At 41.8% G+C, this 121,896-nt stretch overlaps 2 protein-coding genes across 10 annotated transcripts in view; one reads left to right on the forward strand and one right to left on the reverse strand.

Moving 5' to 3' along the window:
- cpsf6 (cleavage and polyadenylation specific factor 6) overlaps positions 1–21,433 on the reverse strand; it is a 75,265-nt gene extending 53,832 nt beyond the window's left edge. For both annotated transcript variants that reach the window (XR_006314552.1, XM_043709775.1), the window contains exons 1-7: positions 21,306–21,433; positions 6,972–7,190; positions 5,963–6,066; positions 4,545–4,690; positions 3,591–3,761; positions 2,319–2,820; positions 854–969 (exon numbers count right to left, since the gene is read on the reverse strand). Coding sequence is in view for 1 of the 2 variants with exons in the window: in XM_043709775.1 (XP_043565710.1) it covers positions 854–969; positions 2,319–2,820; positions 3,591–3,761; positions 4,545–4,690; positions 5,963–6,066; positions 6,972–7,190; positions 21,306–21,425 (1,378 nt within the window). In the remaining variant the exon portion in view is untranslated. The remainder of the gene's footprint in view (positions 1–853; positions 970–2,318; positions 2,821–3,590; positions 3,762–4,544; positions 4,691–5,962; positions 6,067–6,971; positions 7,191–21,305) is intronic.
- Positions 21,434–35,243: 13,810 nt separating this feature from the next.
- LOC122559775 (GAS2-like protein 3) lies at positions 35,244–109,807 on the forward strand. Of its 8 annotated transcripts, XM_043709779.1 has the most exons (12): positions 35,244–35,914; positions 45,641–45,731; positions 55,567–55,630; positions 78,980–79,102; positions 80,320–80,373; positions 83,414–83,579; positions 84,237–84,355; positions 90,723–90,864; positions 95,244–95,307; positions 99,351–99,489; positions 101,064–101,171; positions 102,980–109,807. In XM_043709779.1, the coding sequence occupies exons 5-12, from the start codon at positions 80,350–80,352 to the stop codon at positions 104,105–104,107; spliced, it is 1,890 nt and encodes a 629-aa protein (XP_043565714.1). In that variant the 5' UTR covers positions 35,244–35,914; positions 45,641–45,731; positions 55,567–55,630; positions 78,980–79,102; positions 80,320–80,349; the 3' UTR covers positions 104,108–109,807. The 8 variants fall into 8 exon arrangements, with proteins under 8 accessions (XP_043565714.1, XP_043565715.1, XP_043565718.1 ...); XM_043709780.1 differs by lacking the exons at positions 35,244–35,914; positions 45,641–45,731; positions 55,567–55,630 and adding an exon at positions 60,817–60,899; XM_043709783.1 differs by lacking the exons at positions 35,244–35,914; positions 45,641–45,731; positions 55,567–55,630 and adding an exon at positions 60,830–60,845.
- Positions 109,808–121,896: the final 12,089 nt, after the last annotated feature.

Raw genomic sequence — 121,896 nt, forward strand, 5'->3', positions numbered from 1 at the left:
TTATTTAACCCAAGCCCTGCAACTTTAACTTTGATCTTACATTCTGACATTTACTTTAGCCTAAAAATAGATCAACTTCAGTTCAGTTCATGGTCCTATTGATAAAATCATAAGAAAAAGAACAGGAGTAGACTGTTCAACTCGTCGAGCTCACTTCACCACTCAACATCACAGCTGATCTGACAACCCTCACATCAACCTTCCTGCCCTTTCTCCATAACCCTTAATTACGACACTGTCAAGAATCAATCTTCGGATTCTGCCCGCTCAGCACTCTGCAGCACGGAGTTCCCAAATCACTCAACCCACCAAATAGCTAATGCATATAGACCAAAAGGGCCTTAATTTAATCTCCAAGCACATTCCTATTTTCCCATCAATTTGTTTAAGTCATGTTATTACACATTGCTGAAACAAGTGGGACTTGAACCTGGGTCTCCTGGCTCAAAAAAAAAGAACACTATTACTGCATCACAACAACCATTATCTCAAGATTGCTCAACTTGCTGCATTAATTAATCTCAGTTAGCCAATCAACTGGATCTACAGTTGAAAACTGCTTTGGTTGGAGATTAATGGGGAGCAGGGGAGAATGCAGTTGCAATGTTTTGGTTCTACTGCTGAATGCCCAAAAGATTCCTACTAACACAAACATCATGATAGTGAGTCAAATAGTACATTTTCATACATAATGCACATACTTTCTGAAGATCGATGAATCAACTGAGTCTCAATTAAACAGGCAAAGCACTATGTGGTTTATAGTATCAGTACAATCCTGGATAAACTTTTCAGAATAGAAGCAGTATTGAGGGTGGATTGAGAAGTAAAGAATCAAATTGCTCCAATTTACCAGCACTAGCGTCTGACACAGCCCTTGATATTGCACTACTAGAAATGGCTCTGTTTCGATTCATGATTTCCTCAAATTCTGCTTCACTCAGTGGAGTCCTTGAAGAATCCATGTCTCTGTTATAGAAAGTAAAGCAGACAAAAGCAAGCTGAGCACAAATTTATTTTTTGTAATCACAGCAACAAAACTGATACTTTTCCACTTTCTAAACTGATCTATTGGATAAAGTAGAGAGGAAAAACAAAAGAAGAAAACCATTTCTGGCAAATTTCTTTGTGCATGCTAATGCTGGAATTTCTTTCCCACTCACGAATGATAAATGGTGACGTCAAAATTCAGATGAAGCCTTAAGTTTTACACACCTTACTGTGTTTGGACCTAATTTCTTAAGATCAAATCTACTTTTATCCAATTGTATTTTATCCATTCAATTATCATTACTGCCACCTGGAGTATTATTACACTTTATTGTAATTTCATTGCTTTATGAGTCAAAACTTAACCCATGTTCTAAACAGAGCGCAATGAAACTTTACAAACGGTGGACAGAGAAAGGACTGTTCTAAAACAGAGATTTATCAGGATGGCCACATGATTTGACAGCAAGTGATTTAATATCTACTGTGTACTTTGTGAAAGAAAACCAAACATCAAAGGATGTGGATAGCTGAAGATGGATCATCTCAACATCGGAACCAGGAAGCAAAGTCCACTGAACTGACACCAGTTTTTTTTCTAGCTCTGCTAATAGTGTATCTTCTCTAATTGTTTGTCTGTGAGTACGCATATATTTAAGAGGCACTTTATAACTTGGTCTGTATTTTCTATTAACATTGATCTAAAAGTCAGGTAAACTGGGATAGGGTGCATACTTCAATAAATGAACACATCAGGAATAGCAGGGCTCAAATTACAGTAGGTTGTAATACTTTGATAAAGAATCAAATCACATCATATTTCCTGTTACACTACACAAGTTATCGAACTTAATGTCAAAGTTAGTTCATTTGTTCAATCAGGTACTTTGAAAAAGGAGAAAAACTAACTTCCATTTAAGACAGAAGTTCACCACCTTTTGCTGTAAATTCATATATTTAAGTGCTATAATATGCCTTTGCCTATTCACGCAACGACAAATGCACTCCTCTCCAAACATGCAAGAGTAACATTGATTGTCATCAGGCAGAAGCCAATTTAAACAAGAGTTTGTATGGCTGAAGCCAAACCATATCAACATATTTAAAAGACCACCAACAGATGCAACAGAGCTACAAATTAACGACAGTTTAACATCACGCTGGGGAGAGAGTTTAAATCACAACCTCTTTTCAACAGTCAACCATTAGTGGATTTTCACCCAAGTCTTAGGAGTCTACATAAAATGTAATCACCACAGTCACTTTATCAACCATACACATTAATAACTGACAATTTGCAAAGCTAAACTAAGATACACAAACATTACCTGCCAGCAGGTCCATAGTCTCCTCTATCATATGGTGGAGGACGCCCATATGGATCTGATGGAGGAGGTCCACGGCTGTCAGATGAGGGAATTACATTACTTGCTGGTGGTGGGAAGAAAGCAGGATTCACATGAGGGGCTGGAGGTGGTGCACCAGGTGGTGGTCCAGGGAGATGGGGAGGTGGAGCAAGATTAATTGGTGGGCCAATTGGGCCTGGAGGACGTGGTGGAAAGGGACCAGGTGGTGGGGGTGGCCCTTGTTGGGGAGGAGGGGGGCCAGGGGGAGGACCGTAGCCTGGAACAGGAGGGGGAGGACCAGGAGGGAGTGGTCCCATGGGAGGTTGCCCAAACGGTTGTCCTGGAAACAGAACTGGGGGCGGAGGACGATCACCACGGTTTGGTGGCCCACCTAATGGAGGAGGTAGACCTTGTCCAGGTGGAGGCGGACCCGGGGGGCCTGGTGGACCAGGAGGACCTGGAGGTGGTCGTGGTGGACCTTGCCCTGACAAAAATAAAAAGATGCTGTCACATTCAAAGAAATGCAATTTACATGATTCACTTGATAGTCAAGATTACATGGATTACATTTAGATCAATATTTAACACTAATAACTTTGCATTACAATTTCTTTAAGTTTAATAAATGCTCAAAATAACATCAAAATGGAAACAGCACTTGAACATGTCAATCAGCATTTAAAAAAAAAATTGCCTTGTCAGCTATTCCATCTATTTACTAATTGAGAAACTGTCCAACTGATACTTATAAAACATATCACTTAATTGGTCACAACATCATCCCAAGCGCAAAGAATGCCAAAGTAGCTAGAATACATAACACATTGCTATTTGCAAAATTTTGAGACAAATTGCTTTCACAACTAAGATTAGGCTTGACGCATGTTCTCAGTACTTGTTATCCATCAGGGATGAACATGGACTTCCCGCATAAAACAAAATTCCAGAAATCACTCCTATGTAACACAGATGGTGTGTGGATTTGAGGTTTTCAGCCAACTTTTCCAGTTGTTAGATCAGACATCAGCAATAAGTGACCTGACGTGAGTGAAAAGCAGTGTCTGAAACAATGTAAGGGGAGGGGGGAGGCATTTAGAGTATGAGAATGCATGCATGGAGCATGAACTCCTAACCTTGATGAGCTGGATGATATACCATGGAAACTATCTAATACTGAAATGAACTCTAAAAACGATTTGGACCTATGGGGCTTTATTATCACCTTAACCTGTGCTGTTAATTAGTTTTGCTCACCAGGAAAAGGTGGAGGCCCTCCTGGTCCAGAAGGCCCTGGGAATCTGTCCCCACCAGGGCCAGATGGTGGGAAACGACCACGTCCTCTTCCACTCTGAGAAAATGCTAATCGACTGTTAGCTCCAGGCGGGCCAGCTTTCCCTTCCCCTGACATTTGGCCAGACTGAGTAGCTGCAATAATTATAAAACACCAATTATTTTGCTAAAAATTACAACTTAACAAACAGAGCAAACAAATATCAAAACGTTTGGTCAAGTAATAGCTTTTGAGATCAGATTTACAGAACCTACAATTGACGGGTAATACATCTGTACTTCTGCGAGCATGTAGTACCAGAGAGCACACCAGGTGATGCCCAAATTCTCACATCACTGAACAGATACAAGTATAAATTAAGTGCACTTGGATTTCAAATGCACACGTTTTCAAGTATGCACCCTACATTGCGTCATGGAATGACTGTGTCAACCAGTTTTCGCTTAAAATCCAAAGTTTACATAATTTTAGATTCATGAGCTACAGATTGTCATTGCCGGTACACAAGAAAGCATGACAATCGATGCGCACAACAGTGCCAGAAACAGCATGCTTTCTTTTGGTTTAAAGTAAACTTGGCCGTCAGATGACAAACTTCTTGCTCTTGATAATGATGTGGGATTTTTCATTGTCACCTCAACAGGTAGGAGTTTCTATTAATCCGTATCAGATATTGCACCACCAATAAGACAGTCTCTTAGTAATTACACAGACACATTAAGGTGAGTGCTCAAATTTTAAGAGTGGATGTAGGATTCAAATCATAAAAGATAAGGTTTATTGCCAATTAAATCAAATTTAAAATTAGTATTAAAGACACAATTCAATCATACAAAGTTAAAACTTTTATATAACTTCTAACAGAGCACAAAGATGCTAAATAATGTTAAACAGTGCATGTATTTATAGACTCTTACATTTTCTAGACTGCATTTCAAACTGACTGAGTGACTGTTTATTGCATGGTGTGACGATAGGATTCTGTCCATGCATATCTCGTTTGGGCAGCATATCCATCAGTTTTTTGGATGAACTTTCTGATCCCACACAAATGAGGGCAAACCTGGTTTAAAAATAAAATATAAAATAACCACAGTTAATTGCATTTTGCCTTTTAATAACACTAAATGCTGTTTGTCACTTGTGCCAAATCTTGCTCCATACATTATTACACAATTTTGTACAATTTGTTTTGACATATTCCAATATTTGTAGGATTTGATATGACAAGTTTCTGATGAATTCTCCCTGCATTATATAGGTTTTACTCATGATGTTAGAATTACAATTCACCGCAGATCCATTTTTTAGACTAAAATAAATTACAAATAGAACACTACTAAGTTGTTCCATAAAGCAAGGCATGACAGATGGAGTTAAATTTAGAGAAATGCATTGCATTTGCCTTGCATTTTGATAAGGCAAACCAGGGCAGAACCTATAATTAATGGTAGGGCTTTGGGAATGTTGCCAAAGAGACCTGGGGTGCAGGTGACGAAGGCAGCATTCGACACTTTATTGCACTGGTCAATGCATTGCGTCTAGAAGTTGGGATGTCGTATTGCAGTTGTACAGGACACTGATTATGATATTTTTCAAATACTGCATTCAATTCTGGTCTCCCTGCAAGAAGAGGGGGGATATTGTTCAACTTGAAAGGGTTCAGAAAAGATCAAGAAGAATGTTGCTAGGATTGGAGAATTTGAACTGTAGGGAGAGGTTGAATAGGCCGGGGCATTTTCCCCTGAAGCAGAGGCCGAAGGGTGATTTCGAGAGTCACAAATGTACAGCACGGAAACAGACCCTTCGGTCCAACTCATCCATGCCAACCAGATATCCTAACCTAATCTCGTCCCATTTACTAGCACGTAGCCCATCTCTCTCTAAACACTTCCTATTCATAAACCCATTCAGATGCCCTTTAAACTGCTGTAATTGTACCAGTCTCCACCACTTCCCTTCATAAAATCAAAGGGCATGGATAATGGGAAGTCAAGACTTTTTACCCAGGGTAGAGCAGCCCAAAACTAGATGGCATAGGTTTAAGGTGAGGGGGAAAGATTTAAAAAGGACCCGAGGCGCAACTTTTTCTTGGAGAGTGGTGCATGTATGGAACAAGCTGCCAGAGCTGTAAGAGGCTGGTACAATGACAACATTTAAAAGAGGTACATCAACATGAAGGGTTGAGGGGGATGTGGGCCAAACGCTGGCAAATGGGACTAGATTTATTTAGGATATCTGGTCAGCATGGATGAGTTGGACCGAAGGGTCTGTTTCCATGCTATCCAACTCGCTTACAAGGATTTTAAAAAAAGAATCCATCATGTGCTCTCACCCCTTTGACTGTCCATTAGCCCGGTTCTCAAAGAATTTGATTTCTAAAAGATCAGTTATGCCCATTGAATGGAGAGCTTCAGTCAAATCCTCATCTGTGGTCCACTGCAAGACAATATGGGGAAAAATGAATACTTGAAAGACACATAATACATTAAAACAGATGATTTGAACCGCATTCAGATTCTAATTTAACTGCTGAATTTATACAAGATGCTTGACCATCAAATATGGAGGAGTGAAAGACGTAAATTACATCAAGTGTAAACATGAGGATTTTCAGAGTACACCACAAATCCTTCAATATAATCAGACTGAAATGCAGTTTTTAAAAACAAATCTATAAAGTTTTGTTTCCTAACTGCTGAGAATCCTAGGCAGCATCTGTTACACGTAACTAATGTTCGTGTTTGAAATTCTCTAAAACAATAGATCGGACACATTTGTTTGTCACTAGGGACAAGTTAATATATGTTTCACATTGGATAGCTAACTCATCATTGCAGATCCCATAGGAGCCTGTACATCTCTCCCTACTGGGATAAATGGTGGAAACAACTGTCACAAGCAGATGGGCTTGACTTTTAAATTGATTCACTGCTGAATATATGCAGCAACTTCTTGTGCAAAGCAGCAGATTTCACCCAAAATATTCTGTCTAACTGTTACTGAGCTGAAACAGGAACTTTTGTAATTTTAACTAATTATATTTACTCGGAAGGTGGTAGCATACTGATAATGATGCTCCAACTACTAATTCAGGTTCAAGTGAATAGGTGAGACACTGTCAAAACCCACCATATCTGCTGGTGGAATTGAAGTACTTTTTAAAAAAAAATTAACATCTGCAATCAAAACCTTCTATCAGGAATGGTGACCATGAAAACATCATTGATTGCTGTTAAATTAATAACTTTCTGATCCACCAGTCTTCTTTAAGGAAGGAAATTTGCCATCTCAACTATTAAATCAAACTCTTAGCAAATGTCAAGGCCAAAAAAAAAACTTACCCAAGTCAGATTTCCAATATACAAAGCTATTCTCTTGCCAGTATACGTATATACAATATTTGGGCCCAAAGAATTAGGAGTTTTGCCACCATCATCAGAGACAGACTGTGGCATGCTATCCATGTAATCACGATCTTCTGGTGCATCTCCATTATTGGCAGATGGTGATATGACATCATCATACAAATCTATCTGATCATGACCACTGTATTCTGTCTCCTAAATAAAGAACAAAGTTCAGGATTTTTATTAAAGTGTTTAATTGTGGAAATTTTTGCTGAATAAAAAAAAGTGTTCTGTATGAACATAAACAATTTGATCCTGAAAAATGAACATTTAAGTGTAGGTCAATGACTAAAGATAGCCTATCCTATAACATTATGATCTCCTTTCAAACCAATAATTTTTTAAAATGTGAATATTAAAAAAGAATTACAGAAGCATTTACATTTCAAACAAAACCTTGAGTGTATAAGAGTTGAACACATCAGTAACAGCTCTTTCACAAACACATACTTAATAACCAGTTTTTATTTTCACCTCAAGAGATCTGTACCTTACTGTACCTGAAGGGTTCCTTCCCTTCTCTTGGGACCAAAGGAGGTGTACCACTGCTAACAGATTCTCTTCAGCGATCTTGCTATGAGATTTCTTGGGGAGCTTCCGACTTTCCTTCAATAATTCATAATTGTAAATTCCGCAGATTTCTTGCTTAGTTACGCTAAGCCAGTGAACACCATTGATCTAGGATAGCCCTGTGCCACTAGTCTGTATTTCCTTTACTTGTCTCAAACCTGCTTCCAGGCTCCAACTGCTTCCGAGAGAAAATAGATGACTAAATACAAAACATTAAAACCTAACCCCACAACAAGGTGATCTAGGATATACCAGATACAAAATTTTGTCACATTACTGACTTCTACCTTGTAGATGGTGGTCAGGTTTTCAAGAAACAGAAGATGGTTACTTGCTGCACATTTCCTACCCTCTGAACTGCTCTTGTAGCCATTGTACTTATATGGCCAGTCCAGTTCCATTCAATGAACCCACCCAGATGTCGAGGCAGTCACTCATGACACTCTGAAGTTTGCCCCTACTTTGTGTCCCTTCATTGATCAATACATCATCTGTTTTAATACCCTGAAATCAATCATGTCTCATCTCATATTCAACTTTTGCGTAACACCTTATGATACCTTTTAGGTATCCAAATACTTTATGTACTGCTTGCAATTTACATCTTCAAAGCTACCAAAACATTTGTCAAACATTATTGCCCTTTTGAAAAACCACATTAACACTCTTATTGCACTATGGCTTAAATACAGAAACACTAACAACAGATGGTGTATGCCATCTGACCCTTCAAGCCTGCTCCACTGCTCAATATCTTGGCCGATCATCCAACTCAGTACTCTATTCTCACCTTCTCCTAATGCTCTTCAATTTCTTTAGCCATAAGAATTATATCTAGCTCCTTCCTGAAAACATTCAAGGTTTTGGCCTCAACCATTTTCTGGGACAGAATTCCACCGGCACACCACTCTGGGTGAACAAATTTCTCCTTAACTCAGTCCGAAATGGACTACCTGACAACCTTACCAATCATGACCCAAGACATCGGGAACATCCTTCCTGCACTCATCCCGACTTGTCTTGTTAGAATCATAAAAGTTTCTATGAGATTCCCTCTCATTCTTCTAGTGAAAATAATCCTAACCAATCCAGTCTTGCTTCACATGTTAGTCCTACTTTCTTAGGAATCAGCCAGGTAAATCTTTATTGCACCCACTCCATAGTCATAACATATCCTCAGATAAGACAGAAACTGCACACAGCATTCCAGGTGTAGTTTCATTGAGACCCTATACAACTGAAGCAAAACATTTGTACTCTTGTGCTTGAGTCGCCTCACTGCAAAGGCCATCATACCATTTGGCATTTTCACTGCTTGCTGCACCTGTATTCTTACTTTTAGTGACAGTACAAATACACCAACATCTTATTGCATCTGCCCTTTTCACAATCTATGACCATTCAAATATTAAATCAGCCTTCCTATTTCTGCTAACATGGACACATTTATCGACTATGTACTAATGTTCTGTTAATAACAGGTTCCACAATTTTCCCAATATTATGCAGAATAGGTAAACTAACAGCTTAGTTCTTCTAAAGAAAAGTTTCTGAAAACTTTTGCGTCCACCAAGATGAAAGAACTTCAGTCAGCATGGTGCTCAACACAACATGCTTTCAACCTCAAAACTAGAAACCAGTCTCAATTCTGGGCATTAACTTACTGGCATAAATCTAGGGTGCTTGTGAATCAGCCTTTAGTACAGACTCAAAAATGCCAGAAGATTTCAGAGGATGCTGTGGAGGAGCCGATGTTGATATGACATTAATGTTTTGCTATAAGAGCTATGTCTTATGAGCCTATACTCCACAACCATCTGATGAAGGAGCAGTACTCCGAAAGCTAGTGCTTCCAAATAAATCTGTTGGACTACAACCTGGTGTTTTGCGATTTCTCACTAATTTCGGAGGATCTTAGCTGTACAAACAATTGAAGAAATTCAAACAGCGATGTTCAAGCACAAAGTGAGCATACTTTGGCAATGCATGAACTTGAACTGAAATAAGATGAAGCAATTTGTGACGCATTCCCAAAAAAAAAGGCTTGAATCCACAGTCTATCAATTGATAGATATAGTTCAAATCATTGAACAGGTACTGATAGTGAACAGATTTAGGTATTCCGATTTAGGATTTCTTCACCAATGAAGAACGAGTGTGAAAGAAAAACAAAAATAAATTTATCTGCATTGATTTGTCTTGCAAATGTGCAATTTCTAAAATTTGATGGACTTCATGGTGCACAGGTTACATGCTGAAGGCCTGACATAAGATAATTTATTAACACTGAACTTTCATTACAGTTTTATACAATAAATTCCCACCTTCAAAAGGATGTCAAGAAAAAAAATGGAGATGCGCATTTTGGGAAAATTTCATTTAAAGAGCCAATCCTTGAGAAACGAATGTCTTACGTAACAGCAATTATATTCCTAAAATAGTTCAAGGTCTCACTAATAGCAGACCAGGAATTCTGCCAAATATATGATGTCATGTTAAACTTAACTTTAATAGCGGCTGAAGGAATTGATGACTAGCCTAATTTCTTCTGAGAAAGTGGTCAGATCAACGACGCAGCATTATCCCCTTCCACAGAAAAATATTTCACTAAACCAAAATAACCCAAGTTACTGAAGGAAGCTACTTAATCCAGAGCCTGTATCGATTATTTCAAGAGCAATCCAGTTGGTTATGCTTTCCCATATCCCTGCAATATCTTCTCTTCCAAAATATTCCCTCTTGAAGGTTACGATAATCTACACAATAACCAACCAGGTGGCAGATTCCAACTTTTTACCAGCAGTTGCATAGCAGCACCCTGATTCCACGGTCCATCTTAAGTTGTGCTCTCAAGTTACTCAACATCTGACATCATAAAAGTTAGATATTTACTAAACCTTTTTGATTTTAAAAGCATCTATTAAATTTACTCAGCCTTCTCTGTTTTAAGGAAACAAACCCTAGCTTCACCATGCAAGTATCTGTCAAGTAAGAACCATTCCAGAATCACATACCAAATGTTTGGATTTTCTATGTTTCCCAGAAGTAATGGTTGCTGCTTTTCAGTGTATAACAAAGTAACAATAAAACTAATGGTTCACATGGAAAATCTTTCCAAGCTCCCTGTCAAACATGGTGAGAAGTTCACTTTTGAAGCACACAACAATAATATAAATATTATGCAAGTCAGTTTAACCCTTCAGCTTCATTGGGCCAAATGCATTGTAATGTGAACCATAACTCTGGATTATAGTCAGGTTCATCTTAACTGCAAAATTATACTAAGCAGTTCACTGACAAAGAAATTGTTTCATGAAAATTGACAAAGCCGGTGAAACAGGCCAATTAAACCAAAGTGATCAGAAGAACTTATCACTTATTAATGGCCACTGGTAGGCATGTTTGATATTCATTACTTGAAAAATAGGGAGCACCAAATGGAAACGACAATGCCGGAGTGCAACGAAAAATGAGAACCAACGTGGTAATCTGGTGATGGTGGGGTGTCACTGCTATCTTCTTGCCAACCAAGCTATAATGTAGATTAACAGTCCAACTATTGAAAGAATACTTTAAATGCCAGCTATTTAACAAGCAAAGCTTAAACTGGAATTGAAGGTCAGTTCGCCAAACCAGTTGATATTTTTGCTAACATTTCATCCCCCTACTGGGCGACATCTTCAGGGGTATGTGGCCTCTGGATGAAGTGCTGTTGTTATGATCTGCCCCGAATTTATACAGTTCTCTGTCAGGGAGGGTGGTTCTATTTTGGGTTTTATGTCATAGTGGTCTGTACATGATTATTTCACTACCTCTGTTAATGGCCCCAGTGGATGAATACCAGGCCTCCAAGAATTCCTGAGCTGTCTTAGTTTTATCTGCCCCAGCTGAATCAGTGTCCTTCATTGTCAGTGCGTATTGACATAAGGGAGAACTGGTGGTATCATTTTGTTGCAAGCTGATGCTCATGCTTTCTGGTGATGAGTTTTCTGCCTGTTTTTCCTATGTAATGTTTTGCGCAGTTGTTGCATTGTATTTTGCGCATCACATTCAACCTGCACATTATGGATATCCGGTCTTTTGTCTTGGAAAGTAGCTGACCAAGTGTGGCTTTTGGTTTGTGCGCGGTCATTATTCCCAAAGGATGTAAGAGTCTTGTAGTCAGTTCTGAGAAGTTTCTAATAGATGGTCAGTATGTTAGGGCACACAGTGTCTTCTTGGTGCTGTCTGCATGCTAGACACTGGTGGATGAATTTGTTAGGGTATACATTATGAGCAAAGATTTTGTATAGCTGTTCCTCTTTTTGACAGGCTCTGGAGCCTTGACACAGCTCTGTTTGTGAACACTGTGATTACTGTTGTAATTAAAAATCCACTCTGTATGTGTCGCCTTTCTGTACACTTTGGTAAAGTATTCACCACTTAGTTCGTTCTACCAGAATAACGACAGCACACAAATAGCCATACTTCACCAGGTACTATTCAAGACAAAAGCCCCCATACCCACTACACACAGCAGGAATGTGATATACCAAATACAATGCAGCAACTGCAAGAAACATTACATAGGACAAACAGGCAGGAAACTCACCAGAGTACATGAGCATAAATTTGCAACAAAACGAAACAACTAGCTTTCCCTCATGTCAATACATGTTGATAATGATGGACACCAATTCAAATGGGACAGGCAAAATAAATACAAGCTCAGGAATTCCTAGAGGTCTGGTATTCATCCACTGGTGCCATAAACAAACATGTTGAAATAGACCCCATCTACAGACCACTACAGTACAAAACCAGAAATAACTACCCACCATCACAGACAAAAACCATACAAATTCAGGTCAGATAACAAAAACAACCAGAGGCTATTCTGTACTGAAGATGTCACCTAGTAGAGGGGCAAAATGTTTAGAGATAAAAAAACCAACCAACCACAACCTGAGCTACAGATCTTCACAAAAACATTTAACAGCTTAAACTGCTCAGCAGTGGCAGTTATCCATCAATAAATTGAATAGCTGTTACAAATAATTTTGAGTGGCTTACTTGGAAATTTGGTGCGTGTAAAATACTCCACAAGTAAGGAGGTGCTGCTTTTTACACACTTTTTCAGCATGCAATTGCTGGTGAATGCCTGAAGGCATTAATTTGGTAAGTAGTAAGACTTGGTGAGTTCAAGACTTTATCCCACAGGCACAGTCGTTTAAACTGCTACTGGGGAAATACAATAATGTATTAAGTATATAACATGTTATAATTATTAATGTAGATGTCAGCTGAATAATTAGATTTTATCTTTTGGAAATAGTTAAATAAAACAATAAAATAGTAGGGAAGGTGATGTGTGTCAGTTGTAGCACATGTGGACTGGAGGAGACAAGTGATCTAAGGCAATCACATCTGCTGAAGGTGCCCACAAAAGGAATTTCAGCTCAGAGTCAGGGAGCTGGACTATGGAAGGAATTACCTGGACGCGGCTTTTGGAAGTAGTCACAGGGAAACAAATGAGCAATTAAGACTCAGCTCTTGAAATTGCCTAACATATTCAAGGTTCTTGCATTTTGTGCAGGACAAGAGCCAAAATTCCAGGAAGGATAAACAACCTGATGAGGGTCATGGTCTAGGGAACTATTTAAGTGGAGAGAGTGAAAAGGAATGCAGTTGCAATCGGGCAAAATCAAAATGTATACTGGTGTCTGCAATCTAAAACAAGTCTTGGAAGGGTGGACTGCCTAACTAATGCCAGGGTTAAGAATATCATCTTCAGGTGGAGGGAAATTGAGAGTGCAAGAGAAAAGATCCAATTACCATGGATTAGATAGGCAACAATGGCACAAATAGGATGAACAGTTTCTGCTGTGGGAACGAGCAACTTGCAACCATATTGAAATGTAGAACCACAAAGATGATAATGTCTGAATTATTAACTATGCCACAAGCAAACTGGCATAGAATAAGTATGATCAAAATGAGTTGGTTGCATGAATGAAAAACTGGTTAGGGAGAAATGGGTCGTGATTCATAGGACACAGGCTCCAGTACTGAATAAACAAAAAGCTGACCATGGGAGGTCTTCAGCTAAACTGCAACAGGACCAGTGTTCAGGGGCTAGTGAAATAATCAGGGCTGAAATTGTGTGGACTGGACAGAGAGAGAGATTTGAAAAGTTAGAAAGTTAGGACAAGACAATCAAACAGCATAGTAATAGTAACCAGAGTGTGACAGGAAGGAACAGGGTATGCAAACATAAGAATGGACCAACAGATTGGTAATCAACTAACAGAAGGGAAAATGATTTAGGGTGGAGGGAGATTCTAAAGATGAAAGTTGAGGCAAATAAGTGTATCAACAGGAGTAAAGGCAAGCTGAGTGAGACAGGGAGAGAATTTCAAATGTAATAGTTCAGACAGCAAGTCCATGTACTGAATTGTTTAAAAAAGGTCACGACCTGATTATGCATAGTTGCCATGAGTAGATAGATAAACAAGTAGCAAGAAGAGGCAAGAACAGAAATTACTGGAGAAACTCAGCAGGTCTGGCAACATGTGCAAGGGGAAAGCAGAATTAACATTTAAGTCCAGTGATTCTTCATCAGAATGCAGATGCAGATAGACCCAGAGTTTCTCCAGCAATTTCTGTTTTTGTTGCAAATCAAAAAGGTTGCACAAGGGCCAAAAAGAAAAAAATTCAGCACTCTCAATTTTAGATCATAACGACACAAGTGGTATCGATCTAACCTCACTGAAGAGACGTATTTACAAGGTGACCAAGATTGGGAAATAAATATTCCAGTACATAAAATACTTCAAAGTTGGTCAGATAGAAAAGGAGGCGTAGGAAGGTAGGAAGATATAATGGCATGAGAGGAAATCTTGGCTCAGAAAAATCATGAAGATATAATCAGCATGGGTAGAGATCAAGGTCAGCAAAGTTGAAAAAATGCTGGATTATTAGTTAGAGCTTAGCATAGATAATTAAAACAAGGAATTATTGGAGCTTAGTAACAAAGGTAATGTAATATTTGTTGAGAATGTTAATCTTCATATAAATTGCATTAAACAAATTGGTAGTAATTGTCTTCAAAGAGTTTACAGGACACAATGGCTTTGAGAATTTCCTGGAAGAACATGCAATGGGCAGGGTTAATTAGAAATTTCATTGGAAAAATTCACTGACAAATAGTGATCATAACGCAAATGAATTTAACATCAAACTTGAAATCAACATGCTTCAATCTCAAACAAGAATCTTAAACTAAAGAAAGCCAATTACATAAGAGGAAAGCTGGCTATGATTAGTTGCTAAGCAGAATTGCAAGAGCTTCTGCAGGAATATGAAATGGAGAAGTCATCCAATGGAAACGTTGGTCCTTTTGAAGTAGGAACAGGGGAAATCATGGGGAATGAGAACACAGCAAAGGCATTGCACAAATAATTCTGCTCCACAGCAGAAGACTCAAGTTGCATATCAGAAAAGGTTGCCCTAGGGCCAAAAAGAAAGATAAAAATTAAAAGTAATTAATAATACACAAAAAGCCCTGCAAAATTGCAAGGGACTAAAATCCCCAGAACATGATCAACACACTCAGGTTAACTGATTCACTATGATTTTCCGAAACTCCCTGAATCCTGGAATAGACCCAGAAGACTAATAGGTAGTAAAGATAACAGCTTTATTCAAGATTGAGTGTAAAAACAGGAAACGACAGGCCATTTAGCCTCACATCATTAACTGCGAAGTGTCAGAACCTGTTATTAACGAAATCTTATAGTATGATTAGAACAAGGCAACATTTTTATAAGTTTTTGGAAACGGATATCCAGCCAACAAATTTATTAGGAATGTAACTATTACAGTAGATAATGTGGAACCAGTACATGTAGTATACTTGAATTTTGCAGAAGGAACTCAATAAAGTGCCAAAGATTAATACACAAGTTAAGGATTCATGGAGCAGGGACTGAAAAAGCATGGATTAAGAATTGGTTAACAGACAGGAGGTTGAAAACAAGGACGAATGGGACATTGGCAGTTCATGATTAGTGGAGTAGAGAAAAAAAAATTCAGTGCCGGGACATCAGGTATTTTTAGTCCATTTTAATAACTCAGATGCAGAATAAGGTATCTACGCTTGCTGAGAATACAAAGCTTGGTGGAAATGCAAGTTGTGGAGATTAAGAAATACAGACAGGTCAGATCTGTGGGCATTGAGAATAGGAAAGCAGATTTGTTTCTTTTAAAACAATGTGTTAAGAGACTTGGGTGTGACTCTGCATGGAACTTCATAACATAGCATGCACGTACAGCAAGCAATTAGAAGTATTTTTTCCAAAACCAGCAGCCTCCCAAATGAATATTGCCAGCTTTTATATTTTGCCTGTTTTCAGGCTGCACTTCACCACTCAACACAGCAAAACCAATTATTAGTCCAGAGACTCTCTTACCGATGCAGCATCATGCTGAAAAAGCTGGTAGGTTACTTTATTAATTTAAAATGAATTTTAATTCCTATTTGGCAGCTTATAAAAACACCCAGGTTTGAGATGCTTAAATTGAGACCGCATAGCTTTAGCATATCGATCTTTATTACAAGGGGACTAGAATACAAGAAAAATTGAGAAACCTTGCTACAGTTGTACAGAAATTTCATCACTCAGTTGTGAAATTTTAGAAGTCGCTACCCTAAAATATTGTGGATACTCACTGAATATATTTAAGTCAGAAATAGATTTCTGGTCTCAAGGAATCAAGCAATAAGGGGAGCAAGCAGGAAAATGCAGTTGAAGCCTAAGATGGGCCATATGATTTTCTCCTGCCCCTATTTATGTCATTCACCCAAAAGCATCAATTTGTAGTGTTACATATGAAATAGAAAGAGTACTGAATTTCAAAATGAACTTTTCAGATAGCATCTGTGGCCTAGAATGTTTGCTTTCCTCTAGTAAACTATGCTTACATAGTCATCGACAATAATTTCCTGCTCTACTTCATAAATTCTAAGTTGCACGTTATCGTCTTTTCCCTCTCAAGCCTCTCCTCACCCCAACCATTCTTAACTCTTCACCTGGTAAACAAAATATATTTTCTCTTATCATTCTCTTTGTAAATTTAATAACCACATTTGTACTAAACTTCTGTGTCTTCAAATGAGATGCCCCGAGAACTTAGTTTTAATAAAAGCATGCAGATAAATATGGAAAAGCTTATTTAATTGAATTTATGGATTTGTCAATGTCTATAAGTGCAGTTTCTATATAAATGCAGAGATTAAAACATAATTGTCTACAGCTTATGGTTGTACTATCAGTTCCAGTCCTACAAGGGAGGGAGCTGCGCTGAATCTTGTACAGTACTAGGAAACAAGGCAGGCCAAGTGAACAAATTTAGAGTGGGAGAGCACTTGGGAAATAATGATCATAAGTTTAAATATTATGCTGGAAAAGGGGGGAAAAAAGTCAGTCGATGATTAAAATCTCAGACTAGAAAAAGGCTGGTTTTAGAGATCAAAAGGTTGAACCAGAGCTGGGTGATTGGAAATGCATTTTGGTGGATAAAAGAGTGGATGAAAAATGAGAGTCTTTCGAAAGAGAAGGAATAGGGTGCAAGCTAGTTGAGAAATAAATGAGTTATCTAAAGATATCTAGTTAAAGACTACCTTTATTTGTAGTTGACTAAAGATATCAATGAGAACATAAGGAAGAAAAAGGAGGCACATGGTGCATATTGGAATAGCAATAGAAATTCAGAAGGAAAATCACAAATGCAGGAGAGGAGTTACGCCTGGAATAAGGATGTTGAAGGTGAAGCAGGCTGCATTAAAATAAACATGAATAGTAAAGGATTAGTGAAGGATAGAATGGGACTAATGAGGAATAAGGAGGGTGAGCTGCTCACTGAAGCAAATTGTATGGCAGAGGTATTTAATAAATACGGTACTTCTGTCTTTACCAATAAGAAAATGGTGACAATGGCACAGTTGAAAATGTGGGGGTTAAGCAATGAGTAGTATAGTGACAGATAAACAGAAGGTGCAAAGAAGGCTGGCAGAACTCCAGATCGGGAAGTCGTTTGGTCCAGATGGGATGCACCCTCGATTGCTGAGAGAGCAATTTGCGGAGCTGTTGACAGACATTTTCCAGGCTGGGGAGTTGGAGGATTGCAAAAATGATGCCATTGTTTACGAAAGGGGTAATGATAAGCAAGACATTACAGGTTTGTCAACTTGATATTAAGAATGGACAAAACTGATAGAAGCCATAATACAGGATAAGTATACACAGAAAAAAATATGGAAACGTATAGTTTACATAGCTTTGAGAAGGGCAGTTCACGTCATAGAGATGTCCAGCATAGAAACAGACTCTTCGGTCCAACCCGTCCATGCTGACCAGATATCCCAACCCAATCTGTCACCTGCCAGCACCCAACCCATATCCCTCCAAACCCTTCCTATTTATATATCCATCCAAATGCCTCTTTAATGTTGCAATTGTGCCAGCCTCCACCAGTTCCACGGGAAGCTCATTCCATACATGTACCACCCTCTGCGTGAAAAAGTTGCCCCTTAGGTCTCTTTTATATATCTTTCCCCTCTCATCCTAAATCTATGCCCTCTAGTTCTGGACTCCCCGACCCCAGGGAAAAGACTTTGCCTATTTACCCTATCCATGCCCCTCATTATTTTGTAAACCTCCAAGGTCATCCCTCAGCCTCCGACGTTCCAGGGAAAAAAGCCCCAGGCTGTTCAGCCTCTCCCTCTAGCTCAAATCCTCCAACCATGGCAAAGCCCTTGTAAATCTCTGAACCCTTTCAAGTTTCACAATATCTTTCCGATAGGAAGGAGAGCAGAACGGCATGCAATATCCCAACAGTGGCCTAACCAATGTCCTGTACATCCACAACATGACCTCCCAACTTCTGTACTCAATACTCTGACCAATAAACGAAAGCATACCAAACGCTTTCTTCATTATCCTATCTACCCGCGTCTCCACTTTCAAGGAGCTATGGACCTGCACTCCAAGGTCTCTTTGTTCAGCAACACTCCCTAGGACCTTACCATTAGGTGTATAAGTCCTGCTAAGATTTGCTTTCCCAAAATGCAGCACCTCGCATTTATCGGAATTAAACTCCATCTGCCACTTCTCAGCCCATTGGCCCATCTGGTCCAGACCCTGTTGTAATCTGAGGTAGCCTTCTTTGCTGTTTTTGGTGTCATCTGTAAACTTACTAACTGTACCTCTTATGCTCACATCCAAATCATTTATGTAAGTGACAAAAAATTGTGGACCGATCCTTGTGGCACTCCATTGAAGTTGAAAAGTGTGGAAAAGCGCAGCAGCCCACGCAGCGTCGAGGAGCAGGAGAATCGACGTTTTAGGCATAAGCCCTTCTTCAGGGAAAGGCAAGGACTGATTAGGGGTAGTCAACATGGCTTTGTGCATGGCAAATCATGTCTCACAAACTTAATTGAGTTTTTCGAAGTAACAAAGAGGATTGATGAGGGCAGAGTAGTAGATGTGATCTTTTTGGACTTCAGTTTATATACAAAGTAAAAGAGTATAAAAGCAAAGAGGTGATGCTACACCTCTATAGATGTTGGGTCACATCACAATTGAATTATTGTGTTCAGTTGTAGGCACCTTACTTAAGCATGTTAAAGCCTTGGAGAGAGTGCAAAAGGAAATATTAGAATGATGATAGTAATAAGAAATTTTATATTCAAAAAAAAAGAGAGATTGGGATTATTATCCTCAGCAGAGAAGTTTAAGAGGTGACTTGAGCTGATCAAAATTATGAATAATAAAAAATTTACAACAGTATAATCATAAGCTGTAGACAAATTCAGAAAGGGAGAGCATTTGGGAAATAAAGATGCCATATTATGTTGGAAGAGGATTTTAAAAAGTCAGTAATTGAAATCCCAGACTAGAAAAAGACAGATTTTCAGGGTCAAGTAGCTCCTGAAGAAGGGCTTATGCCCGAAACGTCGATTCTCCTGTTCCTTGGATGCTGCCGGATCTGCTGCGCTTTTCCAGCAACACATTTTCAGCTCTATATTTGGATATTTCACAGACTAGAGACAGTTGAAAGTGAGATATGTAGGATTTGGAATGTACTGCCCAGGGGAAAGGTAGAGTTAGATTTCATCAGAAGTTTCAAAAGAGAGCTCATATATTTGAAAGTTATTAATTTAACGCATTACAGAGATAGGGCTAGAGAATGGGACTAGAGCTGGAAATGTGTTGCTGGAAAAGCGCAGCAGGTCAGGCAGCATCCAGGGAACAGGAGAATCGACGTTTCGGGCATAAGCCCTTCTTCAGGAATGCTTATGCCCGAAACGTCGATTCTCCTGTTCCCTGGATGCTGCCTGACCTGCTGCGCTTTTCCAGCAACACATTTCCAGCTCTGATCTCCAGCATCTGCAGACCTCACTTTCTCCTTAGAGAATGGGACTAGTTGGGTAGCTCTTTCAGGAGCCTGTACAGATATGATGGGTTGAAATCACAGTAAATTTCAATAATTCTACTAGGAATATATTTTGTATAACTTCAGGACACCAAAAACTACCTCAGTAAATTACCTTTTCAAAACAAATGAACTGATTTAACTAAATTACGTAAAGAAACAAGTAGAACAGCTTCAGCAACAAATGTGACGACTGATCAATGGCTGCTCGGACAACCTGGACTTGGGAGAGGAGGTGATAATAGGATTTACAATTTGCAAACTCAATTTTGGTGATGCTGAAATTGAAGAAAATTTGGAGAATTAATCATTTTGGTAGTGGCATAATTTAAAACTGTACTTTGGCCACTTCACATGCAGGTCGTACAACATTAAAGAAGTGTTAAATTTGTCAGACTAGACGTCGAAAACAGATTGACGGAAGACTGCAGCCAAGAGTAGAAAATAACAAGACATTCCAGATCATTTAACTCTCCCCCTCCCCCATTTCACTTCAGCGCCATTTCTTCTCCTACTCTAACAATTTGAGATCTTCCCACCTTAATTGCTCAACCTTGTTTTGAGATAAATGAAGGATTTTAAGTAACATTTGTTGGTAGACGGGACTCCAGGAATGTGCTGGGTAGGGAATACGCAATAAATAGCTGCTGTTTACTCGCCCGCCTCCCGCTCTCGGGCGCCATGTTGTTATGTTTTGTTCTTCCAAAAAAAAGCAGCGCCTCGCTCGGCAGCGCGGTATCCACCGGTTACAAAGAGGACTACCAGAGAAAATACTACCCAACGCGATTTTTAAAATAACCAAGCACCACTGGGGGTGGACCCTCGGCCGGACGAAGAGCGGGGGGGGGGGGGGGGGCTGAATGGGAGGAGAGAAAGGGAGCTCTCGGCCTAGTTTCTCACTCTTCCCTCCTTCGCTTTTGAGGGAAGCGGGCCCGGGACCTCCATCTCCGAATGACGATAAGGAGCCCGGTGCCGGCTGCTGGGGGATGGGCGGCCCCAGGAGAAAGGGGTCCTGGGAATCTGTGTTCCCGCTGCACTCCTCTTCCTCCCTCCTTCCCCGCTCAGTGAACCGAGGCCGACTTCACCGTTCCCTCCTACTCTCCTTCGATTGTGTAGCAGCGAGCGATGGCCACAGTTTTAAAACAACTGTTGGTTGCGGGGGGGGAGAAGCAATATCTGGCCAGCGGCGGCCTCGCTCCAAGGCTCACCGATACCGATCATTACCTGATTAAACTCTTCGCCGACATCGGCGTAGATGTCGATGTGATCCACACCGTCGGCCATTTCACCAACTCTCTCTCTCTGTCTCTGCGCCTCGAGCGGCCGTTTGAAGGGTCGCTGCATCACTTCCGGAAACAGCGCCCTCCTCCTCCCCAGCAGGCCGGCGTCGCAATTACACCCTCAACCCTGCGCACCCTTGACAGCACCGGATAAGCAAGGCCATTCCACCATTTTAATTTGGGGGTAACCAAAGTATTTCCATTCTGTGTCAGATTGCACTCCCCTCTTCACCCCCCCCCCCCCCACGTCTGCTTTCTTAACATGCCAAATTACATGTCCTACATGTCCAGTTAACAACTAAATTGAAGAGCATAAACCAATTTAGAGCAAACAGTGTGTTGAATGACAAGATCCTGTCAGAGACAAAAAAAATCCAGATGCTGGAATCCAAAGTAGACAAGCAGGAGGCTGGAAGAACACAACAAGCCAGGCAGCAACAGGAAATTAAGTCCTCAACATTTTGGGTATAACCATAAATCAGGATTCCTGTAGACGGGTTGTATCCAAAATGTCGACTTCTCCACCTCTTGATGCTGCCTGTCTTGCTGCATTTTTCCAGCCTCCTGCTTGAATGACAAGACCCTAGCAAGTATAGAGGATCAGAGGGACCTTAAAAGAAATAAATATCCGCAGATGCTGGAAATAGGAAGCAAAAACAGAAATACTTGGGAAAACTAAGCAGGTCTGACAGCATCTGTGGAGTGAAAGCAGTGTTAACCGTTCAGGTCCAGTGACCCATCTTCAGAAGGACCATGGTGTGCATGTCTGTAGATCCTCGAAAGCAGCAGGACAAGTGGATAAGGTAATTAAGAAAGCACATGGGATACTTGCTGTTACTAGTCAAGTCGTTGAATACAAGAGGAAGGAGGTGATGATGGAACAAAAACAAAAATTATTGGAGAAACTCAGCAGCATTTGTGGAAAGAAACTAGAGTTAACATTTCAAGTCTGGTGCCTCTTCATTGGAACTGCGATACCTAGGATAAAATGATTTTAATCAGGAATGTGGCTGGGAGCCTCGGGGGTGAAGAGATAAATGGGAGGGGAGTGGGACTGGGGAGAAGGTAACTGAGCATGCAAAAGATGGATGGAGGTGGGGTAAAGGTGATAGGTTGGAGAGTAGGATGGAGCGGATAGGTGGGAAGGAAGATTGACAGATGGGACAGGTCATGAGGGTGAGCTGATCTGGAAGGTTGGAACTGGGGTAAGGTGGGGAAGGGAAAATGAGGAAACTGGTGAAGTCCACATTGATGCCCTGGGGTTGAAGGGTTCCGAGGTGGAGGATAAATCATTCTTCTTCAGGCGTCGGGTGATGAGAGGGTGACGATGGAGGAGGCCCAGGACCTGCATATCCTTGGCAGAGTGGGAGGGGGAGTTGAAATGTTCAGCCACAGGACGGTGGGATTGGTTGGTGCGGGTGTCCCAGAGAACATCTCTCCACCCCCGAGACACCCAGCCTCATTCCTGATGAAGGGCTCTGGCCAAAAACGTCGATTTTCCTGCTCCTCGGATGCTGCCTGACCTGCTCTGCTTTTCCAGCAACACACTCTCAACTCTGATCTCTGGCATCTGCAGACCTCACTGTCTCCAAAATGATTTTCATGCTGAAGTTTAAGTGGGGGCACGGGGTTGTGGGAAGGGGAGAGGTGAGTGGCTAGGTGATGACAGAGCCCAGGGAGTGAGAGATATGAAAGGGATAGGTAAACAAGGACATAATGGATAGCAGGTCAGGACAGAAGAAAAGATGAATTGGAACCAACTGTGGCATGGGTCAAAAAAACATGGAAGAACAATACATTCTTTTCTGCTTGGGGACCCTGCAGCATCAATACCCTCAACATCGAGTTTAAAAACTTTAATGTCTGATTCCCTCCTTCCATGTTTTCTACCCACCCCACACCCAAACCTATGCTGACATAGGTTGCTTTTCGCACAAAGATATGGTTCTTCATTATCAATTATTCAGCTTTTCTTCTGTCCAGGCCTGCTGTGCTTGTTTTCCTACCGCATTCACATCTTCCTCTCTCTGGGCTCCGCCGCCACCTATCCACTCACCGCTCACCCCCACCCTTCATTTCAGCTTCAGCATAAATACCATGTTTTCCTAGTTACTATCATTTGTAATGAAGAGTCACCAGACTCGAAACTTTAACTCTGCTTTCTTCCCACAGATGCCAGATCTGCTGAGTTTCTCCAACACTTTCTGTTTTTGTTTCAGATCTCTAGCATCTGCAGTTCTTTGTTTTATTTTACAGGTTATGATGGAGCTGTGTGTAACTGTACTGTGTGTAGTTCTGGTCACCGCACTGCAGGAAGGATGTACTTGCATTAGGCAGAGTGCAGAGGTGATTCTGGGCTGGAGCAATTCAATTATGATGAGAGATTAGATAGGCTGGTATTGTTTTCCTTAGAGCAGAGAAGACTGAGGAGGAACCAGACTGAGGCGTACAAAATTTTGAGGGCTATAGTTAGGGGAAATAGGGAGAAGCCTTTCCTTTTACTAGAGACTCAATAACTAAGGGGCACAGCATTGAGGGAAGAAGTAGGAGGTTTCGAGAGGATTTATGAAGTCTTTTAACCAAGAGGTTTTTGGGAGCTAGAACTCATTGCCTCAAAGAGTGGTGGAAGCAAGAACGCGAAAGGCATATGAGAACTATTTAAATGCACAATTGAAATGTGATAGCATGCAAGGGTGTGGGCCAAGTGCTGGAAAATAGGATCGGAATATAGAGATGATTGATGATTAGTGTGGTTATGATGGGACACAGGATCTCTTTCCATGCTGTAAAAACTCTGACTCTATGAACCTCCTCCTGTCACTCCTCATCGCACCCTATCAACATAGGGTTGATAGGGTGCTTATCCTTTCTTCCAGATGTGCTTACCCTGCCTACCTTAAATGTATCTGTCACAGGTTGATTATAGCACAGAGCAGGCCATTGTCATGTTGCACTTTTTGACTTTGCCATTTGACTCAATTACTCCTTCAGGTATTGATCTCCATTTTCTTAATAATCTCAGGAAAGTGATTTCTCATGGCTGTATCTATGGTCAAGGCCACTGCAAAGTGGAATAGCGACTACAGTTATGCAGAAACATGGGCTTGTAGTGCTACAAAACTGCAAAGTGAAGTAATGGCAGCTGCCAAGAACAAATTTTAGTGTCAATGGTGAATCACAGTAGTCCCAACATTGTTCCCTCTGAAGCACCACTTCCCAAGCAGCTCTTCTAAACATCCTGTGAAGGGAGACAGAGGCAGAAGTAGAAATCTGTTCTTGTGTTTTTGCTGTCAGTTTGCTGTTCAGCCTGTTTGATCTGCAAGGCAATCCAGGTCAGCTGTATGCAAACAGAGGACAGTATTTTCTGGCTTGATAGCTCAATGTTTAATTTATGCAGATGGCAACCATGGTGGCTATTCACTGAGATATACAAAGGAATATAGGAACAAGAGTAGGCCGTTCAGCTCCTTGAGCCTGTTCCATCATTCAATGAGATCATGGCTGAGCTGTGGCCTAACTCTATATATCTGCCTTAGATCCATATCACTTGATACTTTTGCTTAACAAAAAAACTCTCTCAGATTTAGAATTAACAACTGATCCAATACCATTTATGGAAGAGAATTCCAAACATCTACTATCCTCTACATGTAGAAGTGGTTCCTAACATCTCTGCTGAATGGTCTGGCCCTAATTCTCAGACTAGTTCTACAATCCCCAATCAGCAGAAATAATTTACCTTAATCTACCCTGTCTTTTCCTGTTAATATCTTGAAGACTTCAATAAGATCACCTCTTAATTTTCCAAAATTAACTGGCCTAATTTCTGTAATCTTTCCTCATAACCTGACTCCTGAAGTCGAGGTATTATTCTTGTAAACCTATGTAGCGCTGTCTCCAAGGCCAAAATATCCTCCTTTATGCATGGTGCCCAGATCTGCTCACAGTACTCCAAGTGGAGTGTAACCAGGGTTTTGTAAAACTGCAGCATAACTTCTGCATCCATGTACACCAGTCCTTTAAATTTAAAGGCCAGTAGTCCATTAGCTTTCTTGATTATTTTTTGCACCTGATTGTCACATTTTATAGGTCTAAAGATCTCTTTGGACATCTATTGTATTTAACTCCATACTGTCTAGAAATCACCCTGATCTATCCTTTAATGGTCTAAAATGGATAATCTCACACTTGCCTATGTTGAACGCAATCTGCCAGAGTTTTGCCCATTCACTTTGTCTATCAATATCCCTTAGTAATGTTATGCTATCATCTACACTGTCGAAAATTAATTTACTTTGCGTCATCAGCAAATGTGCACATATAACTTTCAATGCCATTATCCAAGTCATTGATAAATAATGTGAATAATTGACCCACTAACACAGATCTTTGTGAGACATTACTGGTCACATCCTGCCAATTTGAGTACTTTTTATCCATTATCCCTACTTTTTGTCACTTGCCACTCAACCAATTGCCCAGTCATGTCAGTAATTTGCCTTCAATTGTGGAGGCTTCTACCACAGACAACAGTCTCTTATGTAGGACTTTATCAAATGTCATCTGGAAGTCCATATAAACAACATCCCATAGACATTCCCCTGTCCAATGCCTTAGTCACCTCTTCAATAAAATTTACTGATGTTTACCAGGCATCCCCCGCCTGTCATGAGTCCTTACTGGCTCGCCCTGATTAACTGAAATTGTCAAGACGTTCAGTCAGTTCATCCTTGATTAGAAACTCCAACAATTTCCCCACCACAGATATTAGGTTAACATGTCTGTAATTCCCTTGTCTTCCTCTTTCATCCTTCTTAAAAATCAGATTGACATTTGCAATTTTCTAATCACGTGGACAACTCCTGTATTTGGAGAACTCTAAAAGGCTGTAGTTAGAACGGCAGGTCAGGCAGTATCCAAGGAGCAGGAGAATTGACGTTTTGGCATAAGCCCTTCAATCAAGATTCCTGATGAAGGGCTTCTGCCCGAAACATTGATTCTCCTGCTCCTCGAATACTGCCTGACCTCTTATCCTTTTCCAGCACCACACTCTCGACTCTGATTTCTAGCATCTGCAGTCCTCACTTTCTCTGAGGTTATCGTTAGGGCCTGTACAATGTGCTCCCCTATGCCCATTAACACCCTCTGATGGAAACCATCAGGACATGGGGAATTGTCATTCTTTAATATCATTAATTCCCTCATTACTGATGTATTACATGCTAATTTTATTCAGTCCCTGTTCCTAATCCATTATTAGTTTCCTTGGGACATCTGACAAGCTATTTTCTCCCATAAATACTGAGGCAAAGTAATTATTCTGCCATTTCCCCATAGTCATTGACAATATCCTCGCTTTCAGTCTTAGTGGGTCAACGTTGCTCTTGACCATGGAATGCAGGGAGAACTAGCTATTTGGATACAGAACTGGCTCAAAGGTAGAAGACAGAGGGTGGTAGTGGAGGGTTGTTTTTCAGACTGGAGGCCTGTGACCAGTGGAGTGCCACAAGGATCAGTGCTGAGCCCTCTACTTTTTGTCATTTACATAAATGATTTGGATGCGAGCATAAGAGGTACCGTTAGTAAGTTTCCAGATGACACCAAAATTGCAGGTGTAGAGGACAACGAAGAGGGTTACCTCAGATTACAACAGGATCTGGACCAAATAGGCCAATGGTCTGAGAAGTGGCAGATGGAGTTTAATTCAGATAAATGCGAGGTGCTGCATTTTGGGAAAGTAAATCTTAGCAGGACTTATACACTTAATGGTAAGGTCCTAGGGAGTGTTGCTGAACAAAGAGACCTTGGAGTGCAGGTTCATAACTCCTTGAAAGTGGAGTCGCAGGGAGATAGGATAGTGAAGAAGGCGTTTGGTATGCTTTCCTTTTTGGTCAGAGTATTGAGTACAGGAGTTGGGAGGTCATGTTGTGGCTGTACAGGACATTGGTTAGGCCACTGTTGGAATATTGCGTGCAATTCTGGTCTCCTTCCTGTCGGAAAGATGTTGTGAAACTTGAAAGGGTTCAGAAAAGATTTATAGGAATGTTGCCAGAGTTGGAGGATCTGAGCTATAGGGAGAGGCTGAACAGGCTGGGGCTGTTTTCCCTGGAGCATCGGAGGCTGAGGGGTGACCTTATAGAGGTTTACAAATTATGAGGGGCATGGATAGGATAAATAGACAAAGTCTTTTCACTGGGGCCGGGGAGTCCAGAACGAGAGGGCACAGGTTTAGGGTGAGAGGGGAAAGATATAAAAGAGACCTAAGGGGTAACTTTTTCACGCAGAGGGTGGTACGTGTATGGAATGAGGATGCCAGAGGATGTGGTGGAGGCTGGTACAATTGCAACATTTAAGAGGCATTTGGATGGGTATATGAATAGGAAGGGTTTGGAGAGATATGGTCTGGGTGCTGGCAGGTGGGACTTAATTGGGTTGGGATATCTGGTCGGCATGGACGTATTGGACCAAAGGGTCTGTTTCCATGCTGTACATCTCTATGACCATCCAGTTTCCCTTTATGTTATTATAAAATTCCTTCTTATTGATTTTGATGGCCCTGGCAAGTTTCCTTTCATTATTCTTTTTGGTAGCTCCTATAAGCTGTTTTGTGGCCTGTTGTCTCTTTTTCTTTCAGCAGGACCTGTGCTTTTTTCTGTATTTTTGTAAGCCCTTTCTTTTTAGCTGTCCCTTATCTCCTCAGTTGTCTATGGTTGTTGTTTCTGCAAAGTGGAGATTTATCTTTCAGGACTATAGTTAGGTTTGTACTTTGTTACATGTTTCAATTTTATAGCAAAACTATACTTTTATTCATATATAAATTATCTGCAAGTACAGACAAAGGGTTCTCACTCCTTTCCTTTGCAGAGAGATAAGAGAAACACAAACAATATGTTGGAAATTAACATCCTACATAGCTACTGTGCAGTTGCAAAATCAAAGGCATTCTTAACTCATGTGGAAAAAATATTTACATATATTTTGAGGTCACAGGGGGTATGAGAACTGACTGGACTCTCATTATACTTTGGCAGAAAGGCCTTAGACATTGACCTTTCCCCAATGTGCCTTGGCTAAGATCAGTTTGATTTGTGTTAAATGTTAAATGTTTCTTTACACATCTTCTACTGTTCTTCAGTTATTTCACCCCTTAGCAGATTATCCGAGTTTACTGTGGTCAATCTCTGTCTCATCTCGTTAAAGACAGCCTTACCTAAGTCTAAAACTCTAGTAGTTGATCCATGCTTTTCACTTTTAAATGCTACTCAGTCATGAACACGACCACATTATGATCACTATTTGATAAACATTCATACACAATTACATTGCTAATTAAATCCAGTTCACTACTAACTTCAACATTACTCCTCCCCTTGTTGCATCCAGGACATGTTGCTGTTGGAAGCTATCCCAGACACACTCCAGAAATGTACTACCTTTCTGACAGGTGCTTGTCTGTCTCTTCCAGTCTCTAAACTGGCTTTGATACAGACTTGCTTAGTTTCTGCATTTATACAATCTAGCATTTCAGACTTGCTGCCAGAGGTACACATCGATTACAGTTTTAGATCCTTTACTGTTCCTCAGCTCCCCCATTCAGTTTCCACCGAATGCTTTCTCATTATATCCTCCCTCACCATTGAAGTAATTTTGTTTCTAATATTTATATACAGCAACTACAAGAGAAAGTCAGAGGTTAGGAATACTGCAGCGAGTAAATCACCTCCTGACTCCTCAAAGCCTGACCACCATCTATAAGGCACAAGTCAGGAGTGTGATGGAATACTCTGCACTTTCCTGGATGAGTGCAGCTTCAACCACACTCAGGACGCTTGACAAAGCAGCCCACTTGATTGGCACCACATCCACAAACATCCACTCCCTCCTCCACTGACACTCAGTAGCAGCAGTGTGTTATATCTACAAGATGCATTGCAGAAATTCACCAAGGATCCTTAGACAGCACCTTCCAAACACACAAACACTTCCATTCAGAAGGATAAAGACAGCAGATAACTGGGAACCACCATCTGCAAACTCCCCTCCAAGCTACTCACCATCCTAATTTGGAAATATATCGCTGTTCATTCACCGTTGCTGGGTCAAAAACCTGAAATTATCTCCCAGGGGGCATCGTGGGTCATCCTACAGCATGCGGACTGCAGCAATTCAAGAATGCAGCTCACCATCACTTTCTCAAGGACTGCTATGGATGGGAAATAAATGCTGGCCAGACAGTAACACCATTGTCCCATGACTGAATAAAAAAAAATCCATAAGGCTACTCCAGCTCCTCCACCATTTTCCTCGTCATAGAGTCATAGAGATGTACAGCGTGGAAACAGACCTGTCGGTCCAACCCGTCCATGCCGAACAGACATCCCAACCCACTCTAGTCCCACCTGCCAGCAACCGGCCCATATCCCTCCAATTTAGTTTATTACTTACGATCTTTTTATTCATACATGGAACACTTATTTGGCAATACACTGTAACCTGTCTCCCTCAGCACTGATGTGTTATTCACCTGCTTATTATTTCTCTTGTCTAGTTTAATCAATACACTTCTTGTATTTTGTGATGACCTGCTGTACCTAAGTAGGAGTCCTGACTGTTTCTTTACTCTCTGTTATGTTAATTGTTTTTTAAACTGTATGGACTTCCTTCTGAACCCTCCCTCTGATTTACTGATTTAGAGTCCTTGTGACTATTCTATTTAGCCTTTTTGCAAGGACAGTAGCCCCAGATGGGTTCAGGTGGAACCCATCTCAGTAGTACAGTTCCTTCCTGTTCCAATAATGATGCCAACGCCCTACAAAATGGAACCCCTCTTTCCTTCACCACTCCTTTAGCCATGCATCTGTTTTCTTAATTTTCTTATCTCTCTGCCAATTTGCACATGGCTCAGTGGGACGGCACGTTGGCTCAGCGCCAGGGACCCGGGTTCAAGTCCCTGCCTTGGTGACTCTCTGTGTGGAGTTTGCACATTCTCCCCGTGTCTGCATGGGTTTCCTTCTACACTCCAAAGATGTGCAGGTCAGGTGAATTGGTCGTGCTAAATTACCCATAGTGTTAGGTGCGTTAGTCACGAGTAAATATAGGGTAGGGGAATGGGTCTGGGTGGGTTATTTTTCGGAGGGTTGGTGTGGGCTTTATGGGCCGAAGAGCCTGTTTCCATACCGTAGGGAATCTAATCTTTATAATCCAGAGATTATAAGCCTTGAGGTTCTATTCTTTAGCTTGTTCCTCATTCCTGATATTTCTCAAACCTCTTGCCTATTCTTGCCAATATTGTTTGTCCCACATGGACCACAACAATTGTAGCTGTAGAGAGTGGCTGAATAGGCGGGGCATTTTTGACTGCAATGTCTGAGGCTGAGATGTGACTTTATAGAGGTTTATAAAATTATAAAGGGCATGGATAGAGTGAATAGACAAGGTGTTTTTCCCAGGATAGGGGAGTTCAAATCTAGAGGACATAGGTTTAAGGTGAGAGGAAAGAGATTTAAAGAGGATCTGAGGGACAACTTTTTCATGCAGGGGATGGTGTGTGCATGGAACAAGCTGTCAGAGCAGGTGGTGAAGGCTGGTATAATCACAACATTTAAAAGGCATCTGTATGGGTATATAAATAGGAAGGGTTTTGAGGGATATGGGCCAAATGCTGGCAAATGTGACAAGATCAGATTGGAATGTCTGGTCAGCACAATGAGTTGGACTGAAGGGTCTGTTTCCATGCTGTGTAACTGTATGACGACGCTGAAAATGTGTTGCTGGAAAAGCGCAGCAGGTCAGGCAGCATCCAGGGAACAGGAGAATCGACGTTTCGGGCATAAGCCCTTCTTCATTCCTGAAGAAGGGCTTATGCCCGAAACGTCGATTCTCCTGTTCCCTGGATGCTGCCTGACCTGCTGCGCTTTTCCAGCAACACATTTTCAGCTCTGATCTCCAGCATCTGCAGTCCTCACTTTCTCCCCAACTGTATGACGACTCCTAGTCCTGTGTCTCTAAATTATTTAATTAGTTTTAAGTTGGTATTTTTAAACTTCCAACGGGTCTTTAGTTTTTAATCTGTAAAATATTCATCCAATGTATCCACAATCTGAAATTTATCTTGAAAAGATATTTAAAATAGCATTCACTTACTAACTATTGAATTTACTTTTTTTCTGTCATGTCACTGTTTTTCTCACTGTTTCTGATACCAGACTCTCTTCCCCTTCTGAGTCCTCTTTTCCCTTATGCCCAAATATTGTAAGATTTTATTAAAGAGCAGAAATAATCACCAATGAAAGAAAAGAATGGGCTGATCACCTGCTTCCTCTTTCACCTAACTCCCTGTTTCACTCCAGTTACAGTCTAATGCAACAAAGCAGCAAGCCAGGGTGGATATTCACACAAGGCCACTGACATACAGGGTACTTCCTGACATGACTAGAACGTTAACTATTGTGTCATAAACTGCCAAGACATCTCTAAGAAAAAACCCGCAACTTTCTCACATCCAGTAAGAAAACGTATTAATGACTTTTCATTTAACCTTTGGCATGGACAATAGACATTTATTTATCTACAATGCAAGCCTTTATTTCAATGTTAACCGTTTCCCCTCCACTTCCCACCAAAGAAATTTGTTCATATGACTCCCACAGCACTAATCCAAACTGCCTTTTAACTTTTCCATTTTGAAATAGCAGTCAAGTCAGGGACCAATGGACTCGACTGATGATATCAAAGATACTGACTTCATGACTCCAAGTTAATAAGGAAAAGTCTTCAGCTTATAAAGAGCAACCAGCAATCTATATTTTTGTTATTTGCAAGTAATCAAGCTTCTTTTGTCAAAACAGCAAAACATTGTAGGAGTATTGCTCAGAAGACCCACAATGATATTTTGAAGAGAAGAAACTGTTTACTGCTGGCTAGTCAATCAATCATTCATACAAGTTCCAGTCTGTACATACGAGTGTGTGGACTTGTGGGTTCCACCTTAAAAGTTTAGACATCAATCAACTGGAATCCCTCAGTTGTTGCTCATTGAATATATCTTCTTTGATCCTGTCTCTCCTTGCTCATTCAAAGTTTGCCTATTTTGTGAAGCACCCCCAGCCCCATATTTGAAATAAACCCTGATTCTGATTGAACTTTACAACAGTGTTGTTGTGATCTGTACAAAGTCAAAGAGATTAAGAAATTACACCATCACTTTAAAAAAGGGGAATAATTTATCCCAATCTGTTTATGGACAAATGGTGAGACTAAGGAACACGATTCATTTAAAACTCATAGTCTGCCCATAATACTGCGCTGTGGGAAAAGGACAGAAGAATTAGGCCAGGAGCTTTTGCACATGATGGGCTAAATGTTTCTAACTGTGTTATAACCATTCTATGACTCTTTTCTAGTGAAAAGAGTGCAGTGTGTTTGTCATTTACAAATACTATATCACTTTAAATCTCATGTAGATGTCTCTATATCCTTTTATAACATGATGGGCAGTATTTCAATTAGGTGCAACTAAGGTATTGCATAAGTTTAGCTTAAACTCTCTTTTATGTTTACCGTGGTGGGGAATTTGAAAAATATACTTGCAGCTGCTGAGCTTGCAGTTGTTCTGTCATGATACACTTGAGCTGAAATGTATGCAAGAGTGATCATTTTGCATCGCAGTTGGTCTCAATTACACAAATTTCATGGTTCATGAAAATGTAAGAACAAGGCAGGAAATTCAATAGCTATCTGGTCCCGAATACAATTTTATGGAATTCATATTTTCTCTAATATTCAGAAAATTAGACAATGAAATGGCTGAATAAAAGCTGAAAAAACTGCGGATACTGTAAATCTGAACTAAGTTCTGAGGAAGGGTCACTGGACCTAAAACATTAACTCCGATTTCTGTCCACAGATGCTGCCAGACCTGCTGAGATTTTCCAGCAATCTCTATTTCTGTTAATGGAATAGCTGACCTTATTTAGGCCACTTATGATGGAATTTGTGGAAAAGGAGCTTTTGAGATCTCAGCCTTTTGTTATCTTTGATACTAGTGCAATCAACTCAGAATTTTGGCATTTAATTAATATTTATGAGTACCAGTGATCATAATTGTGCTGTATAATTGAAGTTAGGTTCCATACGTATACGAACAACATCACAAATCTACAGCTTCCCTGAGTTATTTATGTTCCAATCTTCCAAAAATAATATATCCAGGTTTGCTGATGATACCAAACCAGCTGGGTATATATACACCAAGAACATATAGACAGGTTTAGTTTGAGGGGTGGCAAAGACGGCAGATGGAGTATAGTGTGGAGACATTAGGAAAGCAAGTGGCGTGATGATCTTTATTGCAGTGGATTGAAGCATTAACATAAGTACTGCTGCAATTGTAAAGGACTTTAGTGAGATCAATGTGGAGTGTCGTGCTCATTTTGCCTCAATATTTAAGAAAATATATCCTTGCATCAGAAATGAAACACCAAAAAGGTTCACGAGTTTAACTGCTAATACGAAAGGGTTGGCCTATGATAAGAACCTGAGTAGGTTCAGCCTACAGTATTTATAAGAATGAGTGAGGAGCTCACTGAAACATGGAACATGTGGAAGGCATTGACCGGGAAGGCATTGAGAATGCGTTATTTCATAAGCTGTGGATTCTAGAATACATGTCACAGCCTCAAAATAAACAGTCAATCATTTAGAACTGAGATGAGGAGAAATTTCTTCACTTATAGTGTTGTGAATCTTTGGAATTCTTTACCTCAAAGGGCTGTGGGTGATCCACTGTTGAGTATATTTAAGACTGGAATAGATGGTTTTTTGATCTTTCAGTGAATCATTGGGCACAGCTGGATAGTCCACACTTGCATTGCTATTTCTTATATTCTCACCCTACACTGTAGTTAACCTTTCCAATTCTTCCATTGTACTTGTCACTTTTGCTGCTATCTTCATGACTTTGCTGATAACTCAATCAATGACTTTCTCCATATTCCATCCCTCCACCCTTCCCACCCCGCCACCAAACAAGGTCTTTGCTATTCATGTCTGCATTCTGTTTCATAGACCAACATCCCTATGTTGAATTAAGCAGCAAAAGCCTTTCAAAGATTTACAAGGGTTTTATTGTAAATTTTTAGTTTGGTACAAACCCCAGTTTCCACCTTCCCCTTCTGAAGCCTTTCCCACTCCCTCTCCTAGGAACCTGGGCAAGGACATAGCCGTGGAAGAGAAGCCGGCAGTCAGGAATTATGACCCCCTCCACAACCCGCTGTTGGTGGCTGCTTTAGCCAGGCCCCGGAGTAGGCCCACAGAAGGAGGACCTCAAACTTGCCTGACTCCTCTGCAAGGGGGGATGCATAAAGATCAAGAGGCTTAAGTGCAATCAAAAGAACTAAAACAAGTTTTTTAAAGTAACTGTAAACACACTACTAAATTGCCCACTTAACAAATTAAATAATTAACAAATATGAATGATTGAACTGAAATCTTGACAGAAGCACATAGCGGCAACTCCTTGCTCCCCTCTATCTATACTTTCCACAACCAGCCCCACCCAACATGCAGATTAAACTGATTAGTTGATCTTCATATTTCTTAGAACAACATTTTTTTGTAACATTGGCATCATATTATGATTAGATGATTAGATTCCCTACAGTGTGAAAACAGGCCCTTCGGCCCAACAAGTCCACACCGATCCTCCGAAGAGCAACCTGCCCAGACCCACTCCCCTACATTTACCCCTGACTAATGCACCTAACACTACGGGCAATTTAGCATGGCCAATTCACCTAACCTGCACGTCTTTGGACTGTGGGAGGAAACCAGAGCACCCGGAGGAAACCCACGCAGACACTGGGAGAATGTACAAACTTCACACAGACAGATGGCCAAGGCAGGAATTGAACCTGGGTCCCTGGCACAATGAGGCAGCAGTGCCAGGGAATCATGACTGGGAGATCGAAAAACTCGAGCAGCGCATCAGAGGGGCGGAGCAACGGGCCACGGCCTCGGAGACTGCTGCTGAGTCATCCGTGGGTCAGGTCTAGGCTCTGGACCAGCGAGTCCGGACCCCTGGAGGAGCACATCGACGATCTTGATTCTCGAGGTCGTCGGAAGAATATTCGGTTGCTGGGCATTATCGAAAGGGAGGAGGAAGGCCAGCTTGTGGATTTCTTGGAGCAATGGCTCCCATCATTATTGAAGTTGGAGTCGGAGCTGGGCCGGATGTAGGTGGAGCGGGCCCACCGGGTTGCTGTGCGCAGGCCCAAGTCGGACAAGCATCCCCGCCTGATCTTAATCCAACTCCAAGGAAAAACAAATGATCCTAGAGGCCTCCAGAGTCCAGGGGAAGAATCCCCAGGCCATTGTGTACAAGGGCTCCAAGATAATGCTATTTCAGGACTTCTCTCCAGTCGTGGTCCACAAGAGAAGAGCACTCGATGAGGTGAAGAAGCGTTTGTGAGACTTAAATATTCAATACTCCATGCGATATTTGGCAACGCTGCGCTTCAGCCATGGAGGATTCGTTTACAACTTTGGATCACCAGAGTAAGTAAAAGAATTCGTGAAGTCTCTCAAACAGACTGCGGGACTTGAACTGTATGGATAATGACTTTATTTCCCCTCCCCCCCTTTGTTTACCCTCTTTTCTTTCTCCATTTCTCTTTTACTCATCTTTCCCTGAGGGTGGGGGGTGTGGTGGGCTTGTTCTTTACTCTTTCTTTGATCTCCTTTTTGTAGCTCGTGCAGCTTATTTGATTTGTGGGGGAGATTTTTCTAGAGTGGAGTTTTCTTTTTTCTTCTTATTTAGTTGCCTAATACTTGCTTGGATTGTAGTTTCGTAACTTTATATATTTCTATTCTGTATTGTTTTTATTAAATGTATCCAGGTGTTGGTGTGGGGAATGGGTGGGTCACTCACTTTTAATTCCTGTTTTATAAGACACTTGAATTTATTTACTCCATTTTGTAATGCCTGGGCTGAGAGGAGGGCCCCAGCTGGGAGAGGTTATGGTGGGGTTATTCATAGATAGTTATGTCCCCTGGGAGCAAGGGGGAGAGTCTCCTTTCAAATATGTTTTGTGTTATTTTTACTTAGGAGTAGTTCTTAATTGTGTTGATTCAAATGTTTTAAAGCGTTTTTTACATCTGAATTTTCTATGGTCTTTATTCAATGTCTTTTGGGTGGGGTTCTTCCTCCTGGGGGGGTCTCGGGCTTGTCTGGACGATCATGGCTAGCCATTCGCTTAGGTGGTGCACCTGGAATGTCAAGGGGAGCCATTCGCCAATCAAAAGGAAAAAGATATTATCGAGTCTTAAAAAGGAAAGGGTTGATGGAGCTCTTTTACAGGAGGCTCATCTACTTGATAAGGAGCACTCAAAGCTACAGCAGGGTGGGTTTGGTCAGGCGTTCTTTTCATCTTTCAGCTCAAAAAGTAGGGGAGTAGCCATTCTTATTCGGAAGAAGCTTCCTTTCCAAATGTAAAGCCAGATAAAAGATGAGTCTGGACGGTATATATTGATCAAAGCCCTAATATACGGAGAGGAATACAGGATTTTGAATCTTTATTGTCCCCCTGCACACCCTTTTAAATTTGTAACTGAAGTGTTCTCTAAGTTAATGTTCTCTAAGATACTTCTCTCCCGCTTTCGGTATTTTCAAATACGAGACTTTATACAAAAGAAGACCACACTGATAGTCAATCCCTACAAATCGGATAGGGAAAGGAGAGTGCTATGCTATGGGGCCATCCTCAGCCAGTACTCTTTATCACTCACTATACAGTAAGGTGTCGAAGGACATGGAGCGATTATATAAAACCTGGAACCAAGAATTAGGGTTGGAAATCTCTTTAGAAATGTGGGAGGATGTCTGAGAAAATGCCAGAAAGATCTCTATCTGTAACAGAATTCAGGCTACTCAATTAAAGATACTTCACAGGGCTCACATGGCATCTGAACGACTCGCAAAATTCAAGGCAGGAGCATCCCCAATGTGTCCTAAATGTAAAATAGAAGTTGGCTATCTCACGCATTGTCTAAGGACATGCCATAAGATCCATAGGTTTTGGCATAGAGTAGCGAATGCCTTGGCAGAGATTTTGTGTACAGAGGTTGGATCGGATCCAACATCCTGACTTTTGGGCTCTCTAAATTTTCCCTCCCTGGATGTATACGGGAAAAAATTATTTACTATCCTCTCCTTTTGTGCGAGGAAAAATATTTTAGTGAATTGGGTATCCGAAGGACCCTCAGGACTTTCAAACTGGCACAGGATAGTCATGGATTATATCCCGCTTGACTTCCTCACGAACATGGTGCACCAAAAAATGGAATTATTTTGTAAAACATGGCAGGCCTTTTTGAACTACATCGACACAGTTATTTCGGCCATATTGTCCAGGGTTTTTGTTTAGCTGTGGTAATGGTTCTGGTTGGTTCGGGGGCTCCCGGGAAGAGGAATCCTGTATAAATACGGGTTCTATTATGACTTGATGTAAATCTATTTTGAGCATGTATCTAGTTATTTAATTACTTTGTTGTTTACTGTTAGTAATGTATGATATCCTTTTTTATGTTTTGGTTGTTTGTAGAATAGATTAGTAGTTAGTTGGATTTTTATTTATTTAATTTTATATTAGTGTTACTATATTGTTAAGTGGAATACACTAGTTTGTATTATTTTTGTAATTTTGCAAAAAAATCTTTAAAATTTTCTTTTTTTCAATAAAAATACCTGTATAAAAAAATTGTCTTTCAAGGAAAGGCTTAATAAATCGGGCTTAGACTCATTGGAGTTTGGAGGAATGAGAAACATATAAGATTCTGAGCATGCTTGACAGGATAGATGTTTAAAGCATGCTTCCTCTTAAGGGGAATTTAGAAATAGGAAACACTTGAGATGAAGAGACAATTCTTTCCTCAGAAAGTTGTTTATCTTTGGAATTCACTTCCTCAGAGAGCAGTGGAATTTCAAACTTTGAATATATTCAACGTTAAGAGAGACTGATTTTTGATTGACAAGAGAATCAAGAGATACGGGAAAAAGGAATAAGGTGGAATTAAGGCTAAGTCAATGCAGCCATGAGTATGGAATCAGGATCTGGGGGGAGTCAAATGGTCAATTCTTGCTCAAATTTTTATGTTCTTATGATCTGGTGGTCACAAACATGTGTCATTTCTACTGGAATCCACTGAATAGGAATTAGATTTAACATCTTACGTTGCTCTCTACACCATAGCACAAAGGCACACAACGCATTGTACTGGCTTCAGCATGTTCCTGAGATTAGTTTACGCAGTGAATCCAGACAAGCAAGCCTTGAACTTTGTGACTTTATTTCCCATGATGAAATATATTTACTAGTTGGTCATCAGGGAAATTTTTAATATGTGACCATTAAAAGCACAATCAAGTTTCTCCATTTTCTGCATTCTCCTTTTTGCCAATAAACACTGGTATGCATTTCAATAAGTACCTTTGACCCATGTTACAACACAAAGATGAACCCCACAATTAATAAAACCAAACTCCCAGAAAAGCTCGCCTTGCTTTGTACACTGTTAAAATATGAGTGACAGAGAACATATAAATTCCGTTATTTAAAGAGTATAACATCAATTTATTTTTAACTCTAAAAGTCAACATTAAATAACTATTCACAATTCTAAGACCCCCCCCCCCCCCCCCCCTTTCTCTTAACTGCTCTTTCTTCTTCTGGCTAAGGGTGTCCCTGAGTTGTCTTTCTTTTTTTACTGCGAGTATGTTTTACGTGAAAACGTACCTTTGATAGACAGTGTTTCTTAATTTTTTGGAGAGCAAAATGGTAGATCTCCAGGTGTTTCTGTCTCTATGGCAGTTGCTCTCTGTCCGATTTTCAAAATGTCTGCGTTTATATACCTCCAACATTGGATCATCTCATTGATAAGATGTTGGCAAAACAATAAATTCAAACTCAATTAGGTTTTGACATCCTGGGGCATAATTTAAACTGATTGGTTACATTTGATGTGTTGTCAAAACAGCAACCAAAACCCAGGTATCTATTTCACAGCCAAATGTTTCAGATTTTCAATTTTCCAGTACAATCTGGGACTTCCATCTAGTTATACACACAGGTGTTTGTAATTTCTTAATTCAGAATAGCATTCACTGTCTCTCAAAGGTACAGTACACACTTTCAACATAACACCCAGCACAAAGCAACTTACCTCAAGGAATACTTGTTAATTCATCTTTTATTCACTACTGTGAATTTATTTCCACAAATACCTTTCTGATCAAGGAATCCACATGAGTTATGATGTTATCTTACATTAATTTCTTTCTTAGTGTGAATAACAATTAGGTTTCTTGAAATATATTACTATAAGTTATGAATATAAACTGCTATGTCTTCAGTGTTAAAGTTGATATCCTTTGACGTCTTACAAAAGTTTTAAAATAGTCAGAATCATTACATAACATAGTTTCATCATTTTCATAAGTGACCCACTTTTACAAGTCACAATTTAATATCAGATTAATTGAGGAAAAGTCTTCATGTGGCAAGTTTTCTGAGCTCCCTATTCACAGTGAAAGTGTGTGGAACACTTTTCAATTTGCCTTAAATACCAAGCCACAGAACTCTTCCAGCTGCAATTTATTTTTAGCAAGCAGCCAAAAGGCTTTGAAGAACATAGTGCCTTTCAGAACCTCAAAAGTCCTCAAGTACTTTATAGTCAATGAAGGACTTTCTGAAATATAGTCATTGTTACAATGTCAGACATACAAAAGTAGTATAAATGCAATAGAAATAGGTGTGTGTTCTGATCATTTTTTCAACATGTAATTTGTGCACATGAATCAACAATTTGCCACCCTGTACTGGCACTTGACTCATAGTTAAATTGCAGGGAAAAAATGTTTTGCTCCTTCAGGTCAGTTGTATATCGACAAGAAATTTATATTGACCAAGACATTGAAGTGTCTTGATTATTGTGCACAGTATTGATTGCTTATGTAAGGAAGTATGTAAATGCATGAGAGGCAGTTCAGAGAAATGGACAAATATGTGGAATGGCAGGGTTATCTTATGAGGAAAGGTTGATCTGTACTTGATGGAATTTAGAAGGATGAAGGGGATTTCATTGAAACTTACAGGATACAGAGAATCCTGGATAGACTGGGTGTGGAGAAGATGTTTCCACTAGTAAGAGAGACTAGGATCCAATAGCACAGAATCAGAGGGAAAAGACATGTTATTACTGAGGTGAGAAGAAATTTCTTCAGCTCGCCAATGGTGAATCTGTGGAACTTATTGTCACAGTAGGCTGTGGAGGCCAAGTTATTGAGTACATTTAAGACAGAGATAAAACAGATTAAAAACTTTCATTGTGGTAACTGGCCCCTTATATTGCTTCTTGGAGAGAAACTAAACATGTTTCTGAACACAACTTTTTTTCTGAAATGAATTTTTAAAAATTGCTCAATCCTATGTGACTGAAAACACAGCCAATGGCCTTCAATATTTATCTGATTTGGCATAAATCCAACAGCATAAATGTCTTCCCACGAACACCACAGTGATCTGCAGTCACATGCTTTATAACAACTGCTCGACTAAAAACATTGTTCCAAAGGACTCTCTGAACTCTTTTGTTACAAAATAGAAAATCTTCACACAGAATCTACACCCAACTGCCTCTATTTTGAAATCCAAAGCCCAAAAATTATGTGAATGTGATATAAATATTTTACCGTTCACGCATGAAATGCTGAGGCAAATATCCAGGGATAGCGGGAAGAGAAAAGAAAGACTAGACAGCGAAGAACTGTCCCTGACCATTAAAAGGAGGGAATCAGACGACAGATACTGTGAAACTGTCCCAAGTGCCTCCACTGTGGGAACCAGGGATATAAAGTAAAACTGGACTACAATAGTTCAAGAAGGTGACTCAGCATCACCTTCTCAAGAGCAATTAAGGACGAACAATAAATGATGCACACATCCCATGAAATATTATTTTAAAATTCAAAATTAAATGAACAATTATGCCACCATATAAAATCCAGATGTCAATTCATTAGAACAAAAATGTTAGGAGAGGCATTAAAATTCAAATTTTTGAATTTGAAAGTATGTCCAAAAGTAGTTTTTGAAATAAACTATCCACATTTTTTTATTCATTTAGGTGGGCTTTGCTGGGTCAGCTTATGTATGTTGTTAATCTTTAATTATGCAAAGGGTAGTTAAGAGTCAACTATGCGTCGTAAGTCAGATCAAGTAAGGGGAGCAGATTGCCTTCTCTCAGGGGCACTGATGAACTAGATGGATTTTTTAAACAATAATCAGCAGTTGCCATTAAGCTAGCTTTTAATAAATTTGTTTTAGCAAAGTATATTGATTTCAAATGCCATCATCTGCCATAGGGCATTTGAACCCATATTCCGAAAACATCAGCTGGTGTGGGGGGAGGTGGGGTTTGGGGGGGGGGGGGAGCGGTGTCAGACTGCTAGTCTGGTCATTTTACCATAACACCGAGACCAGTCCCATATGAAAAGGGAATTAATACAAACTTCTGATTTGTGTGAAAACCATTATACAGTGCAACCTGGTGGTTGAAGTGCCCAATTACTGGGTTGAGAGTTTCTTTTGCAAATGTGGAAGTAGGAATCAGTCAAGACTGACAATTAAAAGTAATGTTGAAGATCTTCTGAAAGATAGAATCATTGCAGCAGGATACTTTAGGAGTTGTGCTTCAGTACTATGTGAAGGTCTCCACACATCCAAATCAGAAAGTGCAAACTGGGAATTGGATCCCTCACAGGGTTCTGAGTGACATAACTATTGTTACCCAGGAAAATTAGATGAATTAAATTCTGCCCTAATGCATGGGTAACTATTAAACTGACCCCACAAACTCAGCACCAACACTGCCTATAGTCCCCTACAGACTCCTGAGCCCGGTCAGGAGCCCCAGCAGTCTCATCCCGGACCCAACACCCATTGTGAACCAAAACCTAACCCCTCACACCCACTAAATCATCCTGGAGCTGATTCCGCCACAAACACTCATGCCTTGCCCTGCTGTACACCTCACCTGGAATCCAACAAACACCAACAGACACTGGAAAACTTCCTACTCTCAGTCATGGACCCCCAATATCCATTTTCCCACCTGACAGTCTACACCTTTACCCATCAGCCGCCATGTACCCATCCTGAACCCAGCTGCTAATCACTTACCTTACACAGCAACTGCAAGTGACTGAACCAGTGGGGAAAGGAGCTGAAACAGCTACCTATCAAAGGGTTTTTAAAGTGAAAGGATATCAGCCACAGGCCTAGGCAATGTGCAGCACCCAGGCACACAAGCTGCCTACTCCCTGGTCATAGAACTGTATTAACCTCATCTGTTTGATGCGCCTCCATGGCAAGGCCACTAGTGCACAACTCATTGACAGCTATATCTTTGCGCCCAGAGTAAGGTGAAAAGTTGAGAAGTTAAATGAGGAGGAATAAAGATATCAAGTAGACCCAATGCCATTCATCTCATTCCTTTCAAATGGCACAATAGACTCTCTGTACAGACCTCCATCCATTGAGCCTTTGTTGTGAGAATGAAGTGCTGCCAGGTGTTGTGAAAATACATTTAGTGCTTCCACAGAGAGACTAACATTCACATTTTAGTTAAAGTCAGCAACATTTATACATAAACTGAGAATAACATACAAGCCATTTCCATAAGTGACACCAAAGTGTCTTCTATACATTTTCTTCTTCCTGTCTCTCTCACTATGTCTTAGCGCACTCTGCAGAACAGCAACTGGTATGGGGGGAGACAACTTAGTTGTGGAATCCATTGGACCTGGAGATTTATTAGGGCAACTCCAAGGGCTTTTGGAGATTAAATAGGCCAGACATGCCAAGGGTTTTCTTGACATGAGCAGGTTGACTCCCCTCCCACGTGGTCAACAATGCCTTCCAGTGCATCACCTCCACTTCCCGCAACTCCACCCTAGGACTCCACCCCTCCAACTGCAACAAGGATAGAAACCCCCTGCTCCTCACCTTCCATCCCACCAATCTCTGGATACAATGCATTATCCTCCATCATTTCCACCACCTGCAGTCAGACCCCACCACCAGAGATATAGTTCCCTCCCTACCCCTATCAACATTCTGCAGAGACCATGCTACACCTCCCCCCTCACCTCCATCCAAGGTCCCAAAGGATTCTTCCACATCCAGCAGAGATTTTCCTGCACACCAAACACCTTATTGCCCGTGTCCATCACTCTTAATGTGGCCTCCTCTACATTGGGGAGACAAGACACTAACTTGCGGAACATGACTGAGAACATCTCTGGGACACAAGCACCAAACAACCCAATGGTCCTGTTGCCGACCATTTCAAATCCCAAGGACATGCAAGCCCTGGGCCTCCTCTATCGGCAAATCTAGCCACCCAATGCCTGGAGGAGGAATGCCTCATCTTCCACCTTAGGACCCTCCAACTACACGGCATCAACATCACTTTCACCAGTTTCATCATCTCCCCTCCCTCCACCTCATCCCAGATCCAACCCTCCAACCCAGCACTGCCCTCTTGAAGTGTCCTACCTGTCCATCTTCTTTCCCACCTATCTGCTCCACCCTCCGCTTATCACCCCTACCTGCATCTACTTATCACCTTCCAAGCTACCTTCCCTCCAACCCCTCCTCCATTTATCTCTCAGCCCTCTTCTGCCCATCCCACGTTCCTGATGAAGGGTGTATGCCTGAAATGTTGACACTCCTGCTCCTTGGATGCTGCCTGACCCGCTGTGCTTTTCCAGCACCATACTCTTTGACCGTGCAAGTTGACTCTACTCAGCTTAAACTTTCCCAAATAGAGGAAGCAGGCAGGATGGAGGCCTGGTCATTTCTGCTGTATCCTGAGTTGAAAGTGCAGAGGACCCAGTGTGTTTTTCCTACTCTGGCTGAATGCCCCCAGCACTGCACTGTTGCCTTGTGAGGAGGGGAGACCTGGACTGGGGTCAAGGTTCCCTGAACCCCCGTCACCATACCTTTGGTCCTGGGGACCAAAGACTGGGGCAATGGAGTACAGATGTATGCATATCTCCAGCAGACCCTGAGGGGTTGAACCTGTGTTTCTATGGCAGCTGCCAATCTGTCCATGAGACCGGTCAGATAGTCACATGATTTGATGCATGGGTACGTTTTTTGGGACTGAGAGCCATTGCAACCCCCATACCTATTTGCTGCTTCTGCTCTTCCCTTTGCATGTGGATGAAGTCTCCAATTGATGACACCACATGGTCTTCTCCTGCCTGGGGCTGAACTAGTGCCTGATTGAGTTTAGGGTGTTTTGTGAATACCAGTCTTGGGATATTTTGTATGGAGATTAATCAATTGATTTCCCATACCCTGCACTATGAGATTGCTTCTATCTTATGGTCTTTTCTTGTTCTGATACCAGCAGCCGAGGTTGCAATGTACGGAGAGCAAATCTTTACAAACAACTTTCAGATGCACATTGGGCGTAAAGTTTTGGTCTGGGCCATGGTGCAATTGGGGAGGATATCTAGTCAGGGACATCATGAGACAGAACAAATTTACATCCATACACCTCCAGCAATAGACAAACTACTTTCCAGTGAGATAATATTGTGAATGGATCTTCTCTATCTTGTTTAATGGCTTCCTGAACACAGGGATCATGAATGGCAGACCCTGTTTACATTAGGAACACCACACTTTATGCCTTTAACTTGGTTATCAGTGGAAAACACAGCAAAGAAATAAGGTCTAATATCTGCTGAGGCCCAAAGAAAGAACCCCATTTCCAGCCTGGTGAAAAATAATTACAACATAAAGGGTTAAATATCTTACTGCATCAGAGTTAATTTTGGATCTCCAGATCCACAGTCCTTTGCTTTTATTTGAAAGTTTAATTCTTGTTGCAGTCAAAGATACCTTGCAGTTATGTTTTCATTCATCGAAGTTTCCTTTATTTTCTCCATAGACGAGTGACTTTAAGTTATTTTTGCTCCCTACTGGCAGAACTGGGTAGATGACATTCAATCTATGTGCAATGTTGTATGCAACTAAATTATATTGGTCAGGGATTGGTCAGGGTTGTTGGTTATGGCTGTAGTCCAATGTCACTGCCACAGACTTCAGGCCCAGGAATGGTAGCCTAAATACTGTTCATTTCCTATCATTTGGGAATCTGCATTGCTCAGAATGCTTCTTCCAATATTGAACTCATTTTGATTCTTTGTTTCAGATGTTTCAACTCATTATTTCCCTCAAAGAAGTTCCAATCATGGTGTTTTTTAACTTCTAGAAAAGAATTATCAAGACTTCCTTGGTTTTGGGTATGTAATCATTTAAATTTAATAAGGAATTATCAGTCATATTTAGCCAGAAATTACTAACAATCATGTGGGGAAAGAAACAGAGTTAAAGTTTCAAGTCTTAATTTTCCAATTCATACTTGATAGACTTCTGGACTGATGGAATAAACAAATATAAGGCTATGAACTCTATCCTCTTTGGTATTTTCTCCCACATTGAATGTATCTTATTCTCCTTTTTCCTTTCAGTCAGAGTTGACCTTTATTCTGCAGTTAAAATTTACTCTGGACCAATACTTGATTTATTCAGTACAATCATTACCACTCTCTTGGCCTTTTGTTCCACAACACTTTTGATGTCTAATCTCTCTTGCCTTCTACACATTCCCTGTGAGCCCACATTTTCTAACAGCATAAAACCTATCACATTTCCACCTCACTTAAGGTCTGAATACAAATCATGTTAGACGTGAAATGTTAGCTCTGATTCTTTCTGCCCAAATGCTGCCAGGCCGAGACCATAGTACATAAGAAGCAGAAGTAGGCCATTTGGCCCATCGGGTCTTCTTCACCGTTAAAGGAAATCATTGCTGATTTGATAATCTTCAACTCCATTTTTCTATTTTTCCCAATAACCCCTGATTCCCTTATTGATTAAAAATCTGTCTATCTCTGCCCTGAATATATTCAATGGGTCAGCCTCTGCAGCTCTGTCTGGTAACAAATTCCACAGGTCCACTAATCTCTGAGAAAAGAAATTCCTCACCATCTCTGTCTTAAATGGGCCACACCTTACTCTGAGCTTATACCCTCAGGTATTAGACTCTCCCACAAGGGGATTCTAACTCTCAGCATCTACCCTGTTGAAGCCCTTAAGTATCTTGTATGTTTTAATAAGATGACTCTCATTCTTCTATACTGCAATGAGTACAGGCCTAACCTATTCGACACCTCCTCATCAAACAGACGCTCCATGCCCCAAATCAACCTAATGAACCTTCTCTGGACTGCTTTGATTCCCCATAAATTGTTAGAGTAAATTTGGATTTTTAGACTGTAATTATAAGGTTTAAATGGATATGGTACAAGTGAAAGCAGACTGCTTGTCCCTATATTGAATCAACCTTATGAATTCTCGAAGATAGTGTCAGCTGGAATCTTGTGTGAATTTGCATAAATAGGAGGTAATTGAAACAACTCCATGAAGTCTGGTATCCCGTCACCAAGTCACCCTTTATTTACATGTGCATAGTACATAACACTGACCCAGCTAGCACTGAACTGGCTCTGAGAGTGAACAGAACGCCTGCCACTCTTGTTTATATCTGTCAGCCAGGACTTCCTGATTTTGATTGGGTTACAGTCCCAATCAGAGAACTCATATTCTATGGTGTGTGTGTGTGTGTGTGCTGGGAAGAACAGAGAGAGAGAGACAAGAGTAGGGGTGATATTGACAAAGAAGAGGAGACAGCAACATCCAGGATAAGATTGATTACTCCCTGGCTGAGTGAAGGAAACCTTAAAAACATTGACCTGTAATGTAGAAAAGGCACATCTGCATCTTTAGTTTGTCTGAAGGAAGATCAGAATTTTAAAGATACCCAAATTTTCTGTATGGCTCAGAAATTTCAGTTTGACTGAGGTCGATCACTCCCTGCATCACTTGAATAAAACATTTGTAAAAACCTATACTCAGTTGGATTGATTCAGTAATGAAGATAATACTATCTTTCCTTAGGTAAGAGAAATGAAACTTTTCACAGGTATAGTTTGGTTAATGCCTTATATAGTCTTAACCAGACTTCCCTATTTTTATACTCATTCCCTTTGAAATAAAGGTCAACATTCCATTTGCTTTCTCTATTGCCTGCTGAAATTGCATGGTGGCTTGATGTGAAATATGCGCGAGGACTTCCAGATCTCTGCAGCTTTCTACAGTCTTTTTCCATTTAATCAACACTCAACTCCTTTATTCTTCCTGCCAAAATGCATGACTTCATATTTTCTCTATTTTGTCCTCCTCAATCCCAACTCCCTGCCTTCTACTAGTTTGCCAATTCTCTATTCATGTTAATATACTACCCCCAACACCATGGGCTCTTGTCTCATTAGGCTGTTCTCTTAACCTTATGAGCAGTATCTTCTTGAACGTCTTTTGGAAATCCAAAGTATAGTACATATATCAGTTTTCCTTTATCCATACTGTGTGTTACCTCCTCAAAGAATTCTCACAGATTTCCCATTTATGATACCATGTTGACTCTTTCCAAATAGATTATGAGCTGAAGCTTACATTTATTTTGCTGCATTGTGTTCAGCTTTTGAAGGGTTTTTCGCCATGATGGCTGAAGAGTTTTCTTGGCAAACATGACTAAACCCACCTCATTAATTACCTACAATACTCTTTCTGACATCTCTCATATTCAACTTCTTCCCCATCCGACCATGTACTGTTCCTGTAATAACTCAGTATATATCACTGCAAGACCAGCATCCCTTGCATCCATGCCATCTTTCAGAGGTCAGTAGGTGAGCACTGACATTCCAAAACTGCCATGCTGGTTTACAGAGTAGAGATATGGCAGAGAAGGGGAAGGTGGCGCTGTGATTCTCTTTCAGGGATTTGGAGGTCCAGAGGAAATGTATCTTATTCCCAGACCCAAGGTTGCTACCTGTGTCAGTGCTATCTCAGGGTGTGGAGAGATGCTCATCAATGCCACAAAAGCATCAGTGAGTTTCCCCTGCTTAGCAAGGGTAAGTGCTGCTATTACTTTGCATTCACTCTATCTCTATGAATACACCCATCTCCCACCAAGGCACATACTCTGACATTCTCATTTTTGATTAGAAGTTTGATTAGATTCCCAACAGTGTGGAAACAGGCCCTTCAGCCCAATAAGTCGACACCGAACCTCCAAAGAGTAACCCACCGAGACCCATTTCCCTCTGACTAATGCACTTAACATTATGGGCAATTCAGAATGGCCAATTCACCTCACCTGCACATCTTTGTGACTGTGGGAGGAAACCGGAACACCGCTACGCAGACACAGGGAAAACGTGCAAGCTCCACACAGACAGTCACCTGAGGCTGGAATTGAACCTGGGACCCTGGTGCTGTGAGGCAGTAGTGCTAACCACTGAGCCACCATGCCGCCCCATATAGCAATGACATTTTCTCACTCTCAACCCCTCCAACCTCTCACACCACTAAACATGCATGCCCTCTACATTGCCTCCTTAGTCCTTTGGAATATCTCACTAGCTTATCCCTATATTCATCAGCACAAATGACTGTGCCACCCACTGTTATCTCACTCATTTCCCCTTTCTGTCATTACAAGAGAAGACAACTCACAGTAGGGTAAAGTGAGTCCATGTGGGTGACAGAAATCCTGAAATCCAGTCCTCACCCTTTACAAGGAGAGTATCCTGGTCCTCGTAGGAGAACACCAAGAGCACTCCATGGGCATACCAAGACTTTCATATCCTGCCTAACAACAAAGCACCCTCTTCATTCCACTCCAGCTCTCCTATTAACTGGGCTCTCAGTCTCAATCATTGGTCATGACTTCTAACCACTGGTTGTGAAGCTTTCTCTCTCTCTCTCCCTCCCTCTGTCTCTCCCTTGTGTCTTTCAGTTTCTATTAGCCACCCGATTATCTCTGTGGAGAAACACCTGGCTCTTTGAGCAGTGTTTGGACCTCTGAGGGTGAAAACAGTGAGGCCTTAGAGGAAGCATCAACAAGCATTTATAGCCTCCTGCTGACAAATACTGACATCTTTGGGGTTAGAGATGGGGAGAGCCTTAAGCACAGAGAGTCTGGTGAGCACATCACTGTGACAGCTCTGCAGTTGGCCGAGGTGAAATAACCCAGCCTGCTGGAACTCTGAAGGCTGGCAGAGACCAGGCACAAGTTCAGCCCCAGGCAGGAGATGACCATGTGGTGTCAGCAACTGGGGACTTTATCCACATGCAGAGGGAAGAGCAGAAGCAGTACACAGGCATGAGGAATGCAATGGAACTCATCTCCAAACTACATCAGTGTATGAGCTATGTGACTATCTGATGGCTTCTATGGACAGGTTGGCAGCTGTCATGGAGACAGAGGTCCAGCCCTCTCAGGATCTGCTGAAGATGTACGCATGCCTGTACCCCATTGCACAGCCATTGGTCCTCAGGACCGATGACATGGTGACAGGGAACCTTGACTCCAATCCAAGTGCCCCCTCCTCACAAGGCAATAGTGCACTGCTGGGGGCACTCAGCCAGAGTAGGAAACACACACTGGGCCCTTTGTACTCTCCACTCAGGATACAGCAGAAATGACCAGGCCTGTACCCTATCTGTTCCCTCCCACCTGCGAAAGTTTAAGACAAAAAGAGTCACCTTGCTCTTGGCAAGAAGACCCTTGGCATGTTTGGCCCACCTCAAGAACTCTTGGGGTTTCCCCAGCGAACCTCCAGGGCCAATGCACTCCACAACTAAAGAGTACCATAGCAGCTGCTGTACTAGGTAGTTCACTAAGACATAGTGGGAGGGAGAGGAAAAAGAAAGCATATTAAAGGCACTTTGGTGTCAGTCAACGATATGGCTTGTATGTCACTCTCAGTTTATGTATAAATGTTGCTGATTTTAATGTATATGTGTATGTCAATCTCTCTGTGGAGGCACAAATATATTTTCACACCATCTATGCTCACCACTTCATACTCAATGAATGGAGTTCTGTGCGGAGAGTCTATTGTGCCATTTGGAAGGAGTGGGATGCATCATAAAAATGGCATTAGGTCTAATTGATATCTTTATCCTTCCCTCATTCTGTTCAACTGATTGTCCACCCTCCTCTGGGTACAAAGGTCCTGCTGTTATTGAGTTGTGCACTGGAGACGATGCCAGGGAGGTGCAACAAACAAACAAACAAGGTTAATGCAGTTGTATGACAAGGGAGTAAGCAGCCTGTGTGCCTGTATGTTGTACATTATATAGGCCTGTGGCCAATATCCTTTCGCTTTAAAATCACCTTGATAGGTAACTATTTCAGCCCCTCCCTTGCTGGTTCAGTCACTCACAGTTGCTGTTTAAGGTGAGTTTGGAAGGGGACATGGTGGCAGATGAGTGAAAGCTTGATTTGAATTGATTTGATTTAATGTAAGTCACAAGTACCTAAGTACAGTAAAAAGCTTTGTTTTGCGAGCAGTACAGGCAGATCACAGGGTGCTTTGATGGAGCGGGGCAAACAAGGGTTACGGCTGGACAGGAGGTGCACAAAGCAAGACCAACATTTGCAAGATCAACATTATTTGAAGTTAGAGAGTCCATTCAGCATACTAATAATGGCAGGGAAGAAGCTCTTCTTGAACTTGGTACATGTGTTCAAGCTTTTGTATCTTCTGCCTGATAGAAGAGGTTGAAAGAGAGCATTATCGGGGTGGGAGGGGTCTTTGATGATGTTGGTCGCCTTTCTGCAGCAGCAAGAAGTGTTAATGAAATCAATGGATGGGAGGTTGGCTTCCATGATGGTCTGGGTTGTGCATACAACTTTCTTATGGTCCTGGGCAAAGCCATTTTGCCCCTGGATAGAATACTTTCTATGGTGCATCTGTAAAGGTTGGGGTGAGGGTCCATCTGGACAGGCCAAATTTCCTAAGCTGCCTGAGGAAGAAAAAGCGTTGTTGTGCCTTCTTGACCATCACATCTACATGGGAGATCCAGGACAGATTTTTGGTGATCATCAGTCCTAGAAACCTGATGCTCCCGATCATCTCCACCTCAACTCCATTGATGTGGACAGGGGTGTGTCCTCCTCCTTTCTTCCTGAAGTGAATAATCAGTTCTTTTGTTTTGCTGACATTGAGAGGGAGGTTGTTATTATTGCACCATGATATCAAGCCCTCAATCTCCTTCCTGTATTCTGACTCATCATTGTTTGATTTCTGTCCTATCTCGGTGGTGTTGTCAGCTTTTGTTCCATGTAGGCTGTCAGTTTGGAAAATGTTATTGGGAGTCATGCCTGAGGGTAGGAAGTTGGGGTTTGTAGGGTTCCAGGGGAGGTGTGCTGGGGTTTGAAATCAGATCCATAAAAATTAATGGCTGTCAGGGGTTAGGTTGGTTCACAGTGATTTTAGATTTTAAGTTTAGATTTTATCGCTACATGTACTCAAGAACAGAAGTACAGGTGACAGTGAAAAGTGTATAATGTTGCCACACACTGCACCAGCTCAGGTGAAAAGGTACCTGGTTACAAAAAAAACTGAAGTACAAAGTTGTAAAAGAAACAAAGTTTAAAAAGGTTAAGCATTACCTTCATTGAATATGTAGAAAAATAAAGAAATAAGGTAATAGTTAACCTTAAAGTCCTTCTTAATATAAACTAGAAAAATAAAGAAATAAACTCTTCCTGCATTGGGCCATGTCGCCTCCCTAATCTCCTCCTGTTGTCTCCAGACCTTCCCAGGACAGGACTCACTCGCATGATGAGATACAGCTATGCTGGGCCAGGAGACCATCACGTGTTGCCAAAAAACTGGGTCGAGAGACTGCCATGGGGCAGGCTGGGCCAAGAAGATGCATTGCCAGGTCTGCGCCTAGGCTGGCAGTGAATGAAAGAATAAAATGAACACCAAGAGTGAAAAAAACAGAGGTTAAAAAGAAAGAGAAATAAACAGATGAGGTCCAGGGTGTGGGTGCTGGGGCCCTGAAGGGGTTCAGGTGTCTGTCAGGGATTGAAGGGGGTGTTGGTGCTGAGTTTATGTGGTCAGTTTAATAGTTACCCATGCATTAGGACAGGTTTTAATTCTTCTAGTTTCTTGCATAACAATTAGCTAAGTCACTCAGAACCCTATGAGGGATCCAATTCCCAGTTTGGAACTTTCTGATTCGGCTGTGTGGAGACCTTCACATAGCCCTAAAGCTCAACTCCTGAAGTATCCTGCTGCAATGATTCTACCTTTCAGAACATCTTCAACGTTACGTTTAATTGTCAGTCTTTACTGATTCCTACTTCCACATTTGCAAAAGGAACTCTGGATCCGGTAATTGGGCACTTCAGCCACCAGGTTGCACTGTATAATGGTTTCCCCACTAATCTGAATTTTGTATTAATCCCTTTGCATACGGGACTGGTCTTGGTATTGTGGTAACGTAACTAGACTAGCAGTCTGACACCCTGCCTCCCCAGCTGATGTTTTCGGATTATGGGTTCAAATGCCTTTGTGGCAGATGATGACATTTGAAATCAACATACCTTTTAAAAAATTAATTAAAAGCTAGCTGAAGGGCAACTGTTGGTTATTGGTAAAAATCATCTGGTTCACCAGTGCTCTGAGAGAAGGAAATCTGCTACCCTTATCTGTTCTGACTCCAGAACCATAATTGACTCTTAATTAACGAGTGACAACAATTATGAGCTAAGCCAGCAAAGCCCACCTGAATGAATCAAAAATTTAAATAGTTTATATCCAAAATTTTTGACATAGTTTCAAATTCAAAAATTTGAAATTTAATGCATCGCCTAACATTTTTGTTCAAATGAATTGACATCTGGATTTTATATTGTGGAATAGAGCGGTGTTAGTCTTCATTTAATTTTTATTTTAAAAATAATATTTAATGGGATGAGGGCATCACTGGCATCATTTATTGTTCATCCTTAATTGCCCCTGTGAAGGTGATGGTGAGTCACCTTTTTGAACTATTGTAGTCCAATTTTCCTTTACATCCCTGGTTCCCACAGTGGAGGCACTTGGGGCAGTTTCACAGTGTCTCTCATCTGATTCTCCCCTTTTAATGGTAAGGGACAGTTCTTTCTCTCTTTTCTCCTCCCCTTGTTCCTCGATATTAAGAGTCATGTGATGAAAGATAAAATGTATATATCATGTTCACATCATTATTGGACTTTGGATTTCAAAACAGAGGCAGTTGGGTGTTGGTTGCCTATGTAAAGGGTTCAGTGAGTTTTGAGAAGATTTGTAGCTCAGGTTGAGGTTCTGGATGTAGGTTTGCCTGCTGAGCTAGAAGGTTCATTTCCAGATGTTTTGTCACCTTACTAGGTAACATCTTCAGTGGGCTTCTGGGTGAAGCACTGTTGATAATTCCTACTTTCTATTTCTCTGTTTGGGTTTCTTTGGGTTGGTGATGTCATTTCCTGCGATGATATCATTTCTTGTTCTTTTTCTCAGGGGGTGATAGATGGGATCTACCAGTCCGAGAAAAAGAACAGAAAATGACATCACCACCGGAAATGACATCACCAACCCAAAGAAACTCAAACAGAGAAATAGAAAGCAGGAATTATCAACAGTGCTTCACCCAGATACCCACTGAAGATGTTACCTTGTAGGGTGACGAAACATCTGGAAATGAACCTTCCAGCTCAGCGAGCAAACCTACATCCTGTGTGAAGGGTTTTCTATTTTTTACTAAAAAAGGGTCAGAAAATCCTTTGGGACAGTGACTTCAATTGAGCATTTGTTATAAAGCAGTTGACCGCAGATCACTGTGGTGTTAATGGAAAGACATATAACTGTTCGATTTGTGCCAGATAAGATAAATAATTAAGGACATTAGCTCTGTTTTCATTGCAGAAAAAGGTAGGATTGAGCAAATTTTAAGATTCTGTTAAAAAAAAACAAGTTGAGTTCACAAGCAAGTTTAGTTTCTCTCCTAGAAGGAATGCAGGGAGTCAGTTAATACAAGGGAAGTGTTTAATTTGTAATGTTTCCAAACCAGGAGAGATTGATTCATAAGGTTGTGAGAACTGAGAACATTTAGGCTCTCCGAATTGGCATATGTTCATGCTGGCAGAATTAGAAAGGACTCATTGAATTGTCTTCACAGTCCATGGAAAAGTCTTTGTCAGGAGTTACTTCAATAGAAACTTAAAACGTTGAGGTAGGTGTGGAATGTTTCTGGACTTGACAGTCTGTAACAAACAAAACTTTGATTAGAGATCTTTTTACCCATCCTCTTGTTGTTAAAGAAAATCTGCACCTTTGTGCGAATGTCATTGTGACTAACCACCATGTTAAATCACTGAACAACAATAAAATTATCAAATGCAGAATGTTAGGGAGAAATGATTTTGAGGGATGGAATGTTTAATAATTGATTAATGTCTATTCATTCCCATACTAGTCAAATTAAATAAGATCATTCTTCTGCCTCCTCCCTGTAATTTTTGAGCCCTTTACTTATCAAGAACCTGTCTATCTCTGTATTAAATACATTCAATGACTTGGTCTCCACAGCTTTCTGTGACAATGAGTTCCACAGATTCACCATCGGCTGGCTGAAGGAATTCCTTCTCATTTCAGTTTTAAAGGGTCATTCCTTCCCTCTGATTCTGTGCTCAAGGGTCCTAGTCTCACCAACTAGTGGAAATATCTTCTTCACATCCAGTCTATCCAGGGTTCTCTGTATCCTGCAAGTTTCAGGATGAAACCCCCTTCATCCTTCTAAATTCCATCAAGTACAGATCAACCTTTCCTCATAAGATCTCCCTCCCATTCCACATATTTGTCCAGTAAACCTTCTCTGAACTGCCTCTAACTCATTGACATACTTTCTTAAATATGCAACCAATACTGTACACAATATACAAAACACTTCAGCGTCTCGGTCAATACATATTTCTTGTCTATTGAAAGCTGATACAACTGACCTGAAGAAGCAAAAAAATTGGTTCCCAGCCATTTAATTATGAGCCAAATGCCAGTGCAGGCAGGCAAGTGAGCCCATTGCACTGAATCATGTGCACACCTTATATGTTGGAAAAATGATCAGACCACACATCCATTTCTACTACATTTATACTACTTCAGTATGTCTGACATTGTAACGATGACTATATTTCAGAAATTCCTGCATTGACTATCAAGTACTTGGGGACATTTGAGTTTCTGAAAGGCACTATGGAAAGGTTAGTTATTCCTTTGTACTTCAAAGTTTTTTAGTTGCTTGCTGAAATTAAATTGCAGCTGGAAGAGTTCTGTGGCTTGGTATTTAAGGCAAATTGAAAAGTATTCCACACAATTTCACTGTGAATAGCAATCTCAGAAATCTTGTCACATGAAGACTTTTCCTTAATGTGGCAATTAATCAGATATTAAATTGTGACTTGTAGTAGTGGGTCACTTATGTAAATGATAGAACTGTTTTATGTAACCATTCTTGTGGTTCTGTTCACCGAGCTGGGAATTTGTGTTGCAGACGTTTCGTCCCCTGTCTCGGTGACATCCAGAGTGCTTGGGAGCCTCCTGTGAAGCGCTTCTGAGATCTTTCCTCCACCATTTGTAGTGGTTTGAATCTGCTGCTTCCGGTTGTCAGTTCCAGCTGTCTGTTGCAGTGGTCGGTATATTGGGTCCAGGTCGATGTGCTTATTGATTGAATCTGTGGATGAGTACCATGCCTCTAGGAACAGTCAGGGAATTCCTAGAGGCATGGCACTCATCCACAGATTCAATCAATAAGCACATCGACCTGGACCCAATATACCGACCACTGCAACGGATAGCTGGAACTGACAACCGGAAGCAGCAGATCCAAACCACTACAAATGGCGGAGGAAAGATCACAGAAGCGCTTCACAAGAGGCTCCCAAGCACTGAGGATGTCACCTAGACAGGGGACGAAACGTCTGCAACACAAATTCCCAGCGAGGCGAACAGAACCACAACAACGAGCACCCGAGCTACAAATCTTCTCACAAACGTTGTAACCATTCTGACGATTTTGTGGTTCAAAGGATCAAAGGATATCAATTTTATAACTGGAAGCATTGTAGTTCATGTTCATAACTTGTTGATATGTTTTTCAGGAAACCCAATTGTTATTCACTCTATATAACAATTAAATTAATGTACAATACCATAAAAACTTGATACCTTGATCAGGAAGGTATTTGTGGAAATAAGTGTACAGTAGTGAATAAAGGATTAATTCACAGGTATTTCTTGAAGTAAGTTGCTTTGTATTAGGACAAAAGAACTTATTAGTCTACATACCTTACATTTGTTGCTGTGTTACCTGGGAGTAATCAGGCACATATAATAAATGATAGAATTGAAAATGTTGTAAAAATAAGTGCAAGTTCATGACTGTCAGCATGGGGTAGACTTTCCACTTTGGACAGAGTTTTGAATCTGGAATTGTGCTGATTTTAATAACTGATGCTAAGGCTCAAGTTTCTGCTTAAAATCATAATTGTGAATGTGAACCCTGTCATGAAACAGTACATTTAGTCAATGTAAACAAAAACAGTTCACATTTATATGATGCATTTCACTTACTACACATCATAAGATACTCAACCAGAGCATTACAACAATAACATCAACTTATATTCCTTTAATGTAAAAAAATCCCAAAATCCCTTAAAGAATCCCTTAACACTAACTGCCACAGAACCAGATGAGAAGGTGTTTGTTCACATTATTATGATAGTATCACTGGACAAGTCAAATTCCAGAATGAAACCTAGCTTGATAGACCGTATGTTCAATTTGTTTTTTCTTAATTAATATGGTGGATAGTCACTGAAAAATATTTGCATAAGGCTGCACATGTTTTTAAACAATAGAACATAGGTCTATTCCACAGAAGAAAACAAGCAACTAAGTTATGAGCATTAGATCTTAACACAAGTTCAACATTTCCCAAGTCTCTCCCTACTCCCCTATCTTATTATGTTTCTATTTTTTTGATTAGATTCCCTACAATGTGGAAACAGGCCCTTCAGCCCAACAAGTCCACACCCACCCTCTGAAGAAACCCAGACCCATTTCCCTCTGATTAATGCACCTAACACAATAGGCAATTTAGCATGGCCAATTCACCTGACCTGCACATTTTGGACTGTGGGAGGAAACCTGAGCACTTGGAGGAAACCCATACAGACACAGGGAGAACGTGCAAACTCCACACAGATAGTCGCCCGAGGCTGGAAACAAACCTGGGATAGTGGTGCTGTGAGGCAGCAGTGCTAACCACTGAACCACTGTGCCACCCACTTACCTGACTCCTTCCAGGATCTTTCCAGGGGATTGTAGACACGATTTAGTGAGTCTGCTGTCACGACCTTTTCACAAAGCTGAGGGCCCCTAATCTTTCTCAATTCTAATAATTTGGAGATTTCTGTCTAAACTTTCCAAGCCTCTCTCAAACACTACATACTTCTGATGGAGTAAGCTTCTGTGAACTGCCCTGAGTTCTTGCTAGAGGACAAACCTAAAACTTGCTTCTGAATTCAAATCTGGTGTTTTCTTATGTGGAGGTGCCGTCGTTGGACTGGGGTGGACAAAATCAAAAAAATCACACAACACCAGGTTATAATCTAACAGGTTTATTTGAAGTTAAAAATCACATAACACTAGGTTATAGTCCAACAGGTTGATTTGGAAGCACTAGCTTTCGGAATGCTGCTCCTTCATCAGGTGGTTGTGGAGTATAAGATTGTAGGACACAGAATTACATTACATTACATTACAGTGTGGAAACAGGCCCTTCGGCCCAACAAGTCCACACCGACCCGCCGAAGCGCAACCCACCCATACCCCTACATTTACCCCTTACCTAACACTATGGGCAATTTAGCATGGCCAATTCACCTGACCTGCACATCTTTGGACTGTGGGAGGAAACCGGAGCACCCGGAGGAAACCCATGCAGACATGGGGAGAACGTACAAACTCCACACAGTCAGTCGCCTGAGGCGGGAAATGAACCCGGGTCTCTGGCGCTGTGAGGCAGCAGTGCTAACCACTGTGTCACTGTGCCGCCCATTTATAGCATACGTTTACAGTGTGATGTAACTGAAATTATATCTTGAAAAAGACATGGATTGTTTGTTAAGTATCTCATCTTTTAGAATGACCATGTTGGTTTCAGTTCTTTCATATGTGAAGCCCAGAACTTTTTTGAAGTTACATTCTCAAGTGAACTTTAACAATAGGTGCCATGTTGGCCCAGATAATGCATTGAAGGTGTGAGATGTCCTATGTGAGGCCAATGTTCAGACTGTTTCTAAATGAAAAAAGTGATTTACAGAATCTTACATGGATTCATGCAGTTTTTGAGCAAAATAAAATGTAATTCTGCAAGTACAAATTCACCCCACAAACCTCTATATGTGTGTGTATGTGGGTGTGTCCGTGGGGGGAATATGAGTGTCTGCGAGAGAGTGTGTATATTTGTGTGAGTGTGAGTGAGAGGTATAGGTCTGTGAGAGGGTTCGTATGAGTGTATGTGTGAGTTTATGAGAGAGGGTCTCCGTGAGTATATTGGTCTGTATGTGTGTGTGTAGTGCAGTGGGGGTCACTTGTAGTATGACATGAACCCAAGGTCCCTGTTGAAGCCATCCCCAAGGGTACCGAACTTGGCTATCAAGTGAACTTGGAATTCACTGTCCAAAAGGATGGTAATGGCAGGAATCCTCATAACATTTAAGTATTTAGAGGAACACTTGAGATGCCAAGGCATACAGGACTATGGGCCAAGTCTCAGAAATGGAACTATGGTAGTCAACTGGTTGTTTTTGACCCATGCAGTCTTGATGGGCTGTAGGACCTTTTATGTACTGCAACCCTCTATGAATCTATGACTCTAAGATCTTCATTGTCTCTGTTTTAAATGGACAACCACTTCTGAGATTAGTTAGTTTGGTCCTAGACTCTCCCACTAGGGGAACCATCTTCGACACATCGACCCTGTCAAGTATCCCCAAGAATCTTATATATTTCAATAAATTTGCCTCTCGCTCTTCTAGACTCCAATGATGTCAATATTTTAACCCTCTTCTGAAAAGTCCTCCCTACTCCTGATCATCCTTGTGAACCTCCTCTGGACTCTCCAATGCCAGTATATCTTTCCTTGGATAAAGGGACCAAAATGAATAGAATAGCAATTAGCAATTTATAGAATAGTAATTTATTGTCACTTGTAGTTTTTACAAAAAAATACGGTGAAAGGTGTTTAAGTCGTCATAGTCTGGCACCATTGTAATAACAAATTATATTTATTTAAAAAAAACATTAAGACAAAGTCCATCTTAGTTCAATACACGGCTCCATGATCCCTGAGGTCGAGGAAACCCACCACCTCAATAAATCCCTGGCTGAACTCACCATGGTGCCGAACAAGCCGCCGCAAGAAATCCCAGGCCAGGTTGGACCCTCAATACTAGGTAAAAACAATGACTGCAGATGCTAGAAACCAGAGTCTAGATTAGAGTGGTGCTGAAAAAGCACAGCAGTTCAGGCAGCAACCGAGGAGCAGTAAAATCGACGTTTCGGGGAAAAGCCCTTCATCAGGAATACTGCCTGAACTGCTGTGCTTTTCCAGCACCACTCTAATCTGGACCCACAATACCGTTGAACGGCCGCCAAAGCAGCGCAACCCATCGTAGGACCCAAGGGAATGTAGCCACGAGGAACGGCTGGATCTATGATTTGTAGATGCCAATGTTGGACTGGGCTGTACAAAGTTAAAAATCACACAACATCAGGTTATAATCCAACAGGTTTAATTGGAAACACTAGCTTTTGGAGTGCTGCTCCTTCATCAGGTGGTTGTGCTACACCGCATTCTCCACTGCAGCACAGTCTCCTTCCCTAAAGCCATCAAAAGAAGGTAGGGTGAATTTTGATGTTAAAAAATGATAATAAAGATGCGGCAGACCTGGTGATCAGAAGCAAATGGAGGAGGAGCTCGAACACTTTATATCCTGCCTCCGCCAATGGTGTGGGTTCTAGGTGTGGTCTGAATTGTGACTTCCCAAGATTTAGATTTTTGGATTCAGATTTTATTGTCACATACCTGTTTAACTTGCTCCTGATATTTATATACCCAAGTCATTGGAGTTTAAATTTGCCTGATGACTTTACAGAATACTCCTATCATAATTTATATGTGCTTACAAGACAAACAGTAATAATTGGCGTCTAAAAGTAAAGTGTATTTGTGCAGTATGTGTACTTTAGAATCCCTCGTGACAGTTTTGGAAAAGTGCAGACACTGCCTTCTTTCAATGATGCCCCGCCCCCTCTATAAACCACACCCACTCGCCGAAGCTCGCGTTGTTATTGGCTAATTCGAATAGCGCTTTCTGCCGGATCAAGGGCGGTTCAACAATGAATGAGGTGCGTGGGAGGGAGGACCCTGGCGGAGTCGAGCCCAGCGCAAACTGACAGGAGGTGGGTAGTGAGGGATTATCCAGTCCGGAGTAGGGCGGGAGGACAGCAGGACCCTGGAGGAGCCGGGGAGCGCGGCCACTGGCGGATCTTCAGGTGATACTTTGTCTCTTTCTCTCGTTACATTTTAGAGACAAAGTTTCTGCCGCTCCCCGGGAAGGAGTTACTATAAACGCAACAAGTGAAGTTACCTGTGGGGTTCAGGATGGTACGGCGGAGAGCAGCAGGTGGTCGGAAATGGATATGTAGGAAGGTACACAGGGTTTAGTGAATACAGAGAAGTCGTATGGGGGTTAACGTGGATATAGTGAGGTGATTTGGCGATTAATATGCGTATGGTGAGGTTATTTGGGGATTAATGTGGATATGGGGAGGGTTGTAGCAGATACGGGGGAGATATAAGTTTGGTAAAAACAAGTACAAAGTGATTTGAAGGCATAAAAGGGAGGTAGAGGAGGGTAGAGTGCGTATGGGATGATACAGGGGTTTAAAGCAAGTGCAGGGAGGGTATAAGGTTTACAGATTGAATGCAGGAGAATTGCAGTAGGATAATGAGGATCCAGGGGCTAGATGGGGTACAGGGGAGTTTATAAGATGGCTAGAGGGGTTAGGAATGCAGAGGGTTAGAGGGGTATAAGGGATGGAGGACTGCTGTGGATATGCCTGGGTGGGGAGTAGGTACTCAAGTGTTGAAATTTCCAATCTATTACTTGTGGGATTGAAGTTGTAGTGAAACTCCAACACTGGGTGATGCCAATCAGGGCAATTGTGTTTGAGCTGGCACAGATTTAGGAGCTGGAATGTAGGATAGAGAAAAGAAAGGTGAGGTTGAGCCTTGTTATCATGGATTTGTGAATTTAAAACACTGAAGAACAGGTAACAAGTGGATAATAGTGACATTGGGAGCAAGGGGTGAGAAGGGATGGATGGGCTTTTACTGGGCAAGGCTGGGGGGTATGGGGAAAGGTCTAATGGTGAAGATGAAGCTGCACAAAGGCTGGGCAGGGGATAATTGTATCAAGCAGCGAAACATTATATTTTAAATGAATGTTAAAATTGCATTCTAGTGCCTATCCATGCCCTATTAGTGCAATTAAGTTTGTGGCTTTGAGTGCTGTAAATCTGTCAATATTTTTACATCTGCTATCCTCTGTGATATTTTAAATTTCTTAAGTTTCACCTTTTCAGTTGATGATGTCATAATAGACAAAGTTAGCTCATATTTTAAATGAATGTTAAAATTGCATTCTAGTGCCTATCCATGCCCTGTTAGTGCAATTAAGTTTGTGCCTTTGAGTGCTGTAAATCTGTCTAAATATTTTTACATCTGCTATCCTCTGTGATATTTTAAATTTCTTAAGTTTCACCTTTTCAGTTGATGATGTCATAATAGACAAAGTTACCTCTACTAACTCAAGTTCCCAAACTTGGGTTCCTCAAATCAATACCTTGCATTTGAAATATAAAGCTACTTAAAAGGTGCTTGTGTTGTGACTGCCTTTTGAATGCAGTGGGGTAAACCATGTGGATTTTAGAATGAACAGAAAGTCCTCTTTCACTCTGACCCCAGATCATCACTTGTGAAGCTTTACCCCTTTTATACTCTCTTCCCCAGCTTTTGGTCACTTGAACTAACAGTCTACTTTTGTGCCTTGGCGTCAAACTATTTCTGATTAGGCACCTATGAAGAACATTGGGGTTTTTACCGTTTTAAAGGAATGAAGTTATTTTCTTTCTTTCATGGAATGAGAGAGTCACTGGCAAGGCCAATATTTGTTGCTCATCCCCAGTTGCATTTGAATGGAGTAGTTTGCTCGGTCATTTGAGTGCGTTTAGGAGTAATCAGTGTTGAGAGTGTGAAGTCACAGGTAGTCAGATTAGGTAAGGTCAGCAGTTTTCTTTCGTTAAAGTGCATTAATGGACCAGGTTCTTGTAAACATCTGAGTCATTTCTATCTGCCATTACTGATGGATTCAGATTGGCTTTAAATTAAATCTGCAATGTATTAGTTGAAATTTAAATTCCAATAACCACTGGAGTCATGTCTCTGAGCAATGAGCCAGTCTTGCCCCAAATACAGATGCAAGATGCAGTGTTGTTTTGGAATAGAAAAAGTAGGGGCTGGAAGAGACCACGAGACCCCTTGCTTCACCATTTGATAAGTTCAAGATAATGAGCTGCCTGAATCCGCCTTCCTGTCTCATTCCTATATCTCCAAATTCCTTCAGTGTTCAAAATCCATTGATCTCAGTACTAAATATATGCAACAACTGAGCATGCAGAGCTATGTAGGATAGGGAATTTGAAAACTTCAAATCTTTTTGAATAAGGACAGTGTTCGATTGCCTGTATGCAGGCATATCCCTTTAAGGCTACAGCACATCAGTTGATAAGTGAATGTTGGGTGATCTCATTCAGAGGTTAATTGCTATTCAAAGTCTGGATTTGTGAGTTGGAAAATCATGCTGCAGACCTTTCCTGCGAATTGCAAGGTACAGTCTTTGTTAAATACTTGAGTACTTTTGTACTGTTAAATGCTGTGACAGACCATGTACTGTGATGTGCCAAGCAGGCATATTTTGTTAATTGGGCATTCTGTACCCATTAATGGTTACTAAACACAACACAAAATTATCGCAGTCAGGTTTACGTGATGCAATAGCATTTCAGTTCTTGCCAAGTTTCAGTCATGCCTCCTGTTCAGTGTTCACTGTTGTATATGGCTGCCAATAAATCAAAAATTAACTAAGTTCATTGTGTATAGTCCAGGATCAAATGGAAATTGTCTTTTGCTGTTTTTGTTTTTTAAAACGCTTTTGTCCCTTCACTCCTGTGTATTATATTGAACAGATTAGTTTACAGGGAAAGTCTGTCTTTTAAAAACAAAACTGTACGAGCTGTTTGGCCAGATTAATGAAGTAGATTTAAAATCTCTAAAGAGGGGAGAGAGAGGTGGACAGGGAATTTGAATGTTTAGGGTTCAGGCAATTAAAGTGCAGCTGCTAATTTTGGAGTGATTGAAGTCAGGCATCCTCCAGCAGTCAAAATTGGTAGAATGCAAATACCTTAGCTTGCAGGGCATGAAGTTACTGACAGGAGGGCTGAGGTCATGGAGGGATTTGAACAAACCAATGAGAATATAACACTAATCAGTGCAAAAAGTTCCAGATTTCAATTAATCCATGCAGAAAGACTTGTTTCCTTAAGCATGTATCAAGGCACATACACTTTGTTCTGTTCTTCAGTTTTGTGCACTTGGATCTTTCTCCTTTTCAAACAGCTAAGAATTTATTTTTGAAAAAAGGAACTTGAACATTCTTCTGGTTGTCGTCATTACAAAAATGAGTCACGTTTGTTCGTCCGTGCAACAACAAATTTGCCTGTAGCCTAACCACTCCCAATCTAATGTGACAAAAGACAGAATTGTTCAAGGGCATATAATGTTTGTCTATTGGGATAGGAATGAAAATAAACACGTGTTGTAATCATAAGTGGCATGCTGGCTCAATGAGGAGCAGTTTCCCTCTCTTGAGTCAGAGGTTGTGGTTGAAAGCCCTGCTGCCCTTTACTTTTAGATGGTCGTGGGTTTGGAAGGTGCTGTGGAAGGATCTTTGGTGAATTCCTGCAGTGCATCTTGTAGATTGTACACACGACTGCTACTGAACATTAGTGGAGGGAGTGGATGCTTATGGATGTGGTGCTAATCAAGCGAGCAGCTTTGTTCTGGATGGTGCCAAGCATCTTATGTTGTTGGAACTGCATTGATCCAGGCAAGTTGGGAGAATCTAATTTACTTCAAGTTTGTTGTATTGTGTGTGGTGCAGTGTAGTACAGAAATATTAATTTCTATTTTTCATAATTTCAACATTCACAAATATAAATTCCCCTGATATTTACATGCATTTTGGTGAATGTTTTCAATGATGTGAGATATTGTGAGCTGTATTGATGGGTTTAGACCCAGGATGTGCTCTATTGTCCGCCTTAGCTCAGTGGGTAGCACTCATCTAACTGAATGCAATGGGGTTCAAGTGTTTTCATAAAATTGAGTACAAAGTGCAGACTGACACTTTTTAGTTCAGTGATGTCAGAATGTGGCACTTTTGGAGGTGCTGTCTTTCAGGTGTGACCTTGCCTGCCCTCTTAGTTGGTGGTTAAAGGTTCCATGCCACTCCTTTAGAAGAGGAGGTGGTGTATTTTCCATGTTATCTTGCACCTTATTTTATCCCTCAGACAAGGTCACGAAAACAGGTTGTTGGTTGTAAGAGCTCGCTATATGCGGGTGAGATGATACTTCCCACATTGCAATAGTGACTATACAGCCAATTGTTTTTTGGCATTGGTGAGCCCAGACTTTGAGTACTGTGTGGAGTTTTGGTCTCCTTATTTGAGAAAGGATGTTTTGGCTATGGAGGGAGTGCAACAAAGGTTTACCAGGCTGACTCCTCGTATGGCAGTACTGACGTATGAAGAGAGATTTGATTGGTAAGGGCAATATTCATTGGTGTTTTGAAGAATGAGATGGGATTTGATGGAAACCTATAAAAGTCTAACAAGACAAGATAGGGTAAATGCAAAAAAACATGTTCCGATTGACCTGGAAGTTCAGAGCCAGGGGCACAGTCTGAAGATACAGGGTGTACAATCTATTTAGGATGGAGATAGGAAGATTTCTTCACCCAGAGAGTGGAGTGTGTGTAGAATTCTCTAACAGTGATTGAGGCCAAAATGTTGAATATTTAAGAAGGGATCATATATATGGGTTCTTAGGGCTAAGATCCAAAGATGTGGGGAGAAAGCTGGTACAGGCTACTGAGATGGATGACTAGCTACGATCATATTGAACAGCAGAGTAGGCTTGAAGAGGCAAATGGTCCACTCTGACTATTTTCTACTTTTTTTTGGGACATTGAGTTGATTTGTGAATGTAAGACTCTTCCTCAATACTTCATGATGGAGATTTCACAGGCCATGGTGAATTTCTAGGCTTTAAAGTGAGGATTATAAAGTTGAATCCATGGCATGCATTCAATTGCACATGAATACTCAGCTCTTGGTATTGTCAAATTCATAGAAGTTTACCACTGTATATTTCAAGATCATAGCTATTTTAGATTTAGTGATGAGAGCAGGACTAGGCCAGTTAGCCTTTGTAGCTTGCTGCACTATTCATGATTGATCTGATTGTGGCCTCAACTCCACTTTCATACCTGCATCTCAGAAACCTTGCCTCACTTGTCAATCAAAAATCTATCTCACTTAAACATTGGATTTAATACAGGAGAGAATGTTGATGGGGTGAGATGAAACTGGAATGGAGGATGCTTATGTAGATCATGTATTCTGCCATAGACCAATAGGCTAGTTGTCTGTTTCTGGGCTGTCTCTTCTGTAAGTCGAATGCTTTTGTTTTCTGCATGGCTGAGATCTTCAAAATACACTTAATTTTCCTTGATAATTTTCAGGGGAATGATCCTGAATTTGTTAAATGCCTGTGCAAGGTTAATGTTTCTTTGGCTAATGAAAATTAGTGAGAGGTTCAGGGTGAAACTTGAAAGGGTTCAGAGAAGATTTGAGGATGTTATGATTTGGAGGTGCTGGTGTTGGACTGGGGTGTACAAAGTTAGAAATCACGCAACACCAGGTTATCATACAGAGTGCTCCAAAAGCTAGTGCTTCCAAACAAACCTATTAGACGATGACCTGGTGTTGCATGACTTCTAACTTTATACAAGGATGTTGCCAGTGTTGGAGGATTTTAACTATAGGGAGAGGCTGAATAGGCTGGGGCTGATTTTCCCTCGAGCATTGGAGGCTGAGGGGTGATCTCAGAGGTTTATAAAATCATGAGGGGCATGGCTGGGGTAAATAGACAAAGTCTCTTCCGTGGGGTGGCAGAAGTCCAGAACTAGAAGGCATAGGTGAGGAGAGAGATTTAAAAGGGACCGAAGGGGCACTTTTTTCCACGCAGAGTGGTGCGTGTATGGAATGAGCTACCAGAGGAAATGGTGTTGTCTAGTAGAATTACAACATCTAAAAGTCATCTGAACAGGTATATGAATAGGAGAGGTTTAGAGGGATATGGACCAAGTGCTGGCAAATGGGACTAGATGAATCTGGTTGGCATGGACGAGTTGGACCAAAAGGTCTGTTTCTATGCTGTACATCTCCATCTGGTTATGACTGAGATAACAGCATATGTGACCTGCATTTCAACTTTTGATCAGCTTTTTTCAGTTTTGACAGTACACAATTGAAGGCTTAATTTAGCAAGGTGCAAAGTGGCCCAGATGTAGCACCGAGAGATGTATTGTTGATCTCGCTGGCATTTGCCCATCTGATTGCCCTCCTGAATATGACAGTGAACCTAGGCCTCAAACTGATGCAGTCCATGTAGCATCGATCCATGGTTTGGGAGAGTGTTCCAGGAGTTTGACCTAGTGACAGTGAAAGAATGATTATAGTTCCAAGTTAGAATGGTGTGGGCTTTGGAGGGGACCTTGCAGGTAAATGTCTCTATGCATCTACTGTTCCTGTCCTTCTAGCTGGTGGCCAAGAATATATTGACTTGTTTTGAAAGCTGTTTGAGGTCATTTATAAAACTGATGTATTAGAATCATATGATAAAGGAAGCTATTCAGCCCATTGTGCATGTGCCAGCAAATTGCTACAGCTATCTTGTTAGCCCCTTAGAATCCCAAACCACTTGAGCCATTGGATCTTTCAGAATCTCAAATGAAGAATAATATTGGGAAATAGCAAGAGTTTACTCTTCTGTTCAAAGAAGGAGACAGACAAAGCATGAAACTATAGGTATAATGTCTGTCATGGAAAGATGGGAGAATCTATTATTGAGGAAATTATAATAAGGCACTTGGAAGATCATAAGGCAATCATGCAGAATTAAAAGGGTTTTGTGATAGGTATCAGCTTTGACTAATTTAAGGTTTTTGAAGAAGCAGTAAGCTATGTAGAAGGCAGGCTTTGGAGTGTATACTTTGGGAAGGTATTTGACAAGATGCCACATCAAAGATTACTGCACAAAATAAGTATTCACTTCTGGGAAATCCAAGATGGAGGGTGGGAAAAATTTCTGGCTGTAACAGCTGCTCCTTTTTTTTTTTGAGGTATTTTAGGTGCTGGAGGTGATTTCCTCAAATTCCAGGAGCAGCAATTACTGTTTTATATGCTGTTGCATTGTTTTGGAACTTTGGGAAAAAAAAAGTCAAAACAACAGCAGTTTTAAAAGGGAGAAAAGCAGACAAAGGAAGCATATGGTGAGGACAGTGCAGGAGAGAGAGAGAGACAACCTGCACAGTTACTGCCTTTGCTGTTTTTGAATGCATATATCGCTGGACATCAGAGTGCGTCTGGGAAAATTAAGTGAAATTCGTAACTAATCTTGGAGGAACCTGTTTGGACGAAGTTCACAGCACAGAGTCAGATAAGTTAATCGTTGTTTTAAGTGTGTACAACAGAAAGGCTGCAGTAGTGAGTAGAGTGGGTTCTTTCTTGATTATGTTTTTGGAGATATGTCTCTTGATTAAACTTTAAAATATAAGGTATAACTATTAATTTAACCTGGGGCAATGTTTTGTAGAAGAGTAAGACGGTGTTATTTCTGGGTCTGCAGATAGTGAAGGAGCAAAAATGGCCTTTAGTACAGTGATATGTACTTGTTGTCAGATGTGGGAATCTAAAGAGAGTTTAAGGGTTACTGCAGATTATATCTGCCATAAATGCTGTTGGATGTGAATCTTATCAGATCGGTTGGACAGACAGTTAGAAGCGATGAAGAATTTGCAACAGTATGTGATGGATGGCAGTTTTGGAAGGGGGGAAAGTCTCAGATACAGTAGCATAGATGGGTTAACTCCAGGAAGGGTAAGGGAGGTAGGTACCTAGGGCAGGAGTCTTTTGTGGATATACCCATTTCAAACAAGTATGCGGTTTTGGAAAATGTAGGGGGTGATGGATTCTCAAGGGAACGTAGCACAAACAGCCAAGTTTCTGGTATTGAGACTGGCTCTAATGCAACGAGGGGTACATTGGCTTCCAAGAGATCAATTGTGTTAGGGGATTCTGTAATCAGAGATACAGACAGACGTTTCTGTGGCCAGCAGAGAAAAAGCAGAATGGTGTGTTGTTTCCCTGGTGCCAGGATCAAGGATGTCTCAGAGGGTGCAGAATGTTCTCATGGAGGAGAGGGACCAGCAAGAGATCATTGGTTCCAATGTGGACAATGACATAGGAAGGGAAAAGGTTGAGATTCTGAACGGAGATTAGAGACTTAGGCAGAAATCTAAAAAGGAGGTCCTCAAGGGTAGTAATATCTGGATTACTCCCAGTGCTACAAGCTAGTGAGGGCAGGAATAGGAGGATAGAGCAGATGAATGCATGGCTGAGGAGCTGGTGTCTGGGAGAAGGATTCACATTTTTGGATCATTGGAATCTCTTTTGGGGTAGAAGTGACCTGTACAAGGATGGATTGCACCTAAATTGGAAGGGGACTAATATACTAGCTGGGAAATTTTTGTTAGAGCTGGTCTGGAAGATTTAAACTAGTAAGGTGAGGGGGGGTGGGATCCAGGGAGATAGTGAGGAAAGAGATCAATCTGAGACTGGTACAGTTGAGAACAAAGAGATCAATCTGAGACTGGTACAGTTGAGAACAGAAGGGAGTCAAACAGTCACGGCAAGCAGGGACAAGGTAGGACTAATAAATTAAACTGCGTTTATTTCAATGCAAGGGGCCTAACAGGGAAGGCAGATGAACTCTGGGCATGGTTAGGAACATGGGACTGGGATATCATAGCAATTATGGAAACATGGCTCAGGCATGGGCAGGACTGGCAGCTTAATGTTCCAGGATACAAATGTTACAGGAAGGATAGAAAGGGAGTCAAGAGAGGAGGGGGGTGGTGTTTTTGATAAGGGATAGCATTACAGCTGTGCTGAGGGAAGATATTCCTGGAAATACATCCAGGGAAGTTATTTGGGTGGAACTGAGAAATAAGAAAGGGATTATCACCTTTATTGGGATTATATTATAGACCCCCTAATAGTCGGAGGGAAATTGAGAAACAAACTTTTAAGAAAATCTCCGCTATCTGTAAGAATAATGTGGTGGTTATGGTAGGGGAATTTAACTTTCCAAACATAGACTGGGACTGCCATAGTTTTAAGGGTTTAGATGGAGAGGAATTTAAGTGTGTACAAGACAATTTTCTGATTCAGTATGTGGATGTACCGACTATAGAAGGTGCAAAACCTGACCTACTTTTGGGAAATAAGGCAGGGCAGGTGACTAAGGTGTCAGTTGGGGAGCACTTTGGGGCCAGCGATCATAATTCTATTGGATTTAAAATAGAGATGGAAAGGATAGACCAGATCTAAAAGTTGAAGTTCTAAATTGGAGAAAGGCCAATTTTTACAGTATTAGACAAGAACTTTCGAAAGCTGATTTGGGGGCAGATGTTCGCAGGTAAAGGGATGGCTGGAAAATGGAAGGCCTTCAGAAATGAGATAATGAGAATCCAGAGAAAGTATCTTCCTGTTAGGGTGAAAGGAAAAGCTGGTAGGTGTAGGGAATGCTGGATGACTAAAGAAAGTGAGGGTTTGGTTAAGAAAAAGAAAGAAGCATATCTAAGGTATAGACAGGATAGATCGAGTGAATCCTTAGAGTATAAAAAAAGTAGGAGTATATTTAAGAGGGAAATCAGGAGGGCAAAAAGGGGACATGAGATAGCTTTGGCAAATAGAATTAAGAAGAATCCAAAGGGTTTTCACCCATACATTAGGACAAAAGGGTAACGAGGGAGAGAATAGGGCCCCTCAAAGGTCAGTAAGGTGGCAGAAAATGGGGAGATACTAAATGAATATTTTGCATCAGTATTTACTGTGGAAAAGGATATGGAAGATATAGACTGTAGGGAAATAGATGGTGGCATCTTGCAAAATGTCCAGATTACAGAGGAGGAAGCGCTGGATGTCTTGAAACGGGTAAAGGTGGATAAATCCCCAGGACCTGATCAGGTGTACCCGAGAACACTGGGAAGCTAGAGAAGTGATTGCTGGGCCACTTGCTGAGATATTTGTATCATCGATAGTCACAGGTGAGGTGCCAGAAGACTGGAGGTTGGCTAACTTAGTGCCACTATTTAAGAAGGGTGGTAAGGACAAGCCAGGGAACTATTAACCAGTGAGCCTGAAGTCGGTGGTGGGCATGTTGTTGGAGGGAGTCCTGAGGGACAGGATGTACATGTATTTGGAAAGACAAGGACTGATTAGGGATAGTCATCATGGCTTTGTGCATGGGAAATCATGTCTCACAAACTTGATTGATATTTTTGCGGAAATAACAAAGAGGATTGATGAGGGCAGAGTAGCAGATGTGATCTATATGGACTTCAGTAAGGCGTTCGACAAGGTTGCCCATGGGAGACTGATTAGCAAGGTTAGATCTCATGGAATACAGGGAGAACTAGCCATTTGGATACAGAACTGGCTCAAAGGTAGAAAACAGAGGATGGTGGTGGAGGGTTGTTTTTCAGATTGGAGACCTGTGACCAGTGGAGTGCCACAAGGATCAGTGCTGGGCCCCCTACCTTTTGTCATTTACATAAATGATTTGGATGCAAGCATAAGAGGTACAGTTAGTAAGTTTGCAGATAACACCAAAATTGGAGGTGTAGTGGACAGCGAAGAAGGTTACCTCCGATTACAACAGGATCTTGACCAGATAGGCCAATGGTCTGAGAAGTGGCAGATGGAGTTTAATTCAGATAAATGTGAGGTGCTGCATTTTGGGAAAGCAAATCTTCACAGGACTTATACACTTAATGGTAAGGTCCTAGAGAGTGTTGCTGAACAGAGACCTTGGAGTACAGGTTCATAGCTTGTTGAAAGTGAAGTCGCAGGTCGCTAGGATAGTGAAGAAGGCGTTTGGTATGCTTTCTTTTGCTAGTCAGAGTATTGAGTACAGGAGTTGGGAGGTCATGTTGCGGCTGTACAGGACATTGGTTAGGCCACTGTTGGAATATTGCGTGCAATTCTGGTCTCCTTCCTGTCGGAAAGATATTGTGTAACTTGAAAGGGTTCAGAAAAGGTTTACAAGAATGTTGCCAGAGTTGGAGGTTTTGAGCAAAAGGGAGAGGCTGAACAGGCTGGGGCTGTTTTCCCTGGAGCGTCAGAGGCTGAGGGGTGACCTTATAGAGGTTTACAAAATTGAGGGGCATGGATAGGGTAAATAGGCAAAGTCTTTTTCCTGTGGTTGGGGAGTCCAGAACTAGAGGGCATAGATTTAGGGTGAGAGTGGAAAGATATAAAAGAGACCTAAGGGGCAACGTTTTCACGCAGAGGGTGGTACGTGTATGGAATGAGCTGCCAGAGGATGTAGTGGAGGCTGGTAAAATTGCAACATTTACGAGGCATTTGGATGGGTATATGAATAGGAAGGGTTTGGAGGGATACGGGCCGAGTGTTGGCAGATGGGACTGGATTGGGTTGGGATACCTGGCTGCATGGACGGGTTGGACCCAAGGTCTGTTTCCATACTGTACATCTCTATGATTCTATGTATTTTTTCTTTGGAGAAGTTAACTGATGCATTGGCATGGAGTGAAGATTGGTTAGTTGACAAGAAACAAAGGATGGAAATAATTGGGCCACTTTTTGTTTCACAAGCTGTGACAAATTGTGCCCAACAGAAATCAGTATAGAGGTCTCAATTATTTACAATTCCTATTAATAAAATGGATGAAAGTACTGAATGTATGATTGCTAAATTTGCTGATAAGAAGATAGATAGGCAAGTGGTTTGTGAAAAGGATGCAAGGGGTCTGCAAAAGGAATGTAGATGGGTAAGTACACGGGCAAAAAATTGGCAGGTGGAATATGAAGTGGGTAAATATGAACTTGTCCACTTAGGCAGAAAGAATATTTATTTATTGTTAAATGGAGGGAAACTCTGTGGTATTCAGGGATCTGGGAGTCCTGGGTATGGAAATGATCAACGTGTTATTCGGTACAGCAGGAGATTGGAAATGCTGTAGATTATTGCAAGGAGGAATAAACATCAAAGTAGAGATTATTTGTATACTGTGGTGAAATCACATCTGGGAATACTGAGAGGTTTTGGACACCCCATTTAAGAAAAGGTGTAAGTGCAGTTCAAGGAAGGCTTGCTTGACTGCTTCATGGGTTTGGGACAGTTATTCTACGAGGCAAGGCTTGACAGGCTGGGCCTGTATCTATTCGCGTTTAGAAGGATACTTTGAAACATATTTGATTCAAAAGGAAAATACTGCAGTCACTATATTGGAAAAGTTACTTTGATTTTGAGGTGGTTTGTTATATTAATTAACAAATTGGTCAGTATTGTTTGATAATGGGTTTGCTGTGAATAATGAGTGATTATTCTAATAGAAAGCTTGTTTGACTACTAAGATTTGAATTATATTCAGTATGAAATGCCAGTCACTATGTTAAGTAATGCTGTGATCATGAGGATAAGCAGGATTTCCTCCCTGTTCAACAGCAACCAGGTGATCTAATCATTGTCACACTGTGATATGTGGGAATTTGCATTATGCAAATGAATTGCTGCATACTGAAGTACAGGTACAGCACTGGAACATCCTGGGGTTGTGAAAGACCCAAATAAATGCAAAAACTTGTTTTCTTTCCTATCTGAGTAGCAACTTTTCAGACTGTTATGTTCTGCCTTGTGGGCATTTCTCAATTCGCTCCATGACCTCAGCTGAATCAGTGCAACAAGGCCAGAATCTGTTGCTGAACAGTTTTTCTTTGGAAAAAAGCCTACCGAATGCCAGTCTGAAAGCTGGTCAAAGAGAATTTCTCTCTGTCACAGCTGTGTGGCACTTCAGAAAAGACAAAATTGCATTTCAGTAGCACCTTTTCACAACATCAACATGCCAAAGTATTTCAGAGCCAGTGATGTACTTCTGAAATGTAGTGTAATCCCAACTGTTGGCACCTCAGAACAAGTCAGATCCGAGACTGAAACCTGAATTGATAGATGATATGTTTTTGTTTACTTAACATGGTTACTCACAGCATATTCACAATAGGCTGTAGATATTCTTACACAACACAAGTTTATTACACAAAAGATGAAAAAGCAAACAAAAAAATTCTATATCTCGGACAGTTAGATCTTGCAGCAAACAGCAAAAGAGAAAGTTTCAACCTGTATCCCAACCATATCTATTACAGAAACTCCAGTCCAGAGAAATTGTCTTTCTTCTCCAATCTTAAGTTTCCAATTGACTGGTGCTGTCCAGTTTCTTTACTGTGGACTGCAGAGACAATTTTGCACTTGGCATAAACCTTTCACAGTTCTGAGGGCTTAAATTTTTCCGTTCTAACTACTTGAAGACTGCTATGCAAGCTTATCCGGCTTGGAAACTCGAGGCGAGAAAGAACTTGACGTGAATGGCCAACTGAACTGAATTAGTTCTCCTATTAAAAGAATATTGTTCTCCCTTCTGAATTAATCTTTCTTTTTCTCATCAGCTGGACAAAAGAAAAACCAAAGATCCATGGATGCTGGAAATCCAAAACAAACAGAAATTGCTGGAGCAATCCACTCCATGATTGGTCCAACAATATTTTAAAAATAAAAACCTGAACTCTCTTGCTCTGAAGTCAAAGCAAAACTAGTGACTTTGTTCTGTTTACTCTGTGCATCAAAAAGTCATCCATTGTAACTTTCAAGACATCACTGCAGGCATATTCTGCCTTATTTAGGTCACTATCCAAATGACTTACTGACCTTTCTTTAAAAAAGACTTGAAAGACCTAATAGATCTCTCAATTTTAAAATTAAAAGTTGCTCTCACTCTTTATGCACCTTCTCTGCAGCTGTAACGTTGTATTCTTAGGTCTGTTTGATTACCCTAATGCACTTTGTATGGTATGATCTGCTTGTACTGCACACAAAACAAAACTTTTCACTCTCCCCAGGTTTATGTGACAATAATAATAAATCATATCAAAATCCTTCTGCCTCTCTCTTAAAATCCACCTTCCAAAAATGATTTTTTAAAATATGTGATGTGGTCTTTGTTGGCGAGGACTGCATTGATTACCCATCTCTAATTGCCCAGATAACAGTTGAGTCAACCACATTTCAGTTGGTCTGAAATGAAACCAAGGCCAAAGTGGATAAGGATGGCAAATTTCCTTTCCGAGAGGACTGGAGTGAGCGAGGTGGGTTTTGATGACAATAGACAGTGGTCACTAAAATAAATCACAACTGTGGATGGTGAAGATCTGAAATGATAAAAAATGCTGGAGAAACTTTAACTCCACAGATGTTGGCAGACCAGTTTATGTTTTGTGCCTAGTGACCCTTCTTCAAAATGTGAATGAGGGCCACTGGATTCAAAACATCAACTCTGCTTTCTCTCCATGGATGCTGCCAAATCTGCTGAGTTTTTCTTGCAATTATTTTCTGCTTTTATTATATGCTTATTGTTAGGCTAGTTTTCAGTTATAGAATGTAAATTTCACCATCTGCTGTGGATCCATGTCTCCAGGTGTTCTGGGTTCCAATGACATTACTACGAGGTTGTCACCACCCCCGGTTAGACAGCTTTCAGCATTATTAACCATTGTTGTGATATAGGAAACATAGGAGTCAATTTGCACATGTCAAGTTTGCACAGACAGCAATCAGACGATCCCCCAACAATAGCCTAGAATTTAAGGGGCAATGATGGTGAGTTTAATTGTGCTGCCAATATGCAAGTCTCAATTTGTGAGGTAGGAATTGTGAATTCCTTGTGAAATGCTACACACTTACTGAATATTTTGTGCAATTCTGTCATTAACATCAAGAAAATGACGGATCTCTCCCAGTCCCCCGTCCAGTTTCATGAAATTGCATCTTATTACAACCAGGTGAGGAAGGGAGTGCACTCCTCTATTTTGAAACACAGCATGCTCGCCTGCACTGAGTACTTTTATTTCTTTAGATTAGATTAGATTATGTACAATATGGAAACAGGCCCTTCAGCCCAACAAGTGCACACTGACCCTTTGAAGAGTGACCCAGCCAAACCCATTCCCCTACCGTATATTTACCCCTGACTAATGTATCTAACACTACGGACAATTTAGCATAGCCAATTCACCTGACCTGCACATCTTTGGACTGTGGGAGGAAACTAGAGCACCCGGAGGAAACCCACGCTGACACTGGGAGAATGTGCAAACTCCACACACAGTCGCCTGAGGCAGGAATTGAACCTGGGTCCCTGGTACTGTGAGGCAGCAGTGCAAACTACTGAGCTCCCGTGCCACCCCTCTCAGTCTGGGTCAACTCTTTGTTCTGGAAGACGAAGTTTCAGGTCGACCAAAGAGCACCTTTCACAGAATTGATGGTCCTCCAGGCACAGTTGGTTTTTGTCTCAGGCAATAGACCAGACAGCACAGACTGTCACATCATGGAGGTGATCAGGATGAACCTCAACGCAAACCACTGCATCTCTGCAAACTCTACAAAACAGTCACCTGAGAATGGAATCAACTCAGGTTAGCACAGTAAACTAAAATGAAATTGACTAAACCAAAATGATGTGTCAAATTACAAAGTGAGCTTTCTTGAGTGAAAGGAATTTTTGTTAACTACTGCTGCCACCCCAAAATTCTGAAACCATGACTTCAAACACAGCCACATGTGAAGGGTAGTGAATGGTTGGAGATGTCTAGTATATCCAGGAAGGTGAGGGCAGTTGCACTTTCATGTTCTTAATGTCCTTGGGTTGAGAATGATCTGAGTCTCATCTGGAACTTAGGAAAGGGAGTAGGCCATTCAACCTCTCGAGACTGCTCCACTATTCAGTGAGATCATGGCTGATCTGTAGCATAAAGCCACTACTTGCTTTTAGCCCATATCCCTTAATTTATTTCTTAAGCAAGAAGTTTTGTGTCTCAAATTTAAAATTAACAGCTAATCCAGCACACACTGCCATTTGTGGAAGAGATTTCCAGACACCTACCATCCTTTGTGCAATCAAATGCTTCCGAACATGTCTCCTGAATGATCTGGCCCTAATTCTCAGACTATGCCCTAATTCTAGAATTCCCAATACTTTAAATGTTGTAATTGTACCAGCCTCCACCACTTCCTCTGACAGCTCAATCCATACACGCACTACCATTTGTGTGAAAAAGTTGCCCCTTAGGTCTCTTTTTAAATCTTTCCCCTCTCACCATAAACCTTTGCCCTCCTAGTTCTGGACTCCCCCCAACCCAGGGAAAATACCTTGTCTATTTATCCTATCCATGATTTTATAAAACCTACCCCACCTTTTCCCATTTAATACCTTGAAGACTTTGATCAGATCTCTCTTAATCTTCAAATTCTAGAGAAAAAGGCCTAATTTTTATAACATCTTTTCATATTTTAACTCCTGACATCTGGCTATCATTCTCCTAAATCTGTTCAGTTGTCATCGCATTTCTTCAACAGTGGCAAAATTTGCAGGCACCCTTGAGTCCCTGTGAATAATCATTTCCAAGTTGCATTTTCACTTGTTGCTAGTTTTTTTGAGGTTAAGGGACACAAGTGTGGGAGAGACTTGAGGAAAAAAAATTACACTTCCTTTGTGGATTTTAGTGTCTGACATCATTGTATTTTTGTTTAAAGCTGAATGATCTCCACGTGTCTTTCATCCCAACGTGTACCTTCCAAAAGGTCTGTATCAACCAGGTGACACAGATCTCTGCTTCAGTGTCCTTAATTTTTATTTAAAAAAACATAACATTTGTGGATACTGGAAATCTGGAAAAAAAACAATCTACTGGAGAAAGTCAGGTCTGGCTGCAGAGCATTAGTAGAGAAAGAAAGAATGTTAATGTTTTGAGTCTGATATGATATCTTCAGTATGTTTCCGTGCTTTAGAAATGTCCTTTATAACTAAACTTTATGTTGTTTGTTTAGGTGATCACAGCAGCCATTTTGGGTCAGTTGTTGTCCTTTTTTAAAAGTCTCTGTACTTCATGAAGGTCTGGTGTATTAAACTCAGACAATAAAAGTTGTATGTCAATAGTGAAAGAAACAATGGATTGGTACTTGCCTGTTGAAAGGCTGTTTTAATTGAAGGGTTGCTGTTCATGTCGCATGACCTTTACCTGGGAAAGCTACAATTGAAACTGTGAAGTGTCACTGTTTTTCTCAGTTTGACCAATTTCATTGGATAAGGAGATAATGATGGTCCCATCATTTACTAAGCTCCCAGATGCTCTGTTGTCCCCACTATACTCTCATCATCCCATATTCCCAGCAAGTTGTGGCAGAAAAATATTTTGAACTGAAATGTTAAGGAAACAAATCTAACTAAAAGGCAACACTGTGTGGTGTTACACATGAATAAAATCTAAGCCTATGTCTCTGTTTTTATAAACAAGTATATTCTGAAGACAAGAAATGCACTATTGGATGACTGAACTTTTAAAACATTTCAATAACATTTTTAAAAATAAGAAATAAAGTACTACATTGTGGTTTGAATCATGTGTTAAACTTATGGTGTGTTATTTTTGTTGCCTGTGATCAATGTTTATTGCAGCTTGGTGTTCCTGAAGATGCAGAACATGTTTGTAATGTCTGAACTTGGCATTTTCTGTCTATGCATGAATAGTGTGCTCTCGACAATGTGTTGCCTTTGTCCCATTCTTGGCAATGGCTGTGCTCCAGCCCCTTTGGTTTTAGTGAGACTTTTGTTTGGTCGAGTGCAATGTCTTCTGGCCTTCTCGCTTCCCCTTGTTCACTCTACCAAACCGTGATTGCATGGGTTCATTCTGCTGGTGTCTGACACAAAGGGTTCACTGTGCTCCTCTGCATGTTGCTTCGGGAAGGAAAGATTTACTCCTACTGTCACTACACAGTCAGGACAGCCCACGGGTCAATCTGAACCTGAGCCTCTTCGCTACAGTATGCAGCATGTTAACTGTTTCCAAAAGAGCAGCCTTTGATTTGCCCACTTCCCACCCAGGATACTAGTGACATTCATTGTTTTTTTTCTTAATTTTGCATATGCAAATATGCCGAATAGGATCACGGACTGGATTATCATATGAATTTTCAATGTGAGCTGACTGGAGAGATTTTCATCAGGCTCTGCTAGTAAAGTGTTTTGGCAGACAACTACAGTCAAGACTGAAATAACTTAATGCTGGTAAGTTCAGTGGTTGTTTTAGGGATGTGTATATGTGGATTGGTCCAACCACTGATGTCAAACAGAGCTGTATGCAAACCCTGAGCTTAACACGGGTATATGTTGTATGCTCAGATCAACTTTATTCTTGAAAATTCAGCATTTTATCCAAAGATGAATTGTAATCTGTGTGTGGAATTTAAAATAAAACATTGTAGCATTCTGCGCTGGGATGGCCATTTGATTTGTTATACCTGTATGGAGGATTTGAGCTAGAGGGAGAGGCTGAACAGGCTGGGGCTGTTTTCCCTGGAGTGTCAGAGGCTGAGGGGTGACCTTATAGAGGTTTACAAAATTGAGGGGCATGATAGGGTAAATAGGCAAAGTTTTTACTGTGGTGGGGGAGTCCAGAACTAGAGGGCATAGGTTTAGGGTGAGAGGAGAAAGATATAAAAGAGACCTAAGAGGCAACTTTTTCACACACAGGGTGGTACAGATATGGAATGCGCTGCCAGAGGAAGTGGTGGAGGCTGGTACAATTGCAACATTTAAGAGGCATTTGGATGGGTATATGAATAGGAAGGGTTTGGAGGGATATGGGCCAGGTGCTGGCTGTTGGGACTAGATTGGGTTGGGATATCTGGTCGGCATGGACACGTTGAACCGAAGGGTCTGTTCCTTTGCTGTACATCTCTCTGACTCTATGCAGTCCTCTGAAAGCTCACATCAATGAACCTCCCATCCTGCCTCTCTTCCCAAGGCCCTGGTAAACTGCTCCCTTCAGCTATTTATTCTATTGAATGTTCCCATTAAGTTAGTTTTCACTGCCCTTTTCAGGCAGCATATTTCTGAGCAGCATAACTGCTTCTCATCTCCCCTCTGATTGTTTTGCCAATTATGTTAAATTTGTCTCCGCTTATTATATGTGGTAGTGGTGGTGGTGGTGGTGGGGATGGAGATTTTGAAGAAAGGAACTTTGCAATTTTAATCATTTTGTAGCCAAAGGCTAGATGGAGTTTAAAAAGGTGACTTTGTACAGTCTGTCCATTAGCACATGGAAAATCCTGAAATGAGTCTCATTTAAAGTTCATTAAAAAGACTACCCTGGAAGAGGGAGAGGATTTTATAACAATGAAAACTGAATTCTTCTGCAGAACAGGCATACTGGATTTAAACCACTAATTCTCTTACTCCACTGGAGATGTCTTGGTTAATTTGTTTCATCCTTTTTTTTCCAGGGTGAGAGTTGGAATTGTTGAGGAGGAACAATGGCTTTGAAGAAAGGTCTTGAGGTAAAGTTCTACTTTTAGTAGAATAGATGAATTGTGATTTTTACTAATTAAATGTAAAATGTTTTGAGGGCAGAATGTTGGTATTTATTTTGACTGAAAGCTTCAGGTGGAATGGGGTATTGCAGCATAATTATTCATTCCGCACTTAGTTCAAACGTCACAGTCCAGAGTCAAGTTAGCTAGCATAGCTGAGGAAAAGGGAGAATATTGAAAATATGCAGCAGGTCACAGATGTGTTGTGATTTTTAAAAAAAATTTGATGTCATACTTTTCATGAGTGGATCATGTGAACATACAAATCAGCAACTGAAACAGGCCATTTGGCCTTATGAGCCTGCATGCCAGTTAATTAGAATTTGGCGAGTTTGGTTGTAGCTTCACCTCTGTATTCCTGCCTATTTATGACAACCATTGACACAGTTGTTAATCTAGAATCTTATCTCCTGTATCTCTGCCTTAAATACATTAAGTGACCTCTGTCTCCACTGCTGTTTGCGGATGAGAGTTCCAAACACACTCTACCTCTGAAAAAGAATCCTCCTTATCCTCGTCTGAAATGGAAGAGCCTTGTTTTTAAAACAATCAGATTGTAACTTAATTTTTCTAAAATGCTGACCATCTTGTGTACTTTCAGAAACCTTTAGCTTTATTATTATTTACTCCGTTTGAATTACCTCTGAGTTGTCAGCGGTAGCTCACTGGTCCTATCACCCCTTAGGTCAGAATGTTGAGTGTTCTGGCTTTGCTACAGGGATTTAAGAATAAATACCTTGGCTGACGGTCACTTTGCAGCACTAACAAAGTGCACAGCTGGTGGAGGTATTGCCTTTTAAACCAATGACCTGTCCACCCTCTTGAGCGGCTGTAGAAAAACCTCACATCATTTTAAAAACAGCGTTGGTTACCCTAGTGTTCTGGCCAATGTTTACTGTGAATAAGCAGATTGTGTTGGATATTTGGCAGAGTAGTAGGCTCTTTGATCCACCAGTCCATGTCTTCACTCCCCATTTTTCCCCTTTTTTCACTACCACATGTCTCTATGCTGTTTGCTTCACCTGCCAGAACTCTCATCCCACCTTCATATCTCATTCTGTGAAGAAAATTAATTTTGATTTCTTTTTGGTTTAGATATGAAACTGTACCCCATGTACATCATCAAACGGAAACACAAGGTTCTGTTGCACTTAAGATCCCTACAGAGATTAATAATGTTGAAAAAGATTTTATTTCTTGGTGGGATGTAAAGGGATCACATGACAAGGCTTTTACTGCATCAAACAACTTAGAATAAACATTGGCTAAACATTAAAGTACAACAAATGCTGGAAATCTGAACTGAAAATAGGAAATGCTGCAGAAACTCTGGTTTGCCAGTATCTTGGAGAGAGAAAGTTAACATTTCCATTCCACTATCATTCTTGCAGAGTTTCTTCGGAATGTTCTGTCTCTAAGGGAAAAGACTTTATCTATTTATCCTATCCATGCCCCTCACAATTTTGTAGACCTCTATAAGGTCACCCTTCAGCCTCCGACGCTCCAGGGAAAACAGCCCCAGTCTGTTCAGCCTCTCCCTCGAGCTCAAATCCTCTAACCCTGGCAACAACCTTGTAAACCTTTTCTGAACCCTTTCGAGTCCAGAAGGGGCAATGTTTTCAGAGGATGGGACGTGTATGGAATGAGCTGCCAGAGGAAGTGGTGGAGGCTGGTACAATTAAAAGGCATTTGGATGGGTATATGAATAGGAAGGGTTTGGAGGGATATGGGCTAGGTGCTGGCAGTTGGGACTAGATTGGGTTGGGATATCTGGTTGGCATGCACTAGTTGGACTGAAGGGTCTGTTTCCATGCTGTACATCTGACTCTATGACTCTAAACGTTTACTTAGTTGGCAACTAATGCTCAAAATACGAAACTGATATTCATTATTAGTTTCTTGAACCCACATTGCAGTTATTTTTTATATTTTACTCTCTACAGAATTTATCATCTTTACAGGAATGAGAAGCAGTCCAGAGTTACTCTTATTCCCCTACCGATCAAACTTCATTTGAGTCATAAATCAAATCCTTTCCCTCTGACTCTTGAATTACTGAATTGGCTTTGGCAACAATGCTCACACCGATCAATTTGTTTCTCCCAGCTTTGCAGGGGTTGAGTATTTTGATGTCCTTATTTCCACTGGCCTCTTCAACCAGTCTCTCACCTGCATTCTGCCTGAACTAACAAAGAATCTTTTTTCCCTGCTGTTCACAGCAACTGCTCTTTTCCTATCTTGCTGTCAAGGGTTTTTCACTTGGGCCGTTCAGGAGTCTGTGTCTGTTCATGGCAAAGCTAGGTACTCTGCGTTTTCTCTTCAGGTGGTAAATCAAATATGTGGGATTCAATAGCACCTTACTGTAGTCTGTCCCTACTACCACTAGGCCATTTGTTCTTATCATTTAGCAGACTAAGTAGTTTGCATGTCCCTTTCTCATTCATTTTACCTTGAATGAAAGAGTGATTTTCAACCATAAACTGTAACATAACCTTGGAGCATCTAGCAGTCACAATGTTCTGCAGAAGAGCAGTGGAGTTATCATCTAAATCTTCGCTAATATTTAGCCTTCCTCGCAAACATGTAAAGGATTTTCGTGCCATGATCCCATTGCTGGGGTTCTAGAAGCTTGCTGTGTAATAATGGTTAAAACCAAAAAAAATGGAAATTGCTGTAAATGAGAAACAAAAACTGGAAGAACAGTTCTGAGGAAGGGTTGCTCAACCTTAACTCTGATTTCTTTCCACAGATGTTGCCTGACCTCCGAGCTTTTTCAGCAATTTCTGTGTGTATCTGTTTGTGTAAAAATGGTTGCTATTTTTCCTAGATTGCAGTTGTAAACACACTTTAAATGTTCTTCATTTCCTGGGAGGGATTTTGGGATATGTTGAGGCTATGTGCATGGTGCTATTTCATAGAATCTCTACAGTGCACATAGGGGCCATCTGGCCCATCGAGCCTCCACTGATATTTGATTACAAATTCTCTCTGTCTCATGTTTCTGTAGATGTGGTTCGGTGATTCACCCACGTGCTCCAGAAGCCCTTTGATTCCCAGGCATGGACCGGGACTTGCGGATGTGACTCAGTACGATCAGTGGTTGGCTGTGCGGCATGAGGCCAGCCTAGTGCCAATGCAGGAAGACCTGTCCATCTGGTTAAGTGGGATGCTTGGTGAGGTTCACTTCAGCATCAGATCAGCAGTGCATACTCCAGCCCCTCGAACCTGCTCAACCATCAGGACAGTCACAGCTGCCTGTCATTTCTCTTCTCTTTATTTCACTTTCTCACTTTAACACCAGAAACTTTGGTTCCTTAAGTGTTCAATTATCTATCATTCTCAGTCTTGAATGTGCAGCTGTCTTGGGTGGTGAAGACCAAAGTTTTACAGCTCTGTGGGAAAACCCCCTCCATCTTTTGGTCTTAAGAGTTGATCACTTCAACCTGACTGTCACCTTCCTCTAGGCTCTAGAGACAGGGGAAGTTTCCTCTCAGTGTCTACCTCTCCACGTCCTCTAAGAATTCGATGTGCTTGGGGAGGGGAGGCACTGACTACTCATCGTAGACGTGAACTCCTCCTTGGGTGCTGAGCCTCTCTACCCTTCCCTACCCAACTACTTTCCAAAGCCTTCCCTTGCCATCTTAGGTACTGATCCCTTCAATCCCCTTCCCTCCCCTCCCACGTGCTAGCTGTAGTCCCTCACTACTCCACCCAAGGCAAAAAAAAAGTCTCTGGAGAATGTTTTTTTTTGGTTTTAAATTTGTGGTTGCTTTCTCTCCCCCTTCTCTTATCTCAAACTCTCCCAATGAGACGAGGAATTTGTATTCTAGGGAAGGAGGTGCGAGCAGCGAACTTTATGGCTGAGTTGGATAATGGAGTCGTGCTCTGTAAACTGATTGGTATTCTTCAACAGAAAGTAAAGGAATGTGGGAATCGAGAGTATCAACAGGTGAGTCTGAGTGGTGTTCTTCCAATCTCTGAGTAATTGGAATTCCATTCCTGATGGAGATAATGTAAAAGGGAGTGTCGGGCATATAATTAATGTTGACGAGTTTTTAAGTGATCTTTGTTATGGGTACAAGGTCCAAAGAAGTTACTAATTCTGAAGGAAGATAAAATTCGTGTTATTGATATATGGCAGGGTTTTTGTTTTGTATGATCAGGGAATTTTGCAATAATTTGCGTAGTCAAGCTTTGAATCTTCCATGAAGCAATGAGACAGCATGTGCTCAACACAGATCTGTGGATTGAAAACAGATACAGACTGTACTGAGTCAGGCTTGCTGAGTGTTTCTTGTGGTATGTTAGTAGCAGCATTCCCTCTCATGTTGTTTTCTTCTCTGATCCGAGGTCTGTGCCTGGCAGCAGCCTCTAGAACGTCAATTCAGTGCTACGATTCATGTCGGCAGAATTTTGGAGCGGCTGCACCTACAGCTAAGCAGCTAAGAGGGAAGTTTGATTAGTAGTGTTCTTATCTCTGGGCCAGGAAGCCTGGGCTCAAGTCCCGCCGATGTGTTACAACTGGTCTGAACAGTCCAAAAATATCTAAGCTTATGTTTTGCTATCAATTGATAAAATGTATTTTGTGCCATCAGCTGTCCCAGGGTCTGGAATACCATTCCTAAGATCCTCTCCCTCTTGGTGAGTCTCTTTCCTCATCCAAAATATTCCTTGAATTCTACCCATTTGACTGCATTTTTGATCACCTGTCCACATATTTCCAGAAGTGACTCACTATCAAAGTTTGTCAGATAATCCAGTGTTGCCAAGAACCTTGTTTACTATGCTAATAGGTCCGATATAAATACAAGCTGTTGTCATCGTATCAAACCCACTGTCAGTCTCTTATCTAGGTGGGCATGTTATCACCAGTGTAGGCTTTCCCTTAATTTTGTGATCCAAACCAGGAAGCTGTCCGGTTCCCATCAAAACTCAATTGATTTATTAATATCCTTTGAAGGAGGAAAACCTGTTTTCCTGCGAGTGACTCCAGTACAACATGGCTGACTATTAATTGGCATCTGAAATAGCATTGAAAGTTTGAGGACACTGTGTATTGACTTCGAATTTTGAAGTATGAGAGATGATCTCACCAAAGCACACAAAATTCTTTGCAGGGCTCAACACGGTAAATGCTAGAAAAATATTTCCCCTGAGGGCTGTGATATTTGGAACTGGGCACAGTCTCAGGATAAGGGGCAGGACATATGTTCTCTCCTCACTCGGATGAGGTGAAACCTCTTCACTCGAAGAATGGTGAATATTTCGAATTCTCTACCCCTGGTAGCTGTGGAAGCTCAATCAGTTAACATAATCAATGCAGATTGAGAAATGCTAATAATATTGCTGGATAGTGGGATTCTGTGGGCATATGGCATGGAAGGTAGAATAACAATGATCTAGAAGGGCAGAGCAGACTTGAAGGGCTGAATGGCCTATCACTACTTTTATATTGCTATTGCAGTTGTTCAGGAAGGACTACCATCATCTCCAGGACAATTGGAGTTTGCAATAAAGGGCAGCCTTACCAGTGACACGTTCTGAGGATTAATTGTAATTAATAAACAAGTGGCAGTGCAGAAAAATCTTGTTTCTTCTGTTTTATTATTGAGGATATCTTGATGCTCCAAGAGCTTTTTTTTGCATGTTTCTACAAGTCAAACCTTGTAAAAGTTTCCCAACAAAATATTAGCAACAATGAGTAAATATTGTGATTGAATAATTTATAGGGGAATATGATGGCATAGAGTAATCTCACTGGACTCGTGATCCAGAGGCCCAGAGTAATGCTGTGGAGCATGAATTCCAATACCACCATGCAGGTGCTGGAGTTTAAATTTAAGTTAGTAAAACCTCGAATTGAAAACTGGTCTCAATAATGGTGACCACAATAAAGATCATCAATTCATTCTTCTGCTTCACTGGTTAGCACTGCTGCCTCACAGCACCAGGGACCTGGGTTTAATTCCCGCCCCGGGCAACTATCTTTGTGGAGTTTGCACATTCTCCCCGTGTCTGCATGGGTTTTCTCCCACAGTCCAAAGATGTGCAGAATATGTGAATTGGCCATGCTAAATTGCCCATAGTGTTAGGTCAAGAGGTAAATGTCGATGAATGGGTCTGGGTGGATTGCTCTTCGGAGGGTTTGTGTGGACTTGTTGGGCCGAAGGGCCTGTTTCCACACTGTAAGTAATCTAAACTACTTTTTTAGAAGAAAATCTGCTGTTTCTACCTGGTCTGGCCTACATCTGACTCTAAACCCACAGTAATACGTTCATCTCTTCTCTCCCCTCTGAAATGAATGAGCAAGCCAATGGTCATGAGGGACGGGCAATAAGTATTTGCCACTCATGCCCACATCCCATGAAAGAATTAGAACAAAAGCAATAGCAGACAAAGCGCTAACAAGAAGTTAGATAGGACAGTCATTATTACTTCGAGGATGGTGAGCATTAAGTGGAGGCTAGACATGTACAAGAGGGAGAAAGGACTGGAGGGTTAACTGATGGTTGTAGATGAGGAAAGATGAAGGCGGGTCAAATTGAGCATCTGCTTGTTTCTAAGCTGTAGATTTTGTGTAATACTATTTAAGAGCACTGGAGCTGATATTAATTAGGTGTAATGTGCACTTTAAATCACGAATCGCAACAAACCCTGGCTTGAGTATGCCTTCTTAGTGCATTTGACGAGAATCCAGTCTGCTGTGTATGTGAAAGACTATGGATATCCAGGCTATGAAGTGGGAGATCATCCAGGTGGATCCCAAAAAGACACATTTCAACAATCTCTCTTAATGAGATTGAGAACTGTGGAGGAATCAATGGGATCTTGGCATCTCGGTACATAAAGCACTATAAGTACAGGTACAACATCTAACCAAAAGTTCAATTGAATGTGACCTAGCTTTCAAGAGGTCTGGAACTAAAGTGGAGGTAGTGTGGTGTCAGTCTGACAGAACCTTGGTCAGAATGAGTTTCGGAGCAGAGTTGGACCATTCGATCACTGTTGATACATTTCTTAACCCCATTCTCTTGCTGCCTTTCTGTAACCTTTGATGCCCTTGCTAATCAAGAACCCCTCTATCTTTCTTAATTTCACCAGTGGTCACAGGATTTGAGCCCACATCACCAGTGTATTAGCCTGGACCTTTGAATTATTATGACACTACCAGTATGCTCGCATCTACGCTAAGATGATTTGTTTTTGGAGGGGGCTGAGGGTTAAATTATGGCAAAGTTTCAAAGTCTGGCTTTCTGTTTCTGAGTACACAGACTAGATCAGATTCCGCTACAGTGTGGAAAAAGGCCCTTCAGCCCAACAAGTCCACACTGACCCTCCAAAGAGTAACCCAATCAGACCCATTTCCTCTGACTAATGCACCTAACACTATGGAACATTTAGCATGGCCAATTCATCTGACCTGCACATTTTTGGACTGTGGGAGGAAACCGGAGCACCCGGAGGAAACCCACGCAGACATGGGGAGAATGTGCAAACTCCACACAGTCACCCAAGGCTGAAATTAAACATGGGTCCCTGGCACTGTGAGGCAGCAGTGCTAACCACTGAGCGACCGTGCCACCCCAATTGTGATCTAATTAGGATCTTTTAGATGGTTGAGTTTGATAGGATAGATGAAGAAATCAGTTCATCTACTGGCAAGTCCAAAACAAGACAAGTTAGTCAGGATTCTTTATATTAAAGGTTCTAAGTCTGGAGTGCTCTCCTCCCATTTCATTGACAGGCTATGGATATTGAGGATCAATCAGTTGAAGTTTTTAAGTATGGGTTCAATAGATTTTTGCTGTAGATAGATGATTAAAGGTAGCTAAATGGAGATAAGCGATGAGCTAATTGATTGACAACATGCACAATGGGCTAAATGGTCTCCTCCATTCTCGAGCAATATACAAATTGCTCTCTGATATCTTCTAGTGTTTCTTTGCTCCCTTTTTTAATTGGATTGTTATCAATCTTTCAACAAATATGCACTAACCCTTCTGCAGTGCTCCCATTGAGCACTGAAAGGCAGTGTTTATTATCTCTCTCATACCTGTCACTGTTGATCACTGACTGGAACTTTGGTCTGTTAGCTAGCAGAGGAATATTAAATGCTCTTCACTGGAGACTGGTAGTCCAGTGGTTTCCACAGAGTGGTCAGTCACAGAAATGTAATGAGGTTTGATTAAAAGTGTAATTAGAAAGTTGTAAAGTTTCTGTGTGGAGATAAATGAAGCTTCTGAATGAACAGGCCGAGGGTGTTAATTAAATTGTGCGACAGATGGTGATTAGTTATTGAAAGCTCTTCTTTGCAGAAGGCAGCTTAGGCTGTTGGGATTGTGACTTAAATCCATGTGCACATGTTGACCCTTTGCTGATGGAATGCCAGTGAAGGAGTCTTGTGACCATTCAAATGTATTCCCTTAATTACTGGGGGAGAGGAGGGCAACACAGTTGGAAACCCACTGACTGTTCCAGACATGAAACTTGCACTATATTCAGTATAGGAGATTACTGCATAATAGTAATGTCACAAAGCAGCTGGTGATACTTAATGCCAGAATTTTTAAATTAATCTAAAAGCTCATCTCCGCGTCCATGAAACTGTTGGCAATTCCTTTTTGTTAAAAAGACCCACCTAGTTCGCTAATAATCCTGAATGAAGAAAATCTGCCTTTCCACAGTCTGGCTAACACATGACTCTGGACGCACAGTAATGTGGTTGAGAATTGATAAGAAAAGGCAGGTTGGTAAAGCTTGTCACCTTGCACTTTTCAGGTGCATGAATTTCAGCGCCAGTGATGTCAGTTGTAGGCTGTACTTGCTAAAGACTGACTGATCCCATCAATTAGCATGTCCCTTCAGCTGCTCACAATGAGCGAGGTACTGATCATCCCTAATCAGATGGTGCTTGCAAAACTTGCAACACAAGATCCAACATGAAATGTGATGCTTGTGTAAGGGATGGTTTGTCTGGATAGCACTAAAGCAATACTTTTGACTATTTTGGTACATGTGACAATGAATCACATCAAATCAAGTTAAATTGGGCAATATTTGTTGGATGAATGTGTGAAGAATTATACTGATCACCAATTGAAGGTTGCCTGAAGTAGTGTCACTGGACCTGAATTATTAACTCCTGAGTTCTTTCCACAGATGCTGCCACACTTGCTGAGCTTTTCCAGCAACTATTTTTTTGTTTGTAATTTAAGATTGTCGTTTGGTCTCAGTGTGGCAGATTTCGGATCTATTAATACACAGACCGAAGTAACATGTTGCACCTGTTTCAACTCAAAATACGTGACAGCCATTCGCTAGTTTGTTTCTCGGATCGAAGCCCTGACTGACTGGATTTACCTAGTCCAGTTTGAAATTTAAGCAAAGCTTGGCAGTTAAGAGTCAAGCATCATTAACTACTGTATTCCCCATGGCAACACCTCTACCAGTTGGAGTTCACTTGACAACCAATCCGTACTGACCTCTCATTCAGTGGTGGTATTGGGATCTCCCTCTGCTGATATTCTCTTGAGTTGTTCCAATGAGTGCACAATGAAAATCTTTGGCAAAATGCTTTCATTCAGCAATCCTCGAGCCTTAGCTGCCCTCTGAAATGGCCCTAGCAAGCCATTCAGTTTATGGGCGATTATGGATGGTCAACAAACACTGACCTTGTTAGTGACGTCCATATTTCAGGACAGAATGAATAAAAATAATCTTTGTTCTCTCTTCCTTTCACTGGCCCCTTTCCTACTTCAGGTGCCCCAGTTTAAAATCAGTATTTTTTAAAAAAAAAAATATACAACTACTGATTTCTGGATAGATTACCTTGAAGGAAAATTGGAACGATTTGCTTTGGTTTCTAATTTGATACTGCACTCTACAAATATTCTGGGTGTTGTTGGCTTGGCCAGCATTAATAGCCCATCCTTTGTGGCCCTTGAAGTGATGGTGAGCTGCTGTAAACCATGGGGAGTTACTGGTCTCCAGGGAGATTGCCAGGATTTTTACCTGGCAGCACTGACTGAGCAGCTGTATATTTCCAAGTCCGGATGATGAGTTGCTTATGGGTGGTAGTGTTTCCCTGTGTCTGCTGGTTATCCTTTTGAGCTGCATTGTGGGTTTGGAAGGTGCTGTCAAAGACCCTTAATGCATTGCTGCAATGCATCTTGTAGATGATATACATTGTCATTATACATCAGTGATGGAGCGTCTGAATGTTTGATCTTTTTATATGAAGTCCTCTTTCTCAATGCAAATTATATTAACTGGTCTATATTTGTATTGATAATTCTCTTTATCTTCAATTATTTCAGCACTTTACAATGAGGAAAGTTCCATGTAAAACTGATGCTCCGTCTGGTTCATTTTTTGCTCGTGACAATACTGCTAATTTCCTTTCGTGGTGCAGAGCAGTTGGTGTTGACGAGACGTACCTGTTTGAGTCTGAGGGCTTGGGTAAGTAACCAGCTCTTCATGATTCAATCCTAGCAGATGCCCTTCCTGTAAATCTATGCAAAGCTCTTGTCACTCAGTCTGTAGGTTGACATTGCTTGTCATTAATGATACAACCTTTGTCCCTAGAGTTGTGGAAATGTGGCTGCTTCTTAACTTGGAGTCACTTGTACCAAACCTCAAAACTGTCAAGAAAATGCAGTAACTATTTGCATGGGAATATTTTATAGGGTTAACCTGAAAGAGCATGTGCAATAACAAATTGGTTAGGTCTCTAACAACTGGTCTTGGCACAATGTGTCTCATGGCTGCTTGTGCTGCAGGACTGAAGAACAAATTATGTTGTATTTACACAGGCCATTTGGCCTGTCAGCTTTATACCTGTGCTTGAGCCTGTGTCCACATGACCACCAACTGTTCTATTCATCTCAGCTTATCCTCCTCCTCCTTTCTCCCTCAAGCGTTTCTAGATTCTCCTTAAGTACATCTAACTTGTTAGATAATAATTCTTCAGGAACAATTTTGGGAAGCATTTAATCACACAGGAAATCTGGAACTCTTATCTGCCACAAAACTGCTAAAATGGGAGTACAATTTCCAAGTTGAGATTGCTACATTTTTGTTAAGCATGAGGAAATGCTGCAGGTCTGTGCAGTTGACCCGCAAATGACCCGCAATTCACTTGAACGGTGGAGCAAAGTCCTGTACCCATTATTTCACCGAGTGCTGCTGAAATGGATGCAATAATCTCATTGCAGCTTGCAGGACCTTGTTGCATGCCATTGTCTTTTATGCAGCATGATTAGCATAGAAAATCATCCCAATGTGAACCACTTGGACAAGCACAAGGAGATGTTGGGCGAGCTGAAAGTTGCTAGAATTGCTCTTTGACTCAACTGTTTGCCAGCTTACAATCCATTTCCTTGTATCCATTTCAATCTGATTGCACCTCTGTTTTCAGCTCTATAGGTGCTATGTAAATGCACATTGTTCGTTTTGTCCTTTTAATCTCACTTGACACAGAAGGCCCTCTTGTGCACATGCTCTTGATTGGTTCATTGACTATTGCTTCCCGCGGTCTTGTTGAATGATTCTATTCACGCATGCCCTTCTAGTGTGACCCGCAATTTCAGATTAAATTCTTTCCCAGGTCAACCCACTGAGTTTTGTCGTTGAATCAAAAGGCTTAATTGCTCGTGTGGAATGATAGCTTTTAGGCCAATACAATGCTGCAATGTTTGTAGATTGTGGGGGTGTAGAGGCTGTCAATCTCTTAAAACAGTCAGGGTTAGTGGATTGGACTGTAAAAGGACAAGCTTAAACTGTCCTTTATTGAGCATGGAAGGTCACTCTTTGTACTGGAGCCTTGATAAATGGTTCAATGTGTCCCCTCCATTCAGAGTTTTTTTTTTGCCTGAAATGGAGAACAAAGAACAATACTGAAGTTCTGACCAGTGGATGATGACAAAAAAAAATTAATAAAAATTACATCTGGTCGCAAGTGACAGCTGTACCTCCTCAGTGTTGTGAGGAAACGTGGAAATCGCAGTCTGAGTCTGTCGCTTAGCCCTTCCATCCTGTTCGAGTGAATCTGTGATGCACTCTATTTCTATCCTTCCTGAGGTGTAGTGCCCAGAACTGACCATAATTTGTCCAGATGGACCCTAATTCTCCAATTCTTTAACAGAATTGTGAAAGTGGGGGTGGATCTATGGGAGTATTTTTGGGTCGAGTTCCTGGAATAATCTTACAAACAATAAATGGTGAAAAAATACTTCACCACATCAAGGAGATGCTACAGTGAGACCCCATTTTGACTGCATAGGCAAATTTGTCATTTGCATAATGTGTTAGACTTTTTGATGACTGAAGTTTGCATTGAAGTGAACGTGGTGTAACTTTTTTTGTTTGTGCTGTGGATGTGGGTGTTGCTGGCAGGGCCTTTCCCTGTTGCCTGTCCCTAATTCACCTGGAGAAAGTAATGGTGAGCTATTTTCATGAACCACTGCAGTCCATGTCGGGTGGGGGTGGGGTGGGGGGCGGAAGGTGGAGTTCCAGGGTTTGACTCAGCGACTGAACAATTGGTAACATATTTCCAAGTCAGCTGCTGAGTGCCTTGGAGGGGAACTTGCATTTGTTAGTGTTCCCATGTTGATCTGCTGCCTTTGTCCTCCTCAATGGCAGAGGTCACGGCTTTTGAAGTTAAGGAGCCTCAGTGAGTTTTTGGAGTCAGTTCTGGTTGCCCTGCTATAGGAAGATATTATTAAATTGGAGAGAGTTCAGAAAAGATTGACGAGGATGTTGCTGGAAATGGAGGGTTTGAGTTCTAAGGAGAGGCTGGGATCTTTTCACTGGAATGTAAGAGGTTGACAAGTGACTGTAGAGGATGATAAAATGGTTGTGCGGATAAGTGTGGGACCAGTGATGAAGAGATGGTGTCTAAGGGGTGGTAACTCCAACGTTGGATGGCCTGGTGTAGGTGGTGTTAGTTGACTGGTTCAGGACTCATGGAAGTGGCAGGTATTTGGTACTAGATGATGGTGACGGTTGAAACTTTTCAATGTATTTTACTGTGTTTGTTTAGAGTACAAGTGACAATATATCATCAGTCTCTTATTTACAGCATGTCTGTATCCTTGCCACCTCTGTCCTTCCTCCAATTGGTGGTCAATGTGGAGTACTGAGCTGTCAGAGAGGGGCATTTGTGTTCAGTGATCATTGACTCTGCAACAGATCAGTTTTAATTGTATTGAACGGTGAGGCAAGCTCAAGCAGCCAAGCTGCCTACTCCTGCTCCCAATTTGTATGTTTGTGTGATACTGCACAAAAGGAATCTACCTCGCCTTTAAGCTGATGCCAGCCCTTGGGTAGAACTAATCTAATCTCTCTCCTTCAGCAAATTACTGCAATTGCTGGAAATTGGAAATAAAAGCTGGGTGCTGGAGAAACTCAGCAGGTCTGGCAGCATGATTGGAGAGGAAAACCTCTCTAGAATCCCTGCAGTGCAGTAAGAGGCCATTTGAGTCTGCACTGACTTTCTGAACAGCATCCCACCCAGACCCAGGCCCCCACCATGTCCCCATAACCCCACATTTACTATGGCCAATCCACCTAACCTGCACATCTTTCTCCTGAGAGAAGAAATTGGAACACCTGGCAAATACATACAAACTCAAGCCAGACAGTGGTCTGAGGCCAAAATCGACCCCAGGTCCCTGGTGCCGTGAGGCAGCAGTGCTAACCACTGTGCTATCGTGCCCAAACAGTTGACATTTCTGTCCTGTGACCTACCGTTAGAACTCTTACTCCCTTCTCATTCCCCATGACTTGGTAAATGACTTTTTTTTTTGTTTCACTATTATCTAATTCCCTTTTGAAAGTACTGATGGAATCTGCTTCCCTCAGGCAGCACATTCCAGATTGTAACTCGCTGTATCAAAAAAAACTTTCCACATGTTACATTCGGTTCTTTTGCATTTGCATCTGCTAGTTATTTAATGTAACCATTTAACGTACACAGATGTATTTCAATGCATATTTCCATTGATTGAGCATTCACTGTTTTCAGAAAGACATTGTCAATTTTGCATGGTCTGGGACTTATTGTGTATGGTTGTATCGAAGCTAACCCTCCCCTTCTTGCATGAGTCCAGTATGACTCTCCTCTTCAGAACTACCAGCTCCGACAACTCTATTGAATCTGCCTTCAATTTCCTTTGATTCACGGAAAATGGCACAGCTTCTCCGACCCAATTTTTCGTTAGAATCCCCCATTACTTCATCCCCACTATCAGCATCCTGGGGGGCATCATGGAACAGAAACCAAACAGGACTCGCTATGCGAATATCATGGCTACTGACGCAGGTCTGATGCTGGGAATTCTGTGGCAAGTATTTGAACGCGTGGCTCCTCAAAGCCTGTTAACCATTGACAAGACACAAGTCAGGAGTGTGATGGAAAGCTCCCCACTGGCCTGGATGGGTGCAGCTCCAACACTATCAAGAAGCTTGACACCATCCAGGACAAAACAGCCCATGATTGGCATGTCTCCCCCCACATCTCTTGATCTGGAAATTTATTGTTGTTTCTTCAGTTGCTGGATCAAAATCCTGGAATTCCCTCCCTAACAATATTGGGAATGTCCCAATGCAGCAAGGACTACAGATATTCAAGATGACAGCTCACATGTACCTGTTAATACCCACATCTCATGAACAAATTAAAAATAAAATTCTGTAAATGATCTTTGCGTCCTCTAAGACCTTACTATCCTTAAGTGTGGTTAAAGCTTGCTGAGCAGATGTAACCATTTAAGTGAGCCCTATGTTTAACGGAATTCTTTTATAATGACCGCATCTGCTTTCTTTACCTTTTTTTTCAGTTTTGCACAAGCAGCCGAGGCAAGTGTGCCTGTGTCTACTTGAAATTGGGCGAATAGTCTCTCGGTGAGTGGGATCGGGTTACTTGTTTACTCATCCCTCTGATTGTCACAACACAGGAACCAGGAAATCCTTCACCGCTGTTCAGTTAAACCACGACTGATCTGCATTTTAGCTCATTTTACCTGCTTCCTTTCCACCTCTTAATACCTTTGAACACCAATTTATCGATTTTTAAAAAAAAAATTTTCAAGTGACTGCTGGTCATGAGCAAGAAATCTGTAGATTCCTGGATATTAATGGAGACTTTGAATCCTGGGATTGATTCGGAACATGATATCAAAGTAGGAAATCTGTTATAATCTTATTAATGGATAAACTGGGACTTTTTTCACTGGAGCGTAGGAGGCTGAGAAAATCTGCGAAGTTTATAAATGAATGAGAGGTATAGATCGAGTTGATGGTAGTTGTCTTTTCCTTAGGATGAGGGATTTCAAGACTAGGGACACATTTTTAAGAAGAGAGGAGAGAAATTTAAAAAAGACATGAGACAAATTTTTGTACACCAGGTGCTTCATGAATGGAATGAAGTTTTGAGGAAGTGATGGATGTGGGTACAATTACAACATTTAAAAGACATTCAGATGGATATATGAATGGGAAAGGTTTGTAGGATATGGGCCAGGACTAGTTTAGCTTGGAATTATGTTCGGCATGGACTGGTTGGACCAAAGGGTCTCTTTCTGTGCTGTATGACTATGATAGAATGATGAATTGGTGTGGCGTGGTGGGTCAATGGTTAGTACTGTGCATCTCCGCACCAGGGACCCAGGTTAGATTCCAGCCTCCGGTGACTGTCTCTGTATGGAGTTTTGTACCTCTGCAACTTGTCTGCATGGTTTCTTCTGGGTGCTCTGGTTTCCTCCCACAGTCCAAAGATTGCAGGTTAGGTGGATTGGCAATGCTAAATTGCTCAGTGTGTTCAGAGAAATGCAGACTAGGTGGGTTAGCTATGGTAAATGATGGGTTACAGGGGGTAGGTTGGGGGTGGGGGGAGCTGTGGGTCTGGGTGGGATGCTCTTTGGAGGATCACTCTGGACTCCATGGGCCAAATGGCCTGCTTCCACATTAGGGGATTGTATGATTCTTTGAAAAAGGTTGAGAGATTGAAACAGCACCATCCTGTGTTCTCAATCTTTTGGGAAGGGGGTGAATAGTCTGTGGGGTAAGTTCCAGATTTACAATGATCTTTGTGCAAAGCTTTCCACATTTATCCCTTGCTGGCCTGGCTCTGACTTTAAGATTCTGCCTCCTTGTTCCCTCCACCAAAGGAAGTGATTGATATCAATTTTCTTACTGAATCCCTTCAACATCTTAAACATGTCGATTCAGGTAGAGTGGTTACAACTGATGGGGAGTCCATTTTGCCCATTGAATTCATACTGGCTCTCCGTGGGAGTGATTCACCTTGTCAGTCCCCTGCTGCTAGAGCCACTTAATCTTCTACGCACACAAGAATGTTTGAGCATCTTGTCTTCCTAACTTAATCCACTTAGCCCCAGTGTCATTCAAGAGTTCCACAGGGAGATTAGTGTTGTACCCTTAAAGCTCTTGAATCATCTTTGGGATAGAGGTGTCATGGCAAAATTGGCATTTCCCACTTATTGCCCACTGGTAGAGAATCAATGTGACTGAGGGTATTCTAGGACACATCAAATGGTGGTTAAGTTTCAGCAAGTTGTGTGACTCTGGCCCTCAACATTATAGTTGCAGTCTGGGTAAGGACCCATGTTCCCTCCATGGTGTGTTGTCTCAGACAGACAATCAAGGTACTGTGCGAGTCATGTACAAGTACCATTCCACTAAAGATTCATTCATGTTTGGCTGGTCAGTAATCTTGAAAGGACCACACTGTGCAACAAATAGTAAAGAGAAACCAGAGAGATGGGGGTAGAGAATAAACTGGAACAACCCACATTTTAAAATCCGAAGTCCTGACTTCACAAAATACTCTGTCCAAGACCGTGTCAAACGTGTCACGGCAGGTGAAAGCTCATGTCTGTTAAGTTGATGCATCATCTAGAGGTGGATGGTTGTAATGACATTGTGACAAGTTTAGAAATTTGGGACAAGGGAATTCATAATCCAATATTTTTAACATTCACGAGAGTTGTTTATATAGCAATACATAACATCCCAAGGCACTTTAGTCTTCATTCTTTCAGTGAATGAGCAGGTTGTGGGCAATGCAGGCTTTTGTCCTTAATTGTCCCTGAACTGAGGTGACTTGCTCAGCCATTTTACAAGGCGGTTGAGTCAACCACATTGCTGTGGGTTTGGAGTCACAAGTAGGCCAGACCAAGTGAGGATGACAGATTTCCAACCCAAAAGAGCACAAATGAACCTGACAATCGGTGTTGGTTTTACAGTCACCGTCACCTGAGACTAGCGTTATACTGTTGTGGCAAAAACAAAAACCAATTTAGACCCTCGAAATAAAACAGCGTTTAGACTACTGAAACCACAAAGAAAACTGGGGAAGTAAATTAAAATGTCATTGTTGGGAAAGTTCCTACACCTAGCCCCCTATTCCCAACAGCTTTTAATAGCTTGGAATGTCCTGTCAGACAGTGTGTCCCTTTCTGAGGACAGTGAGGCGTGTGCATAAGTGAGAAAGAGGGCAACTCCGAAATTACCACCCTTCCACACTTAACTTCTAAATGGCCACTATAGCCATGTAGTGGAGTGATTGACATGTCAAAGGTTAGACTGGAGGAGTGCGGCGTTCTTGCAATGGGGCAGGAGGGAATTAGAGAGTGAGAATGAGTCCATACAAGGATGAGAATTTTAAAATTGAGATGTCAGATTAGGATCCACTGGGAACCAGCAAGCCCATGGCTGATGGTTAAATGCGACGTTGTGTGAGTCAGGTTACAGGTTGCAGAGTATTTGGATCTGGTGGATTTAATGCATTGACAAAGACCGAACTCTCAAAGAAAGTGGTCAGTGCAAGTTCACATAAGCGACTTCTGTTGTGATTTTTGACCTTCCTACCTACACTTGTTAATTTTTTATTCGTGGGATATGGACAGCATTTATTGCTCATCCCTAGTGCTCTTCAGAAGGTGGAGGAGGACAGGAGGAACTGTTGCCGTTCATTTGTTGTAGGTAGGCCATAATGCTGTTCTGGAGGGAGTTCAGAATCTTAATTTAGTAACACTGAAGGGGTGTGGGGGGTGAAGAGTCAGTGCTATTGAATACTAAGTTGAATGTTCTCTTGATGAAGATTGTCATTGTCTCATATAAATGTTACTTGCTACTCGTTACCTTAAGGTGGATGTGTCAGGTATGACTTCAACCTGTGGGAGTTTGCTCTCTGATTCCCATTGACTTCATTTTTGCTTGGGCTCCTTGATGTCATCTCTGTCTAAGGCCTTGATGTGAAGGGCAGTCAATCTCGCCTCCCTTGAATTCTGCCCTCTTACCCATGTTTGAACTACAGCTGTAATGCGGTCAGAAGCTGGTCTTGGTGGAGCCCAAACAGATGGCCAGTCAGCAGGTTATTGCTAAGCAAGTTCTGCTTGATAGTACCGCAGATGACACTTTCCATCACTTCACTAATGATTGAGAGTCATTTACTTTTCGTGTACAGGACATACCTGGACAATTTTTCACATTGTTGGGTAGATGCCAGTGCTGTAGCTGTCCTGGAATGGCCTGGCTAGGGGTATGGCTAATTCTAACCCAAAGGTAGGTGCACAAGTCTTAATTTAAGTCTGTTTTAAATTTGTAATAATACGGGGGATTTGTTGTCACAACCAAAAGGTGCAGTTAAAACTGGCAGCAGGTACGTGTAAGAAAGAACCAGATAAATGCCTGAGCAAACAGGGACAGAAAGATACGCTGCTGGGGTGCAATAACGTGAGTTGGGAGGAAGCTTGTGTGGTGTAACACTGACGTAAAACAGTTAGGCCGATTGGCCTGCTTCTTAACTGTAGATTTTGTACAGTTTGATCTCTAAGCCATTTTTGCACAGCGTTTAGAATCTTTGCATTGAAATTTTATTGTCCTGGGCTCCTAGTTTATATTGGCTTTATTTGAAATTGCAGCTATGGTGTGGAACCTCCTGTTTTAGTAAAACTGGAGAAGGAAATTGAACTTGAGGAAACTCTGTTGACCACCTCTGAACATCTAATTCCTGTTGAAAGTACAAAGCCATGTTGTCAGAATAAAGAGCTTCACCAAGCTGTAAGTTGATCTTAATCTCTATCCACTGTCTGGTTATTTTAAATAAAATCCAATTTACAAATGTGTGAGAAACTTCATCATTATTACATTACATTGTGTCTGCCACACTTTAGGAGGTGGAGGCTTTATAGAGAGTGCAGAAAAGATTCACAAGAATGGTTCCAGTGATGGGGAACTTCATTGACGTGGATAGATTGCAGAAGTTGGGACTGTTCTCCTTGGAGAGTAAAAGATTGAAAGGCTATTTGATAGAGGTGCTCAAAATAATGAGGGAGAAAGTGATCCCTCTGGTGGAAGAACTGCAAACCAAGGGGGGACAGATTTAATTGCCAGAAAACTCAATGGCAAGTTGACGAAGGACCCTATTTTTTGCCAAAGTAAGTGATTAGGATCTGGATTGCATTGCCTGAACATGGTGGAGGCAGATCCAATCAAGGCTTTTGAAAGGGAATGGGAGGGTTACCCAGAGTGAGTGTGCGCGTAGGGATATGGGGCGAAGGAGTGACACAAAGTAAAATGCTGATTTGGGGAGCCAGCACAGACACTATGGCTCCCTCTACACTGTAATTCTAAAATTTCAGGTTCAGAATGAAGATTTTGTGAAGTTCAGCTAATTGACTAAATTTATTTACTTCCTGAAAATCTGAGCCGCTCTGAGCAGACTTTCCCCTCCTAATTATGTCGCTGTCTCTTCACCAATATGACATGGAGAGTTAGCATGTCAAGAGGGAAAGGTAATTTTGATGTGTGGTACCCAAAGCTTTCTCGTAGTTGTGCTTTCCTTGTTATGGCTGTGTCAGTCTTGTCTTAATTGATTATACCATCACAGCGCAGATGAGGCTATTTGGCCTATCATTTTGTTTTGTGTTAGCTCTTTTGAAAGAATTCTCCAGTTAATCCCACTTCCCTACTCTCTGCTCATGGCTCTAAGTTTTCCCTTTTTGTTTTGAAGTATTAATCTCACTTTGTTTATTCCTATTCTTTTTGAAATTAACGAATCTGCTTCCAACACCCTTTTAGACAGTGAAATCCAAATCACTGCAACTCGCTTAATGAAAACAAAACTTCAATTGCTGTGATGGGAGATTAGATTACTTACATGTGGAAATAGGCCCTTCGGCCCAACAAGTCCACACCGACCCGCCGAAGTGCAAACCACCCATTCCCCTACATTTACCCCTTTACCTAACACTACGGGCAATTTAGCATGGCCAATTCACCTGACCTGCACATCTTTGGACTGTGGGAGGAAACTGGAGCACCCGGAGGAACCCACGCAGACATGGGGAGAACGTGCAAACTCCACACAATCAGTCGCCTGAGTCAGGAGTTGAACCCGGGTCTCTGGTGCTGTGAGGCAGCAGTGCTAACCACTGTGCCACCGTGCCGCCCAGTTTGAGCTCCAGTTTCGAAATGATTGTTGCAGGTCTCTGGATTAATAGTTAATAATGTGACCACTATGCTAACATACTCCGTAAATATCAGCATATTTGTCGGTCCTTTGAGATTTCTTACTGCAGTAAGTTGTAGTTTTCATTGGATCATTGTCAGCAGTCTAATTATTTTCCTTCCAGGTAAAGATCATTGCTGCTGATCCTCCATGCAAATGTTCACATCAGTTCTCCATTGAGTTCTTATCCGAAGGGCGTTATCGGCTGGGAGGGAAGATTCTTTTTATCCGAGTGAGTATTTAATCGTGGGAAAGTGCAGAAATACAGGACTGAAATAAATAAGGACTAACTAGGTGTGTTGCAGTGAAACAAGTGCGAGGTCTTTTCATACTTCTAATCACTAGCCAAACTAATAAACACACAGGTTCAAATCTCGCCATGACAACTGGTGGAATTTTGTATTCAATTAATAGGGTTTAAAACATTAACTCTTGTGATTTCTACAATTGCTGACAGACATGCTGAGTTTCTCCAGAACTTGTCATTTTAAACTTAGCAATTTACTTCAAGGTAAATCCCCACTTGCTTGGCAGAACAGAATGAATACTTTATCATGCAGATTTTTTTTATCTGCAGCATACAGTGATTGTGATTTCTGCCTCTCTGTGAGGTTAAGAAACAAGCTCTACTTGAAACACGGTTGAGCCAGTCTGATACAGTAGTTGCTGGGGTTTGATGTTTTGTCTGCACCTGCTTTTTATGTTCTTGTGAAGCAGACAGATGGAAAAACAGGTGTAGCCTAGCAACAGCATAGAGAGGCCCGACTTAGAGGCACTTGGGGAATAACTGGTGGGGGAGGCCTGGAGTGTACACAGCATGCCCCATGGCACTTGAGATCAGAACCAGTGGAGCCATTCTGTTATCATGGCTGATCTGTGTACAATGGCAGAGCAAAGTTGATATTACTTTAGAATTGGCACAAGCTGTTCAGCCATGGAATCAGGCTGTGTGTGTGTTTGACACCAACAGTACGCTGGAACTCTCTGCAATCATGGGCTGTCGATGCAGGGTGTCAGTTGTAGCTTTCCACCCCTGAAGTTGATTTTTTTTGTGTGTGGACCAAGGCAGAGAGTGAGGTAGAAACTTGGCAGTTGCGTTGCAGAGCGTCAGTGATCTAATGAATTGGCAGAGCAGGTTCAAGGGGCTGACTGGCCACCACCTCCTGTTACTGTTAGTGGATTCACCATGATAAATCTTTTGTCTTGTCTATGGGCTATACCTCTACTATGTTCTTATCTTAGAATGGTAGAACATGTAAAAAGGTAAATTATGATATAGTTTGTGCTGAAGCTAACTCTTTAACTGAATATTGTCTACTTTATTCTAATTTCCCTGCCCTTCTTTCTTATTGTACCATCTCTCAATATTTAGCTAATTCAATTTAAAATGATGTTGCAGCTTCAGCCTCAATGGCTCCTTGATTCCATGTTCTAATCACCCTCTGTCTCTCACTCCGCCTGAGTTCACCCTTTGTTCTTCAGCCGATAATTGTCTGTACCCTCTCATTTGGTAACAAGTTAGAACAGTTTCTCATTGTTCACCACCTCGCTAAAGCCTTTCAAAGCAATGAAAACTGAGTAGATTGACTAGGATCCTTTCCTGATTAAAATCTCAACTTTCTTCTTTTATGACTATACGCTTTCTTTCCATTTAATAATTCCCGACTGCAACTCTGCAGAATTCTGACAGCTTTAAAATGGAGTTTCCCTTATTGAACAAGTAAGATTCAGTAACTTAAAAACCAGAAGAACTGCAGCTGCTGGAAATCCGACACACAAACCATTTGCTGGAAATACTGAGCAGGTCTGACAGCATCTGTGGAGAGAAATCAGAATTAACGTTTCAGGTTCAGTTTTGAGGAACTGTCACTGGACCTGAAATGTTAACCAAGATTTGGTGACTACTTATGAAATATTGTTGAGTTTTGGATGCTGATTTTATGAATGGCCAGTGCTGGGTGGGGTAGAATGCCATTTGCAATGACGCGCAGGACTTAATGGTGCCCAGTATTAACTTGTTCTTGAAATGTTTGTTTGTAGATGTTACATGGTAAACATGTGATGGTGCGTGTGGGAGGAGGCTGGGACACACTCCAGGGCTTTCTTCTGAAGCATGACCCCTGCCGAGTGTTGCACTTCACCATGTTGGAGGAGAGGATTATGGCTTTTGAGAAGGGCATCTCTCATGATTCCAGCAACACCCCTAACTTGCTGGCAAAATCCTCCAAACCGCCTCCAACCATGAACCTTCCACCTGGTATCAAGATGTCACAACCCCTGGCTGCACGCCCTGGGTCTCCCTGCATGCCATCTTGGCCCATGTCCAAAGTCGCCAGTGTCCACTGCAGGTGCCCGTCCTCACCAGTGCTGCTATCTAAATCGGGGTCCCGTCCAGCATCTGCCGAAAGCGGGCATTCATCTCGTGCGATGCCAGGTTCATCCTCCAGAGGCGCCAAATGTCCTGCAGCAGGATCGCAGCTGTGCCCTCTGCCTCCACAATCTCCAGTCAGTCAACCCAAAGGCATGACCCAACCTGGGAGGAGCAAGGAAGTACAGCCCTCTGCCAAACTTCACAGAACCCCGTCAAAGGCTCCCGGTGGCCACTTTCAAAGCCGTTCAGGCAAATGTCTGCCAGATCCTGACACCGATCCTAAGTTGACCCCCAAAGTCCCCGCCAAGTCCGCTCTGGTTTCCTCCACACCAGTGGCACTTGGCTCTCTGCAGACCCCAGGGAAACGCACCCAGCCCACTGGTCTCACATCGCCATCTGCCTCCAAGAGGCCACTAACTCCAGCCAGAGGCCCTGTCCCAGGCTCCACGCCGATCCCCCGTGCGCTGGACTTCGCACAGAGGAACCTGGTCAGCACGACCAGGGACTCTCCTCGCACCGAGAAGAATCGGAAGGCATCAGCGAAGACCCCTTCGTCAAACAGTAAGAAGCCACCACGCAACCCTACACCTGCCCCACGGACTCCATTGGCCGTTGTCAAACTACCACAGTCCAAGGTGGTGACCCCACAGTCTCCACGGATACAGTCTCCTGTAACCAAACCCACTCCCAAGGTGGTGAAGGGTGAATCATGTCTGGGGAAACAGCCTCAGTCAAACAAAAAGAACGCATCGGTGGCCTCGTCCGCTCCTTTAAGGAACCTGGCTGCAAAATGCTGAAGGGCAGATGTTGACTTTACCATTAGTAGAAGTGACACACACACAAAATAATAATACAAATAGTTTCTTGGTGGGGTTGGTGCTACCTTTGTAAGTATGAATTCTGTTTGTGTTGAAGCGAACGTCAAACAGTTATTGAGATCTGCTGTAGTCACAACATTGTACAGTCAGTGGAGCATGAGCCTTTGTTCTCTATCTCCAGGGTTTCCTCCCATGTTTCCCCTGTCCTATCTCCTGTTCCAACGTATTTTTGACAATGTAATTTGCTCATTCAGTTTTGTATTATAATGAAACCCAGTCGCTCTTTTCTGTTCGGCCTAAACCATCCCCAGTTTTCGGTGAGAAGTCCTCAACTTGGAGAGTGGGGGAGATACTGGCAGAAATATGATCAACTGCTGTAATGTAAGTTCCCCAATATTCTTCGATCTGACCTTATTGGTGAGGTGTGTGACAAATTCAGCAGTTACCTCACCCCCACCATGTGCCCTCCGTTTTGAATCAGACAACTCATTTCCATTTGTCTGGTTTATCTTGAGCTCACGGCTGAATTTCTAATCGAGAGAGGGGTTGGCTCTTCATCTGTAGGATTCCATTTTCATCCAATTTTACAGCTCTTTCAACACCTGCTTTTATATTTGTCCAAGTCCTTTTCTAATTCCTCATCTAATAGTGTTTTAGGCTTAGCTTCCATTTGTATCTGTGGCCGAACAATCCCCAATCAAGTTGGACCGGATAGTTTGAATATTGATTCACATCAATTCCCATTGCACAATAAGGTTCACTCTTTTGATTAGTTTTGCCCACGTAGCTGTGAGACAATATGAATTTGACTAGATCCCAGCATTACACACTAGCAAGGGACACTCCAATTAGTTGGGGATATTCCTCTTGTGCCCATTTGTTAAAGCCATGCTTCCTATACGGTTTTGCATACTTTTGTCTACTTTGCTCTAACTTATTTGACTGGATTTTTCTGGGGGTTGCAATCAACTGGAGTTGGGAGTGTAAATGGGATAGTCTGTGGTCCTGCTTCCTCCTTGCTCTTCATTGAGCACCTCCCATTCCTCTCTGATGGAAAGCCACGTGAGTGGATGTTGGGATTGATGTCAAGATGCCTTTGAAACCTCCCCAATCTGGGCTAATGTGAGATGGAAGGCTCACCTGAGCAAGATGGCAGAGGCTAATGGCACAGAGGGCAGTGAAGAACCAGTGGTTAATAAGACAAAGTGACAAATTGCTGAATGAGTGCAGTTCATGAATGTAAGAAATTTATCCATTTTATCCCCTGTTTCTCTGCAGAAAATGATTTGTATTTCATGGCCATGACTAGCTTTCCTGGTCAAATTTACTCTTAATTGCTAGATGCACTTCTGAATGTAGCTATGATATTATGACCAATCCAAACTACTTCACTCCTGAAATGTCTCCATTCCCTGATCATTGTAGTTATAACACTGTATTTAATTCCATTTTATTTGATTCACTGACGTGATGGATGCTTAAAGTATCATTTTGGGAAAAGAAAACACTGACTTTTTAAAAATGTTAAAGAATTGCTGAAAAAATACAGACTTTGTTTAGAAAAAAGCTGTAAGCTTTTCATCTTGCAGATGTCAGGACAATTCACAAGAAATACAAAAGAAAAGTAAAGGGAAACCAACATTTGTCCTGGTGGGGAGTTGATTTGGTAGAGGGCTTGCCCTATGTCAACTCAACAGAGTGCATAACAGCCATTCACTGATTCATTTCTAAGCGAAATATCTTGAACTAATTAGAATAATCTCTAAGTTCTAAGCAAAAAAACATTTGGCAGTTAACGGTCGATCATCATTGACTGATGCATTTGTCACAGCAACACCCCTATCCGTCCACTTGAATACCATTCAGCACTCCTCTCTTATGTCATGCAAATGCTTTCTTTGTTTTGGTATTTCTTGCAAATTGCTGTGATGAGTGCAAAATGAAAAGCTTTATCATAAATGTCCCTTTTCAGCAATGCACAAATACTGTATTATCAAAAAACTAAATGTATTTAGGTTGTATTACAGCTAGATAAGCTTCAATATTTTCAGTGAGCTTGAGCACATTAGTTCTTCCAATACTGCACCAAGGTGAGGGTTTGCATTCCTACCTGGTTTACAGCAGAAGTCAAATTGCAGATGTAAGATTGCCAACTTGATGCCATATGGGTTCAAAGTTTCAGTCCAATGAGTATCTTGCCAATCATTCTGACAATCCTACTGAATACTGTATTCAAAATTCTTCTGGTTGAAGCAACAGGTCTTTTGTAGGTTTTATCATTGCTGTGTTCTGGTTAGCTTACTGATTAAGTGGCAGAATGTTCTGTTTACATACATGACACTACAACAGCACTTGTATATTGAGTGTTTAATTAGGTGAAGTGCCTGTTCCTGACAGGTTCACCAGTATGCTTTATTGATCTCAATGGTGGTGGAGAAAATGTGGGAAGGCACTTTAGATCTTGCATTTATATTTGTTTATTTGTAATTAAAGACGTTAACTCTATAGAATGTGTAACAATGCTCTCCTGAGAACCCAATGAGGGAGTTGGCTGCAGTGTCAAAGGCTTTTGAAACTTGCTGTTGTAAACTGGGATTAAAGTTATTTAACAAAGGGTGGAAACAACTATTTTAAAAATATCTCCAACTCCAGTATTTGGAATGTACTGAAGGTGAAATGCATGGTGCACCGGATTTACACTTTCACCAACTTATGTTACCTTTTGCTGTAAAGGAAGTTGGGTCAAGTGTAGCTTGTCCAATTGGATATCGTCCATTGCTCACTTCCTTCCATTGACTGTTCATGATTTGATGTTAGGAGTTCCACAGTAAGTCAAGAGATTTTCAATTTTTGTTAGATTTTTGAGTGAAACAATGGCCAGGCAATGGTTGCAAGCCCTATGGCTATACCGGCTACCAAACCACCTGTCATTCAGATCCCAGTTCTCTATATTTGCAATTTCCTGTGAAATAGACAAGAGGTGATTGCTGCAGTGTAATATTGGAAAACAGGTTATACACAAGTGCCTAAAAAAGCTGTGGGAGAATGGATTCTTATAATTTGTTTGCATGAACTTGTATTTATACAGAGCTTATAATCCTGAGCAACTTGCTAATTTGGGGATCTATTAATTAGGAAATGGGATGGGTTGGAGCTTTGGCTGCTGTGGGGTCTTTAGTTGCTGACCAGAGTTTGGAGTGAGGAGTTTGAGGGGACAGCAGCTCTCCATGCGTTTGTAGGATTATCATCAAACTGTCAGAGCAGCTTGTCGTTGCAAGCACTGGTTAAAGCTGCACATGTCCTTCTATCACTCCGTGAAATCGATTGAATTTCCATGACCAAATGTCATTCCACAATGTGTTCATATGTATGTAAATATAATACATGGCCAACCACACTTTTTCAAGGCAGGGTGGTGAAAGTAGAGTACATTCACATGACTAGCATAATACCATTATGCATGTGATATGTTCCTGTTGTGTAAAAGGCTCTGTTGCCTTAGTTTTGTGTTACGATGGTGAGATAACGGTTCCCTTTGACCAAAGAGCAGCGCGAGGCCATTGTGCTCCTTGACTCTGCTTTGTAACTTGATTTGATAATGGTTCATCAGTATCTCGCTCCTTGTACCCACTTTGACTTAATATGCCTTCATACACAAAGATACAGGAAATGGGAGCACAAGTAAATCATAGTCTTTGTAGCCTTCTCCCATTAATCAACACAATTGTGACTGATCTTGGGCTTCAACTCCATTTTCCTGCTCAATTCCTGTGTCCACTAACTCCCAAAGAAATCCAAATTCTCTCTCTATCCCAGCCTTAAAGTATGTCCAACAGTGGATCATCCATAGACCTCCATGGTAGAGGATTCCAATTATTAAAACCATTGTGTGAAATTCTCAACGTCTCCTGGAAAAATCATCTAAGTCTCAAAAATAATTATCCCTTTAACTGAGAATGCTAACACACCCCCATCCCCAATTTCTAGTTTTTTTTCCCCCACTTGTGGCATTCTCTGACTCAGTGCCATAGACCCAACAAAAATTTGTCCTGGATGTTACTGAAAAGACTGTTTTGTCGAAGGTTTTTGTTCTGCATCAATCGGGGCAATTTGCAATTAGAGAGGAAAACCCTCCTCAATATAGGTAGTCATTTGCTGGTATATTTCTCAATCTGCTTAGTTAAAACCAGGCAGTTAACTGTCAATCATTATGATTGGTTCTCCAGCACCTCTACTAGTCAGAGTTAATTTGCCAACCCATAAATGTTGTATTTCCCCTTTAAATCTTTATTGTTGCAAATTGTCCTGATGAGCGCCAGACAAAGCTTGTAAAACATGCTTTTTTTTCCAGCAATACTCAAATTCTGTACTACGAACTGACTAAAAGTCTATCCATTTAACTTAATTTTGAATGACTGTTGGTGCTCTCATAGATTTTCAGATTTTCACTAAACTTCCTTTTGGAAAAAGTTATTCCTGAGGCCCTCTTTGAACAGTCTCTCCCTAATTTTAGTATTTGCTCAGTATTCTGTATGCCCTGCACTAACACAAATAGTTTATCTGTATTAATTTCATTTGATTCCTGTTATTATTTTAAATCCTTCAATTGGATCACTCTATAACTTACTAAAACTAATTGGAGTGCAAGCTGTTAATGCTATCCACTTTAGTATTTGCCTAGTATCTGATTTGTTGTCTAGGCATCCTGAGTTACTCCGCAGTCAGTTATGACTAAGTATTTTATGACTTAGATTTTGAAGAGTAGCCATTACTTTGTGGTAAAAACGTGTACTTCAATCTTGAATACTTGGCTTAGCAACGTGGTCTCTCTGTAAGAGAGCAATTGAGTCACCTAACAGTGAATGTTAGAATATTGTTGACTTGGGTAGCTTGTGGTGGAAGGGCGTGGGGGTTGCTTTCTTTGGCAATCATTTACTTGGAGCACCAAGTGTTTGCTTTGTAGCTTGGTGGAGCGAACAGCTGCATTAATGTTGCTGTTTGACAGACAGTGACAGTTTGAGGGGATGTTTTCCTGGGCAATAATAACTGGAAGGCAGCAGGGGTTATTGGGACCACTGTACTGCTCCTTTTGAGTCAAAAGAAACTTCCATGCTGCAAGTTTGTTTAAGAAGTCGATGTGCTGAGTGGTGGTAATTCTGTTAAAGTTGGAAATTCCTGTGCCTAATATTACACCATTATATTCCATTCTGATACTAACCTTGAAACTGACTTGATGAAATGTACCTCCATTTCAAACATTTGGGTATCAAAGTGATAAAAGCAATAAAAGTGTTGACTGGAATTTGTTGAATGAAATTAAAGTTTTTGTTTTGAAGTCTTGCTCCTCGCATTTCTATATACCTGTTGCTCCATATTCTAACGATTGTCATCAGAGTGCAGGCTCAGATTGTATTTGTCTTGCACTTACCAAGTTGGGATTATGATTTATTTGGTTTCATGAGAAGCTCAAAGGACTTTTGGTATTAAAAACCAATGCAGAAACGTTTTTTTTAACATAATCCCCCAACAGGGGTTTAAATTAAACATCAAGCAACTGCTTGGTAAACAGCCTGGCTTAAAAGAGAGGATTGTACTAGGTTCTGCAGTTTGCATCAATTGCACTTTACAGATGTTACACACTGTCCTGTATCTATTTTAATAAAATGTACCGCGCTCTGATTTGTCCTGGCTTGTCTTTTTTTTTCTTGCTTAATTGTGGGTATTAGATGCTGGGCCACTGTTGGTTCTACATAGAAACGGAATATGCTATTCAGCCCCTATGAACCTGATCCACATTTAGTATGACCATAACTGATCATCTATCTCAGTGGCACTTTCCTGCATCCTCATACTCTGCCTTTTAATATCTAAAAAAAAATTACCAATCTTTTTCTCAAATGTACTCAGTGGCTTGACCAGCAAATTCCACAAGTTCAGTACATTTTTTTTGTGTGAAGAAACGTTTCCTCATTTCAGTCTGAAATACCTCCAGAAGTTTGACCCAGCGACACTGAAGGTATATTTCCAAGGATGGTGAAAGGCTTGGAGGGGAACTTGCAGAGTGGCGATGTTCCCATGCATCTGCTGTCCTTGACCTTCGAGATGGCTGTGGGTTAGGAAGGTGCTATTGGTCTATCTCTGAACTGTTGGGATTGACATTGGGCTTGCAGCTATGTAAAAATAAAGCAACCTGTTACTTGTTATCCTGCATGGAAGCATCGTCTTTGTCATGGGAGCTCACTGACCGGATTGTGTCTACGAAATGAGTTCAATTGGGGATTACGATGCAACGTTTGTATCAGGGCTTGGCAATACTTGCCCATCCTTTGGTAATGACAAGTTTCTGAAGTTAAAGGTTTTGAGATTGAGAGGGGAGGACAATAAGTGCATTTGGTAGCAACATAGAGTTTGTGAAAGTTGTATTGATTCCAGTAGCAGGGATCCAGTTGAAGTGGGGAATCGGTGAAAAATCAAGAAATACCATGAAGTTCTCACCACACCAGTAGAAAATAGCAGCTAGACTGTCACCATCATAACAGGAAGAGAAGCAGCATAAAAGTGAACTGAATGGTTCAGATCTTCAGCATTTAATTCTGGCACAGCTGGAATCCCTGTGGAATGGGTTGCTGAATTTCAAAGGCATTCCCAAGTTGGGAACTGCTTCACTTTGGGAGTTGAGAGATTGGGATTAATCGGATTCTATTCAAGAATGAAAGCAATGGTTGAGGGAGTGGGGTGAATGCACATCTATTGGAGAAAGGATGTTGGTTAAGACAGGAGCACCTGATGTGGTCAAATTTGTACCATGTCAACAGTCCTTCTCTTCCACCCAACATTTATGAAATGAACAGTTACCACGACTTTAATAGTTATCTTGGAAACTGAAGAGAAACACCATTTTTGAATTTTTTTTTTGATCTTTAAATAACTGAAAGCAGCCAGTTTGTGCAAAGTAGCTCACATTCCAATGAAATGAACTACCAGATCATTCTATTCTGATGCAACAAAATTGACTTGAGACATGAACAGTTTCTCTCTTCACAGATGCATCTTCAATTGTGTTCTCCATCTTTTACTTTTGTGCTGATTAAGGGATACATACTGGGCAGTAATCTTTTAAGTTTGAGCTACAGCAGGCCATTCAGTCCATCAAGCCTCCTGAGGTATTCAGTAAGATAATGGCTGATCTGATTGTTATCTCAACTTCACTTTCCTGCAACTTGTAACCTTGATTCCTTTATCAATCAAAATTTTGCCTTTTAAAAAATTTATTTTGAGACGTGGGTGTCACTGGCTGGTCAGCATTTATTGCCTGTCCCGAGTTGCCCTTGAGAAGGTGGTGGTGAGCTGCCTTCCTGAACTGCTGCAGTCCACCTGCTGTTGGGTTGACCCATAATGCCATTAGGGAGGGAATTTCAGGATTTTGACCCAGTGACCATGAAGGAATGGAGATTATATTTCCAAGTCAAGATGGTGAGTAGCTTGGAGTGAACTTGAATGTGGTGGTGTTTCCATATCTGTTGCCCTTGTCCTTCTAGATGGAAGTGGTCGTAGACTTAGAAGGTACTGTCTGAGGAAATTTGGTGGATATCTGCAGTACATTTGTAGATAGTACACACTGCTGCTGTGGACTGTTGATGGTGGAGGGAGTGGAAGCTTGTGGATACCATGCCCATCAAGAGAGCTGCTTTGACCCAAATGATGTCCAGTTTCTTGAGTGTTGGGGCTGCATCCATGCAGGAAAGTGAAAAGTATTCCATCAAACTCCTGACTTGTGCCTTGTAGGTGGTGGACAGGCTTTGGAGATAAGTTACTTGCCACAGTATTCCTAGCCTCTGACCTGTTCTTGTATAGGCACTGCATTTATGTGCTGTGTCCAGTTGAGTCTAAACCAGTTTTTGAATATACTCACCCAGCCTCCATCTGCTGTTTGGGGAATAGAATGCTAAAATCTTATGATCCCTGAGAAGAAATTCTCTGCTGAATGTTTCCTCATAATTCCTTCTCCATGAAACAACCTGGAGAATCTTTCCAGAAATGCTTCTAATACAAGTAGATCCCTCCCTTAAGGAGACTAAAACTGAACTTGAATTGCAGTCTCACCAATGTTCATTCAGTTGTAGCAAGGCTTCTCCAGTGTCACACTCTGTGGAAAAACAACAGTCTCCGAGTCGGGGTTCAATGACAGAGTTTTTTGCACAAGAAAATACTGGAGCTCCGGGGAAAGAAAGGCAGCATCAGCCATAGTGGTCAGCTATGAGTCTTCTCTCGACCCAGAGCACATGTCAAGAAACTTTTATCCATCTTGTGATACGATAGGTCAGTGATGAATTTATTGTTATTGTAACATGGTTTCTTTATGGTAATCATTGCAGAATCGTTGAAAGTTTCAATATAGTCTGTCAGTTCCAGTGCAGCTGTTGTTAATTTCAGCACGGTTGTTGTCAGTTTCAATGCAGACATGGTCAGTTTCAATGTCTGTGTGGAAGTCCATTGCTGTAGTAATGGGCGCTAATCGCTCTTCCTGAGAAAGACGATTACTGCAGTCCTGGCTATTAGCAGTTCGTACTGAGTCCATATCACACTGTTAGCATTTCTGAGGTGTTGGCTGGACCCAGACAGTTGGGCGAACAGTGTTCATTACTCATGTGTATTATCTTCCCCCACCCGCCTTAAACTAATCAACTAGGTTGTAAGTGCATTGTGCTGGCATTCTGGTGGCCCCAGGCAGTGTCTGTATCTGCTCTGCTGTTTCTCCTCATTGTATCCGGCTGCCATCTTGTATGTCAAGTTGGCCAACTGATGGCTCAGTGGACATCTTGTGTGTCCGTGTGCCTAGTATCACCTTGCCTCATACCATCTCCCTCTTCACCTCCATCTTTGTGGTCAAGGAGGTGACTTTGGAGATCTCCTGTAGACCACACAATTTTAAATGTAGAGGTAGGTAATCTCTAGGAGCTCCCCGTCCTGTGGGGTATCATGAAGTGCTAATTTCATTGGAGGGCTCTTCTGTGGTGACACTCACTGCTGGTATAGTTCTTGTCAGTAGCGCCTTGCAACAGAACTTTAAACATGTGAGGCCCACACAGAATACCAGCATGAGTGCAATGAGGAAAACTATCCCATGTGCCAAATAGGGTCCCCAAGATTTACCCAGCAACCAATTTAGTCAGCAGTCTGTAATTGTGGCTCCCTGTTGAAAACTGTCTATCTGGTCTCTGATATTCTTGATGGCTTCTGTAATATTATAAGAGGCAACATGGGTGATGCAATTTTCACCAATAATTGTACAAATTCCTCCTTGCTGTGCTAATTGATAATCCACCACATAATGTGTCTGTGTGTAGAGTCTGAGTTCAGCCAGCTGTGTTAATTGCTTCCAGAGCTTTTGAGATACTGTTGCCTAGGATAGTCAGGCCACATACAAGATAATTTCGGTTTTTAGCGCTGACTACTCCTGCTATGTCCCCCAAAGATAGAGATCCCAGAAATCCATATCCCAGTGATGACCCCAAAGTGGTGGGGATCTGCCAGTCAGCACAGAACTCTTGACTGATGGAGCGGGTCACTATCCTTCTCCGAATATGTCCCCCGCTGGGGCATGGTACAGTAAGGGGTGCAATTGTCCCTATTGCGAACAGGTTTGGGAGGTCTGGGGTATCTGTCAAAAGTCCCCTTAAATAGGAAAATAAAGCCCTTCGCTGCTCGGTAACAAGCATTGTCCTGTCCTTCTGTTTCTGTCCACCCATGTCGTCCCCAAATTCCCTTGCCTGTAAGTATCAAATGGGTATGTCCATGTGGCAGCTGTCATGAGTGCCATTGCACTGACCACATATGAACTGTCTGCTGGCTGTTACATTCAGGCATGCCCGCTTGCTACAGGTGCAGATAAACTGTCCCCTAGTGACTGTACAGTGTTAAGTGCACAGAGTCTGGACGCATGGGTCATTTTTGGGAACTAGGGCATAAGCACATCCCCATCCCTGCCCTGTGAAACAGAATGGGTAATTACCAGGTTTAAATGGGTCTTCCCTTCCCTTGGCAAGGGGGCCTGGCCCCATGGGCTGGTGGTCCTGTCCAACTGCACACACCTACCCTGGAGTCCCCGTTTGTATTTCCCTATCTGTCCTTTTCCATGGCGCTCCCGAGATCATGAGGGGTCCACACCCGGGTAGCCACAAATAGTGATTCCACTAATCACGCCAGTGCGTAGCGGACAGTCGGTTCCCATGCAAGCTTAGGTGGGTTTTATAGAAGCGTTAATCCTCAACCTGACATGCTCCCAACACTTGTGACACTTAAATACAATGAAATACAGATAACTGTATTTTAACTGCAACATGTATATACCTAACAGTTAAAGTCTTTCCTCCATTAGGAGGTGCAGTTGTGCCTTGTTCTGTTGTGTTTTCGGTATTTCCCCTGGATGACCATCTTGTCTGCTGCTCCTGTTTGCACCTGGGGCATAGTCAATGACATTAGTTTGGTCACAGGAGTCTTTAAACTGTTTTAGTTGGGTCCAGTGCTTCCATGTGCCTTTTCCTTGACTATCTATGCAGGCACAGGTGTCCCCACCTATTACCATATCATATGGCCCATTCTATTTAGGGGCAAAGTCTGGTTTGTCAGCTAATGCTCTCACTCGGACGCAGCTTCCTCCTGCTGGGACTTCAGGGAAGACTTAGAGTTGTCCTGCCCTGTCCTGCTTGTCAGCTACAGATTTCTGCATCCCTTTTCAATTGGGCGCTTAGTTCAATCACATATTGCCAGATTTTGTCTTTTAGTGGACCCACATCGGCGCCACCTGTGATTATTGTCTCTGGCAATTGCGTTTCTCGTCCAGTCATTAATTCATGTGGTGTTAGCCCAGTTGCCTTAATCTCATTAATATGGTTGGCAGACTTTAGCTCATGTTCTTTAGCTAAAACATTTTTGAGTGTGCTATTCGTTCTCTCTACCATCCCTGAGCTCTGGGGGGTGATAGGGGATGTGGAATTTTTGTCTAATGCCGAGTAATTGGCATACGGTCTTCATGATCTTGCCTTTAAAATGTGTCCCTTGGTCAAAGTCGATCTGGAGGGGACTTCCCTCCCTCCTCCAACCTCTGGATTACCACCTCTGCTAATATTTTGGCCACAATGGTCGCAGTGCAGCTTTTGGTCGGGAATGCTTCTACCCACTGGGTGAATTGGTCTATGATGACCAGACAGTACATTTTCCCACGGGAGGGTCATAGTGGCCCTGTAAAATCCACCTGAAGGTGTTCCCAGGGCCCTCTAGGTCTGGGCTGGTGTCCCATCCTAACTTCTATGGGTCTCCCTGGGTTATGTTGCGCACAAACCATTCATCTGCGGCAGTACTTGGCCACATCTCTTCCCATTCCCTTCCACCACCACTCTGTCCCTAGGCTTGCTATCATGGCCTCTCCACCTGTGAGGAGCCCGTGGTGCAGTTCAAGCAATGTGTTCTGTTAACACGCTGGTGCTACCACCTTATTTGCTCTCCTCCAGACACCATCTCCCCCTTTGAATGCCCCCTGCAGTTCCCATTGCTCTTTCTCTTCCTGCGGGATGTCTTCCTGCAGCTGCTGAATTTGGATAACATCTTTTGCTAATTCAGTAGTGGCTATTGCAGTCTCATTAATGGCTGCTTGTTCCAGGGCTTTCTAAGCTGCTCGGTCTGCTGCTTGGTTTCCTTTGAATTGTAAGAGATGGAAATGTGTTGCTGGAAAAGCACAGCAGGTCAGGCAGCATCTAGGGAACAGGAGAATCGACGTTTCGGGTGTGCCTACTGAGTCAGTTTGGGTGGAAATTAGGAACAGTAAGGGAGCAGTCACCTCATTAGGGGTTTACTACGGGCCCCCCAATAGCAGCAGGGAAATTGAAGAAAGCATAGGTCGGCAGATTTTGGAAAAGTGTGAATGTTGTAATGGGTGACTTCAACTTTCCCAATATTGATTTGGAACCTCCTTCGAGCAGATGGTTTGGAAGGAGCTGTTTTTGTAAGGTGTGTTCAGGAGTGTTTCCTAACTTAGTACGTTGACAGACCGGTGAGGGGAGAGGCCATTTTGGATTTGGTGCTCGGCAATGAGCTGGGGCAGGTGTCAGATTTTGCGGTGGGAGAGCATTTTGGTGATAGTGACCACAACTACCTCACGTTCTACATAGCTATGGAGAAGGAGAGAAGCAGGCACCAATGGGAAAAGGAAACTATGATGCTATCAGACGTGAGTTGGGAAGCATGGACTGGGAACAATTGCTCCATGGAAAGGGCACAATAGACATGTGGAGACTGTTTAAGGAACAGTTGTTGTGAGTGATGCACAAATGTGTTCCTCTGAGACAGGCGAGAAGGGGTAAGATAAAGGAACCTTGGATGACGAGAGCGGAGGAGCTTCTCTTCAAAAGAAAGAAGGCAGCTTACGTAAGGTGGAGGAAGCAAGGGTCTTGCTCAGCTCTAGAGGATTACAGGCAGGCGAGGAAAGAGCTCAAAAATGGTCTGAGGAGAACCAGGAGGGGGCACGCAAAAGGCTTAGCAGGAAGGATTGGGGAGAATCCAAAGGCATTTTACACGTTTGTGAGGAATAAGAGAATGATCAAAGAAAGAGTAGGGCCAATCAGGGATAGCATAGGGAACTTGTGTATAGAGTCTGAGGAGGTAGGGGAAGCCCTAAATGAGTTTTTTTGCTTCTGTCTTTACTAAAGAAAAGGACCTTGTAGTGAATGAAATCATTGAGCAGATAAGCATGCTGGAATGGATAGGGATTGAGGAAGCTGATGTGTTGAAAATCTTGACAAACATTTAAGACTGACCAGTCGCCAGGGCCAGATCAGATTTGTTCTCGGCTGCTTTGAGAAGCGAGGAAATGTGATTGCTTCACCGCTTGCGAAGATCTTTGCATCCTCGCTCTCCACCAGAGTCGTACCTGAGGACTGGAGGGAGGCAAATGTAATTTCTCCCCAAGAAGGGAACTAGGGAAATCCCCGGCAATTACAGACCAGTCAGTCTCACGTCTGTCATCTGCAAGGTGTTAGAAAGGATTCTAAGGAATAGGATTTATGACCATCTGGAAGAGCATGGCTTGATTAAATGCAGTCAGCACGGCTTTGTGAGGGGCAGATCATGCCTCACAAATCTTATTGAGTTCTTTGAGGATGTTACTAGACAAGTTGGTGAGGGCTGAGTGGTGGATGTGGTGTATATGGACTTCAGCAAGGCATTTGATAAGGTTCCCCATGGTAGGCTCGTTCAGAAGGTCAGGAGGAATGGGATACAGGGAAATTTAGCTGTCTGGATACAGAATTGGCTGGTCGACAGAAGACAGCGAGTGGTAGTGGAAGGAAAATATTCTGCCTGGAAGACAGTGGTGAGTGATGTTCCACAGGGCTCTGTGTTCTTGGGCCTCTACTCTTTGTAATTTTTATTAATGACTTAGATGAGATTGAAGGATTGATTAGCAAATTTGCAGATGACACAAAGGTTGGAGGTGTCGTTGACAGTATCGAGGACTGTTGTAGGCTGTAGCGGGACATTGACAGGTTGTAGAGATGGGCTGAGGGGTGGCTGATGGAGTTCAACCTGGATAAATGCGAAGTGATGCATTTTGGAAGTTCGAACTTGAAAGTTGAGTACAGGATTAAAGACAGGATTCTTGGCAGTGTGGAGCAACAGCGGGATCTTGGTGTGCAGGTACATAGATCCCTTAAAATTGCCACTCCGGTGGACAGGGTTGTTAAGAAAGCATATGGTGTTTTGGCTTTCATTAACAGGGGGATTGAGTTTAAGAGTCGTGAGATCTTGTTCCAGCTCTATAAAACTTTGGTTATACCGCACTTGGAATACTGTGTCCAGTTCTGGTCGCCCTATTATAAGAAAGATGTGGATGCTTTGGAGAGGGCTCAGAGGAGGCTTACCAGGATGCTGCCTGGAATGGAGGGCTTATCTTACGAAGAGAGGTTGACTAAGCTCGAACTTTTTTCATTGGGGGGGAAAAAAGAAGGAAGAGAGGGGACCTAATTGAGGTATACAAGATATTGAGAGGCATAAATAGAGTTGATAGCCAGAAACTTTTTCCCAGGGCAGAAATTGTTAACATGAGGGGTCATAGTTTTAAGCTGTTTGGCAGAAAGTGTAGAGGGGATGAGAGAGGCGGGTTCTTTACGCAGAGAGTTGAGAACATGGAATGTGTTGCCAGCAGCAGTTGTGGAAGCGGCCATTGGGGATATTTAAGAGACTGCTGGATATGCATATGGTCACAGAAATTTGAGGGTTTGTACATTAGATTTACCTTTACATGAGGATCAACGGTTGGCACAATATTGTGGGCTGAAGGGCCTGTTCTATGCTGTACTGTTTTATGTTCTATTATTACAGTGGATATGAAAATCCTTGCTGGGATCTGGCAGCCTTAGCCCGGGGGCCTGAGTTGCATTTTAAGCTGCCTGTATGCCGCCTCCTCTTCTGGCCCCAGGTTACAGGTTCCAAGGTGGGCTTGCCTCCTTTAATTAGCCTCTGGATCGGTTCAGCCAATTTTGCGAACTTGGGTATAAAGCTCTGACTGAAGTTTAATAACCCCATGACCTTTGACTCCCCTGACAGTGGCAGGTCGTGGCATTTGTTGGATTGCTGCCTTGTGGGCATTTTTGAGTCCCTAGGATATGAGGGTCCCAGGTATAAGACTTGTCTTTTGGCAATCTGTGCCTTTTGTAGGGCTGACCTTTAACCCTGCGGTTGCCAATTTCTGCAATACTAGCCCTAAAGCTTTCTGGTGTCCTGACTCGGACTCTGAACCAATTAGGATATCATCTACATATTGGAGGGCAGTGCTACCCTCTGGTAAATCCACTCTTTAGGATGTCGCTCATCACTCTGTGGAAAATATTGGGGCTGTTGTGGAACCCTTGTGGCAGGCAAGTCCACGTGCACTGTCTGCCCCTTTCTGCAAAAGCGAATTTGTTCTAGGACTCATTGGCTATCTCTAAAACAGTAAAAATCTTGTGCTCGGGGGCCAAGTCATTTAAAATGGTGGAGGGGTCTGCTACAATGGGGTGCAATTTGGGGGATGACCTTATTTGGTTCTGCATAATCAATAGTGAGCCTGTAGCTCCCATCAGGCTTTATTACTGGCCATCTTTGGGGAATTAGTTTTACTTGTGGTTGCTTTCAGGATTCCCTGTTTCGCTAGTCCTTGCATGATTTTTACAACTGCTTGTTCTGCTTTGGGTTTTATTGGGTATTGCCGATACACCTCATGCTCTGGTCTGGGAGCCCTTATTGGGTCAATGTTAACTAGACCTGTATCTAACTTTGTTTCTGCCCAGGCTCCGCGGGGAGGTGCAGATAGCTCCAAATCCCCCCTTTTCGCGGTTCCAGACCTGAATGGTGACTGTAGCCACTTTAATAGTTTCAAGGTGACTTGTAAGTTTCCCAATCTCAATCATCCAACTGTCCTGTCTGGGCCAAATCAATTTCCCTTTTGCACAATCGATTAGAACATTATATTCTTTCATGAGATCATTGCCCATTATGGTGCCCTTGTTGTTTTGGCATATGTAGAATCTCATGGAGATATAGATGTTATTTATTTCTACAAGGATAGTTTCTCTTGGGTAAGCTGGTGGTTTATCCCCTCCTACCCCAGTTAGTTGAATCCTTTTGTTTGTGTGGGGCAAGGGTAGGTTTGCGATGGATACAGCAGCTCCTGTGTCCACTAGCATCTCTCATTTCCTCTCTCCTATTACTGTGGGTACATAAGTTCTCCCCTCTCCCATACCCTCATGAATGAGGGCAGCTGGTTGTCGGCTCTGCTGACCTCTGGACTCTCGTGGTGGTCTGGGTGGCATTTGGGGGTGCCCCATGCTTTTCCCAGCACACCGTGTCTATGTTCTTTTGCAGTGACTGCAATGTTTTACGTTGTTTCCTGGTCCATCTCCTACTCGTGGGACCCTACACTCTCCAGCAAAGTGTCCCTACCGGCCACAGTTGTGGCAGGATTGTTTTACTCTCTCCTCCATTTCGGTCGGCTGCTTTGTCAGGTCTTGCCTTTGTTGTGGGAGCTTCTGCATCCTGCACCCCGCTCGCCCACTCAACTAGATAATCACAATCCTGGGACATTATTACTCCTATTTGCAGGATGGCTTGGTGGGTGCTGGAGAGTCCATCTTTAAAAGCTTGGATGAATGCCTGATCCCCCTGATCTGGCTTTGCTTGCCCCGAGCATTTGTGACGACAGATTCGAAATAATCGTTTCCCGCATTCAGAGGTTCCTTCCCCTTGAAGTTGCTAAGTGTTCATGATCCTGCTCCAGTTCATGAGAGCATTTCTTAGCACCCTTTGGATTTCTTCTTTAAAGTCGGTGAAGAGGGCCTGCTGGGCATCTGCCTCGGCTGTGAGGGCAACTGCATGTTTCCACCGTCCTCCCCTAAAGTCTTTGGCTGCTGTGGCGTCAGATCCACCAGCTATCTGCCTCCACTTGTCCGCTCGGTAAGCTGCCCACCAGCTGGTGTATGTCCCTCTGGTGTCGTTGGTGCCCAACCCATACACTATCCAACTCTTCTCAGAACCGGGTGTTTGTACTCCAGGGCTGTAATTTGCCCAGGGAGGCCATAATCTGCTGCCTCTCCCCTGGAGTGAAGGGTTTATAATTTGCTTTCGGTTGCGATCCCGTGCCTCCTCTGGTAACGGGCGCCAAGTTATACGCCTACATGGTTTGTCCAACAGAGGGAGCAGTGACTCCTGCTGGACTGTTGCATTGGAGGGGAGACAGTCAATTTTTCTCTCCTCCTCACATTTTTTTCTAAGGTGAATTCTAAATTTTTTCTTCTGCTCTCCAGTTCTCGAACTTGCTCCTGGTCCTTTCTCCCCCCACTCATGGGGGGCACTCACTTGTTCAATTAGACCTGCTAATTGGTGTATTAACATTACCCCTACCTTTTTTAGTTTTATTCCACTTCTGCTTATCTATCCACTCTCTCTATTGCGCTAATGTCTGGGATGGATCCCAACAACTCTTCATTTGCTCTGTCAGCCCTTGTCTGTCTGCTTGTACTTCTCAATAAGGGAGCCTGCAATGTTTGCTTTAAAACTTTGATCTGCCATTTAGCAGATTTTTGTGTGTCTGTGTGTCTGTCTGGATACGACCAACAGCAAAGTGTTCCTTACCCAGTGGGGACTTCTCTACCCCCGGCCAATAATACTGTCCCAGCATTGTCCGTACGGCCATAGCAGCCTCCTAGGAAGGTGTGCTCTCTACTGGTGGGACTTCTCTACCCTCCAGGCCACCACCACTAGTTGCTACCTACCAGTCAGCTGGGAATGCTGGTTTGATAGGGTGTGCTCTATCAGTGGGACTCTTTATCCTCCCGGCCACCTCTACTGACCCAATGCGTCCTGATAGCTAGGTTTCTGGGCCTGTAGTCCAGTGTGCTCTTTACTGGTGGGACTCTTTAGATTACATTACATTACATTACATTACAGTGTGGAAACAGGCCCTTCGGCCCAACAAGTCCACACCGACCCGCCGAAGCACAACCCACCCATACCCTTACATTTACTCCTTACCTAACACTATGGGCAATTTAGCATGGCCAATTCACCTGCCCTGCACATCTTTGGACTGTGGGAGGAAACCGGAGCACCCGGAGGAAACCCACGCAGACACGGGGAGTACGTGCAGACTCCACACAGTAAGTCGCCTGAGGCGGGAACTGAACCCGGGTCTCAGGTGCTGTGAGGCAGCAGTGCTAACCACTGTTCCACCGTGCCGCCCA

This window comes from Chiloscyllium plagiosum, chromosome 19 (genome assembly GCF_004010195.1).
Source record: "Chiloscyllium plagiosum isolate BGI_BamShark_2017 chromosome 19, ASM401019v2, whole genome shotgun sequence".
In the NCBI taxonomy this organism is placed as follows: Eukaryota; Metazoa; Chordata; class Chondrichthyes; order Orectolobiformes; family Hemiscylliidae; genus Chiloscyllium; species Chiloscyllium plagiosum.

Coding starts and splice junctions, on each gene's coding strand:
- LOC122559775 (XM_043709779.1), top strand. CDS start 80,350: ATGGCTTTGAAGAAAGGTCTTGAG. Junction 84,356..90,722: donor GGAATCGAGAGTATCAACAG/GTGAGTCTGAGT, acceptor CAATTATTTCAG/CACTTTACAATGAGGAAAGT. Junction 90,865..95,243: donor GTTTGAGTCTGAGGGCTTGG/GTAAGTAACCAG, acceptor CTTTTTTTTCAG/TTTTGCACAAGCAGCCGAGG.